This window comes from Nesoenas mayeri (genome assembly GCF_963082525.1).
Source record: "Nesoenas mayeri genome assembly, chromosome: 5".
Classification (NCBI taxonomy): domain Eukaryota; kingdom Metazoa; phylum Chordata; class Aves; order Columbiformes; family Columbidae; genus Nesoenas; species Nesoenas mayeri.
Genome location: NC_137548.1, coordinates 47,837,675 through 47,981,853, shown reverse-complemented (window position 1 = coordinate 47,981,853; position 144,179 = coordinate 47,837,675). Strand labels below are relative to the sequence as shown.

At 41.6% G+C, this 144,179-nt stretch overlaps 1 protein-coding gene across 1 annotated transcript; it reads left to right on the top strand.

Annotated features, from left to right (window-relative positions):
- Positions 1-22,804: 22,804 nt before the first annotated feature.
- On the top strand, positions 22,805-135,585 carry LDLRAD3 (low density lipoprotein receptor class A domain containing 3; the record flags this gene model as incomplete). The annotated part of the gene is made up of 6 exons (XM_080346176.1): positions 22,805-22,949; positions 61,978-62,124; positions 86,307-86,432; positions 89,243-89,377; positions 133,340-133,685; positions 135,324-135,585. The coding sequence occupies exons 1-6, from the start codon at positions 22,916-22,918 to the stop codon at positions 135,583-135,585; spliced, it is 1,050 nt and encodes a 349-aa protein (XP_080202302.1). The 5' UTR covers positions 22,805-22,915.
- Positions 135,586-144,179: the final 8,594 nt, after the last annotated feature.

Below are 144,179 nucleotides of genomic sequence, written 5' to 3'. Positions count from 1 at the left end.
GCTTTTACTTTGCAATTGAATCCTCTAGTGTAGCCCTCTGCCACTCTGCAGAGTAGGATTAAAAGGTAAAACAGGCATCATAACTTTCCACCAGCATTTCTGATGTTGAACTTTTTCCCTTGTAGCAGAGTAGCTGGAACTGGAAATTTGCTTGGCATGAGCAAGGGATGTGAGGATGTGGAATTGTCTAGAGAGAGTGGTGTAACCACATATGTTGGAGGTAATGCTGCTGTGAGTGGGAAAATTGCTCTGAAAATGCTCCAGCTGAAATTTAATATAGCTCAGAATAAAATGGAGAGAAGGAAAAACAGCTGTGTGTCACCTGAGTGATACAACTCACGGGTGGGATCCTGCACCTTTCGTGTAATCATGGAAAACACAGACATCACCTGGTAATACTTCGAAGTTGCCATCATGGTGGGCAGAGTGATGAGCTAAGACCCTTGCCATGCTGTCAGGCTATACCCTAGGACATGCTGCTAATGTCATGGCATAACAGCCTCCTGCTGTGGCTGTGGCAGTAGAGGAGAACTCAAAACCAAGTGCATCCCATTGCACTAATAGTAGAGCAATTGTGCACCACCACTGATGCAATTTGTTCAAAGGAAGAGCAGGGAGGATAGAACTGAAATTGTGAAGCCCACGTTTATGCCTGTGTCACAAAAAAGAGGAGAAGGATTTTTGCCCCCCATTCCTCCCCACACCTAGATAGGAGGTAGGCAGAGGAAGTGGATGAGGGTCTACACACACTCTTAGAGTGTGGAGTGGTCTTCTGGAGCATAGCATGACAGCCTGCACATCAGTAAGAGGGAGCTAGGCAGGGGATTTTCTTTGCAATGCAGAACAGTTTCATGTTGCTCAGGGTAGGGACAAATTGAGCCTTTTCAATCTCCAATTTGTGAATCTCAAACAGAGATTGCCATTGTCCTGGTTTTGTTAAAAACAAGTTTCTCTTTCAGTGGATTTTGCCTGTCAGCTAAAGCCTTCATATTAACTGCATTTTCCTGGAGAACCAGACACATGTTTTGGTAAACCTAGCAATGGAATGCAAACTTATTGATAAGCACGGATGGACATCTCGCAAGAGGGGCAACGAGAAACAAGTGACCAAGAAACTGACCAACTGTGTATAACATTCCATTCACGTGAATACTTCATATAAAAGTGGGAGATCACTAGGATCTCGTCCCTTTTTTCCCTTTTCCCTATGGCCAACATTAGGAGAGGACCTTGCTAGTCGTCCCTGCAAACTGAGGCCTAGTGACAGACTGAATCCAGCTCTGGTTGGCTGCAGAGTCTAATCCAGGACTTTGGGTGCTGGCTCTGCAGTTGCTGAGACTTTCAAGATTGGTTTTGTATATTTTGTATTATTTCTCTCTATTCTTATTAGTAGCATTAGTAAAACATCTTTAATTTTTCCAACTCTCTTCTCTCTGTCCTTCTTTCCCTCCCGATCGCCTGTCCTGAGTGGAAGGGGGGAGAGGGAGGGGCAAAAGGGGGAAGTGGGGGGGGAGAGGAGGTTAACAATACATCTGCCAGGGTTTTATTGTCACCCCGCAATCTTAACCCTCGACAGATAAGTGGCGCCCAACGTGGGGCAAGGGAAAGGGGTACATTTGGAGATTTTTGGCTTTTCTACTGCTCTGACGTACCGTTCAATTTTCTTGGCACGGTGCCAACTCATAGAGTTGTGATACTCGCGTGTCTGTTTGCTTTGGATATTATTTAGTTGTATTAAGGCAAAGTGAATTACACTGATTTAAAGATGTTATGGCATAAGTTGTATCAGTTATTTTCTACATTGTGCTCACTGATTCCATATCTGTGTTGGGCCTTCTTTTTAAATCGAAGTATTCATTATATAACAACAAGAAACTGGACAATGGTCATGATGATGTTGTGTGGTTTGTCACTGGTTTATTTCATTATACTGCAGCCGCTAATGAATTTCTACTCGCTTCTGCTTTACCTTGAAAAGCCTCCAGGAGAGATTAAAGAGCAGTACGGCTCTGTGTTTGCTCATTGGTCAAGCGAATCTTTAGAAAGGCTGACTAACAATACTTTCGTTTTTTCGCTAGAACAGTTCGCAAATGTTTTAGAGAGCTTTGAATATCCTTGGAGTTTTGATAGAACTGTGATGGTGTTATCTGGTTTGCTGAATGTGTATCAGTTTGTGCTTCTGTTACGAGAAATGGCGTTCAACAGGAGGTTTGCGTCTCTTTGTAGTCCTGAGATTTGCAGTGCGTCTTTGGAAGCTTTAGCAAAAAGCACTCCGAGCCGCTCGAGAAAGAGCAAAACAGCGAAAGCTGCCGCTGCAGCCACTGCCCCCCCAACCACGGCTTCACAGGCTGAAGCTACAGCTCCTCTGCAGAGTTCCTCTGCCAAGGCCGCTGCTGATAACATTGCTTCTCCAGCCTCAAAGGCAGCCCCCCCTTCTTCACACACTGGGCACTGTTGCTGCTGTAACCATAGCGATCACTGTGACAGTCATTCAGACTCTGGAAATGAATCAAATGATGGTAAACCCATATCAGCATCAGTTGCTGGTTGTAAGAAAGTCACTACCCGTGCAGCAGATGATGGCACAGGGCCAACATCAACCCAAGGAGCACCATCAGGACAGGGAGGAGATGAAGTGACCACCAGTCGGTCCTTTTCTCCAGATGAGCTGAGAGATCTGTGAAAAGACTTTAGTCGTCGTGAAGGCGAGAATATTTTAACCTGGTTGCTCCGATGCTGGGACAATGGGGCAGAAACAATTGAATTGGAAGGTGGTGAAGCCAGGCAGCTGGGATCTCTGTCAAGAGATTCCACCATTGATAGGGCAATTTCAAGAGAGTCTAATGCCACTACTCTCTGGACCGGACTCCTGGCAGCTATGAAAGTGAGATTTCCCTACAAGGAAGATTGTATATCCAAGTTAGGGAAATGGAATACTATGGAGAGAGGTATTCAGTTCCTGAGAGAATTAGCTGTGTGAGAGATCATCTATTTTGGACCAAACAGCCAAGAGGGAACAGACCCAGATAGAATCAATTGTACACGACCTCTGTGGCGCAGATTTGTACAAAGTGCATCACCTGCATATGCTAAGTCATTGGCAGGAATGGTCTGGTCATCTAGAGGTATGCAAGATATTACTGAAGTGATTGAGCAGCTCCAGAACTTTGAGGACAGCCTTGCTGGTTCTCTACTGGCTTGTGTCTCTGCCATAGAGAAACTGTGTGAAAAATCTGATGACCGGTTTGAAAAGCTATTGCAAGAAATCAAAGAACTCAGAGAAGACACATACCATTCACGACCTGCACAAACCTATGTTTCAGCTGTTAGGAAAAGGCATTTCCAATCTCGAGAGAGAGGACAGAGGTAGCCCACAAAAAGAGGTTCACTGTGGTTCTTCCTACATGAGCAGGGAGAAAACATGAATAAGTGGCATGGAAGACCTACCTCAGAACTTCAAGAACGAGTACGTGAGATCAAAGGAAAAACTCCTAGGAAGGTCGCTACTCCAGTTTACAAAAGGAGCAGAAGAGATTCTGATGCTCTTGAAGGAACCTCTAATTCACACCCAGAGACTGTGCAAAACAGAAATTAGAGGTGCCCTGCCTCCAACCAGGTGGAGGAAAGGGATAACAGAGTTTATTGGACTGTACAAATACGATGGCCTGGTACAACACACCCCCAGGAGTACAAAGCTTTATTGGACACTGGTGCTCAGTGCACAATAATTCCTTCTAATTATAAAGGAACGCAATCCATCAATATCGTTGTAGTGACTGGGGGATCCCAGGAACTGACTGTTGCAGAGGCTGAAATGAGCCTAACTGGAAAAAACTGGCAAAAGCATCTCATTGTGACTGGTCCAGATGCTCCATGCATCCTTGGATAGACTACCTCAAGAGAGGGTATTTTAAAGACCCAAAGGGGTATAGATGGGCATTTGGTGTAGCAGCTGTGGACACTGAGAAAACTGAACAGCTGTCTGATTTGCCTGGTCTTTCAGATGACCCTTCTGTTGTAGGACTGCTGATGGTTGACAATCAGCAGGTGCCAACTGCTACCACGACGGTGCATCACCAGCAATATTGCACCAATCGAGACTCTTTGATTCCTATCCAGAAGTTGATCTGTCAATTGGAAAGCCAGGCTGTGATCAGTAAGACTCGCTCACCTTTTAACAGCCCAATCTGGCCAGTGCGTAAGCCTAGTGATGAGTGGAGACTAACTGTGGACTATCGTGGCCTGAATGAAGTTACACCACCACTGAGTGCTGCTGTGCCTGACATGCTAGAGCTGCAATTTGAATTGGAGTCAAAGGCAGCTAAGTGGTATGCTACAATTGACATTGCTAATGCATTTTTCTCTATTCCTGTAGCAGCAGAGTGCAGGCTGCAGTTTGCTTTCACCTGGAGAGGCATCCAGTACACATGGAATCGCTTGCCCCAGGGGTGGAAACACAGTCCTACCATCTGCCATGGACTGATCCAGACCACACTGGAGCAAGGTAAAGCTCCAGAACACTTGCAATATATTGATGACATCATCATATGGGGCAACACAGCGAAAGAAGTCTTCGAGAAAGGTGAGAGAATAATTCAGATTCTTTTGGATGCTGGTTTTGCCATAAAACGAAGCAAGGTCAAGGGACCTGCACTAGAGATACAGTTTTTAGGAATAAAATGGCAAGATGGCCGTCGTCAGATCCCAATGGATGTGATCAACAAAATTGCTGCAATGTCTCCACCTACTAATAAAAAGGAGACACAGACTTTCTTGGGCGTTGTAGGTTTTTGGAGAATGCATATTCCTGACTACAGCCAGATTGTGAGCCCTCTCTATTGAGTGACTCGGAAAAAGAACCAATTTGAGTGGGGCCCTGAACAACGACAAGCCTTTGAACAAATCAAGCGTGAGATAACTCATGCGGTGGCCCTTGGACCAGTTCGGACTGGACTAGATGTTAAAAATGTGCTCTACACCGCAGCCGGAGATAATGGACTTCCTGGAGCCTCTGGCAGAAAGCACCAGGAGAAACCCGAGGTCGACCCTTAGTTTTTTGGGGTCGAGGATACAAAGGATCTGAGGCCAACTATACTCCAACTGAAAAAGAGATACTAGCAGCATACGAAGGAGTTTGAGCTGCTTCAGAAGTGATTGGTACTGAAGCACAGCTCTTCCTAGCACCTCGACTGCCAGTGTTGAGTTGGATGTTCAAAGGGACGGTTCCCTCTCCACATCATGCGACCGAAGTTACGTGGAGTAAATGGATTGCATTGATCACGCAACGAGCTCAAATTGGAAGTCCCAACCGTCCAGGAATCTTAGAAGTGATTACAGACTGGCCAGAAAGCAAAGACTTTGGGATGACTCCCGATGAGGAGGAAGTAACACATGCTGAAGAAGCACCACCGTATAATACTCTTTCAGAGACTGATAAGCAGTATGCATTGTTCACAGATGGATCCTGTCGTCTTGTAGGAAAACATCGAAGGTGGAAAGCTGCTGTGTGGAGTCCCACACGACAAGTTACAGAAGCCACTGAAGGACAAGGTGAATCTAGTCAATTTGCAGAAGTGAAAGCCATCCAGCTGGCTTTGGACATTGCTGAACGAGAGAAGTGGCCAATACTTTATCTCTATACTGACTCATGGATGGTAGCAAATGCTCTGTGGGGGTGGCTACAGCAATGGAAGAAAAGCAACTGACAGTGCAGAGGTAAACCCATTTGGGCTGCCACACTGTGGCAAGACATTGCTACTCGGCTAGAGAGCCTGCCTGTGAAAGTTCGTCATGTAGATGCTCATGTGCCTAAAAGTTGAGCCACTGAGGAACATCTAAACAACCAACAAGCAGATCAAGCTGCTAAGATTAAAGTAGCTGAGGTGGACTTGGACTGGCAACATAGCTCGGTGGGTCCATGATGATTCAGGGCATCAAGGTAGAGATGCAACATATAAATGGGCTCGTGATCGAGGGGTGGATTTAACTATGGACACTATTTCACAGGTTATTCATGAATGTGAAACTTGCACCGAAATCAAACAAGCGAAACGGTTAAAGCCTGTATGGTATGGGGGGCGATGGTTGAAGTATAAGTATGGAGAAGCTTGGCAGATTGATTATATTACACTTCCACAAACACGTCAAGGTAAGCGTTATGTACTTACAATGGTGGAAGCAACCACCGGATGGTTGGAAACATATGCCATACCTCATGCTACAGCCCGAAATACTATCTTGGGCCTTGAAAAGCAAGTCCTTTGGTGACACGGTATGCCAGAAAGAATTGAATCAGACAATGGTACTCATTTCAAAAACAGTATTATAGACAATTGGGCCAAAGAACATGGTATTGAGTGGGTATATCATATTCCATATCATGCACCAGCCTCTGGGAAAACTGAAAGGTACAATGGTTTGCTAAAAACTACACTAAAGGCACTTGGTGGTGGAACCTTTAAAAACTGGGATTCACATTTAGCAAAAGCCACTTGGTTGGTCAACACCAGGGGATCAACCAGTCGAGCCGGGCCTGCCCAATCAGAAATTCTACGGACTGTAGAAGGAGATAAAGTCCCTGTAGTACACATGAAAAATATGTTAGGAAAGGCAGTCTGGGTTACTCCTGCCTCAGGCAAAGGCAAGCCCATTCGTGGGATTGTTTTTGCCCAGGGACCTGGCAGCACCTGATCGTGATGCTTAAGGATGGAGAAGTTCGGTGTGTACCTCAAGGAGATTTGAGTTTAGGTGAAAATATGCAATACTGAACTGCATTATGTGAATTGCCACACTAACAGTGTTTAGTAAGTGTCTTTCAGATCAAGACAGTGATGATGAAACCAGAGCTAGCTTCTTCGAGTGGCGCCTGACAACTTCTTCGAAGTTGATGTCTTTAACCCACAAACAGTGGTCATGAGATGCACTTGTACCATTTTTCCTGCCCTGGGAGACTGTTGTGACAAAATGAACTTAATGAACTTTTCAAAGGATGGTTCACTGATTAAGATTAATTACTCCTGTGTATATATGTACATATGTATATATACATATATATAGTAGTAGTGATTAATTAGATTGTATTGATAGATTGTATTGATAAGGTTTCAGTATTCAGTGAATGGCATATTATAAGGGGTGGAATGTCCTGGTTTTGTTAAAAACAAGTTTCTCTTTCAGTGAATTTCGCCTGTCAGCTAAAGCCTTCATATTAACTGCATTTTCCTGGAGAACCAGACACATGTTTTGGTAAACCTAGCAATGGAATGCAAACTTATTGATAAGCACGGATGGACATCTCGCAAGAGGGGCAACGAGAAACAAGTGACCAAGAAACTGACCAACTGTGTATAACATTCCATTCACGTGAATACTTCATATAAAAGTGGGAGATCACTAGAATCTCATCCCTTTTTTCCCTTTTCCCTATGGCCAACATTAGGAGAGGACCTTGCTAGTCGTCCCTGCAAACTGAGGCCTAGTGACAGACTGAATCCAGCTCTGGTTGGCTGCAGAGTCTAATCCAGGACTTTGGGTGCTGGCTCTGCAGTTGCTGAGACTTTCAAGATTGGTTTTGTATATTTTGTATTATTTCTCTCTATTCTTATTAGTAGCATTAGTAAAACATCTTTAATTTTTCCAACTCTCTTCTCTCTGTCCTTCTTTCCCTCCCGATCGCCTGTCCTGAGTGGAAGGGGGGAGAGGGAGGGGCGAAAGGGGGAAGTGGGGAGGGAGAGGAGGTTAACAATACATCTGCCAGGGTTTTATTGTCACCCCGCAATCTTAACCCTCGACAGCCATTACAGCTGCAACTCAGGCCAAATTGGAGATGTACAGCACGGGTTCTTTGCATATTGTGTGAATCAAAAATGAAAATTAATAGGCCAGAGATTCAGGGGCTTCCCTTTCCATGGCAGCAGAACAGAAGAGCCAGCAGCTATTGTAGAGCAAGGAGTTTCTGCACATTTTCTAACATTCTGAGACCTGGCAGGAGGAAGAGGATTTAACATTAAAGCTAGCTTAATTTGCACTACCAGAATATTCCAGATAGGATCCATCATAATCTACTCTTTCTGGTTGCTCATTTAAAACCCTTTTTGCACAAGGACTATGGAGTAGCTTGAATCTGCAGAGATGAGTCCCAGTATTAGCTGTTCACGTTGGCTCAGGCAGCTGTGAAGAGCGAGCTCCTGGTAGCACAGAGGCAGGCCACGGCAACTGAGCAGATGCCTGAATCCAAGCCTGGCACATCCAGAGCCCAGGGAAAGGTGTATTAGTTTACCCAGGTGCTTCCTGTTGCTGCAGGCTCTGGATCCCATAGTATGCAGGGGATGGAAGAGGCTTGTCTCATTCTTTGAGCTCAATCATATTTCAGTTTGCTTTTTTTGAGAAGGCTGTCAATGTAATCACATGTCTGAGAACTGTTCCTTACTTTTGACCTGATCCTTATGTTTTCCACTGGCACAGTGACAAGGACCACACCAGTACATACAGTTCATAACCCTTCAGTGGCAGATGCACACCCCTCTTTCTCCCCCCACCCGCCTTCTTCCTTCGAGGTGGAAAGTGCAGACACATCCCCACCCTTTCCTACAATGGGGGTAACAGCTTCTTTTGTTTGACCCCAGAACCGATTGATCAGAGTCGTTAAGAGAGAGGAGGAGTTGGGGCGCAGAGGCGCCAAGGAGCTGCTGGGTGCCCACAAACAGACTGGGGGTGCTTAGAAGCTTCAGGGCACCCCACAGCCAGAGTGGGGGCAGAGAGAAGCTTCTGGAATGCCCACAGTCAGATCTTACAAGGCTTTAAAAACGGGACCTCTCCCGCCGAGGTTTGTCCCCGTTGTGTGGACCTCTCAGAGCGCGGGTCAAGTGCTGCGGCTGAGCGCCCTGCCAGGACTGGGACGCTGTTTGCCTCATCTCCACATGTAGGTGAGTGAAGTAATTCCTAGCCACTTGGGTGGGGACTTATCCCGTGCTTAAATATAAGCACGTGTATTTTCTTTAATAATTCCTTGCAGGATTGCGGGTGCTTATTCTGTGCTTAAATATAAGCACGTGTATTTTCTTTAATAATTCCTTGCCAGATTCAGGCAAGTGTATACTTTTCCTGGAGTCAGGGACGGCTCTGACATTGTTTTTGGTGAGCCACGTGTATGCACACTGTGGATCTCTGATGTTATTATTTGCTGCATCTCAATAATTACCTCAACTGATACTCGAACCTGTATTTGTAATAAATAATGGTCAAGGTTGTTGAACAAATCGAGTAGGGTTCAATCATATCATGCATATCGTTGTAAGAAGTAATTGCGTTTGTGCAAGTTTCATTATATTTTGTAAAAAATAGTAGTTAAGCCAATGGCTGGATGCCGGGCCCCAACCAAGCCAACGGCCGGATGCCGGACCCCAACCAAGCCAATGGCCGGATGGTGCAACAGATAACAGAGCTCCCAGATGGTGTAACAGATAACAGAACTCCAGAGGCAGAAACACCAAGTGACACCCAGCAACATCTTTCACTGTCGACTAGCCAACCAGGAGCTAACTCGTCAGGGTGTCCCAGCGCGTGAACAAGTGTATAACATATATAAGCACATACGAAAAGTTGAGTTTTGTGCCGTGGCGGAACTGAGCTTCCCCCGGTCACCCAGCGCTGTTTTGCCTAATTACTGCTGCTTTAAATTCGCTTGCTCAACAAAATTAATTAATTGGCTCAAAGACTTGTCTTCATTTATAACAATTTTTGGTGCCGTGACTCGGATTAAGGATTTCTCGGAGGAACTTCTAAACTTCAGGGAGGCGCCCCGTCCCAGTTTCAGACGGCCCTGGAGTGGACGAAGGATCGCCCCGAAACCTTAACCTCCGAACCCTAAATTCAGGTAATCAGGCAAAAGAATCAAGCCCCGTAAAACTTTGCGCACGAAGAACCGGATGAAGACCTCAGGGAGGGTAAGTATAGAAAGCGATTCCGTTCGGTTGGGGTGGGTTTCCTGGAGTGTGCTTGAACGAGACGCCCCCCCCCGGCCTTTTTGGGGAGGAAGCGAAGCGAGTGTGGACCCTGCCGTAAGGCAGGGTGGGACTCTCTAGTAGTGCGGTTCTCATTGCCCGCGAGGGCGTGAGCCACGAACGAGGGGTGTGTGTGTGTGTGTGAAAGAAGGCACTCCAGAAGATGGGACAGAGGAAGAGCAAGCCCTCTGATCTCATGGGGAAGGGACCCAAGGAGAGGTCACCGGATATTCCCCAAGATTCCCCATTGGGCCTTATGCTCAAAAATTGGGAAGGTGCATTTTGCACAAGAAACAAGAGTAAAGAGAAAATGGTATATTATTGTATGTATGTCTGGGGAAACCAGCAGCGCCCTAATTGGGATAATTAAAACCCGGAACACAGGGGCCATATGGGAGATCTCCGCACTATAATCGTACAACGGATTAAGAACTCGGTCCCTCAAGGGCAGAATATAAATAAAGCCTTTAATGAACAACAAAAGAAAGATGAGACTCCCACAGAATGGTTTGAAAGATTAAGAAAGAGCTTGCAGCTTTACTCCGGGATAGACCCTACGACACCGGTTGGGCAAGCTCTTTTAAAAACTCAGTTTGTGGCAAAGTCATGGCCGGATATTAGAAAGAAGTTAGAAAAATTGGAAGATTGGCAAGTAAAAAGAAACCCGTAGGATATTATTCCAAATTATTAGATCCAGTTAGTCGCGGCTGGCCTACCTGTTTACAGGCCATAGTTGCTACTGCTCTCTTAGTCGAAGAAGTCGGGAAAATAACTATGGGAGGAGAATTAAAGGTATACACACCTCATAATATACGAGGGGTATTACAGCAGAAAGCTGACAAATGGATTACGAATGCTAGGTTACTGAAATATGAAGGAATCCTATTGCACTCTCCTAAGTTAGAGCTTGAAACCACTAATTTACAGAATTCAGCCCAATTTTTCTATGGGGAACCGAGTGAATCTCCTTCCCATGATTGTATCAGGGTAATAGAATATCAAACCAAGATAAGGGAGTATTTAGAGGAAGAGGAGTTGTTATGTGGAGAAAAATTGTTTGTAGATGGATCATCGCGGGTAGTGTACGGGAAAAGGAAGTCAGGATACGCTATAATAGACAGGAACAGTTGGACAATTAAAGAATCGGGTCCCCTTAACATAAGTTGGTCGGCACAAGCCTGCGAACTATTCGCAGTATTGAGGGCATTACAGTTGTTAAAAGATAAGAGAGGAACAATATTTACGGATTCTAAATATGCATTTGGGGTAGTTCACACATTCGGAAAAATTTGAGAAGAGAGAGGCCTAATGAATTCTCAAGGTGAAGGATTAATACATGAGACCTTAATAAAGCAAACTTTGGAGGATAGAGACCAAAATGAGCTGGGTGAAGTGCCTCCCCTTAGCCCTCTTGAACATAAGGACACAACCGAGGGCTGATACAGGACTTTCCTCCTTTGAAATGTTATATGGAGTGCCCTATGATTTGGAGAAACCAATAGAACACCCTAAAGTGGAAGAAAAGATGTTACAAGAATACCTTATAGAGCTCATGAAAAGCAGGCAAGAACTGTTAAAGCGAGGCCTGGTGGTTCAAAGACCACCTTTAGATATAGCAATACATAGTATTAAACCAGGAGATCAAGTACTCATAAAAACATGGAAGGAATCATCGTTAACCCCTCGCTGGGAGGGACCTTTCCTTGTTTTACTCACCACAGATACCACAGTCTGCACCGCGGAAAGAGGTTGGACACACCTAGTCGAGTAAAGGGTCCTATTCTGCACACAGACTGGGAAGTCGCCGGGAAACCGGATGAGTTGAAGCTGACCTTCAAGAGGAAACAGACACATGACGCATAGCCCTGGATACCAGGCTTTTTATGGACAATTGTAAGGAATTATAGAAGTCGCACATCGCATGTCCTGTATGTAAGCAATGCAATCCGTGGGTATGTCGCGTGTGTAACGGGTGCGGGATACAGCAGTGGAAAAAGTTTCCTTATGTTGAATGATGGTGTAATGAGTGATGGGGAAAAACCTTAGATACCATTAGGATATTAATAATCACTGGACGAGAACATAGCACGGATCCTAGTTACGAATACTGTAGAAGAGATTGGTATAAAACTGTTGCACAATTAGAGGAAGAACTTAGGGATATAGGGTGTAATAAAACTATTCAGGTACCCTCTGTTTGGACTGTAAGTCCAGACATTTGGGAAATAACCAAGAGGAATTGTAAGAAGCGTTTTGGTAAGAAAAGATACAGGAAGTGTTCCAAACCCTGTGAGGATTCGGGACAGTGGCCAAAACCTTGTATTCGAAAATAGCCCTATTGGGTTGAGTATTAGAAAGTGGGTTGTGGCAGAACAAGAAGAGAATTCAGGAGGCAGTTCCCTGAAGACTACAACTGCTGCCGAGAAGATAACTTACCCGGCTACTCTGAAGCAACAGAGTAGGCCCAGGGCAAGGCAGAGGGGTATCCCTGTGGGGATTGGCAAGTGCCTCCGAAAACTTCTAAAATAAAGCAGCTCCATTAAGCAGAACAACCCTCAACAAAATGAACCTCCACTGGCTGATTTTCAGCCAACTAAGGGCTGGGTCACTCTCCCTAATCCTCCTTACCTTACCGGTAATAATAGCAATAAACCAAGGGAGTTCCCATCAACCTTTTAAATGGACCCTCTATCGATGGGAGGACCAAACGATAATACAACAACAAACCACATCAGGGTCACCCTCTTTTACTCCAACCTTATGCCAATTAGTTCAGGTTAAGCCATGCCTTAATGAAAGGGGGTTTTATATGTGCCCTAGCACAGGGCCCTCATTTTGTAATACCTCAGGACACTATTATTGCGCTTACTGGGGGTGTGAAACGATTGCCTCAAATTGGCAGATTCCTCAGGCCAATGTGGATAAGTTTTTAAAGGTTGAATGGGACCTCCAGGATGCATTTCCTCTAAGTGACTCAGGGGCGGGATGCAATTGGCTCGCCGTGGGAAACTAGAACCCAATGGCAACTGTAAATACATAGTCATGAACATAACAAATCCTGAACATAATGGATGGCTTGTTGGAAAAACCTGGGGAATGCGGTATTATCAGCCGGGTAATGACAGAGGAGGCATGTTTATCATAAAGAAGGAAGAAGTTAAACCGACCTTTCGAGCAATAGGTCCCAATCCAGTAGCAAAATCCCCTCCCCCTCTAGGCAGGGAAACAAAGACAGTAGAAAATGAGAATATAATAGTAAGAGAGGAAACTGTCACTGAAGCCTTGAAATCTCTGAATACTGAAGCCTCAGAATCTTTGAATCCTCTGTGGGAAATTATCCGGGCTACTTATCAAACCCTAAACTATACTCAACCCAACCTAACCACTGGTTGCTGGTTGTGTTATAACGTTAATCCTCCTTTTTATGAAGCTATAGGGGATAATCGTCTGTATACCACAAGCAAGGAGTCTGCGCCTATTCAGTGTCTTTGGGAAAAGCAGTAAAGAGGGATAACTATGCAACATGTAACTGGGATAGGGACTTGTATAGGTAAAGTACCAAATTCCAAGAGGTCACTTTGTGGTAAGATCATACCGAGCCTTAATGAAACCACAAGATATATTATTCCCCCGAATGGAACAAAATGGATATGTTCCAGGACGGGACTTACTCCATGTGTGTCTTTAAAGGTGTTTAACAGTTCCCGAGAGTATTGCATGTCAGTTACCATTATTCCAAGGATATTATACCATCAAGAAGATGTGATGTATCCTAAATCGACTTATAGGACTAGTTAAAAGCCGTGTAGAGCAGGTACACCTTATGCTGCTACAAAGATATGGTACTGATGAAGAAGCTGAAATGATCTTACTAGCCCAAGAAGCGGTAACTCGATTTGATCAACAAATAGATGCTCGAGAGGAAAGGGGGGAATTGTAATAAATAATGGTCAAGGTTGTTGAACAAATCGAGTAGGGTTCAATCATATCATGCATATCGTTGTAAGAAGTAATTGCGTTTGTGCAAGTTTCATTATATTTTGTAAAAAATAGTAGTTAAGCCAATGGCCGGATGCCGGGCCCCAACCAAGCCAACGGCCGGATGCCGGACCCCAACCAAGCCAATGGCCAGATGGTGCAACAGATAACAGAGCTCCCAGATGGTGTAACAGATAACAGAACTCCAGAGGCAGAAACACCAAGCGACACCCAGCAACATCTTTCACTGTTGACTAGCCAACCAGGAGCTAACTCGTCAGGGTGTCCCAGCACGTGAACAAGTGTATAACATATATAAGCACATACGAAAAGTTGAGTTTTGTGCTGTGGCGGAACTGAGCTTCCCCCGGTCACCCAGCGCTGTTTTGCCTAATTACTGCTGCTTTAAATTCACTTGCTCAATAAAATTAATTAATTGGCTCAAAGACTTGTCTTCATTTATAACATAATTATGTCACTATTGGAGAGCTAAAACCCTGTTTTCCACCGATTAATCTACTGCACCTTCTTTACCAAATAAAAGTTTGTTTTGGACCCTGTTGTCCATCTAAACTAACTTCGGGGTGCCTCTGTGACACCTTCACATGTTAAGATGTTATGAGATAAGCATACAAGTGACAGGAGGGAATATGAATACCTATTAAGACTTCTGCTTTGAAAACTGATCTCTGATTCTGTTTTCTAAAGAGAATAATGTTGCAACAGTCAAGAGAGCTTTAAGCTTCATGCAGAGCTAAAGATCAAATCATTGCAAAGCCATAACGGAGACAAATTCTAATGGATAGATGGATATACGCTGATATGCTAACATATCTGTTTAATTTGATAGATGTTAATGATGATGACAAATTTATAAATGTATTTGGATCTACATTTATCATTTTGCTGAACTATTTTAAAATGACATTATTATTACTATTTTGAATCCATCAAAAAGCTGTTGCTAAGCACAGTTCAAAACTTCCTTGCTTGCTATGTGACATTTTAGTCATATACAAAATATTGCAATATATCATTACAAATTTTTATCCTTAATTAACACAGACTTTTCATCACCATCAATCCTGTCACTGGGCATGACACATATAAATGACTAGAATTACTTTTTTTCAGAGCACTATTCCCAGATTGAAGCCAGCAAATTTAGCTTGCATCTAGAGACATGATTGCATTTTGTTCTTTTGCCTCAAATCAGTGTGAACTCCCTAAAAAATCGATTTCTATATTACAGGACTGATTGTGAAAAGAAATATGAATTGTACACTGAGCTGGTTAGAAACGAGAAATGAAAAATTTGAGCACTGGTATCTCCTAGGGAGGCCAGATTCTCTTGAAGATGTGGATCCTCTTTAATGTACTTCTAAATAATCCTTTGTCCCCCAGAGTAAGAACCAGCACGTCTGCCAATATGAGTTGAAGACAATCTGCTATCCCCAATAACCTAAAAAGTGTACTCTTTAGGCTAATAATTGGCAGAGATTAGTTTCAATATACTTTTGGATTTTTTTTTTTTTCACAGGAAACCCTTTATGTTATTGATTATCTTTCATGTGGGCATCTCAAAAGAATATGCAACCAAAAAGTGGTTAAATTCCACAGTCCTGGTGGCAGATTTGCATTACAAAGATAAAATGCCTGCCCCTTGGCAACAGAGTAATATGGAGAACTTTATGCCAAAGCCAGATATTCTCACACCTATTCTACTGTCATCAGAAGCCTAAACTTGGACACACAATTTGCTGAAAGAGCACCTGATTTATTCACAGATTTGCCACAAAGACATTCCTAAGCAGGAACGAATACAGCTATGATATGGAGGGAGAGAAAGTCTCTGTATCTCTTCCATCTAATTCAGCACCTGTGCTATACAGTACTCCCATTACATCTGTCCCTAGTTCAGCTTCCCTGAAGCCTTCCTGTGGAAGAGACAACCAACTTGAGCCATGTGGACACTGCCATCACGAGCGGTTTCACTAAATGATGTTTGATATCAGGAGACTGGAATGTCTATAGACTAGAGGACTTATAATTTCATTTCAAGACAGTGCACTAGGTGAAGCTGCATTTGAAAACTAAAATCCAGCAGCAAAATCCCACATCTTTTAGTGTACGGAAGGAAGGAAATAGATAAGCCTTCCCTGATGAGCTTGGCTCTGAAGAAAATTTCCCTTTCTAGCCCTTAGCCATAGTGTGCAAAGCTAGAAGAACTAGCTTTCTTGTAACAGATCCTGCCAAGCCCACAGGCTAAGCACAGTTCTTGGTTACTCTAGCATAATTTATTGTGAAGCTAATAGAAGCAAGAAAATATTATTTTTTTTCAGAGTATATTCCTTGTTTGTTCTGATCATCAGCTGGTACCCTGCATTACTGGTAGCTATTCAGAATCTACCCACATTCTGAGCAACCTGAAATTATTTATTTATCCTTGCAATACTTTTGTGCTGTAGATGGCCTGTAGTTTCATTGAGAGTTAACACATGGGAGGACAAGAGTGACTTGCTAAAGCCACACAAAGTCTGCAACAGAGCTGGGATGACATCTTGCTTCCAGGTACAAAACCAGAAATCCACCCTGGTGATATGAAGGCAGTTCACAGAATCACAGAATCACAGAATGTTAGGGATTGGAAAGGACCTCAAAAGATCATCTAGTCCAATCCGCCTGCCAGAGCAGGAACACTTACATGAGGTTACACAGGAATGTGTCCAGGTGGGTTTTGAATGTCTTGAGAGTAGCAGACTCCACAACCCCCCTGGGCAGACTGTTCCAGTGCTCTGTCACCCTCACTGAGAAGAAGTTTCTTCTCAAATTTAAGTGGAACCTCTTCTGTTCCAGTTTGAACCCATTACTCCTTGTCTTACCATTGGTTGTCACCAAGAAGAGCCTGGCTCCATTCTCATGACACTCACCCTCTATATATTTGTAAACATTAATGAGGTCACCCCTCATTCTCCTCTTCTCCAAGCTAAAGAGACCCACCTCCCTCAGCCTTTCCTCATAAGGGAGGTGCTCCACTCCCTTAATCATCTTTGTTGCTCTGCACTGGACTCTTTTCAGCAGTTCCCTGTCCTTCTTGAACTGAGGGGCCCAGAACTGGACACAATATTCCAGGTGTGGTCTCACCAGGGCAGAGTAGAGGGGAAGGAGAACCTCTCTTGACCTGCTAACCACTCCCTTTCTAACACACCCCAGGATGCCATTGGCCTTCCTGGCCACAAGGGCACAGTGCTGGCTCATGGTCATCCTGCTGTCCACCAGGACCCCTAGGTCCCTTTCTCCTACGCTGCTCTCTAATAGGTCATTCCCCAACTTATACTGGAACCTGGGGTTGTTCCTACCCAGATGCAAGACTCTACAGTTTCCCTTGTTATATTTCATTACATTTTTCCCTGCCCAACTCCCCAGCCTGTCCAGGTCTCGCTGGATGGCGGCACAGCCTTCTGGCGTGTCAGCCACTCCTCCCAGCTTAGTGTCATCAGCAAACTTGCTGATAGTACACTCTATTTCGTCGTCCAAATAGTTGATAAATATATTGAATAATACAGGCCCCACTACTGACCCCTGAGGCATTCCACTAGATACAGGCTTCCAACAAGACTCCACCCCATGGACCACAACTCTCTGGCTTCTTTCCTTCAGCCAGTTCACAGTCTCCCTCTCTACTCGGTTGTCTATACCACACTCCTGTTGGAAAGCAAAATGTGGGAAAGCAAGATATGCGGTTCCAGCCATCCGGATGATAAAGGAAGATCAATACTAACATGACCACCTGGATGGTCGAAGACATAATACTGACATAATAATATATAAAGGGCCTTGGACAGATTCCTTTGAAATACGTTTCTCATAATTGTAAAAGGTTATAGGCCAGACTCGTGAGAATGGTATTTTGGGCCGGATAACCGCCCCCAAGTGCATGGGATGTGTGAATGTCCTTGGGCCTGGTCTGTGAATGAGCGGAAAAACAAGTGAGACAAACATCACATCAGTTTGGGTGTTTTTAATAACAATTAGTGGAAAAACACCTTTTGTAAACATCTCAGTCCAGGTCCATACCTGTAAATCCTATAAATTGTCAATGGTGAATAAAAAAGGCAGCCTAGGCCTAAGTCAGCTCTCTGCTTGGCCAGGCTATGTGCTCCTTCCTAACAAGATCTCTGCCTCTGCGTGAATCTCTATCTGCGTCCTGGTATGCGTTGTTTCTAATCGCCGCACACTCCCTCAGTTTAGCTGTAAGGATGCTATGGGAGACTGTATCAAATACCTTACTCAAGTCAAGGTGGACGTGACTGTATCAAATACCTTACTCAAGTCAAGGTGGACCACATCCACTGCTCTGCCATCATCCATCCATCTTGTTATGTCCTCATAAAAGTCAATGAGGTTGGTCAAGTATGAATTTCCTTTGGTGAAGCCATGTTGACTGCCCCTAATGACCCTCTTATCCCTGATATGCCTTGAGAGGGCACCACGGACAAGTTGTTCCATCAGTTTCCCAGGGATGGAGGTGAGGCTGACCGGTCTATAGTTACCCAGGTCCTCCTTCTTGCCCTTTTTGAAGATTGGAGTGACATTTGCTTTACTCCAATCCTCAGGCACCTCTCCCATTTCCCAAGACTTGGCAAAAATGATGGAGAATGGCCCAGCAATGACCTCAGCCAGTTCCCTCAGCAGCCGTGGGTGCATCCCATCTGGACCCATGGATTTTTAGATCTCCAGATTGCCTAATTGCTCCCTAGCCCAGTCCTCATCAACCGAGGAAAACTCTTCCATTGTCCTGCCTTCCTCTGGGGTCTCAGGGGTATGTGGCTCCTCAGGACAGCTTCTGGAAGTGTAGACAGAGATAAAGAAGGCATTCAGTAACTCTGCCTTCTCTGTATCTTCTGTCACCAGGGCACCCACCTCATTCATCAGTAGGCCTACATTGCCTCTGGTGTTAGTTTTATCTGCCATGTATTTGAAAAAGATCTTCCGATTGTCCTTGACCCCTCTCGCCAGGTTTAATGCTAAGGAGGCCTTAGCTTTCCTAGTTGCCTCCCTACACCCTCTGACAACAGCCTTATATTCTCCCCAAGTGGCCAGACCCTCCTTCCATGGTCTATAAACCCTCCTCTTTCACTTTAGCATACCCAGCAGTTCCCTGTTTAACCACACAGGTCTCCTGACTCTCTTCCTTGACTTCTTATGTGTTGGAATGCTCTGATCTTGTGCCCAGTAGAAACAGTCCCTGAACACTAACAAACTGTCTTGGGCTCCTCTACCTTCAAGCAGCTTTGCCCATGGGATTTCCCCCAGCAATTGCCTGAAAAGGCCAAAGTTTGCTCTGCTGCAGTCCAGGGTTGCAATCCTGCTTGCTATCCTGTTCCTGCCACATGAGATCCTGAACTCCACCATCTCATGGTCGCTGCAACCAAGGCAGCCCTCAACCTTTACCGTTTCAACCAGACCCTCCTTGTCAGTGAGGATGAGGTCCAGCAGTGTACCTCTTCTAGTCAGCTCCTCCACCCTTTGCATCAGAAAGTCATTGTCAAGGCACTGGAGAAACCTCCTAGACTGCAGCTGGCTGGCTGAGTAGTTCTTCCAACAAACATCAGGGAAGTTAAAATCCCCCACAACAACCAGGGCCTGTAGTTGCGAGGCTGCTCTCATCTGTCTGTAGGTGGCCTCATCAACCTCCTCACCCTGATCTGGTGGCCTATAATAGATGCCCATGATAGCATCACCCTTGCCAGCCTGCCCCTTAATTTTCACCCATAGACTCTCAACTCACTCCTCATCCGTGCGTGGACAATACTCAATACATTGTAGTTGCTCTCTCACATAAAGAGCAACTCCACCATCACGCCTGGCTGGCCTGTCTTTCCTGAAAAGGACATAGCCATCCATGACCACATTCCAGTCATGTGTGCTGTCTCACCATGTCTCTGTAATCGCCACTAGGTCATAATCTCCTGCCCAAACACAGGTTTCTGACTCCTCCTGCTTATTCCCCATGCTGCACACATTGGTGTACAGGCATTTCAGAGAGTGAGCTAAGCACATCTATTTCACCCTAGGGGGATAGGAGGCCTCCCAGCCTTCATCAACTCCTGCCCCACTGATGCAAGCCCCCTTTGAGTGTCGTTTAAAGCTTTCCCATTGAGCCCTGCTAATTCCTGACCCGACATCCTTTTGCTCCTGTGAGATAAACCTTTCCCACATATCACTGTTTGGACTGATGTCTTGTAAAACCAGCTGTTATCAAAGAACCCAAAGCCCTGCCTGTAGCACCAGTCTTGTAGCCAATTGTTTACAGACCGAATTTTCCTATTCCATCCCATGTGATGATAAAACTGGAAGGAGGGTAAAGAGAATCAGCATGTGTGTTGTTTATCTGAGGTCTGTGGTCCCACTCAGTTACTGCTACTCAGAACTCTTGTTTGTGGGCTAACCTAGTTTGAAGTTTGCTAGTGTTCACACACACACTCAGAATTGACAGTGCATCTACATGTAACACAGCTAGAAACAGGATTTAATTAGATTATAGGATAGACTGTGGTGATCAAACACAGGGCTCGGCTACACTTAGCTAGCCACTTTCATCCCCTTTTCCCTTTATTTTCCATGTTTTTTTCCTCCCTGATCCACCTGAATCTTTCCCTTTCCCCTCCTTTGCTCCTCGCCCTAAACACTGTATATTAATTCTTGAATGTTCCCAAAATGCTGTTCCCATTTCATCCCTTAATGTGCCCTGTAGGCAATAACCACCCTTAGTTTTCAAGGCATCTGGGAGACAGTTTCTTGGTTGGTTTATCTTGGTGGGCTTCACACCAGGTTCCAAGGTCTAATGAGCCTTCTCTGATGTGCTTGGCAGCAGCCAACGTTGTGCGCTCTTTCGCCTGATGAGATTACTGAGGTTTCTTTGCCTTTGCTCTCCCTTCATCTTTTTGTTTTACAGGGATTATACTTTTAACTAGGTAACCCAATATCCACAAGTTAACCATGAATCACACTGGATCCTTTATCCTGTGCTAAGAAACTGAGGTGAATAAAATGCTTTCACAGCCTAGCCTGAGAGCTTCCTACTTAGCCTCTTAGTGAACTAGATCTTGTTTTTTGGTAACTGTCAAGGAGGCACCCATCCATCTTGCTTCATCTCAACTCCTGTTGCTGCATGTAATCAGGGTGAGTTGGTCCAAGCCCACTGAGTGGTGAAATGGGCTGTGCTGGGTTGTCACACTGGGACCCCCGGCAGAATCAGAATCCTGGTAGGCAGAGGAAATTCCCACAGTCACATCCCTCAGTGTTCAGAATAAGCTCTTTCACCTCAAGTCCTCTTCTGGAAACTGGTTCCCAAGGTGAGTTCTACATAGGAATTAGCTATCAGGAGCTAAAAAACTATTAAAGAACAGAAACTGAATCTGGATATTTGTACAAAAGTCTTATTTTAAATAAAAAATTAAATTCATTTTTTCCAAATTATGTGAAATCCTTACCAATAAATGTCCTCATGCTCCTCTGACTATACTAAAAATGAATTCTAAGAATTCTGCTTGAAACAGTATTTTGTGCAGATTAGCTAAACACAGCTTTAGAAATCATTTGGCAGGTTTTTACTCTTGTCAGCTGGCTTTAATTCTTAGCTAAAATACCTTCTGCACTAAGTTTTCTTCTTGAGCTAGTAACTACATGCTGCAAGCTTTTTAGGGAGCTAAACTTCACCGTATGAACATGCAGATCTACTTACGCACTTGACACACACACAGAGGAATACTTTACAATCAAAAGGTACCACTTAATGAATAGGCAGCGATATTCCCATAAAAGCAGAATGCTTCATATACTAACATGGGTTTTTTCACTCCTGGTCACTATATACTGAAAAATAATGTTCCTCAAAACGAGGCCCACTCCTCCTCCCATTGAAGACAAGTGGGATCAGGATTGGGCCCTTAGGCTGAAAATGCAATTTAAGTTTCCTAAATGCTCGGTTTCAGAGGTTTACAAGGATATTAAATGCCACAGTCTACCCCTAATTAACTGGTTATAATGAAAATGTCTTGTCCTCCAGTTAGGGAATGAAGATAAGAGGAGTGTCAGAGAGTGGAAAGGGAGGCTTTTTCATAGCACCATACCCCTTCGTTATTTCAGAAAAGGCAGAGTGAGCACTCATGTGCCTCACGAAGATATAGGCTGTCTGCAGGGGTGCAGCTCTGACCTAAACTCTTCCAGGCGTCACTGAAGTGCTCCTGCCTGCCACTACACGGCAAGTGGGGGGTTTGGTGTATGACACGCTAATGCCAACACAACCCTCCACGGTCCTCAAAACTGGCTGTAGGTGTCTGATGCACAACAGTTTTGAGAAAGATGAGGTATCTCAGTGTGCTGTCGCGATGCACTACGAGCAACTCGCTGGTCGTTGCCAGCAGCAACATCCCAGTGCCACCAGGCAGGCCGAAGCAGAGCCGTGCGGTCTGCCAGCACTGCAGATGACAGCCATGGAGCAAAAGGCCGGGTCACCGGCGCGGCCTGCAGGGCTGTCATGCTCGGCGACAATCCGAGCCGCGCTGCCCGCTCTCCTGACTAGGAGAGAGGGATGATCCTACGGGGCGGGCTCCAGGCAACGCCCCATGCACCGGGGGCCCTGGCTGCTTTCACCCGCTAGACTTCCTGTCCGACTCTCCGGCCCGGGGCGTGGCCCCTCGCCGGTCTCTCAGCGGCGCCCCGAGCCCAGGCCCCGCCCCGGCGGGGTGCGGTGACCCGCCGCCAGGCCGGGGCGGTGGCAAACTGCAGGGCGGGGCGGGGCGGGGCGGGGCGGTGGCGGGCACCGCCCTCTGTCCCTCCCCCCCCCTTCTCTCCGCCAGCGGCCGCAGGCTCCGTCGGGGGAGGGTCGGCGGAGTAGCCCCAAAGTTGGCGGAGCGGTCAGCGCTGGGGCTATGTGGCTGCTGTGGCTACTGCTGGGTTCGGCGGGTGAGTGCGGGCCGTGGCGGCGTCCTGGGGCGCTGCACGGGAGCGAGGGGGCGTGCTACGCTCGGCGGAGGAGGGTGCCGGGGCCTCCCACCGCCTCTTCTCGGCGTCTCGTTGCGGGCCGGACCGGGAACGCGGCCGGCCTCCCCTCCCATCTTCATAGCTCCTCTCCCCTCCCCGTGGCGGGCCGGGCGTAGGGAATCGGCTGCCCCGCGGCTCGCTGGGTGGGCTGGGCAGTGATACTCAGGGCGGGCGCATGCACACGTAGCCCTTCCCCTCCCTCTCTCCCCGCAGGGCGTGCTCAGGGTGGTCCCGCCGCCGCCATTGGGGGACGTGGGGGGTCGGCGTGAGCGCGGCGCCCGGACTGGTGCCGGGGCCGGGACGGGTGGGAAGTTTCTGGAGTGGCGACTGGGGTCGGGTGCCTCCGGGCCGATCCGGACGTCGAAGGCGCCGCCGGGCCAAAAGGGCCGCGGCCTCGGTGGCACAGGCTGGGCCAGGCCGACCCGGGCCTTCCTTCCGAGGCTTTCCCGAGGCGGAGGAGGCCGTCGGGGATGCAGCTGATCTCCGCCGCTTGGGGGGCAGGCCGGAATGGCGGGACCGCGGCGGGCGCTGGCCGGCGCAGCGCCAAGGTCCGTGCACCTACTGAAGCGCTTGGGTCCTGCCGGGGTTGGAGTGTTACTTTTTGTTAATACTCAATTTTGTATAAGTTATTTCCTCCCTACTTCACGGTCGACATATATCTGTCAGAATCGGCGAGCTGATGATGTTGTGTGCAGCTTTGCTGCAATTGTGAATTATTTCTGCAGCGTGATCTTAGCAGGTGCCTTTCCAGACAGCGTAAGTAGCTTGGCTGCATGCTGCTGTGTGTGTTCCTGAATTGCACCTTGGCGATGAAATGATGACACACAGTGGGTAAAACTCAGATTATGAAGTTAAATTTTTTTTTAAGAGTATTTGTTGTCATGAAGAACTAATACGTTTTACAGTTTCCATGATAAACGTTTGGTTTGAGTTTGTTGTAGATGGGTAGGAAGGAGGAGAAGTGTAGGACTTGCAGTGTTAACTGCAAACTTCATCTATAACATTTTTTTAAGTCTTGTGTAGGTTTGTGGGTGTTTTGCAAAACTATTTCAGCGTTTCCTTTTTCAGAATGCTTCAGACAAAGCTCAGGTTTGTTTATCTGTGTTGTTACCTTCTTCCTTATAAATTTCCATTTTACTACAGTAATGTTGCCAAAATTTCACCTAATTATTCATAGCAAGATATACATTTACGTGTGTTGGATATATTTGCTTGTAATATTACCCTTAGACTAACATGGAGGGTTCCATGCTACAAGATACTCATCTTTACATAGGAAGATTTCCCAGTCACCCACATCCCATGTTCCTGTTCTATCTTGGACTGGGGGTAGTGACCAACAAGACCTGTCTCTCATAGGGAAGTTAGTATTTCAGCTTTTCAATTGCAGACTTGCTCAATAGTTACTCTGCAGTTATTTAACCAGAGGCTGTGGCTTACTTTGGGGCAGATTCAAAGAGCTTTCTGAAAGTTTGTTTTTTTTTTTTTTTTTAAATGTGTTCTGTTTTTAAGAGTAAAGTATGGAGTCTTTAGGGATTTGTTTTTGAATGTTGCTTCCTCTGGATATTTTGGCATACCTGCCAGGCTTCCCACAGGGAGAATTAGTTTGTTTCTGCATGACCTTCACTCTGTTTTGAATTTTAGTTCTAATAACTCCTGAAAATATTTGTTTCCTGCTGAACCATTTTTGGATACAAATGGAAAACCTCGTAACCATGAAGATCACTTTCAGTTAACAGACAATAAACACTGGATAGTATCTCTGTCTGAACAGTTCTTTAGTCTGCAGAAGTAACTGTTGACTTGGATTGTATGAGCAAAGATTTGCAAAGCAAAGTTTGATCTTTCATTTGCATCTTCGTTCTTAGTATTGTAGTTGGATCAAATAGTGCTTTTGATCCTGAAAGGATGCCTACATGGGAGAGATTTTATCTTGTTATGATACATAGTGTGAACTTATACCAGGCTGGTTTAATTTCAGTTTGTAATTGCAACTGATAATTGGTCAGAAAGACTGTTGATCTGAAACTTTAAATTCTTTTCCCTGCACGGGAGCTCCCCAGTCCCCTTGCTTTCTTTTTCTAGTCCCTGCCTCATTTCAAGTTTCATCAAGCTCTCAGGCATGTGCACACCCAGTCTCTTTCATCTGTCTGTACTCTTGCCAGTAGAAGAAGATTGTGCCCAGCTCTCATCCCCTTCTCTTGTTCTGTGTGTGCCATGATTTGACCCAGTTCCCAGTGCCTTGCTTTGGTTCAGTGTCAGCCCGGGAGTTCCTGGATATAGATTGGGTCCTGCAAGGATACCAGTTACCAGCTTAGACTGCAACACCATCATCAGGATAAGTAGTGTAGAATAAATTTTCTTAGTTAGAAAACAGGCATTTATGTTTATCTTCTTCCATAAATATATATATGGAGCATATATATATACAAATATATGTATATTTTTTCTTCTTCTGAGCTATACACATTTACAGTGAGTTTAGGAAAGGATTGCTTCAGAGAATAGCTGAATAAACAAACAAAATGTCTCTAATAGAAAAATGAACTCTTTATAATCCTGACCACCACTGTGCTGTATCTTCAATACTTTTTTTTTTTTCAAAAAACCCTAAATCTACTGAATACATTTTGAACACAGTTTTATGTAACTTTTTCTTCAACCTGTGTTGTCCATTAAGGAGAGAAATTATGGCAGGAGTAAAAAATATTTAAGTAAATGAACTGCTTTTAAGAAGTATAATTACAAAGTGAGTGGAAAAAGATTACTTTTTTCTGACAAATACAAACTTTCCTTTTTTAGGTGTGACGTAGGTCTTTAAAATGTCAGTCTTCAGCTGGCTGGAGAGTCAGAATTGCAGTGCACAGCTGGAATTCCTGAGTAGCGTCCCCAAGATGTCACAGTTCAGTGTAAGGACCTTTCTGATGTGTAAGTCGAATACATAATGCAGATATTACATCTCTTAAAACATACTCAACTTGCTCTGTATTAGGGGGAGGCTTCTGCGTCTTGGTTCCTCAAGTCTTTTGGTCTAATATTGTTGGAATCAGGACCCTGTTCCACAGACAGCATGAACATGCAGGGCCACAAAAATGCTTTCATCCCAATTTGCAACTACATCTCAAAAGCTTAGAACAGAATATCTCCAAAATCAAGCCCTACCCCTGCTTGAAGAGTAATGTTACCACATTAAACTCTGCTGTGCAATGTCCGCTAGCTTAAGACTTCCCCATGCTACTAAGGAAATATCTGTTATTTCCTTACATGGGTCTTCAGTTGCATTGAGATTCAGCGGTATTGCATTTAGTAGAATATATTTGCTGAAAATCTCTGTGTACTGCATGGGAAGACTACTGCTGAATACCTTTCTGCTCAGCTGCAGTGTAAGTAGAAGCAAGAAAACCACTCTCTGCTTTGAGACTCATACCTGTCCTGTGTATCCAGTAGATCTATTTTGTATTTTGATACAGTCCTCTCACAAACTCCTAAACTGGGTCTGCAGTGTTTTTCAGAACTTGATCCAGTGTTTTTCTCTCTCTCAGTATGCAGGCCAGCTGCAGGCTTGTATGGCATGTCAGTGTGTTAGAGAGGGACAAGGATTCTTGTAATAGCTTTGGCAAGTAAAGAAACTTCCAACTTGGCAAAGTAACAGGAGAAATAGGTGATACACAACAAGCATTGGATATTTGTTGAAGACTTAAGTCTGCCAGTGGTCATGATGAAAGCAGCCAGCAAGTAATAACCTTAGTGCAAAGCTCCATATCCATGCTGGGGAGAATGGGATTTCTCACAGGAGCTAGTGCCCACAGACAGGTTCTCTCAGGTCAGTTACTGGTTATTTGATGTTTCATGGTTTGAGGCTGTTATCAGATTTTACTCTTGCAAGTACATTTTTGATGCAGAGTCTGAAGTAAAAAGATGTTTTTGTGGGTTTCATGTAAAGTTCAGGGATTTTGAATATTGTCAGGGAAAGGCATGTGTCCTTCGCTAGATTTCCATAGGTTCCTGTTGCTGCTTGGGTGAGGGAAGTTGTAGGGCCCAGGAGCTTCCACCTGTCGTGTCTCACTTGGAATAACTTAGCCACAGCAGTTGCCTACAGTTGCCAAGGACTGTGAGGGTGAAAGCATGATTGTAGTGTTGCAGTCTCATGTTGTGACAGCCTCAGGGTTTCTCTTGGTCCCTCCTGGAGTCCCACTGACAATCCACAGAAGCATGGCAATCAGTGGGGTACGCCTTTCTGTCTTTTGGTGATAGGGACCCCCAAAATGACAACTTTGCCTCCTGAATGAACCCCCAAATCTCAAATAAACTATTATCTTGCTTATAATGGGCTTAGGCAGGATGTTTCAGCAAAGCATATTTTAGTAATGATTTTGCAAAACCAGGTGTTCTACTTAGTGGTAGGCACACTAAACAGGGCAAAAAGCCCCTGCTTATATTCCTCTAATCCTGGCCGTAAATTCCCTCCCCTGTTTTCCCATTGGTTGGGTACTACAGGGTTCACAGCCTACTTGACGATTCCTGGATGTCCTGCCTCAGTTTACCTCTCTCACTAATCCAATTCTAATGAGCCTCTCCCCTTATTTCCATTTAAGGTATGATTTATCGGCTCTCTTACCTTCCCCCTCAGCTTAATTTTTAACCACAAGAATTGCTTTGCATTCTGCAATTAGTGCAAAGAGGTTTTGTTTTATATTCAAGGTCTGATAGCTGTATGTCCCTCAGTCTCTCCATGTTGGATCAGACCTCAGATCCACAGTTGTGAAAACAACATTCCTCCTTCAATAGCTCCTTTCAAGTGGAGATTGGTAACTATAAAATAGGTAGTAAAAATGCACCTTTTGTACAAATGTGAAATAAAATGTTATAAACTTACAGTCTGCAGTGCCTGATACACTGAGAAACTAGCAAGCTCCGTAGTTTAGATGAAAGAATTTCCTGGTGGTACTATAATATGTTTATAATGACAACAGTAAACTGCATCCTACCTCCTTTTGTATGCTGATTATCTACCAAGTGTGAAATAAAATGGCTCCCTTTGCTGTAAATCTAGCAGACTGTAACAGGGAGATTATGGTTTGTTAGGCAGCAGTGATGAAATGAGCTTAGGTTCAAGCATCTCTCTGTTTCAGGGCAGTAGTGTAGGAAGGCCTAATACAAAATCAATTTATCACCTGGGAACAGACTTAGAGTGTGTGATGTTAGTTGTTGTTTTGTTCTGAGTTGTGTGGGGGTAGAGGTGTTGTTTTGTCTTGTTTTGTTTTTTTAATTTAAGTTTCTTTTTCCAAACAGGTAAATCTTACCAGAATAGTTTCTGTGATATATCTTGTTCTGTGGTTGCTCTTTCTGTCTGCATAAGCAGTAATGGAACAGACCTGAAAAATCTGTAGTGTGAGATCCACTGTGGTGATAGAAATGCTCTTCATTTCAGTATCTTGTCTGTTGTGGAAGGTAATGATGAGTTTTATGAATTGGTTGGAAGCCTTGTAGGCTGTCAGTGTTCTGTTTTCTTACCTGCTGCAAAATGAAGCTATGGATGTCCTATCTTTGGTGGAAGGCACTCTGTGGTAAGTATTTAAACTGATGTTTTCAGGGTTTGAACTTGAAAATGGTTTCGTTAGCAGCAGGTAGGTTTTGAAGATGAGGAGGGAGAAAGATCTTGTGTCTCAATAGTTGTTGGTTGTGTGTGGTTTTGTCTTTCCAAGTATTAAAGGAAAACTTTTCTACTCTGGCACGATCTCATAACAGGATATGCTAAGATGTAGAATGGAATATTTCAAGTGAAACCAGTTTTAATGATGTATTTTAAGGTATTTCTAAAGAGAAACATGGAATGACAGACTGCCCTTTTCTTGAAATATAAGTAGCTTATGGCTGGAGGTAACTGTATAGTCAGCCATTAGTATAATCAGTTTATCATAACTCTATTTATAACTCTATTTTTGAGGTGGCGCTCGTATGTGTTTAAAAAAAAAAAGTAAAATTTAAACAAAAAGCTCAAGAAAAACAAAAAAACCTTGTCAAACAATCTTCCAGAAAGCAATTGACTGAATTAGTATTTCTGATAATTAAACTTAAAACTTTTATGATCAGTGGAGGTTTGCATTTATTGTGGACTGATGTGTATCCAGATAGGTGCTTATTTGACCTGTAGAAACTTGCTAAACTGCAGTAACTTGATGATGTGTTTGAGTGTTTGTTTTTTCATGCAGCCTCTTGTGCTTGTAAAACTGTCTGATTAAAAAGGTAGCTTAAGCCAGCCTTATATTGCATGCAGTGTTGGCTATCAGGACAGAAAAATCCTTCTAAGGGAGAAGATGGTGTAATGCTAATCGGTCTGTTTGTGTTTTAATTTGCATGTGGGAAATGTTCAGGCAGTGAGGAGATTTCTAAATGGAGCTGTTAGTCTCTGCTTGTACTTGTTCTCAGCTACTTGCACAGATGTCCACATCTTGATTGTAAAGGAGCGTGTGGAATCAGATACCTCATTTAGCTGTGGCTTATACAAATATGTCCTCTTTGAAAGTTTGATAGAAATAACGGGTAGTTCCTGTTAGTGTGAGAAATGTGTTGAAAGACTGGGGAATCACATAGTGGATAATTCAAAGGGCCCAGATGAACAAAATAAAAATGGAAGCAATTTGTGGAAGGGTGGCTGGTGAGAACTTTCTTCTCTGTGATCCTTAAGCCTTCCTGCCATGGCCTGAACAGCTGTGAATTTGGGTACAATTACAACATAACAGCAAATCTGCATTTTGTGTATGAGGAAAGAGTTGTGTAAGTTGCCATGTCACAGTGAACAGGGAGCTGAGGTAATGAGTGGAAGGTAGTATGGCTGTGAAACTCAGCTGAAATTATCTCTGTACTGTAAGAATGAGCTTTTAACCTGCTGTATGACATCTTTTGTGATTAGGGGCTGATGAACTCATGGCAGATCTGGGGAGGTCCTGATAGCCAGGAGGTTTCAGTTTTAAATTAGATTTTTTAATCTCTTGAGCAGCCTGTGAGGCTTAATTTATTGAAGGTTAGTAAGTGTGTAAGTTGAATATGGTTGAAGGGTGCTGTTGTGTTATGAAAAAGTTTGTTTCTATAGGACCAGAAGGACAGTTTTGCCAGTTTTAGTGGTGTATTTTGTATTGGTCTTTCTGTTGTTGTTGTTGTTGTTATTATTATTATTATTATTGTATTTTCTTTAGTAGGGATCTTGAGTTGTTTTTTTCTTTTAAATTAAAATCCCAAAGTCCCACACCTTGCTATGATTCTCTGGTGTTGGGATGTTACTTTTCATTTGCTTAGACGGTTTATTATTCCAGATGGCTCCGGTGGAATGTGTTGGGGAAGATTTCTGGTTTGAGGCTCTTTTATTTAAGATTTTGGATGAAAACCAGTTACATCAGATGAGGTAGCCTATGTCAGTCTATATTGAAACAGCTGAGTTTGTTGAATGGAAAGTTCATTTTTAAGTAACATTTTCCTGTGGGCTTTTATCTCTGGTTTTGATAAAATGCAGTAATATTACTGCAGCAAATAGATTGTGGTTCCATTAAACATTAAGATGTGAATTCTGGCTACTAAGTATAACTTTGTGCTCAAGTTCCTTCAATCCTTGTAGTCCTTCCTCTTGTTTGATATGTTTTGCATGAATTTATCACTTGAATTGTTAACAAGTCAGATGACAGAGCTCCAGAGAGAATGCAGTTGCCAGCTGTATCTGTATCAACTGAAGACTTGTACACTGCTGGCCAGAGCTGTTCAGAGTCTTAGTGCTCCAGGATCTACTCTAGGTTGTATTAATGATCAGCAGTATGACTTTGGGCAAGATCTGTTTCTTTCCTCACTGTACTTGCTTCCCTTTTACCTGCTTTGTCGGGGTTTTTTTTGACATGAACTCTTTCTTCCCATCTTTCTTTTATGCTATTAGTGCTACCCTAATTTTAGTCAAGAGCTATACGCTACAAATAACAGGTGTGTTTTTCTACAGTTCAAAATAGCTTTTTGCCTCGAGAGAAATACTCTGTCTTGGTGGTGGGAGTTGGATGCAAGATAAGTAGGTTTTTCTTGATGATTTTTTTTCTCAAGTGTTCCTATTTTTCCTTTATCTTCTTTTTGTTGTTGTTAGAGTAACGCCATTAAGATTCTTGAAACAGAGCAGTTTAGAAACCTGTGAAGCATGATATAGACATACAAACTGATGTAATTATGAAAATCCATGTATTTGGCAAGTTGCATTTCTTTCCCCCTTTCATAAGACAGGGCAAGAATTGCCAACTTGTAGTACTGTTGCTTGTCCAGAGTGTTCTTCACAGGAAATCTGTTGTGCAGGACTGTACTGAACCTGCTAGCTAGTGGTTGCCTTGCAGGGAACATGGTCATTGCCCACACGTAACTTAAGTAACACCTTCTGTAGCTTAGATGAACTCATGCATTGTTGGTGGTTAGATGTCTGAAGATGAGAGACTCAGAAGGTGGTGGCCTAGGGTTCCATCTGGGGTGCCAAACTGTTAAGGAAGTTTCTTTTCCCTGGGTTTCCAGCAGCAGAGACTCAGGCAGGGATTCCAGAAATTATTCTAAAATAAATTATTTATTTGCAAGATACATTGTAGAACAGCTTGAGCTGGGTGCCTCCTGAAGAGGAAGCCCCAGCAGAAAATAACTTAGAAAATTATACCCTCACAATCCAAATACTTTTCTCTAGTGAGTGTGCCTTTCCTGTAGTTTGTGATCTGCTTCATCTTTCTTCTTGATTTGGATCTTACATTTAATGGAATATGAAATCACTTACATAGGAAATTTTGCATAGGATGATTCTATGCTGCTGTACTTGCTCTTCTTCTCCCTGTCATTCCCCCATCCATTGTTCAGCTGTGCTGTGTGTTGAGGCCCAGGGTGGGGCTGTATGGAATTTCTGCTGTAGCTGAGTTTGGAAGGTGGTTTTTGGTTAGAGCAGACTGCATGGGACATGTTCTCCCTAGGTTCTTGGTACAGTTTTACAGGTCAGTTGTGCATCTTGAGTAAATTACTCAGTTGTTCATGGATCATTTATGAAGTACAGTTAATATTCACTTGACACACAATGCAAGGTATGCATGTATAAATGGCTAAATAATTTGTGAATATGGGCACTGTAAAGAGAGGTTGATATAAAATATGCAAGAGCAGTTGCTCGTGTTGTTTAATATGAGGAGTAATTCTACTTTGCTTCACCTGCCAAAGCACATCAGTTCTTCATGAACAGATAAATTGAGTCAGCTCTTAGGACCTCCAAAAGATACACGTTGCAGTCAATGAACTTCAAAGACAAAAATAACTCATAACTTGCTAACCAGTCTCCTCTCGGTGGCACAAGTTGCCCTTGTGGCTAGGGCCAAAACTATGCAATCTTAAGAACTATGTGAAACTGCACACTACTAGAACATATGTAGTCTAGCTGTAACCAGAAGTGCATGTATTTTGTCTTGAGAATGAGTGTCTCCCAGAACTGCTTGGGGCTCTGATACTGATCTTAGATGGGTGATCTTGGGGATGGTGGACTAAATCTTCCATCATCAGAACAAGAAACATGTCTTATCATGAACCTGACATACTGTAAAACAGTCTAGAGCTTTGCTTTTTTGGGTAGCTGGAAAGACACAATACAGATGCTGAGATCAGTATCTGCTCAGGCTGGCAGAATGCAAACTGTGGTTGTGAAATCTTTGAGTCTGGAAGAACTGCACTAACTGCTCAAGCAGTTTTAAAAGACTAAGTCATTAAACTAATAAGGCATAATGCAAAATTGGCCAACAAGCAACAACAGTGTGTTTGTGGTGATTGATGTCTATTCAAACTCAAAAAAGGCTCTTTGTTTTTTTCTATTTTAAGAAAGGCTTTTGAAAGGTGGAAAGAAGGTGGGGAGGGACCAAAAAATCCATGTGGCTGATGTTAGTCTCATGTCTTAATAAAGTGCTGGCTGAACTTCGAATGCCTGATACCAATCGGAATACAAACCTGTGTGGAGTTACACCAAAAAAACAACACATATACATACACACACACAAAAACCCACCCCATTCCCCCCGCGCCCCCCCCCCCCCCCCAAAAAAAAAAAAAACCAACAAACAAAACAAAACAAAAAAACCCAACCCAAAACACCACCACCACCAAAAAAACCCACCACATTGTGCACTTTTAAATGAACAGATCATTCACTTTGCTGTGTAACCAAGGTTCTTCCCCATTATTAAATCAAGTCCTATTAGAATTTTGATTTACATTCTCTTAAGAAATTTTTGTTTACTAGCCCTATCTTTGTAGGCGAGATCTACATCCAATTGTCAGGCATTTTCTGTCTTGTGAATATAATGTCTTTGAATATCAGTGAATGTGAAGGTAAGAGGAAAGTGAAGCTCTGTAATATTAATAGTACGGCCTATGAGCTCTAAAACAAACCACAAGTGTTTGTCCTTTTATCATCAGATGGAGGGCTTCCTCACGGATCTGCAAGCAAGTTTCAGGAGCCAATTCTTTTTCACTCCTCTGAAAACAGAGCTACTGTGTGTAATGAACAAATTTGTAGTGTACTTCTGACCAAAGATCAAATTGATTTGACTAGAACATTAACAGACTACCTGGAAGATGAAAAGGCCATTGATAGTAGAGTTCCTAAGACTATTTATAAACAATTCAAATTTACAGTACCCATTGTACTCTAAAAATCTGCCATGAGGAGTGTTCACTTCTAAATTGCAAGTTTGATGTAGTGTTGTCAGCTTTTTCTTTTTTCTATAAGGACTGGTGACAGCATCATGCTTTTCTGAAATGCTTATTTAATTGCAACCTTTCTCTCCCAAAAAAGAGTCCAGAATAGTTTCAGTGACCTTATTTCATAGTTGAATTATGTGTTCATCATGGGTAAGAACGTAATAGACATATTTCTTCCTCCTTCCATTTTTCATAAAATGTAGAAACAAAATGTTTTACAGCATAATTTCCTATTTGCACTGCAACTTAGAGTGATTTTCTTTTTGAAATGCCTGTCCTTTTCAACAACTGAGATATTAGTAGCCATTTCTTGGAGAACTCCTGATTCAGAGTTCCTGGATGTAGGCTCTTTGAGGTAAAATATAAAAGTGTTTGTCTCTCTGTTACATCAACAGAATTAACCCAGAAGCAGCAGGTACTTGATGAGATTCATTTGCACAGCTATACCTTTTCATCAGTCTCACTTTTTTTTTTAATATAGTATATGAAGTTTTTGCTGTTCTTATGCAAAGCTATGCATACTTGTTACAGCAGAAATGCTCAGTCTGTTTTCCTGCAGCAGCTTTGATATCCTTCAAGCTGTCAAAGGTAAAGACTCTCTTTTAATGACTTCTATGTGAGTTAGATAGACTTGATGTCTCATCAGTTTGACTATCCTTAAAATTTCTAATGGATCCCATTAGAAAATCTGCCGATGGACTACATAGGTTTTCTGATGAATTCTTGTAATGGAGCTCTGCCTTGCTATTTGGTTAAAAGTCTTCAGGGTAGCCTCAGGCTGCTTACTTTCCTGTTTCTTGTGTTATCTGCAGATAAATGTTCAGCTTATTGGAGCTTAATGGCCAATTAGTTGAGTCAAATGAAATCTGAAAATACAAAAAGCAGTTCTGATCACTGGCAGGATATTCTTGCACTGACTGAAGTTGAATCCAGAGTTGCTGGCTGGCTGACTGCCACTACTCCTTATAAATAGTTTTGTGGGGAAACTGCGTTTAACCTGCAAAGCACAGTTTAGTTAATTTTTTTCCTGCAGTGTTCATGCTCCATTTGTTTTCTCATCAACAGCTGCAAAATTAGGCAGCCCACTTCTGTGAACAGACTTTCCCATTTAAGAAGTGATCAACTTAGTTTCCTTTTGGCCTGTATTGAAGACACCTACATAAGACCTGTCAGATCCTGTTAAAATTAAACCCACATGACTTGGACTTCTAAAATACCTGATGGTCATCTCTGTTTGGGTTGGAAAGCATGTCTGATATGGGATATCACAAAGGGGCAGTGACTTTGGGAAACAGGGCACTCTTTCCACCTTTGCCAGTCTTGCCCTTGAAGGTAGGATGAGTTGGGTGTTTGGGAACACAAGCCTCCCAAACTACAAGAAAACTAACTTGGCATAGATTTAGTAAATATTCCAGTGGTGTGGTGTTTACTTCAGTTTGGAAAGACTGTGTTGGCCTATTGTTTTGCAAAAAATGTGTTATTTAAATGCTGTAGTAAATGATTTGGTTAGAGAACAGTTTAAATGAGCTCAACTGTCAAAATTAAACCCTAGGTGTAAGCAGATGTACCAGGAGATAGTCATTGCATATTTCCGTGGCAAAGTCATTTTGGATACCTTGAAATGTGAAGCTTGTTTAAAAATGGATTATGAATCTATACAAGTTGTTCCATTCTCCTTCCACAAGTCACACCCAGCATTAAACAAAAGTAAGGGGTAGGTATGTATACATGCAAGAAGAAAGCAAAAAATTAAGACCATACCAGCAGTTCTTACTGAGCCCCCATGAGTGTAAGTAAATAAGAGGACAGTTAATCTGGTAGTTGAGCTGGGAAGTAGGAGTTTCAGCTGTTATGGAGTAGGAGTTTCACCCGTATTTTAATCAGAATCCCTAGACAGGGTATTAGCCACATACCTTCTCATTTGGTTATGACTTTGCCTGTTTACTACTGAAGAATAAATTATTCAAGATATACCTGTTGGCTTTAGTATTAATGTGTGGCATTTTTTATGATGCATCTTAAAAAGCAGTGTATATATTTGGAAAGCTACTCATCAGTATATATATCTTCAGATACCCACCTCCTCAGCATCTGAACAGCATGGAAACATAAGTTATGGATGCTTGTAGCATTCCCATGGAATAGGAGAGCATTAGTAATCGTTGACAGATATGGAAAACTGAACCCAAGGAAAGCAGAGTAACGTGATCATACAGACATCTGTGGCATGGCTGAACCCTGTCTCCAGTCTTCTCAAATTCTACCTGCAAAGCTGCTCTTTCCTAAGAGGTATTCTGTCTGTAAGGCTGAACTATGTTGCAAGTACTGGCATTAATCTTCCACCTCCTGAAGCTTATATCGCTAGCATTCCTGTCAGGGAGCAGGCTGAGTCAGCACACTAGCATTAAACCATTGTGTTCTACCTTTAGGTAGAACACCTGGTGTTACAATATCGTTATTAAAAAAATATGCTTTGCTGAGAGATCTTGCCTGAGCCTATTATATTTGCAAAATAATTGTTTCCTACAGATACCTTGAGCAATAATGTACGTTCACAGTATTTTCCTGAATCTATAATGTCTCACAGAAAAAAAAAAAAGTAGACAGCAAATTGAGAAGGGCAAAATAGTAATTTCAAGTTCTGACTACAATGGCTTAAACCTTTACTTTCCACAAACAAAATGCTTGGTTCTGTGCTCCTTTTCACTAGTGATATTCTTACAGCTTTGGAGGAGAAAATCCAATGTAAAACTGGTGCAGCAGGAGGAGGAATTGAGTCTTGGGCTGGTCTGTGAGGATGAGTAATTGGATTTTGGTTTCCAGTGGCACACTGAGTTTTGTGCTCTGGTTGGGACATACATGGGGACAAGGAAGCTTTCATGTCTATACATTTAAGGTTTTACTATGATTTGCATCTTCATGTTCAAAATTTTTTGTGCTAAATAAGTGTTTGATCACAAAGCATCTCTGTTAGCCTGTGCTTCTTGCTGATAAGGTGCTTCTGAAGCACAGAAGATACGTTGACATACTGGAAAAGTTGCAGTGTCACCTGTCTCTGGCAGTCTCTGTAAGCAACATGACTGTCTGCTGTGTCTGAGCGTGATGAGAAGTCAGTATTGTCTGGCCCTTCCTGAAAGATATTGTTTACAGGGTTAACTGAAATACACTGAGAAATTCTTAATGAGCACTCAAATAATGACAGTAATGAAACTGCAAAGTTACCTTTCTGATAACAGTCTCTATGAGACAGTCTGTCTGCCTTTGGGTTGAACCTTCCTGACTGCTGAAGAATGTTTATAACATTGGCAGTAGATTTTTAGAGGAAGAAAGTAAGTAATTTTCCCTGGAGAGCCCATCTCTTTGGCACTGGATTTCTGATTGTATCTTCTTTACAGCCTCCAGCTAGCTGAGAGGACTCATGTTCCCACTGCTAGTTGTTCCTTGTGTATTGTCCCTTCCTCTTTGGAGTCAGCATATGGCATGTTATAGATGAGGTGTTGATCGTATGAGTAATCTTAGTGACTGTGTAAGTGGAAAGAACTTTCATCATCAGCTTAAGGAGGTCTGTGTTTGGGATATTGTGTAATAGATATGTGCAAGTGTCCTTTGAGTTCATACTTGGAATCAGCTAGTGTTAGTTGGTGCTGGGAACGCTTGAGTTAATTTTGTGCAGTCATCAGTCATGATGCAGTCAATATTTAGTGTATTCCTTTTAAATTTATTTATTTGGGAATGTGGAGAAAATGCAACCACAGTGGATAATTTAAGTGCTGATACGTGAGCTGTGTCATCTGCTTTGTGTGTGAAACACATGAATATGGTGTAGGACACTTACAGCCTGTGTTGTGTTTACTGAGAACGAAGTTCTTTGCCACTGGAGTCCTGGGCAAGTTTTAGCATTGCATTATATTTTCTGTATCTTAGTTTTCCATTTATACTTTCACTTAATTCACAGAACATGGCTAAATGTACATGGTAAAAAGTAATGTTATTTTTGTGATCACTTCCTGAATCAGAAATATCTATATACATAACTTGCAGCGAAGTAATGAGTGCATAAGCCTTTCCTTTCAGTGTTATAGACTATGTTGTGTTTGAATACATGAAAATAAATTGCATAGGAGGTTAGGAAAATGGTGAAGACCTTTAGCAGGGGTGTCACGCTCATTTTCACTGGGGGCCACATCAGTCTCGCCATTGCCTTCAAAGGGCCAAATGTAACTTTAGAACTGTATAAATGTTACTATTCCTACATGTATACAGTCCTAAAATTACATTCGGCCCTCTGAAGGCAATGGCGAGACTGATGTAGCCCCCAGTGAAAATGGGTGTGACACTCCTGACCTATAAGGAAACACTCAGTCTTTTTTGGGTGATTAAAAAATTTAAATGAATTGTGTTTCTTAATTGAGCTTAACACATTTATCAGTTTTAAAATGGACTTATCCTTGAACAAAAGAGGAGCCCTGTTGCTTAACTAGAAAGTAAAGATAACTGAAGTGCTTTCAAAAAAATGGACAAATATACTGTTCATTTCTCCTGCAACCACTCCAGTTACATGGCCATTAACAGTTAAATTATTAATGAAGTATTGCTGAAGAAAGCCACTCCTCACTGTTGGCTATCCTCTTTATTCCGTGCTAGCTGCCAGGGTCGTAGGAGTCTCCTTTCACATGAAGCACTGTGAGATGCAGACAAGCTTTCTTCCAGACTTGAAATGGAGAACATGGCTATGTTGTCAATGTCAGATTAACTAGTTCTTGAATGCAATTTAATTTTATGTTGCAATGAGCGATGAGCATCCTCTTACATACGGGCAAGCAAAGACCTATCTGGAAATTAGTTAGTCAGGGAGGCACTTGGATGGGTCTCTCTGAAAATAGAAGAGCGTGATGTATTCTGTAATACATGAGGCCACAGATTATCCAGTGACATCACCCGTCTCTTATGATGGTGCTTATCTTGTGTCTTAAGCAGTATGGCTTATTATCTTCTGCTAATATCTCCTGCTAACAGGATAGTACAGCTGTCCTATTAAATTGTTGTGGCAGTGTCACTAAGTATTAGTGTTTTTATAAAGAGAAGAACACCCTTTTTTGGAAGCATCTTGAAGGATGGTGCCATTTTTTGTTCATAATAAAAACAAGATTTAAAAAGGTCCCTGCATTTATGGTCTAAATGATCTAAGCACAGCATTCATCTTTTTGGCCAAATATTTTTACCTTTGTAAGAGTGTGGGTTGTTTTGTTTTGGTTTTGTTGGGTTTTTTTTTGTTGTTGTTGTTTTTTTGTGGAAAAGTACTGATCTCCATATACTTAAGTAACTTGCCAGTATTGAGAAGTATAATGAGAAGGAAGTAAGGGAAGGGAAAAATTAGGGAAGATAATTCTGTTAAATGAAAGCCCCCTCCTGCTGCTTTTATAGGAGAAAAGTCTTCACAGAATCACAGAATGTTAGGGATTGGAAGGGACCTTGAAAGATCATCTAGTCCAGCCCCCTGCCGGAGCAGGAACACTTAGATGAGGTTACACAGGAAGGCGTCCAGGCAGGTCTTGAATGCCTCCAGAGTATGAGACTCCACAACCCCCCTGGGCAGCCTGTTCCGGTGTTCCGTCACCCTTACTGAGAAGAAGTTTATTCTCAAGTTTAAGTGGAACCTTTTGTGTTCCAGTTTGTACCCATTACCCCTTGCCCTATCATTGGTTGTCACCAAGAAGAGCCTGGCTCCATTCTCATGACACTCACCCTTTACGTATTTGTAAACATTAATAAGGTCACCCCTCAGTCTCCTCTTCTCCAAGCTAAAGAGACCCACCTCCCTCAGCCTTTCCTCATATAGGAGTTGCTCCACTCCCTTAATCATCTTTGTTGCCCTGTGCTGGACTCTCTCCAGCAGTTCCCTGACCTTCCTGAACTGAGGGGCCCAGAACTGGACACAATATTCCAGGTGTGGTCTCACCAGGGCAGAGTAGAGGGGAAGGAGAACTTCTCTGGACCTACTAACCACCCCCCCTTCTAATACAGTCCAGGATGCCATTGGCCTTCCTGGCCACAAGGGCACAGTGCTGGCTCATGGTCATCCTGCTGTCTACCAGGACCCCCAGGTCCCTTTCCCCTACCCTGTTCTCTAATAGGTCATTCCCCAACTTGTACTGGAACCTGGGGTTGTTCCTACCCAGATGCAAGACTTTACAGTTTCCCTTGTTATATTTCATTACATTTTTCCCTGCCCAGCTCTCCAGCCTGTCCAGGTCTCGCTGGATGGCGGCACAGCCTTCTGGCGTATCAGCTACTCCTCCCAGCTTGGTGTCATCAGCAAACTTGCTAATAGTACACTCTATTCCCTCATCCAAATAATTAATGAATATATTGAATAATACAGGCCCAAGTACTGACCCTTGAGGCACTCCACTAGATACAGGCCTCCAACTGGACTCTGTCCCATTGACCATGACTCTCTGGCTTCTTCCCTTAAGCCAGATCGCAGTCCACCTGACTACCCGATCATCCAGATCGCACTCCCTCAGTTTAGCTGTGAGGATGCTGTGGGAGATTGTGTCAGATGCCTTACTCAAGTCAAGGTGGACCACGTCCGCTGCTCTGCCATCATCCATCCATCTTGTTATGTCCTCATAAAAGTCAATGAGGTTTGTCAAACAAGACTTACCTTTGGTGAAGCCATGTTGACTGCCCCTAATGACCCTCTTATTCCTGATATGCCTTGAGATGGCACCAAGGATAAGTCGCTCCATCAGTTTTCCAGGGATGGAGGTGAGGCTGACCGGTCTATAGTTACCCGGGTCCTCCTTCTTGCCCTTTTTGAAGACTGGAGTGACATTTGCTTTCCTCCAGTCCTCAGGCACCTCTCCCGTTTCCCAGGACTTGGCAAAGATGATGGAAAGTGGTCCAGCAGTGACCTCAGCCAGCTCCCTCAGCACCGGCAGGTGCATCCCATCCGGAGGATGTCCAGATTGCCTAACTGCTCCCTAACCCAGTCCTCATCAACCAAGGCAAACTCCTCCATTGTCCTGCCTTCCTCTGGGGCCTCAGCAGTACGGTGCTCCTCAGGACAGCTTCTGGAAGTGTAGACAGAGACAAAGAAGGCATTTGGTAACTCTGCCTTCTCTGTATCTTTTGTCACTAGGGCACCCACCTTGTTCATCAGTAGGCCTACATTGCCTCTGGTGTTACTTTTATCTGCCATGTATTTGAAAAAGCTCTCCTGTTGTCCTTGACCCCTCTCGCCAGGTGTAATTCTAAGGAGGCCTTAGCTTTCCTAGTTGCCTCCCTACACCCTCTGACAACAGCCTTATTTTCTCCCCAAGTGGCCAGCCCCTCCTTCCATGATCTATAAGCTACTCTCTTCCACTTGAGCTTACCCAGCAGCTCCCTGTTTAACCACACAGGTCTCCTGGCTCCCTTCCTTGACTTCCTATGTGTCAGGATGCTCTGATCTTGTGCCTGGTAGAAGCAGTCCCTGAACCCTAACCAACTGTCTTGGGCCCCTTTACCTTCAAGCAGCCTTGTCCATGGGATTTCGCCTAGCAGTTTTCTGAAAAGGCCAAAGTTTGCCTTGCTGAAGTCCAGGGTTGCAATTCTGCTTGCTATCCTGCTCCTGCCACGTAAGATCCTGAACTCCACCATCTCATGGTTGCTGTAACCAAGGCAGCCCTCAACCTTTACCACTTCAACCAGACCCTCCTTGTTAGTGAGGATGAGGTCCAGCAGTGCACCTTTTCTAGTCGGCTCCTCCACCCTTTGCATCTGAAAGTTATCATCAATGCACTGGAGTAACCTCCTAGACTGTGGCTGGCTGGCTGAGTAGTTCTTCCAACAAACATCAGAGAAGTTAAAATCCCCCACCACAAACAGGGCCTGTGATTGTGAGGCTGCTCTCAGCTGCCTGTAGAAGGTCTCATCAACTTCCTCACCCTGATGTGGTGGCCTGTAATAGATGCCCACAACAGTATCACCCTTGCCAGCCTGCCCCTTAATTTTCACCCATAGACTCCCAATTTGCTGCTCATCCGTGCGTGGACAATACTCAATACATTGTAGTTGCTCTCTCACATAAAGAGCGACTCCACCACCATGCCTGGCTGGCCTGTCTTTCCTGAAAAGGACATAGCCATCCATGACCACATTCCAGTCATGTGTGCTGTCCCACCATGTCTCCATAATTGCCACCAGATCATAATCTCCTGCCCGAACACAGGTTTCTAACTCCTCCTGCTTGTTCCCCATGCTGCACGCATTGGTATACAGGCATTTCTGAGAGTGAGCTGAGCACTTGATTTCACCTCAGGGGTATGGGAGGCCTCCCAGCCCTCATGAACTGTATAGTGATGCCCTACTGATGCAAGCCCAGCTACCACCCCACCCCCGTTCGAGTCTTTGCTCTTTTAAATTTTTTTCCATTTGCTTTGCATCTTGTCTGAAATATGTGATCTCTTTCTCAAGGGTTAACTAATTTTCTGAAGTTATAGAAGGGTCTATTACCCTGAAGAGCTTTGTACCTCACCTGTGAGGTCTGCTTCTCTGATCCTAATGAAGTGGATTCACAAAAGAGAGAAGACCTCAACATATGGATGATTGCAAGGGTTTCTGACTGGGAAGGTGGCAGGTCTGACTCTGTAACTCTTCGACAGTAGATCTGAACAGAATGAGTTGTCTTTTAATAAAAACAGAAATTATTGCAGTAGCTGGGAATTAAAATAAAAGAAATGATTCTATGAAGAATCTTGGCTGCCTTTTTAAGGATCTTTTTTTTGCTCCCAAATGCTTTCAGTTCAGGTTTCCCTAGGAGAGAAATGAGTTTTGAATGTTCAGCAAGACTCCCATTCTTTTAAATATGGGCCTGTATGTTTAAAGGGAGGGTATGTGTGGCAATGACTCCAGCACCAGAAGACTGAAAATCTCAGTCTGAAGTAATTCTGCCTAGATACTGTTGTGGTTTAACCTGAGCTAGCAATACAATCATGATAGCTGCTCACTCTCTCCCTGCACCCTGCCCCCCCCCCCCCCGCAATAGGGGAGAGAATTGAAGGGGAAGGGAGGAACTTGGATTGAGATAAACACAGTTTAATAAAATAACACAGTACCAATACGCTACTAGTAAATATATATATAAAATAAAAGATACTCAATGCAATTCCTCACAAACTCTGTCCACACCGAGCAGCCAGTCTGAGGAAACAGCACCTGGTCCTGAATAGCTGATCCTGAAGAAAGAAAAAAAAGGAAAAAGGTAGAAGGGCTCAGAGGCTTCTGCAGAATGACAGTGTGCTGAACTAAACATCCCAAGCTGAACTCACTCAGTTCCAACAAAAAGAGCAAAGAACATGAGAGAGAGAAAAGAGCACTCAAGACCAGAGGATCCTACCTATCCTTAAATATAAAACTTGACACTAATGAGAGGGAATACTCTTACTGATCAATCTGGATGTCAGTCAGGGTCTGCCCCATCCACACACCCCCTCCTTAATGCCTCACACCTGTGGGCAGAGCACTCAGAAGGTCCTTGGTTCTCAGACCAGAGCAATTAAAAACATTAGCTCTATGCTGGGGTGTTATCTTCTTGTTCTCAAACTAAGTTCAAATATTGACCATGCTAGCTATGAAAGAGAAAGGTTTCTAACTGCATGAAGAAAATTAACTCATTTCCAGTCAAACCAGCACAGGTACTTAGTTAGAAAATCTAAACCCAAATGAGCAGCAGCCAGTATGGGCTGCAAGTAGGTTGGCAAATTGTTCTGCCAAGTAAGAATCAGAGTTAGTGTAACAGCAGTGATGCATGGGCATGATGGCTCGTGGAAATGCAAAGACTGAAAACTGTGTTGGTTGGTCACTGCTGTTGCATGCTTTTGTTACACGGTTTAGGAGAAACCTTAGATAGTGCCCATATCTCTTACACTAGTGGTCTATTTTGAGGGTGATGGCTGTCAGTCTAGCACTATATGTTACCTACCAGAGTGTTCTTAAAAATACCTATTATGTACTGTTTTCATTGTCTTCTGAACTTGTAGTGCGTGGGAAGGACAGAGAGAAAGGTGCAAATGTGTATGTGAGTGGTAGTGGAAAGCCACAGTCAGAGCTAGCTAGGTGCTGGTTTCTTGAGACTGTAAAAGAAATTTGAACATGTCTGTTACAGATAATATATGTTCAGGTTGTCCCTGTATTCCAGAGACATCACTTCCTGCTTGCCTTAGCCAGATTTGATAGCTGCTTGGCATAAGTCTTATTGACTGGCACTAGCAATTCTCTGCTCATTAAACTGAAAGAAATTACTGTTGAAACTCAGGATGCACAGTTTTGAGCTCTGCTGCCTTTGTCATTATCCAGTCAAGACAGTCTGATTTTTCTTATTTCATTCTCAAGATTGGGGGGTGGGGGGAAGATAAGCTTTCAAAGTCTGATCTCTTTTAATTCTGATTAATCAAATATAGTCTCTACCAATAAAAAAACGCATCTGTGAGACCCACTATTGCTAAATTTACACCCTGCAATTTTCAGATGTTAGTTGCCACTAAATTGGCAGAGTGACTGGAGCCAAATATACCTGCTTTGCAATTATATCTGCTGGGTTGGTATTTATGGGAGTGGCCAGCTAGGCCAATGAGACTCAAAATTAACCCTTAATGTCAGCAGCCTGAAACTGCTATTTCATTACTATGTTTGTCATGGCTCACAGGAACCTCTGTTATGGCCAGTTTTAGGTGTTACTGCAAGTGATAGTGCTTGCTTCCCCAGAACCTTGAAAAAAAGAATGGGAAATCTATGAACTTACTGCATCCTAAGTTTCAGTCTGGGTTTGGTGTGAAAACAAAGGTATCCTGCCTTGGAACCCAGTAGATACACAATTTGAGAATAAAACTTCACTATCAAATGCGTAGAAGCCATGTCTTTTGCCTGGGGATCTTGAGTTCTCTGGGTTACTGAAATATTATGAACTTTTTGTTGTAGAAAATTTTCACAAAATTCCTGAGATGTTATCTGTTCCTTCTGGTCTCCATCTGTGTAACTCTGGGATTCCTCAGCTCATCTGTTTGCTCCACAGCCCTCCCAATATTTGCCAGTTTGACGCTGTCTATCTGGACATGTCTTTGTCCTGGCTTCTACAGAAAGTACACTTTGTAGCATACATAAATATGATGGATGACAGGAGGAAAAAGGACAAAAGGTAGTACACCACAGACTAAATGGACTATGGACCTCACAATGGACCACATAAATCCTGGACTGTGTCATGTGTGGCCCTTCCCAAAGATGTTGACAACAGTTACATCCACTGCTTGTGGGGAAATGTTAATTTTTCTCATGCATGCACCAAAAGCCTTTCTGCTCTTTCACTAAATCTTTCTCTGTCTGTATTCTTCACACTTCACTGTGCTTTACTCTTCACTGTGCTGATAAACACAGCAACTGTTGAAAGAGACAAAATCCAAGATTGCCTGTTATGTAAACAAACCCAATTTTACTGCTAGGTTGAAAGTAGTTTGTCATATATGGTGTGTGTGGATAATATCTTCCTGGCAGTATTTGCTGGAAGGAATTGGTCGCCAGTGCCTCGCAAAAATTTTGCACTGCCACACTGCACACCCTGCATTAACATCCTCTCTGTGTGGGGGCATTGTGTATGTTCTTTTACAATGGGAAAACATCATTGCTAGGGCTTCTGGCACAATGAGTAAGTGAATACGTAAGGTGAAATGAAATTGTGAAAAGAATGAGCCTCTCACTTCAGTATAATCCCTGCCTGTATCTTCCCACAGCATTGACAAAATGCAAATGCCATTTATTTTTCTGTTATTGATATGCTTACAGAAAGCAGCAGAAATCTAATCTGTGCAGCAAATACTGAGTCACTTTATTTTCTCTATAATTTTTATTAGAGCACATCAAAGACCTCAGTTTGAATGGGAGAAAACGATGTTTTAGGTAGTTGGTTATAAAAACTGTTGTTTTTCACTTGAGGTGATTATTTTCTAGGTCTCTGATGGTGATTATGGGAAATTCCCAACTTGAAATAAATAACCAGTTGTTGTATATATCTGTCATTCCTGAGCTCCATCTTCTGCTCCCGCTTAACTGTCTCTTTGTGGCTTGCCTAGTGGAGGACATGTGACCGGAGTGATGGGAAAAGGGCAAGCACACACCATCTCTTATATAAGAGAAACCTCTTGAGCCTAAAGTAATGGCAGAATCTCTTCAAATAGACCTGGGGCATGACATTTGAAGAGGCTAGTGTTCTGTGATGTCTCACTGTTGAATTAGACCAGTATATTATCAGTGATCTCCAAAATATTGTGGGAGTGGTTTGAGGTCTGGATGATCTAAATAGTGTCACTGTGGCTGCACCATGGCTTTTTGCATTTTCAATATAGGGTGGATGAAATTTGGCTGATTATAATCCAACCTGGTGATCCTCTGAAATCAAGGTTGTAATTTGGCTTGTTGTGTTGGAATTGTTTTTTCTAAAGGTGTATATGTCCATTTCTGCATTGTAATTACAGCTGGAGGGGAATTAGTTGTCTTTGTTCTTGAAGATTCAGGGATATTCTAAGTTTACTTTGCACCATGTTTTGTTACTCAACTCACTTGGTCTATATGTATGTCTTCTTTTCAGTTTAATTCTTATCTCTTTGTTGGATTTGCATTTGTATTTGAAGAGGTTATCTATTTCCAGGTAATGCTTCTGTTTAGGAACAGTACACCGTGTTCACTGGATGTGTGCTGTCACTAGCACTACACTACTCTTAAACTGTTGCCTTTCCTTAACTCTAATTGTCTTCTGATAATTCTTCTCATAATTTTAACTGTTGTTTCAATGTATTATTTGGAAAAACGTGCTTCTTCCTTTTTTAGGAGCCTTGGGAGAGAGGTTTCTTGTCTCCTTGTTTTCTGTTCTTAGGGTGAGACTTCAAAGCAGGAGCTGAGTTGCTTCCCAAGGTAGGGAAGTCCGCAGATATGTCTCTATCTAGATCAAAATAGTGGTTATCTGTCATCAATCTCCTCACACTTGGAAATTAGCATAGTGTCATTCAGTGAGAGGTTATGAGTGTTTTTCTTTATTGTTAAGGACATTGTTGATGCTTTGTTCTGTTACTCCGGCCTTTCTCGGACTTTGCCCTTCTGCGGAGCCTGACATCCCAGCTGTGTCTTGTAGGCTCTTTCCAAGGTGTGGAGCTTTCATGTAGTCACATAGCCTGAGTTGTCCCCTTCTTAACAATACCACAGCTTACTTTCCCCTCCTCATGTGCTATACTGACACACAATCAGATTCTAAATGCATAAATTACTTTATTGATATCATCGGAAGGATATCGTTATTATAACTTGATCTCGTTTTGGTTTCTCCATTGTGCTTATACAGTGAGTTCCCTTTCAGAGCCCTGCACGTTCTGAATGTAGCACATTTGTCAAATGGTCATTCACCGCTAAGATGTCAGGGTGGGATACCAGCCTTCACTACTTACATGCTTCCTGGAACACAGCGTGGCATGTTTGGTTCTGACATGCATCTTTCCTTATTGGTGAAAACTCTGATATGCAGCTGCCAAGACAATTACTGCTCTTGAAAACTTTCCTTTGCTGCTTAAAGAAGGAATTGTGGCATAGTTACGTACAAGCAACTTTATTAGATTAAGTGATGTCTGTTGGAGTTGAAAATGGTAGGAGTGTTTTGATTTAGGTTATCTGGTTTAGCTTGAGAAAAGGCTACAGTCCTGTCCTGCTCTTAACCTAGGGCTGTTGTTCTGCCCTAGGGGTTTGTTTTGTTTTGGTTTTTAACGTGTAGCTCTTGATTAAACTGCATTCATTTGCAGAGTTTGATTCTGTGTGTGAGTTGTGGGGTGGGACAGAAGACTGCAGAAATACTAAGTATTCTTGTGTTAAGTGGCTACTCCTTGTGTAACAGAAGGGGTAAGATTATACCTCTGTAGCATCCTGCTGAGAGATGAGATTGGCGTTCTCCTTCATAGCTACCACTTTTCCCTTCCTCTCATCCCCCTCCATGTTTTTGTATTACTACATATTTGGGCATTGTTGGTTTTGTATGCTGGAATGCAGAGAGAGATAATGTGTCCAGTATCAGCTACAAACTCAAAAAGACTTCAGTGCTTCTTATGCCTGTAAGTTACGGCATACTTTAGCCGCTGCCACAGTGGAATGCTCCCAGAGCAACTGACATTGTAGATTCTTTTTTTTCTTTAATAATTAGCACTGACACAGCCATACAGTTAACTGCTGCCACTCCTTGTCATTACTTTTCAGTGAAGCACCCTTGAAGTCATCGTTGTATGGCACAGTAGAACACCTTGAAGTAGTACTTGCATGTGGGTAAATAAGCTAATAATGAATTCAGTTGTTTTCTTCACACAGAACAACTGTGGGATTTTTCTTACATTGGCTGTAGGATTTAAAAGAATCTGCCCAGCTAGTAAGGCTGAACATCCCAGAGTTTGCACAGCTGTCATCTCGGAAGGCGCTTAAGTAGAGGTGTTTCAATACACGTTTTTAAGCAAGAATATGTGGTTAACAGCAGCCTTTTGGACCTTTTAGATCTGCATAGGGCAAAAAAAGTCCTTGCAGAAACAAGCCTCGAAGAGCAATTAAAAACCTTTGATATTTGGAAGTAAATGTTCAGATTCTGTGACTGGGAAATTTAAACCTAATTGTGCTAGGTAGGTTTTTATTGACATGGAGTATTATGTGAGGAAAGTTAAAAGTAGCCATTTCCAATTGTTAGAAAAAAACAAACAAAGAAAAGCCAAAGTGCTCATTGTTAAAATGGAATTTTTGTTCATCACTTTTGTTGTAGGTTATTCCTTTAAATTGTATTAATTTTGGACGTTGAATTCACTTCTGTTCTGGACCTGCAGCATGCTAGGTATTGGTTTGATATAAGTTTCTTTACCAGCTTGTCCTGAAATGCATGTGCCTGAACTGATGGGATTTCTAACGGTTCTGCAGCCATGCCATAAAGTCCCAAATATAACTTCATTTCAGACTTTGTATTTATTCCTTTTCTTGCCCTTCCTATCATTTAATTGAATGCTACATTCTTCTTAAATCTTAGTGTTCCCTTTGTACAAGGCCTACTGTCCAGTTCTGCCATTTGTCCTTACTGTTTTAGACAGGCTCATGATTTATACTGGGTGATGTTGTCAGAAGTATCCTGTTGCCAAGGAAAATGTTAGACAAAGAGGGCTGTGTTTACTGAGAGCAACAAGTAGCTAAAACCTGGGCATAACAGCAGAAAGTAACTGTATACAGATCTGTATTTAGCAGATTGGTTTCATGTTATATGAATATTTAAAGGCCGGATATATGGGTAACTGATTAGGTGCTGCATGGTGAGAGCACTTTAAAATGTCATGTTCTTTAGTGTTTTGCAGACAGAATGTAATTCTCTCCTTGAATATACTAAAACTTATTAGTTTTACTCCTTCCACCTTCAAGGTGTTTATCTCTCTGCATGACACTGTATTTCGGTCTTTCCTCCCTATCAGTAGCATAGTTGGATTAGTGCTCAGACTTCTGCCCATTGAAGAAAGAAGATTCAGCTCGGAAATCTTACCGCTATGCGGATGTTGGCCGTAAGTACATTTCTCTTACTCTAACTTTTAAGAAGAGTAAGATGTGAGATGAGACTGGTGGAGAAAGAGTTTCATGATTAAGAGTTGTTGTAAGCAAGGAAATGTAAACATCTCCCTGGCTTTGACTGGTATAATTTAATTTTCCAGTCAGCTCTCCCTGCCCACCCTGATGAAAGATGAATTGGGATTCTGTGGTGGGTCAGACCAGCAGCCAGAGCTGATGTTGCAACCTGCAATGGTCCTGTTTCTTTAGAAAGTATTTCAGATATCTTTGTTCTGAATAAGCTGTTGATTAAAAGCTGCGAAAATCTAGTGGTTTTTATCACCAGAAATGATGACAGGTAGTAATTGAGCATGAGGTCTACAATTCCAAGATTTTCTACAGTCATACATGGGGAGGAGTTTAAGGTTTTGATATTAATGGTAGTTTGGGAAGTGAGAAACAAGACTGGGGTTACTTAACTCAATTTACTCTCTCTGTCCATGCACTGTTGAGAATAATTTAGGCTGTGTTTTCAGGGTGACTAATACCATCTGACCAGATAGTCCAGGCTTGATGCAGACAGTCTGTTCAGTTTTGTGAGGTGCAGAAGTGTTTTCTGTGTGAGGACAGATAGTTGATCATAAAGTTTACCAAGGCAAAGTTAGGCTGCCTTTTTTTTTTTTTTTTTTTTTAATTCAAGCTTTGAAGGCATAACAGGCAGACTAATCTGAGGTTCCTCACTGTGCAGGTACTTGTACTTTGATTCATCGAATACTAGTTATAATAGAACTTTACTGTCTCTTCCCTAACTGTATCATAAGGGTGCTTGAGAGAAATCTTTCCTCAAAAGTAGAGAGGCTGTGAGCAAAACAAAAACATTGTCTTTTACTAAGAAGTGTGTTGAAAGTTACTGACTACAGAGGGTATAAAATCAGTAGGATTCACTTTGCTTTTAGCAGGTTTGAATACAGAAGTTTTATCTTCAGTTTTTTTTTCTTGCTGTTTTTGCTGCTGCTGCCCCCAATGAAGATGCTCAATTGCATTTTTTTATGTGTATTTATATTGCTTATCGTTTTGTCACCAGTGCTGTCATGCTCTTCTATCAAATTAAAGCTTGAAATTAAATTTTAAAAGTATGTGTTTCTAGTGAAGAAACATCTGGAAAAGTATTCTACATCAGACACAAACCTGGTTGCAGTCAAAGTAAAGTTTCATGCAACAGTATCTCTCTTGCGAAAAAGCCCTGTCTATATGTATGTATATATGTATATGGTCTAAGGTTCAAAGCCAAACAGTTGACATGAGTCAAGACAGGAGAGCCAGAGCTGCTTCAGAAGTGGGGAGGTCTGTCACAGCCTATGAAGATGACTATTGTTCTTTGATGCTGAACTTCCTAATAATCTGTCTGAATGCAGGACTGTGTCTTCAGGAGCAGTGCCCTCTATTAAGAAGTTGAAAGAAAAGTGGTTCTATTAAGGTGCTAGTGTTTGGAGTAGAGCTGATATATTGCTAGGAGTGATTTCAAGGGAGAAACACCATTGCCCTGAGATTCAAAACACTGTGCTAAAGGAGTTCTCTTCTGAAAACTGAAAGCCTTAGAAAGCCTTAATAGTCTATAAATAACTCTACTCACCGACATAGCAAAATTGGAAACATGAGTTTCTCCTTGTGCAGCAGAAATTAACAGAATCCACCAATGTCTGCTGGTTTTACCTTTTCCCTTTGTTAACTATGCACATTACTTCAACAAACAGAAGATCCTGTAGACTTGGCTAGTAACTGTGCAGCAGCCCCTTCTGTTTCTTTCCTTTTCCTGCTTACCATGATGTATGAATGTATACCTGGCTTCAAGCTGTGTGGAAGTGAAAGTGATTAAGAACCTGCCTGTGGAGCTGATGTGGAGACAGTAACTGAGCAGCTTTCTTCTGTCAGAGAGCAGGTTCCTTTTGAACTCTGTGTTTCCAGGCGGTCGGGGCTACCTGCTTTTGTTCAATTGCACTGCTGTGGAATATTTTTTGTGGCAGTGTCCTCTGCTCTTTTGGAAGATCAGAAAGGTGTAGTCATAAACTGTGGGTAAGATTAAATGATTAGGAGAGAGTCACTGCTTAATAACCTTAAGATGACAGTTGGTGGAGTATGTTCTTTGTATTTCAGCTTTTTCTTCTGGACTGTGCTAACTTTAATTGCCTGGAGATAATAGCTAAGCTCTTCTGAGAGTATAAGGAACATATAATTAGGGAAAATGTTTCCATTCCAGAGGATGTTAATTATTAAAGGGTTCTATGTCATTGAGTACTCTAATTCATTGTACAATAATGGTTTTCATAATTTACTTAATCTCACTGCAGGGAGAGGAGCTGGAGTGGAGTCTATGATGAACCAAACAATCCTAAATTTGGTGTATTAATCTTGCGCTATGGCAGGGGTGTCAAACTCATAGGAGTAGTTACATTCCTAAATTACAGTTACAGTCCTAAAATTGCATTTGGCCCTTTGAAGGCAACTGTGAGGCTGATGTGGCCCCTGGTGAAAATGAGCTTGACACCCCTGCTCTAGGGGTTAGGTGGATGAGTCTGAGTTGATCTTCTGCTATAAGTTGTCTTGGGGGACTGAGGGCAAGCAGGATGGGAAACTGTTCACTAAAGATGTTACTCGTGGCCATTATAGCTGAAAGAAGTTGAGGGTCATGTACTGACCCCTTTTGCCATGAGTATCCAAGAGTTTCCACTAACCAAAATTAGGGAGAAAATGGCTACCACATGGCTACCTATCTTGTGAAAGATCATAAACGTTATTCACCAGGGGATAAAAGGGGCTCAACCCTGTCATTCCTTGGTTCTTGTGTGGAGCAGCATATGTACTTCTTGGAGGTAAATGCTTAAATTCAGAAGTGAATGAATTGGACTCAGTCTCACTGCTGTCACAGTTCAGGCATGATCTCTGTATTGTTGAGGCAGAATGTCAGCTTGGTCTGGTCATCAGGAGACTTGGAATAGTGTGATGGGACACACAAGCTTGTTATCTCTTCCTTTATTCCTGCCCCCCATTTAATTTCTCTTAAGTACAGCTGTTTGACGCAAACAATGCTGTTTGACTCCTATTGGCAAGTAATTACATGTATATGGCTAAAGCAGAGACTGAGATAATGAAATCTAAGTTCTCTTCCAAGATCTGTTGTAGGCCTTCTGGGCTGTTGTGTGTAAATTCTTTAGGTTTTTTGTGAAGACAAAAATAATGTTGTCCTCAGAGTGGTTTTATAGCAATACATCCCTCAAAGGTGTTAAGGATAAGATGTATTTGCCTCTTCTGCTTCTGAGAGGAAACAATCTGGTTGGATAGCTTTAGTTTGGATAAGAACAGTGTATAATCTCCATTTGACCTTCTTGCTGTGGAATGCTTTTCCTTTGATGTGCACCTTGTTCAGTAATCTGAAGTATTTCTTTCTCCTTTCCTCCTCATCCTTTTTCTGTTTAAACTTGTATTAGTTTGGAGCTGTGTTTCACTCTGTGCCTGTTTCTCTTGTACCACGCTAAGTGGGCTGAGAGACTGCACACCTAGGAGATACATGTATTTTTGGTGTGCACTCAGGCAGCTGCATTGGAGAAGAGCAAATGTGGGGACTCTAGTGAAATGTCCAGTCCCCCAAATAAAGAATCCAGCCATGAAGGCTATAGGATTAAAGTAAGCCTGTTTACCTCAGCTCACTTTTTCCACATTGTGTTGCAAGGAAAAAGCAAGTGGTTGTTTATTAGGGAATGATTTAGAAGATTATATTTCATTCAGGTGCTTGCATGGCCAAGTGGTGAAATACAGGCATCTACTATGGTGAATTTGCCAATTGCTTATATTAACACTGTAGGATATTTAGAAAAAAAAAATATACTATTGAAGGCATATTGTATTATTTATGGTGGAGATCATGATGTGGTAATCACTCTCCAGTTCAGTAAAGGCAGCTTTTGCTGTGAGGAATTAGTAAAGGATGGACATCTGATAGCAGTCCGCGTTCCTTGCCACTTTAGTTTTTATCTCTAGATTGAAAGAAGCTATCCTTTTTAGTGCTCTGAAAAGGGTCTTCGTGTTGACTTTGACTTGCCTCAGTAATATTTAGTATTTAATTGGAAGTAACCATAGGAGCTTCTGCTCTTTTGACTAGGTCTTATCAATTTTCAAACTTTAAAATGTTAGATATTGAATATATCACATCTCATGGATCACAGTTGGAAAACTGTAGGAGGTGAAATCAAACCCAAACAGTGAGGAGTTCCTTGAATAATCACTAACTTACTTGCTGCTTCCGTGAAGAAACAATTTTTTTGAGCACTTGTATTGCAGTGGTGTTGTCAATCTGCCTTTATAAATAACCCAGATAATTTCTAATGTTGCATAAGCAACTTAATAATCAGGCAGTTTAAATGAGGATAGGGGAGGATAAGCATTAAAACTTTTCAATGGAATTTAAATTGATAGGTGATCATTGGCAGTTGTTCTTTATTTGTGACAGATGACTTCATGGCAGAGTAAGGGAGAGCTTGTTTTATTCTTGGGTTCCTAAAGCCAGCCTGAATGTGCTCTGGGATGCTTGTCCTCTGTTCTGGTAAGGCAACTTTGCAGTAGTGCATGGGAGAGCAAATCAAGCTGAAGGCTTGTGTTCATGGGGCTTATGAACAGGCAGTTGCAAACAACTTTTTGGATGGTATTGAAGTTGTTTATTTAAGAGATGGAATGTAAACTTAGTTGTCATTGATGTAATTTCCTTTCCTGTTTGGTGTTGTTAATGGGCAATCTTTTTATGCCCTACATACTTGAATTCAGTATGGGACCTTTGTCGCAGTTGAGACAGACAAATGATATAGACCAAGTTTTTCTGTACAAACGACAGTCTCCATTTATTGCCACAAATGCCTTTTTATATAGTCTTTACCAGCTCAGGTGTATTTTTGCCATTGGTTACAAGTTGTAGTAGTAACATCTCATTGGCTAATTTTGCTGTCATCAGTGTTACTCTTTTACTCCCTTCTCTCTCATGGGTACACCTTAATATCTCCAGATGCTCCTTTACTCCCATTTTTCTCCCATTTTTCTTCAAGGCTAATTTCTGTTCCCATGCCCTCTGTCAGGGAATCCACAGACGCACTGTAGTCCCCCACAGATCTTCCTCTTAAAAGCTTGTGCCCTGTTTTAATTTTAACAATGGCTAAAGTGTAGTAAAGAGCTTGAGCAAGTTTGCCACAGACTCTGGGTGGCTGCAGGAGTCCTATCTTTGATTTTGTTTCATAAGCACAGATCGGCACTGCCTTCCATTTCAGTGCAGTGTGGAGCCAAGCCTACCTGAATTCCACTGGTATTATCTTAGTGACAACATACTTGTATTGCCAGTGAAGTTTATGCTTTCACATGTTAAACTGAAGCTTGTAGGCAAAGCATAATGTTTGGAGTTTCTTCATGATCAGCTTTTGAATTCCTCTTCTGGGTGCATCATCTGCATTAGTAGATATCTATAAATTATATGTGGAGTGAGTCAGATGCTTCATATCAACATAAAGAAGTATGATAAGATACATCTGTCCTTAGTGCCTAAATTTATAGAAGCAATTGGTCCTGAATGTAAGCATTTGTGAATAGTTTTGCAGTCTCTACAGAATCTAATCTTGCAATATCCTACCAGTCACTTAGCCCTGCTTACTTGCTATCTTTTTAAGATGATGGAAAAGGATCAAAAAGTGTTTGTTCAAGTCTGCCATTATCTGTCACTTTTCTTTAGTTGTATGTTCCTGATGAGCAAATATTGGCCGGTTCTGAAGGTCTCTTTTTGATGCCATCTTGCTGCAAATTCCAGCTACTGACTTATTCTAGTCTCTTTCCTTTTGTTTTCAGAACATGTTGCAGATTTCAGTAGAGTGGGAATGGATTTCTGATGTGCTGAAATCAAACCTGGTGTGGATTTACAGCTGGCGAGGGTATAAGTAGAAAGAAAGTATTAGCTCATTCAAATATGGAGCATACTGTGTGCATCATGTGGTCGGAAAGTATAACGAATACCCCTTCAGCCTCACAGCTATATACCAGCCTGGATCAAAATAATTCTCTTCACATTTGAAAACCTTTAAGCAGTGACCAATTGAAAGTATGTAGTGAAGATCCCAGGATTCCCACAAAATACATGGCAGAAGGCTTGGCAGTGAAGAGTTCATGCTTCATCCTTGGTGACAGGTGCTCTTCACAAAGGGTCTGAAGTTACTGGCATTAGTGAGGGTATTGAACACGTGTCTTGTATGTCTTCCTCCTTGGCAGGGTGAGTGCATACTCTTAACTGATTACACTTTCTGATACAGAGGCAGCAGTGTTATCAGTAGTGATCAGTTTTGCAATGTTCACAATTCTGGAGTGATTTCAGGTAAAGGGTTTTTTGTGAAAGATATCTTTGACTTTCTTTCCTAATACACTGTGAAGTACTCAGTATGGCTTGTCCTTTAACAATTTTTTTCTCCTGATTCTTTTTAAACAAGTATTAAATATTTGGATGCTAACATTTTTGGAAGTGGGTGCTAAAACAGATTGACTTTCCTTCCTCAGTCCCCTTCAAAGTGAAACATGAGTCCCTTTTTTCTCTTCAGACCAGATGGCATGTTTCTTCAAGTGAGCAATGTGTTGCGATGAAAATGGATTGCGCCTTTCTCCTTCTTCCTTTCCTCCTTTAGTAACTGAACACATCTGTGTGGTTCATATTTGAGTAAAATTCAAGATTGGTCGAAGAGTCTGCAGGGTAAATATGTCAACTATTGGAAAACCAGCTCTACCAGATTGAAAGAATTTCTGCCACTGCCAGCAGATGGTATAGCAAGTTGACTGCACAAAACCTGACATCCATATGGACCTTATTAGAAAAATGGACAAGATTATATAGTTGAGTCCTTTTCATGTCTGTCTTGTGTGTGTCTGTAATGCTGCTCCTCCTCATATGCATGCACAGAGCCCCACCTCCTCCAAGTCATGCAGTGGGCTGTATTCTCAGTGGGCAGAAACATCGCATTCCTTAAGGCTGGGAGGTGATGACTGTACTGAGGATTTCTCTGAGAGTTTTTACATCTGATAGAAGAGACTTGCAAAGTGAAAGAAGCAAAAGAAGCAACCAAATTTAAAACAATTTCACATGTACTACTGTTTTGATAGTTCTTTATCCACCAATGGATTTTTTTGGAGATGGAGTAATGCATGTAAAACAGTTTCTAGATGTGTGGACTCTCAAATTGTTGTCTGTACCCTGTGACTCTCTTCCAGCAGCTGATGGTCATGTTTTAAGAGAAATAGATGTTGCTTTGAAACTGGATTGAACCAGAGTTCTGTGTTCCCATTCCCCAGCAAAACTTGTGCAGGGCTGTCAGCAAGTAACTTGATTTGCCAGTATCTTTTGTTTCCTGTCTGAAAAGGTTGGTACTACTTGCTTCAGAAGAACATTGAGGGTAAAGTTATTGTATGACAAAGGAAATACTATAACCGAACAACTTACTGGGTGACAAATAAAATTTGGTACCCCTGGAATGTTGCATAAATTTAGTAGGGTAGAAGTACAGCATTTATGTAAAGGAATTGCTAAAAGTGACAGGGACTTGTTAGCTTTTTTGAGGGGATTGTTTCTTGCTTTGTGGTTTTTGCTTTTGAAACTCTTTAAGTTTCTTAAATGATTGGCTTGGTCTAAATTTTTTTGTTAAAGAAGTGTGGAGATCATGGCTAAGCTTTTCAGGCAAGATAACAACAGTAGATCTGACAGGAGCTGAACTTTGGTTATTCTGCACAGGATGTGTTACAGTGCTTGAAATGCATTCCGTTATGATTTTCTCAAGAACACTGTTATGCCTAGGGTGGAGAGTTCTTTAGTTAGGGCAGGTACCTGTGAGATCTGGTGTCAGTACTCAGCTAGCAACTTGCCCAAATCTAGAAGAGGTCTCACTTAAGTGTTGACAGCAGGATTTTTCATTTTTAATAGATGCAGCTTCCATGTAGAAGTGGAGCAGGTTGGCTGAGAGTTGTGGGTATGAGGTTAGACAAGAATGTATTGCAGAGCAACAGAGAGGAGTACCGTGAGAACGGCATTTTTTGAAGTTGCTGCCTGAATGTGCTGCCTAGGTACTTAGGGTTCTGAGAGAGCGAAAGCCTCAGTGATTCCTAGTTATCTTGGCAAGCTTGAAATAACTCAGGTTTACATCAGAGATTTATTCTTAGCCAGGATATTTCCATTTTATAATATTTGAGAATGTGTAAATTCTCTCTAAGTTATGACAACTACTAGGAAAGTCTTCTAGTGGTACCATACTGACCTGAAAGCTATTTTTTGGGAGAAGTGTGGAGAAGGGAGTTAGATTCTGCTGTTGAAGCTCTTTGATGCTTTTTATTATACCAAACTTGAGAACATGACATATTGACTGTGCCTTCACATTGCAAAGAATACCTGGGTGTCTCATTTCTTTCATATCTTGATCTGGTGACAGCATGCCGTAGTTTAGTAATACTGGGGCAGGTTTTCTCCAGTTGGAGGCAGAGGTGTTCAAATAACACCTCTGCACTGGGAGTTGTGTGCTAATAGGAGGGTGTGTAATGCTGACAGTTTCACTCTCTGTAGCTGTCTGAGAGTAGCAATTTTGATTTGTTGATGCTTACCAGGTACAGGCGAATGATGTAAAGACTGATTTGAATATGTTCAATCACTTGTTTAAGAAAAAACAAAACAAACAAAAAAGGGGAAAAAACCCAACCAAACAAAACCAAAACCTGTCCTGCTTTAACCTCAGCTGGTAACTCTTTACCACACAACTGCTCACTCCCCCTCAGTGGGATGTGGGAGAGACTCAGAACGGTGAAAGTGAGAAAACTCATGGGTTGAAATAAAGACAGGTTAATATAGGTAGAGCAAAAGCCATGCACACAAGCAAAGCAGAAGAAGGAATTCGTTCACTACTCCCCATGGGCAGGCAGGCAGGTATTCAGCCATTTCCAGGACAGTAGGGCTCCATGACACATAACAGTTACTTGGGAAGACAAACATCATCACTCCAAAAGTCCTCTTACTTGTTCATCTTCCAGCTTTATATAGTGACTATGACATCATATAGTCTGGAATATCATAGAATCATTTTTGGTCCAACCATAACCTAACTCGAGCACTAAAACATGTCCCTAAGAACATCATAAAGTGTCCCCTCAGCCTTCTTTTCTCCAGGCTGTTTAGGCCCAAGTTCCCTCAACTGCTCCTCATCAGACTTGTGCTCCAGGCCCCTCAGCAACTTCATCACCCTGCTCTGCACTCTCTCTAGTACCTCACTGTCTTTCTTATGATAAGGGGCCCAAAACTGAACACAAGATTCAAGGTGGGGCCTCACCAGTGCCAAGTACAGTGGCACAATCACTTCTTCAGTCCTGCTGGCCACACTATTCCTGATACAAGCCAGGATTCTGTTGGCCTTTTTGGCTACCTGGGCACACTGCTGGCTCATATTCAGCCAGCTCTCAGTCAACACCACCAGGTCCTTTTCCACCAGGCAGCTTTCCAGCCACTCTTCCCCAAGCCAATAGCATTGCATGGCATTGTTGTGACCTAAGTGCAGGACTTGGCACTTGGCCTTGTTAAACCTTATACAATTGGCCTCAGCTCAACAATTCAGCTATCTAGATCCATCTGTATGGCTTTCCTCCAGTAGATCAACCCTCCCACCCAACTTGATGTCATCTGCAAAGTTACTAAGTGTGCACTCAATCCCCTCATCTAGATCATTGATAAAGACTTTAAACAGAACTGGCCCTAATACTGAGCCCTGGGGAATACCACTTGTAACCTGCTGCCACAACTCTTTGGGCCCAGCCATCCAGCCACTTCTTCATCCATCTCAGAGCACACCCGTCCAGGCCATGACCTGCCGATACAGTGTCAAAGGCTTTACTGAAGTATAAGTACACAACATCCACAGCTTTTCCCTCATCTACTAGATGGCTCACCTTGTTGTAGAAGGAGATCAGGCTGGTCACACAGGACCTGCCTTTCATAAACCCATGTTGACTGGGCCTGATCGCTCGTTTTTCTTGTGTGTGCCGTGTGGTGTCACTCAGGATGATCTCTTTCATTTCTTTGGTCAGTTGAAATCAGCTGTTCCAGCTGTGTCTCTTCCCAGCTTCTTGTGCACCCCCAGCCTACTCACTGCTGGGGTGGTGTGGGAGCAGAAATGGCCTTGACTCTGTGGTAGCACTGCTCAACACTCACAAAAACATCCCTGTATTTTTAGTGCTGTTTTCAGCACAAATCCAAGGCATAGCCTTATACCAGCTACTATAAAGAAAATTAACTCCATCCCAGCGAGAGCCAGCACAAAACCCCTTGCTGGTTGAACACAGAACTGCAGAACTTAATTAACAGTGATTCTGTAAGGCTGTACTGACCTAGGGCTGGTTATTGGCAGCACCATGTCTGTTCGGTGTTTTGTGGCCGGACTAGCAAAGAGCAAACTGTTCCTATCACTGATTTAGATTTAGGGACTCGGGCATGAAGTAGAGTTGGGTATGGCGTTTCCCTGGCAGCTGCTGGGAGCAGTGAAGCCCATGCCTTAGTGGGCTTGAGCTGAGCTTCTTCTGGTTGTAGCCTTTTCTCATTGCAGTATGTAGACCAAACCCAGTCTTTTTGGATCAGAAAAGCAGCGATACAGGGAGTGGAATTGAGGTTTGAATGGAACTGCTAAAAGCAAAAAGACACAAAATTGCCAGCTGCATAGCCTAGGTTTAGATTTTGCTGGCTGTCACTTTCTTTCTTCAGGGTGCTACAGGAGGAGAGTTATAGGTGGTTCTGGGTATGTGGCCAGTGGCTGAGATTGCCCCATCTGGCTCAGAAGACCTTGTATTCCCCACTTTTCTGAACTACCTTGTCTTTTAACAGCTCAGAGCAAATTTCCATTAAGGCATCTGCTCTGTGCTGGCAGATTCTTAGAACGCCCCCAGGAGAGTCACCCATTTGCAAGAAATAACACTTGAGAGAAAATATGTTGTTTGGGGCATTAAAAAAAATACCACCCTGAAGCATTCCTATCATGTCATTTTAAACAGTGATGTTAGCAGTTTTGCCTGTGTCAGAGATGCAGCACTTTGCTATATTGTAGAGGAGGAAGAGAGCCATCTGCATTTGGCTGTTTTGGGAGTTTCCAGAAAGCCTCATGCTTAGAGGCTCCTTTCTTTGGCAGCTAAGTTCTCCAAAGATGCCTGTATGGAGCAGGTTCTTCCCTGGGACTGCAGGAATGAGCTAGGAAAAGGTCTTCTCTGAAACTCCTGGTCCTAGCAGGTGTGCTGTGCTGTGTGCCCCATGCAGCATTAAAGAGTGGGGCACTTGCCATGCTGTGTTTATAGTAGTTCTTCTCATCCCTGGAGCTCAGGCCTTCCTGGGTAGGGGAAGGATTTGGACTCACAGGAACATGAAGCAGGCTGGTATAGGGTGGACAATGGAGAGAACTAACTGCAGCTCTGCCACTCCCCCAGGGAGTGCAATTATACTCAAAACAGGTAAATTATAGTAAATGATAAAGCTGTGCATGAGCTTAATTTGTTCTTCCTGATTTTGAACCATGATGATATGTGGGCATGCAGAGGGGGCATATTTTTGTGACAACTCGACCCTTATGTGCAAAGGTTTTATTTCTGTTTTTTACCTGGAAAAGTGCACGGTGCCTGTGACTAGTCTGGAACATGACAGAGGAAGATGAGGGGAAAGGATATTCTTTCATTCTCTGCCTTGTCTTGCAGCTTTGCTCTAGCTCTACCACCTGACATGACTGTTTTAGTACTTATTACAACTATTGAATATTGTTGTCTTCCTTCACTGAAGTTTGTGTTTCTGTGATACCTGCATTCCAAAAACAATACACAAGGTGGGAAACATGGTAGATTAAAATGACTGAGTGGAGCTATGTTTAACCTTGAAGAAAAATCTTTAGGTTTCCTTCTTGCACTGTTATCATGATCTCCAGTACCCAGCTACTAAACCCCCTCCACTTGGCAGACTCACAGTGTGTCAACTGTCATAGTGGATAGATTGTATGCCACGGAATATAATAACACCAAGAAGCTCAATTCTAACTTTGATCAGCAGCAATACTCTTAAAACTTAATTGAAAACGTAGTATGAATTAATGTGTTACTTAGTTCCTAGCCATTGGCAAACAACAACAAAACTATTCTGCAAGCTAACTACTGATCTGACAGAGGCATGAGAGTATTGAGTTGGGTTCTTGTAGCCTCATCTGTTTTACTTGTGTTTAAATCAACCATGTGAAGGAGAGTTTTTTTGTTTGGTGGGTTGGTTTGTTTTTTTTTTTAGCAAACTTTGCTTTGACCTAAGGGTACATAGAAGGCTGCACATATGTTTCTATAAAGAAAATAGCAAGAAAGAAATATGTAAAGTGGGGAGTGTTTTAGGAAAAAAAAAAGTGCTACCAAGTATCATACTAAAAATACTGATAAAGATAATGACAAAATATGCAGGGCCAAGATACTATTTGTCTCATCTTCATTCAACCACTGATAAACAGCTTGCTCGGTGCCTGCTTTTGCTGCCTTTTTAAAAATCTCCTGTAAACTCCCTCTTTTTTGTTTGTTACAGTGAGCCAGCTGTTGCCTGGGAATAACTTCACAAATGAATGCAACATTCCTGGAAATTTCATGTGCAGTAACGGGCGCTGTATCCCAGGAGCCTGGCAGTGTGATGGGCTGCCGGATTGCTTTGATGACAGTGATGAGAAGGAATGCCGTAAGTGACCTTAACATGCTTAATATCATAAGGCTTGGTTAGGTAGCATTACTGGTGTGTTCTGTAGTGTATATTAGGTAAGTAACAAAGCTACTACCAGTTTCTTAATTTAGCTATTGTTGGAAAAAACGTACAGCCTTCCTTTACTATATCCTTAAGGGATATAGTAAGAACCTGTAAGGTTTGTCAGACTGTTTGATTATAATACAGCATTTGGTAGCAGGCTGCTAAACTCTTATTGATGGATGGATGGATGGATAAATTGAAACAGACTTGACTTGTGATTCTTCCAGTGGAAGAGTGATGCTCTGTGAACTTTTAGGGATCCCGCGTTTACTGCTTCAACATGCTGGCCTAGTGCTGTAAGTTGATTTCCACTACCATCAAAATTAGTTCATTTCATTTAGAAATTGCTGACTGTATCCTGTTACTTCTGTTCTCTCCTGTCAAAATGTAATTCTTAACCCTTTTCAACTTAATATTAGCTTTCTGGAAAATAAATCAAATGAATTGACTAATAATGTTTACATGTTTCAATCCTCCCTACAGAACTCCCAGTTCTAGAGAGCTAAAAATCTCTCTGTGATTTTGTTGTTTTGTTAGCATTAATTAAGCTTTAGTTAATGTTATTCAGCCATCAGTTAGCATGAAACTTCCTGGCCTACGTGTTTTACCCAGACGGCTAGATTATCCTGCAGCATAATGCTATGATTTGAAATCTAGTTAGGAGAGAAAAAACCCTCAAATTTCATGTGATTTTAGAGCAACTGAGAAATTTCTGAGAAGTGACTCCTTTTCGTCTGACAAATGTTTCTCCTTAACATTTATACTTTGTGGATGTTTTCATTAAACTTAAACTGAATTACAAGAAGCTTACATTTCCCAGGACACTTAAAGACATGATTAGATTTGCTTACGGAGCAGAAGGAAGAATAGCTTCTTCCAAATTAGCTGACTAGAAATACCACGTTCCATTAAATACTCTTGCTTATTTAACTTGATGCCTCTTCTTTAGCCCCATTTATCTACCCCTTTTAAAATAAGGAGGCTTTAGTAACTGTGCTGTGGAAATCTCCACACGTAGTTCTGATTTAAACCAGTGAGTTTTTCTCCCTTTCTAAGGCATTAAAAGTATCTGTATAAAATATCTGATGCTTTGCAGTCTTTATAAAGCATCAGGCTTATGTTCCAACATTGAAGACGAGTTAATTTTTCTTGCTTAGATTTTAACATCTTAGTAAAGGATGGATCTGTTGTAAGAATTGATCATTGTCATGCCATTCTGTTTAAACCCTAGCAGAATTTGTTAGTGGGAGCTTTGGCAAGAATAGAAAATGTCCGAAGTTTAACCTGTATCTTTTTTGTGAAATATTTCTGATAACAGCAGCTGTGTGACGCTCAGGTTCCTCATTACCCAGCTCCTGAATATGCTGCTAGCAATTCTTTTGGTGTGCTGTTTCTACTTCTTAAAACAAGCTGAATGATGGCACTTCTCTGTATATGTAGGATACAAACGAGGAGGTTTTCTGTCTCTGAGAATGTTGTCATCGTCTGCCTTGCATTAATTTTGTTTCACCTGATACACTTGGAAAATCTTAATGAAGATTTTAATTAACCTTAATGAAGATTTTCTTAATGAAAGTTGGGCTGGATATTTACCCATGAATCAGTAACAGGAAAATATACTTTGTGGCTCTGTGTTCAAAAATTTCCTTACCAAAATCAGTCAGATCTAGTGAATTGCAGGCAGTAATGGACATGGTAACTGACAATAAAATATAAATAAATAGCTGCAAAATTACAGTTCTTAAGAGTTGTTCTTGTCACAACAGAATTAAATAAACCTCACTGATCTAGGGTATGCTGCAACTATGAATTTCATTTTTTTCAGAATTGTCTTTTGTTTAGTTTTTATTTAAATACTCACAGCCCACTTGGTTGGTTAACAGTTTTCTGGATGAGCATCCTTTTGATCCTGCCCAAATTAACAGAGGTAGTTAGACACTTCTTTCCTCTTCTATACATCTATCTGCTATCTGATCACCTTCATAAATGTAAAGTTAGCATGGAAAAGAGACAACAGGGTAAGCAGAGGTTTCATATCCTTTGCTGGCCTGCTGTTAACCAGTCAGAGAAACCAAAACAGAATAGAGATATTCCTCGTTTGAATCTCCAAACCAAAAAAAAAATATTAATGCAGGCAATATTCTCTAATATGAGGTGTCAAACTCATTTTTACTGGGGGCCACATCAGCCTTGTGGTTGCCTTCAAAGCGGCAAACGTAATTTTAGGACTGTATAAATGCTACTACTCCCCGGTGAAAATGAGTTTGACACCCCTGCTATAATGCATCTGGAGAGCTTCAGCCTTCCTGTTCTGCAGCTCCATCCTCTTCATTCTAGTAGGCAGCTTTTAACTCTTTGTGTGTTGCCATGAGAAGCATGCCTAATGAACCAGCCACTGTGCCTGTGAGATGCTGAATATGCCTGTGTAGCTACAGTCTGTGCACCATGGTAGAGACGTGGGGTGTGAGAGGAGTCACTGGAGGCCGGGAAGGGTTTGCATTATTAAGTGTTGACTTGTGTCTAAATTGAGGAAGTTGGCTTACTGTCTCAAAGATGGATGGTCCTTCTAACCCAGAAAACAATCCCTTTTGACTCCTGCTAATCAACTAACCTTGCTAATAGCCTCAGAGGGACAATTCAGTCACTTAGATGAGTATATACATACAGTGCATGTCACTAAAAATGTTTGATTAGCTCTTTTGATGAATTTTGAAAATGATCCTATTCTTACGGTGTACTGCTATAGTGTTACCAACCGTACTTTGGATGAGAAAGTAATCAAAATTTGGATGGGCTTGTACAGCCCGAATCTGGTGTCAGAGGAGTTTCTAGCTCAGAGTTAAGACACTGAAAGGCAGCCCTAGTGTCTTGTCTGAGAGGGGCAAAGGAAGAAAAATCAGTTGTCCCTTCTTCCCCTTCCAGTTTGTGTCAATCTGTAAAGATAGGCTTCTAGATTACTCTAAGTTGGAAAGGACTCTGGAGTTCATTTGGTCCAGCTATCTGCTCAGAGCGGGACTAACTTGGATCAGGGTTCCTCAGAGCCTTGTCTGGTCAAATTTCACACATTTCCAAAGATGGAGAATGCACAGCCCCACTGGGCACCTCTTCCAGGGTTTGAATATGCAACCTGGGAAAATTTTTTTCTAGTACATGATCAGTTTCCAGTGATGAGACAGAAGCTGAACCACGCAGATACTCTGGCCTTAATGAGTGAGAGAAGGGAATGTAGGAGCCCGGAGATTTTTCTTCTTGGCTGCAGAAACAGCAGCTGAAAAGAAACAACAGTTGACATTCAAAATGTGTATGTGTGTGTCACATCTGGTTGTGTAATTATGCCAGTGTGTCTTGTGTTATTTGTGTCAGACAACTCCAGGGAGGCCAGCCATGCTTCAAAGTGTCATGCCAGCATTGCAAGGGTTGGAGTGTGTATGTATAGATATAGGTATAAAACTTTTTGATTTTTTAATTGGTTTAAACTAGACTTTTGTTACCTTTCTGCTATCAGAATAGGTCTCTACTTACTAAAAGTTACCTTGCAGCAAAATTGAAGTCCTTTGTTTTCTGTTGTGATGTTGCTTTGCATTAGCTGAGCTGTTGATAGTGAAGACAAAGCTGTAGGAGTTGGATTAGCAGCAGGAGATGGCTGAGTTCCTAGTGTGTTACTGCTCTGAACCGTGCCTTAAGCTTCTTTGTCTGTGATTACTCATCGACTAACTAGTTCACGCTGAAAGGCTTTAACCTTGCTTTAAAGTGTTTATGTGTGAATAGGAGTTTGGTTACAGGATTCATTTGGTACTTTGGACTGGTATTTTTGTGAAGTATGCTGTGTTTTAGTGTGCTGACTGAAGAAATTTCATGCACACATATGTGGTTATGTGCAAAGTCTTTATTTTTCTTTTGGATTATCTTGCAGTTGAATGTGGATGTCCAACAATCTTTTATTAATTCCATTGTTGTAGCATCTCACCCTGTCTGTCTTCCTTCCAGCAGGAAAACTTAAAGCTTATGGTCTGGTTTTCATTTTCTGCAGCCAGTGAGTGAAAAGTGCTTGTCTGGCTGTAAGGAGGAAATAAGATGCAAAGCAGAATTACCTGCACCTTGTCCATTTGTGCCTTATCTCTTCCCTCTCTTTCTTTTATCCCTCTTCTGTCTCCTGTTTTGCAGGATCATCTCTGTTAACTGTGTCACTTTGTTTGGGGCCTGTTTCTTCATTTCTCACATTTGCCAGAATCCATACCATCTGTCATCTTCCTTGCTTCCTCTGTGCTTTGACCTGTGATCAGTTTAACACTTCCCATGCCAGCTATCTGTATGGTGTTTAGTGCACAGAACATTCTTGTACTCTTGCCTTCTGTCATGGTGATGTGACGACAGAAAAATTTTACCTGGATTTATCTGGAGAGGAGGGTTGAAAAAAGGCATAATAGGGAAGCAATAAGCTGAGACAGTGCCTTCTCATTATCATAAATAAGAATTGCTCCTCCTTGAAGCAGAGTATCTCTTTGGCTTTTCCTCCAAGCCACTAATTGAGCTTGAGAAAGAATTAATTTACCATAGCCGTGCAAATGTTTTCTGAGTTTTTCTGGTTCTCTATAGTTTGAGTAATCTGCTGTCATCAGTGCATCTCCCAAAATGGAGAAGCCTTTTGTAGTTCATTCCCCCAGCTGTGCTGTTTCTTGTCTGTTGGACTGCTCATCAGCCTCTGTAGTCCAATAACTGTCATGCAGGTTTCTTTTAAATGTTAGTGGACTTTTAATGACTACTACTGCTTTTTAGCTGTGTAGGTGATTTATAGTGAAAGGCTCCTCTTCACACATGCAGAATCTTTACTAACAGGACTTTCCTGTGGAGCTTATAGGTGCTGGTTGCATACCAGGCATATATATATCTGGGGTTACTGCTTGCACTGGTCAAGGTGGGAGCTGCATGCAGTCAGCTACTCTGTTCTCTGTCTGTTAACAGATATGGAAGATCCAAAATGGAGAACCTGAATGGAAAGAGCCTAGAAATGTGTGCTTGCACATTTCAAAACATTTGAGGTAAATGGATTATCTTTAGTGCTGACCTTTATACCTGGCTGCTGAGATACTCCTTTGGGGCCAAGACCTGCATCCAGATGTTGAAAGGATTCTCTCCTTGAGAGTTAAGAGTGTGCTAATGTAGCTAAACTCATAATTTACTCTGTCATCTTTGTTTCCTCTTTTCTTTACTGCTTGTAGATATTTATATTAGATTATTACAGAAAGAACAATGTGAACACTGAAAACAGCTTTTGTCAGCTAATGAGCAAGAGCTTATGGAGAGATGGCATGTTGCTGCCTTTGTCAGCTAACAAGCAGCAGATGGTGCAGATTCAGAGCATGGCACATCACCTGTACTAAGTGCCTGGCATGACAGCAGCCAGAATTAAACATACCAAATACCCAGAAGTCTAGATTTTCCTTTATTGCTCTTCTGAGAGCCATTTCTTAAGTGCCAAGTTTGTGTGTTCAGCTGTGAGCAAACAGTGGCACACAGTGAATATAGTGACTAGCTGTGTTAATCCAAGGGCTAAAGAGTGTAGGCCATGGTCTGGAAAAAAAAAATATGCAAGGATATCCTTGGGGCAGTGTGTTCTTGTGTTAGGAACTTCTGTCTCTCAAATGTTTCTGTTACCAGTTGCCACTGTTGCCCATTCAACACAAATTTGAGTCAATGCTAAGGGCTATGTGATTGGAATATATGTCTGAGCAACAGAGCATCATCCATGCTTGTAAGAATGTGTTGTCAACACACTTCTGCACTGGCTAGCAAGAGCTGACCTCTGTACCAACTGTGGTAGAAAAAAGCTCATTTCATCACCACCAATCCATCATCATCAGATCTTGCCCTGATTGTCCTTCATACAGAGTCTTTATGAACAAGTCTTCTCTAGGGGGTAGAATGTCTTCATTAAATGAATTGCTTCATTAAAATGGTCAATGTCTATTGTGAATGATCTGTGTTTTTATGGCTGTAACCATACTTCTACTGTTGGTTTTGGAAGCATTTTTAACTGTTTTTGGCAGGTTAGTAGAATAATATTTGAGCTAATGCTGTAATTAACTTGTTCATTGTTGATATATTGGCATATTAATCCTTAATTTCATCTTCTCTTATGTGTCTCCTAACCATGTTTTTGATTTTACCCTGTAGAGTTTGAACTGTATGTTTCTATATAATAAAAATGCCCTATTTTGTCACATTCCACACTGTGTGTCTATCTTTTCCATGTTGGGTAGCTTTTCAGTTCCATTTAAACTATCCAAAGTCACACAGAATTTTATATAAATGCTTTGTAGTCTCAAAAGACTATGAATCTTCTGCTGTCATCAGGAGGTGGAGTGACGGGGTAGGAGATGTGACACAACTAAGATTCAGTTCCTGAGATTAGCTGATCAGAGGCAGCTTGGCGGGTCCCAATTAAGCGAAATCTTCAAGGTACAGAGAAGCCTTTTTTGTTTTTTTTTTTTTTTCTCTCAATGGGGCACTTTCATTCTTGAGAGACCCGGAAGCTCCCTGCAGCCCTTGCAAGAGCAGCTGACGTGGAGTGGGCGTTACCGCAGCCAGGGTGATCACTCCCCCACCTCCGGGAGGACAGTGACATGTCACTGCCCACCAGGTGCTGGAAGAGGCAATCGGCTTGTGACACGGGTGAGTAGCACCCACTCTGTGCTGCAGCAGCAGGTGTGGTAACTTGTGCACTAAGGTGTAGAGGTTGTCACCTTTTGCTAGTTAGACTCTCACCTATTGCCAGTGTTTCATACTGTTGCTGACCATGGTCTTGACCAGAAAGAGAGCTTGTCTGAAGAAGACTGTAGCAACTCAGACAGACTGTCTGCCCCGAACCATGGCTATTCAGGTTTCTGGCTGCAGGGAGTGCCACAGCCTGCTGCTGCCGGATGACAATGGCCAGCATCCCACCTGTGTGAGGTGTGAGCAGGTGCAAGATATGATCAGCATGGTTGCGAAGCTTAAGGAGGAGACTGAGACACTGAGGACCATAAGGGAGTGTAAAAAGGAAATCTACTGGTGATATAACTCCCTGGCGTGCCACTCAGAGAGGCTCCAGGGGGATAGTCCCCAAGAGGTGATGAACCCCTTACCCTATTGGGCAGAGGGAGAAGACCTGAGACAACCCCTGCCCTGTCGCTGTCGGTCAGAGGTAGGGGACAGAAAAGATGATAAGAGTTGGAAACTAGTTCCAGTTCGGGGCCGTGGGCAACCTCTCTCCCTACCTGCTTTGCTTCCTCAGGTGCCCCTCCGTAATGGGTTTGAGGCCCTGGATCTTGAAGAGGAGGTAGGTGAGGATGTGGTGCAAGGCTCAACTACGAGGTCACATAGAAAGAGGCAGTTGACCCCACACCTCGAGGCTGCCTCAGATAAGAAAGAAAGAAGGATAATTGTAGTAGGCAATTCACTTCTGAGAGGGACAGAGAGCCCAATCTGCAGAGTTGACCCTCATCGTAGGGAAGTGTGCAGTCTACCTGGAGCCCAGATCAGGGACATCACCAGGATGGTCCCCAACCTGGTGCACCCGGTGGAATACTACCCACTGCTAATCTTCCAGACAGATGAGGAGGAAGCTGCATCCTGCAGTCTGAGGGGAATGAAAAAAGATTTCAAGGCCTTAGGACAGATGGTAAAAGAGTCTGGGGCTCAAGTGATTTCTCTTCCCTCCTTCCAGTTTTGGGTGATGATGTGGGATGGAATCGAAATATCCAGTCCCTAAACAATTGGCTACAGGACTGGTGCTAGAGGCAGGGCTTTTGGTACTTTGATAACAGCTGTTTTTACAAGACACCAGTCCAAACAGTGATACATGGGGAAGGTTTATCTCACAGGGGCAAAAGGATGCTGGGACAGGAATTAGCAGGGCTCATTTGGAGAACTTTAAACTAGACTCAAAGGGGGATGGGGTTGTAGCTGGGCTTGCATCAGTGGGGCATCACTCTAGAGTTGATGAAGGCTGGGAGGCCTTCCATACCCGTGAGGTGAAATCAGAGTGTTCGGCTCGCTCTCTGAAATGCATGTACACCAATGCGTGCAGCATGGGGAATAAGCAGGAGGAGTTAGAAACCTGTGTTTGGTCAGGAGATTATGATCTGGTGGCAATTACAGAGACATAGTGGGACAGCACACGTGACTGAAATGTGGTCATGGATGACTATGTCCTTTTCAGGAAAGACAGCCCAGCCAGGCGTGGTGGTGGAGTCGCTCTTTATGTGAGAGAACAACTACAATGCATTGAGTATTGTCCACGCACGGATGAGGAGTGAGTTGGGAGTCTGTGGGTGAAAGTTAAGGGGCAGGCTGGCAAGGGTGATACTATTGTGGGCGTCTATTACAGGCCACTAGATCAGGGTAAGGAAGTTCATGAGGCCTTCTACAGACAGCTGGGAGCAGCCTCACAATCACAGCCCCTGGTTGTGGTGGGGGATTTTAACTTCCCTGGTGTTTGCTGGAAGGACTACTCAGCCAGCCAGCCACAGTCTAGGAGGTTCCTCCAGTGCATTGACGATAACTTTCAGATGCAAAGGGTGGAGGAGCCGACTAGAAGAGGTGCACTGCTGGACCTCATCCTCACTAACAAGGAGGGTCTGGTTGAGGGCTGCCTTGGTTGCAGCAACCATGAGATGGAGGAGGTCAGGACCTCATGTGGTAGGAGCAGGATAGCAAGCAGAATTGCAACCCTGGACTTCAGCAAGGCAAACTTTGGCCTTTTCAAGCAATTGCTATGGGAAATCCCATGGGCAAAGCTGCTTGAAGGTAAAGGGGCCAAAGATGATTGGTGTTCAGGTGCTGTTTCTACTGGGCACAAGATCAGAGCATCCTGACACGTAGGAAGTCAAGGAAGGGAGCCAGGAGACCTGCGTGGTTAAACAGGGAGCTGCTGGGTAAGCTCAAGTGGAAGAGGAGAGTTTATAGACCATGGAAGGAGGGTCTGGCCACTTGGGGAGAATATAAGGCTGTTGTCAGAGGGTGTAGGGAGGCAACTAGGAAAGCTAAGGCCTCCTTAGCATTAAACCTGGTGAGAGGGGTCAAGGACAACAGGAAGAGCTTTTTCAAATACATGGCAGATAAAACTAACACTAGAGGCAATGCAGGCCCACTGATGAACAAGGTGGGTGACCTGGTGACAGAAGATACAGAGAAGGCAGAGTTACTGAATGCCTTCTTTGTCTCTGTCTACACTTCCAGAAGCTGTCCTGAGGAGCACCATACCGCTGAGGCCCCAGAGGAAGGCAGGACAATGCAGGAGTTTGCCTTGGTTGATGAGGACTGGGTTAGGGAGCAGTTAGGCAATCCGGACATCCATAAATCCATGGGTCTGGATGGGATGCACCTGCCGGTGCTGAGGGAGCTGGCTGATGTCATTGCTGGACCACTCTCCATCATCTTTGACAAGTCTTGGGAAATGGGAGAGGTGCCTGAGGACTGGAGGAAAGCAAATGTCACTCCAGTCTTCAAAAAGGGCAAGAAGGAGGACCCGGGTAACTATAGACAGGTCAGCCTCACCTCCATCCCTGGGAAACTGATGGAACGACTTATTCTTGGTGCCGTCTCAAGGCATATCAAGGATAAGAGGGTCATTAGGGGCAGTCAACATGGCTTCACCAAAGGGAAGTTGTGTTTGACCAACCTCATTGACTTTTATGAGGACATAACAAGATGGATTGGATGATGGCAGAGCAGTGGACGTGGTCCACCTTGACTTGAGTAAGGCATTTGACACAGTCTCCCACAGCATCCTCACAGCTAAACTGAGGGACTGCAGTCTGGATGATTGGGTAGTGATGTGGACTGTGAACTGGCTGAAGGGAAGAAGCCAGACAATGATGGTTAATGAATCAGAGTCCAGTTGGAGGCCTGTATCTAGTGGAGTGCCTCAAGGGTCAGTACTGGGGCCTGTATTATTCAATATATTCATCACTGATTTGGATGAGGGAACAGAGTGTACTGTCAGCAAGTTTGCTGATGATACCAAGCTGGGAGGAGTGGCTGATACGCCAGAAGGCTGTGCCGCCATCCAGCGAGACCTGGACAGGCTGGGGAGTTGGGCAGGGAAAAATGTAATGAAAAGTAACAAGGGCAAGTGTAGAGTCCTGCATCCGGGTAGGAAAAACCCCAGGTTCCAGTATAAGTTGGGGATAGACCTACTAGAGAGCAGTGTAGGGGAAAAGGCCTGGGAGTCCTGGAACAGGCTGCCCAGGGGGGTTGTGGAGTCTCGTACTCTGGAGGCATTCAAGACCTGCCTGGATGCCTTCCTGTGTAACCTCATCTAAGTGTTCCTGGTCCGGCAGGGGGATTGGACTATATGATCTTTTGAGGTCCCTTCTAATCCCTAACATTCTGTGATTCTGTAAGTGTTTGTATCTGCACACACAGACCCTGGACTGGTGGGGATTTAGACTTGGTTAGAAATATATTGTAGTCTGAAAATACAGCTCACTATAATGATTTTCAAGTTTCTTCAAGGTAAGAGGTAAGAGAGAATGTCTGGAGAAAGGAAGACTTTCCCTTGGTTGAGGAGGACCAGGTTAGAGATCGTTTACATAAGCTGGACATCCACAAATCCACGGGCCCTGATGGAGTGCACCCACAAGTGCTGAGAGAGTTGGCAGATGTTACTGCTAAGCTGCTCTCCATCATCTCTGAAAGATCACGAAGAACAGGAGAGGTGACTGAGGACAGGAAGAAAGCCAACGTCAGTCCAATGTTCAAAAACAGCAAGAATGATGACCCAGGATACTACAGGCCAGTCAGCCTCACCTCCATCCTTGAAAAGGTGATGGAAAAACTTATTCTGAATGTCATCTCCAAGCATGTAGAGGAATAGTTATCAGGAGTATTCAGCATGGATTCACCAAGGGGAAATCAGCTTAACCAACCTGATAGCCTTCTATGACAACTTCAGCAAGGCTTTTCACACTGTGGCACACAGCAACCTCATAGGCAAGCTAAGAAACTATAGGTTAGATGAGTGGGCAGTGAAATGGAGTGACAACTGTTTGGATAGCAGAGCTCAGAGGGTTGTGATCAACAGTGCAGTCTAGCTGGAGGCCTGTAGCTTGTGGGGTACCCCAGGGGTTAGTACTAGGTCCAGTCTTGTTTAACCTATTCAGCAATGACCTAGATGCAGAAACTGAGTTTGCTGATGATAGCAAACTGGGAGGAGTGGTTCATACAGCAGACAGTGGCCAAAGTCGACAGCCACTCTGGTGAGTACCATGAAACATGTCACAGCCACTCCACACTTCCCAAAGTATCAGATACACATTTGATGAACTAAAGAGTACAAGCTCAGCTCTAATATTTTTAAATGGTGTTAGAATCCTAAGGCAAAATCTGCAAAACACAGAATCACAGAATATTAGGGATTGGAAGGCACCTCAAAAGACTAGCTAGTCCAATCCCCCTTCTGGAGCAGGAACACCTAGACGAAGCTACAGAGAATGTGTCCAGGTGGGTTTTGAATGTCTCCAGAGAAGGAGACTCCACAACCTCTCTGGACAGCCTGTTCCAGTGCTCTGTCACCCTCACTGAGAAGAAGTTTTTTCTCAAATTTAAGTGGAACCTCTTGTATTCCAGCTTGTACCCATTACCCCTTGTCCTATCATTGTTTGCCACCGAGAAGAGCCTGGCTCCATCCTTGTGGCACTCACCCTTTATATATTTATAAGCATTAATAAGGTCACCCCTCAGTCTCCTCCAAACTAAAGAGACCCAGCTCCCTCAGCCTTTCTTCATAAGGAAGGTGCTCCACTCCCTTAATCATCTTCGTTGCCCTACGCTGGACCCTCTCCAGCAGTTCCCTGTCCTTCTTGAACTGAGGGGCCCAGAACTGGACACAATATTCCAGATGTGGTCTCACCAGGGCAGAGTAGAGGGGAAAGAGGACCTCTCTCGATCTACTAACCATCCCCCTTCTAATACATCCCAGGATGCCATTGGCCTTCCTGGCCACAAGGGCACAGTGCTGGCTCATGGTCATCCTGTTGTCCACCAGGACCCCCAGGTCCCTTTCCCCTACACTGCTCTCTAATATGTAATTTCCCAACCTATACTGGAACCTGGGGTTGTTCCTGCCCAGATGCAGGACTCTACACTTTCCCTTGTTAAATTTCATTAGGTTATTCCCCGCCCAGGTCTCCAGCCTGTCCAGGTCCCGTTGGATGGCAGCAGAGCCTTCTGGCGTGTCAGCCACTCCTCCCAGCTTAGTGTCACCAGCAAACATTCTGATAGTACACTCTATTCCCTCGTCTAAATCATTAATGAATATATTGAATAATACTGGCCCCAGTACTGACCCCTGAGGCACTCCACTAGATACTGGCCTCGAACTAGACTCCGCACCATTGACTACCACTCTCTGGCTTCTTTCCTTAAGCCAGTTTGCAACCCACCTCACTACTCTATTGTCTAGACCACACCTCCTCAACTTAGCTGTGAGGTTGCTGTGGGAGACTGTGTCAAAGGCTTTACTGAAGTCAAGGTAGATCACATCCACCGCTCTGCCATCATCCGTCCACCTTGTTACATTCTCATAAAAGGCTTACCCTTGGTAAAGCCATGCTGACTGCCCCTAATAACCCTCTTATCCTTGATATGCCTTGAGATGGCACCAAGGATAAGCTGTTCCGTTACTTTCCCAGGGACAGAGGTGAGTCTGACCGGTCTATAATTACCTGGGTCCTCCTTCTTGCCCTTTTTGAAGACTGGAGTGACACTTGCTTTCCTCCAGTCCTCGGGCACCTCTCCCATTTCCCAAGACTTGGCAAAGATGATGGAGAGGTGTCTAGCAATGATTTCAGCCAGCTCCCTCAGCACCCGTGGATGCATCCCATCTGGACCCATGGATTTATGGATGTCCAGACTATTTAATTGCTCCCTAATCCAGTCCTCATCGACTAAAGCAGACTCCTCCATTGACCTGCCTTCATCCGGGGTCTCAGGTGTACAGGGCTCCCCAGGACAGCCTCCGGCAGAGTAGACAGAGACAAAGAAGGCATTCAGTAATTCTGCCTTCTCTGTATCTTCTGCCACCAGGGCACCCACCTCATTCATCAGTGGGCCTACGTTGCCTCTGGTATTAGTTTTATCTGCTATGTATTTGAAAAAGTTCTTTTTGCTGTCCTTGACCCTTCTCACGAGCTGTAATTCTAAGGAGGCTTTGGCTATCCTAGCTGCCTTCTTACATCCTCTAACAGCAGCCTTATATTCTTCCCAAGTGGCCAACCCCTGCTTCCATGACCTGTAAGCTCTCCTCTTCTGCTTGAGCATACCCAACAGATCCCTATTCAACCACGCAGGCCTCCTGGCTCCCTTCCTTGACTTCCTATGTGTCAGGATGCTCTGATCTTGTGCCTGGTAGAAGCAGTCCCTGAACCCTGTGGGGTTGCTCTGATCCTGAGCGTGGAAGAAGCAATCTCTGAATGCAATCCAGCTCTCTTGGGCTCCTTTTCCTTCAAGCAGTCTTGCCCATGGGATTTCACCCAGCAATTGTTTGAAAAGGCCGAAGTTAGCCCTGCTCAAGTCCAGGATTGCAATTCTACTTGCTATTCTGTTCCTGCCGCACAAGATGCTGAACTCCACCGTCTCGTGGTCACTGCAACCCAGGCAGCCCTCAACCTTTACCGCTTAGACCAGACCCTCCTTGTTGGTGAGGATGAGATCCAGCAGTGCACCTCTCCTAGTCGGCTCATCCGCCATCTGCATGAGGAAGTTCTCATCAATGCACTGGAGGAACCTCCTGGACTGTGGCTGGTTGGCTGAATGGTCCTTCCAGCAAACATCAGGGAAGTTAAAATCCCCCACAACAACCAGGGCCTGTGACTGTGAGGCCACTCTCAGCTGCCCATAGAAGGCCTCATCAACTTCCTCAGCCTGATCTGGTGGCCTGTAATAGACGCCCACAACACTGTCACCCCTGCCAGCGTGCCCCTTAATTCTGACCCATACACTCTCAACTCGCTTGTCATCCGCTCCTGGGCAGAATTTAGTACATTGTAGTTGCTCTCTCACATAGAGAGAAACTCCACCACCACGCCTGGCTGGCCTGTCTTTCCTGAAAAGGACATAGCCATCCATGACCACATTCCAGTCATGTGAAGCGCCCCACCATGTTTCTGTAATTGCCACCAGATCATAATCTCCCGACCAAACACAGGATTCTAACTCCTCCTGCTCATTCCCCATGCTGCACGCATTGGTGTACAGGCATTTCAGGGAGCGAGCAGAGCACACCAATTTCTCCCTAGGGGCATAGGAGGCCACCCGGTCCTCATCAGTTTTAGAATGCTGCCCCACTGGGGCAAGCCCAGCTACAACCCCATCCCCCTTTGAGCCTAGTTTAAAGCTCTCCAAATGAGCCCAGCTGATTCCTGCCCCAGCATCCTTTTGCCCCTGCGAGATAAACCTTTCCTGCGTGACACTGTCCGGACTGGAGTCTTATAAAACCAATCATTATCAAAAAATCCAAAGCCATGCCTGTAGCACCAGTCCTGGAGCCAACCATTTAGAGACTGAATTTTCCTATTCCATCCCACATCATCACTTGAAGATGGAAGGAGTGAAGAGAAGATCACTTGAGCCCCTGAGTCTTTCACCATCCTTCTCAAGACCTTGAAATCATTCTTCATTCCCCTTATACTACATCTCCATCTAGTGCCTTTTAAATATCTGTGGAGAAAGCGCTTGTCTATAAGGAAACCAATAAGTAGGTAATCTTTTTTTAATTGACTGTTTAATGACAGGGGAGGTTTATATATGGAAGGAAAAAATCTAACAGTGGGGACAGAACTAAGGAAGAGAGAAGCTGTCTACCAGACCTACCCTGGATCATGGCAATGAAAAGCTGCAGTAAAAGTAGATTTCATGTATTCATATTAGTGGAGTAAGGATCATCATGTGCTAGGATTCCAGGCTTCCAGGTGTTGCGCAAACAACAATCTTACAAAACTATACAAAAACAACCTTTAGTCGTCCTGGTCTTAATTATAATCCAGAAATAATCTGTGTAAAATGCTAATGAATTTAACATGGTTTTTTTTTTTTTCTAAATAACTAGAATATATAGCAGAGAACTAGAAATTCCTCTATAAAAGTAGTTGTATGTATTGTAGTTATATCCATGGAAGACCTCTGGAGTTCTATTCACAATTTATGAGCACAGAGTGCTTTTTAAGTGTCCTTCAGTTTTTCTTGCTGCTTCCTGTTATCTCCTGGTTGACCTGGAATATTTGTTGCAGGTAGATGACAAACATCAAAATTCTGAAGCAAAGCTGAATATGAAACAATGCATGAAATTAGTGTCTGCATTAATTGGGAAGATGCTGTAAGCCAGCTGCTGATCTTTTTGTTACTTGCTTAGATGGCTCTCCAACTTGGAATATCAAGCTGGAATAAACTCACTTTCACTCATGATTAAGTAACCAAATACTTACTAGTTACAATAAGATTTATAATGCAGTGACCATGGTGAATATTTCATTTGAAACTCAATTACAGAAATTTGCACATGAGTAAGGGCAATTGCAATAGCTACTTAAGTTTGATAGCTTTTTATGCAGAGAGATCAAGAGGGTTTGTGGTGCTAATTATTTAAACCTCTCGAGGGTCTCCTCTAGGTGAGGGTCAGTAAATAGCCAGATTGGAGAGCTTGGGAACAGACAGGTTTAGCAGTTAGATGGAGTCAGTAGCATAACTAAAATAAAAAGATAAAGGTAGCTAGTAGCCCAGGATGGGGTGAGGATTTGCAGCCCATCATGCCCAGTGATGTCCTCTGAGGAGGGTGGCCCCTGCTACTTAAGTCTGTGAAGGGTGAGGTTTTGTCCTGTCTGAATGCATCCTGAGTAACTTAACAACTTTTAAATTATGCTTAATTTATATGGTGTAACAGCTGATTTAGAATTTGTCCTTTTGTATGATGTTATTGTTCAGGTTGTTTAATGAGTAGTAACTTCTAAAATACCTCTTTTAGTGATAAATTGTTTTACTGTTTTACAAGCTTATTGTGTGTACTCTCTTCTGACATCTCATCTGCTTTGAGATATTTTTGAAGGACTGAAACATAGACTTCTGGATCATGAAATATTACTTTAACGCCTTACTGTCTGACAAGAAGTAAAGGCCACAGACCCATAGTAGTCCAACTCTGAAGTGCTTTCTCTTTTTCCCCTTTTTAAAGGAAGAAGTTTACTCTTCAGGGCAGCAGACTCCATCAGATCTTTTACTTTGGTATTGTCCTTTCTTTCTTACTGTAAACTATAGCGTAAATATTGCCCACATAGGTGAGTAATAGTTCACTATGTTAGAGGCAACCTCTTGTACTGGTTTGACTGAAAATGAGTTCATTTTCTTTATGCAGTTAGAAACCTTTCTTTTTCATTGTTAGCATGCTCATTATTTGGACTTAATTTGAGAACAAGAAGATAACATCCCAGCACAGAGTTAATGTTTTTGATCTCTCTGTTCTGAGAGCCAAAGATGCTCTGAGTGCTCTGCCCACAGGTGGGAGGCATCGAGGAGGTGGGGCATGGATGGAGCAGAGCTTGACTGACATCCAGACTGATCAGTAAGAGTATTCTATCCCATTAGCGTCATGCTAATTATTTAAGAAGAATCAGGACCTTCTGGGTTGCTCTTCCTCTCTTCACTCTTTTTGTCAGAGCTGGAGGAGTTTCAGTCAGGACATTTATTTTGGCATTTCCTGTTTTGCAGAGGCCTCTGGGCTTTGCTTTTCTGCCTTTTTTCTTTTTTTTCTTTTTTTTTTTTTTTTCCCTTTGGGATCAGCTGTGGGGACCAGGTGCTGCTTTCCTGGGAGTGGCCACTCGATGTGGATGGAGTTCATGAGGAATTGCCTTGAGTATCTTTTATTTCTGTTTTTTAATATATATTTACTAGGAGTGTGTTAGTATTTTGTTATTTTATTAAACTGTGTTTATCTCAATCCAAGTTTCTCCCTTCTCTTTTGATTCTCTTGCATATTGGAGGGGGATGGGGATGGGGAGGAGGTGAGTGAGTGGCTGTCATGGTTGTATTGCTAGCTTGGGTTAAACCACAACACCTCTGATGGGGCTAATTTGACTACTTAAAAAATTGCTGCCTTTAAAATAGAGTACTTTTTAGGCTCACTTTCTGTGAGTTTACATTAGAAGTAAATGACTCTTTCACCTGAGTGGTTAAACAGGCAGCAAAGATAAGAGTGACCCAAGTGCTTTTTGTAGGCGCAATGAATGCTCTGCAGTTGACAGTGTTTTGGATCAAAACTCCTTAAATTAAAAAGTTGTTTTGTCTTGAATTAGAGAATTTCTGGCATAATAATCTGTTCAGTGGATTTTATATTGGAAATAGTACTCAAGTACTAGCTTTTTTCTAGATAGGAAAAAGCAAGCAGAGTAACTGAAATTATCCATGTCATTCTGAAAGACAGCCCTGTTGAATATCTGTGAGCCAACAAATGATGTTTTCCTTCTGTGCTGAGGCAGCTGAATGACTGCAGGTAGTGATGGCTTTCCCATTGGGAACTGAACTGAAAATAAGGTAGAATTCAAACAGGAACTAACTAACCCCGAACAACTGTTAGCATTAATTGCATTAGGGCCTGTCTTGCTGCTATCCTGTTTGTGTTATGTAGTTTTGTAAAATCGATCCTACTCTTCTGTGTAAATCAAAGTTTAAACCTGTTTTTCAAAGAACAGGGATAAGTTCAAAAGGTGGCTACCTTTAACTCCTTCATGTAGAGTCTTTACTGAAATGCTGTGCCTCACCACGCGTGCATCAAGAGAGACTGAATTTACAGTGCTATTTGTGGCTGTGGCATCTCTTAACGTAAATTAACAACAGCAGAGAGGTTTAAGATGGTTCATTATCAAAGTCAGGAAAATACCAGTGGCTCTGCAATAATGCAGCATCTGCACACAACAGTTTCTGTCTGGAGAGTTGCTCATGTCTCAAGCAAGTAATCAAGTGTTGATTAGCTGAATAAATCATCATCTGTTGTTGGATTGAGATGTGTGGGTGTGAAGCAGCATTAAAGATATTTTGCCTGATTGCTACCTGGAGGGGTTCTAAAGGCAACAATTTCAGTTCAAAGGTGCTGAAGTACTGTGCAGTTTATTGCAGTGCAGTTTACTTCTAGCTGCGGGTTGTCACTGTCTGCTGTTGGATCTGCTACATCCTGTTTCACTCCAGACTGCAAAAATATGAGAAAATGAGAAAGATTTGAAAATATAAATATTTGTAGAGTTAAAAGAAGGAAATGTGCTTGCCGTAGTGTCCACATTATGTGAGGTCCCTGTTGTGTGCTGTCCTTGCATCTGTTGCATGCAATAAGCTGTGTAACTAGGTGTGAAATACTGGAGGTGTAGACTAGCTGGGTCGACAGTCGTGATTCACTCAGAACGTTTCTTCTCTAGAGTTTAATTAGCAATACTGCATACTGGCTTCTCTAAGAGAAACTCAACCTGTTATGAATGTATAATGTCTTCTCTTTAAGCATTGTATCATTATTGTGGGGCACAGCTCTAAAGTTCTACTGTGGTATCTGTACAGTAGGTTAGTATCTGCTTACAGTTACATATGAAATTGTCTTTTTCCTAGAAGTAGGGCCATGCTATCTTGTCCTGGCTGTATTCCTTATATCTGTAGTCCACAACTACACTTTGCTTACTGATAATTATAGAAAACATTTTATGTCTTTTCTGCCCTATCTATAGAAAGAAAAATCGCCTGCCTGTCACAGAAGATCTGCTGTAACCTTCTAGTCCAGTTTAAGTCCTTGTAGCCAAGTCAAGAGTATCAGAATTGCTTTTAGAATCATAGAATCATTTTGGTTGGAAGAGGCACTCAGGATCATCGAGTCCAACCATAACCTAAATCTAGCACTAAACCATGTCGCTAATAACATCATCTATATGCCTTTTAAACACCTCCATGGATGGTGACTCCACCACTTCCCTGAGCAGCCTGTTCCCATGCTTCACAAGCCTTTTATACAAGGGGGTATCCGTATACAGTATAAGGTTTGACGTAGTACATGTCAAATTATTTTTTCCCCTCTGCTGTTTTTCATCTCTGCTGAGAAATAATAACATGGATTACACATTTTGAAAAATAGTGCTTTTTCACACATGCTGCCCTAAAGACAGCAAAATGTTTTCTTGTTAATGCTGTAGAGCTGCGCCTGCAAACTGTCACATCTTCCATAGAATGTACAACTCATCCTGATGGGAAGCTGCTATTTTTTTAGAGCCTTAAAAGAAGGGGGTGGTAGGATTGGTTTCTGCATAGCATAAGGAGTGACTTCACACACTCACAGGTACTACTGCCAAAATAATTTTCTTGAACTTAAGCAAACCAGCCTGGGGGCAACGTTTGGCAAGCTTATACTGTGGCCAGCAGTTTTCTACCACCATCTTCACCACTCACTTCCCGTTTGAATTGTAAGAGATGAGAAGAATATTTCAGTGAAGAGCAATTTCTTCCCATGGCTAATGGAGTCGGGGGAGGCTCGTCCAGTGCATGGTGGCTCACCAATACCTCTTTCTAAAAATCATGGCAATTCCCTTTTGTGTCATTTAAATACAGGTTCATGTTAATGTTTCAGTCCTGGATTGCTTCTGCCATGAATAGGTAAAAATAGAATAGAACTGGAATGAACCTTTTCTGCCATAGGTTGACAAATTGGTTGAATGTTGGTTTATTTGGGGTGTTTTTTGTACTTGCTGTATTTCTGCAATTGGATCCACACTGTATCTGGTATTTGTGTAGCCTTTCTTTAGATGCAGTTTTGTAAGTTGCGATGTGATTTCTTGCTGTATTTCATGTGTCCCTCAGTCCTTTCCTCTTCCCCTCCAACATGTGGTCTCTCAGTTTCTTAGGTTCGGGAGACCTGGGCTCAGGAGGACTTGCCAGTTCCTTTAAAAACAGCCAACTTATCCCTTTTCTTCAGCTGGTTATAACACAAAGGCACATAATACGTTAGGTCAGATGATCCACACGTCTGTGTCCTTTTTCACTTCCCTTTTGTCATTTCTTGATATCCTGGTAATTTTGGTTACCCTGAGCCCATTTCAGCCAAGTGTAACAGAATTATATAGATTGGAAAGATAATGCTGTCCTTTGAAAGCTGGTCAAGGCTGAAGTCACTTAAGGAACCAAATAGATAGCTGCTATTAAATAAATGTAAATGTAAATGTCCTCCTTCTTGCCCTTTTTGAAAACTGGAGTGACATTTGCTTTCCTCCAATCCTCGGGCACCTCTCCCCTTTCCCAAGACTTGGCAAAGATGATGGAGAGGGGTCTAGCAATGACTTCAGCCAGCTCCCTCAGCACCCGTGGATGCATCCTATCTGGACCCATGGATTTATGGATGTCCAGATTGTTTAATTGCTCCCTAACCCAGTCCTCATTGACTGAAGCAAACTCCTCCATTGACCTGGCTTCATCTGGGGTCTCAGGGGTACAGGGCTCCCCAGGACAGCCTCCAGCAGAGTAGACAGAGACAAAGAAGGCATTCAGTAATTCTGCCTTCTCTGTATCTTCTGCCACCAGGGCACCCACCCCATTCATCAGTGGGCCTACATTGCCTCTGGTATTAGTTTTATCCGCTGTGTATTTGAAAAAGTTCTTTTTGCTGTCCTTGACCCCTCTCGCCAGCTGTAATTCTAAGGAGGCCTTGGCTATCCTAGCTGCCTTCCTACATCCTGTAACAGCAGCCTTATATTCTTCCCAAGTGGCCAGCCCCTTGTTTGCTGGCTGCTGTTTCAAGAGGAGGAGGAGATAGAAAAGGTCTGGCAAGAAAATGTTGAACTAAACATTATATAATTATCTAAGTAGTACTTTCATTAAATCATTGTCCTGAATATTTTCCCCCTCTTTTTGATGAGGTGTCAGGATGCTCTAAACAGAAGAAAGAGTGCATATTTTTTCCAGAAGCTTGGCTTTGTTCCTGGTCATTCTAGCACCTTTTTCCTCCAGATGTGGTCAAACATTAAATATTGCTTATAGCTTTACTGCAGTAGCTATAGGTAAAGCACCAGATGTGCTTTGGGCATTCTTGCCTTAGAGGCCAGGACAACTGAGGTTGCTGTGATGTGTGTCTGTTGTACCTGAAAAAGAGCTCCTGCTGCGTTTGCCACTGTACCTCTGATCAGGAAAGGGCAGGCACATGACTTCTGCTCTTCAGAGGGCCAGAGGCTCAGGTGTTAGTGATTCTCAGTATATCTGAAAGAGTAAGGTTGTAAGAGATGGCCCATATTAGAAATTCTAGAAGTAAATAACTTTGAAGCCTTCATTTGGCAGGATTTTCAGAGATGTCAGAGGGCATATCTGAATGTGATTTGCCACAAAATTTTAGAGTCTTAAATCAAACCACAAATGTCTAAAGTAAAGCTGCTTGAAGAAATGGGATGCAGTAAATGTTAATAGGGGCAAAACTACAATTGCTTCTCACTTTTCTTATTTCTTCTGCCTCTCCTCCTCTTGGAACTGTTCTGGCTCAGAATACATCTCTAAAAAAGGAAGCTGTCCAGATGCTGTCAGTTTGGTCTGAGGAATGTAAACGGACTGTGTGGTTTCAAAAAGGTGCTAGCTTTCAGAAAAAGAAAAACAACATGTGAAGGCACTGGGCATCATTTCGTATATGTGTGTTATTACCACACACTTCCAGCAGCAGCTTGGCTAGCTAGTTAGTGTGGTGAATATTGGTCAAATGCTAATACAGACTGCTGACTTCAGTGGTGGTCTGGGAATCTGTTGCTGAAGTGTTTGTTTTGCTGCTTTTGTTTAAAGACTGCCTCAGACCTCTGGTTACTGAATTATTTAGCTGAGATGTCTGCCTCAAAACTCTGACACATAAGTTGCTCTTTGAAGTTGTGTGAAGAATCGCGGGGGCTTGGATATCTTGGCTGAGGGTTTTCCATTGTCAGTGGTGTTAAACACAGCATCTACTTCAGGGTAATTTATTCCCTATTTTACTACAAAGTAATGGTTCAAGTTTTTTCCCCAGGTGGACCTTAGATAGTCTTCAGAAAAAGTGGCAGTTGAATATGTGAAATTCAGTGATACATCCTATTTTACACTTCATAATTCTAGCTGAAAACTACTGGTGTAATAAAGAAAAAATGTAAGAGAGGAACTGCAAGAATTTCATGTCAGAGGATGCTAAATCAAGTGAGAGTTACTGCAGCTGTGGTGTTTGAGACAGTTTATATGTACTCTCCTGAATTATGGAAGAAGGCTTTGCTACAGCTGCACTTAGGTTTTAACCCTGGAAGTGAGGATTCCTTCCAAATTACTGCTGAAAGTTTGTCCCTATTGGATATACCTTTTTTTTTTGTCCGGACTCTGCTTGTCCCTGACCTTGTCCTGGCCTTGTAAAACTGCACAGGTTGGCATATTGATGTGCCATATGGATGCGTAAAAAGACTGCCTGTTGCTGTGATCTCAAGATCTGTCACATCTCAAAACCTAGGGGTGGCACATGTGTTGTAGATTTGGTGTAGGAGTAGGAAACATTTACTCAAAAGGCCTACAGGTTATGGAGCTGGCTTTTTTTCTGGTGTTCTCCCATCAGTGGTCTGTGCATGGTATTACTGTGTATTCACATTGTACCATACGCACCTTCCTGCAGTTACCAGCATACTCTTCCTGCAGTGACTGGCTTTGCTTTAGAGTGGACTTCTTCTGAAGAGTTCAGTGTCCTGTGATGTGATCCATTGTGTCATGTGCTAATTTGAAAAAGCAAAAGGGAGAAAAAAATCTAACCACATGTCTCATTAATGTTTTTTTTTTTACTTTGAGAGTTGCTTTGTTCTAGGCTGGTGATACCACAAGACTTAACTTGTGCTTGCCTTGAGCATCCTGGTGGAAGCATTTGCATCATTATAGCTGAGGGCAGTGTTCTTTTCTTGCCATGAAGGGCTGCTGTGCAGTGAAGTAAAAAATGTGAAGTACTTGAGATCATAATGAGATTCTGTAATCATTTGTTAAACACATTTTAATGCTATTGTTAGTATTTAGTGTTATATGAATAGATGTACTGGTACTATGAAATAGCTGTAGTTTCTGTCGTGAATAACTGTATGATGGACAGCAAGAGATGTGATTCATGTAACTCATGTTCCTTTCGCACCCAATTTTATATAAATTGTGCTGAATAAAGGCAGTGTTAATTATAGCATTTTCTTTTTTGAGCTTGATTTCTGAAGCCTGAAAAATACTTTAATAAAGGTCTCTTGTGTTTCTTATTCTCATAAAGATACTGATTCACTTGATATCTCTGCATTTCTCCTTTCCTTCTCCAGATGATCCTTACTCTTTGAATACCGGTATTTGCCCAAGTTTGCCTCCAGATCTCAAATTCTCTGAACTTGCTGCCATGTTCATTCGTTATCTCTGTTTACCTTGGGCTCTTCACTGTTTGGCTCCTCTGAGCAAGCAGGAGAAGCTTGGTGGTATACAAAATTTACACTGCTGCTGTTGTTTAGTGTTTATGGACTTCATGTGACATATAGCTCCAGGTTGCGGGGGGGATATGACTAGTCCAGCTAGACTTTTGTCTCTGAGGGTTGTTGTCTGCCTCCTGAGGACCTGCTTAGGTGTCTGTCTCCTGGACTTACGCCTGAGGCAGTGACATTTACAACAGACTTCCATGCAAAGAAGAAATAGTTGCTTTTGTTTTCTGTGAAGTATGACCCTCTATTTTAGTATTTTTCCTTCAGTGCTTCTAAGTTGGTCAAATTCATGTGAGTCTTTAAGAGAAAGTTAGGAGTACCTACAAATTTACAAACTTGTACTCCAAAGTGTTGAGAAATTTAAATTTGTTTTGAGAGGTCATTTGACTTGTTTTAAGTTTCAGTGTTTCAGTCATTCTGGAAATCATACAAATTGCAAATATTTCAGCCCAAGCAAGTGAAATCTTACAAAAAATGTAAAGCAGTTGAAAGCAGGCCATAGGGAGTTTGGAAGGCCCCTAACATCAGTGCCACCATCGCTGCCCAGAGTACCCTAACCTGTCCTGCTACAAAAGTATCTCTAACCTTTGTAAATTGTTTCCCTCATCTTTCCCCTCTTCTGTCTGTATCTTTTCCTAGCGAAAGCCAAGTCCAGATGCGGTGCCACATTCTTCCCCTGCGCTAGTGGGATCCACTGCATCATTGGCCGCTTCCAGTGCAACGGCTTTGAGGACTGTCCTGACGGCAGTGATGAAGAAAACTGCAGTAAGTGCAAGCCTGCTTTCGAGTGCTGCCACTTCTTTTTCTTTCAGATGATTAATACTGCTTAGAAAGGAAGCATTCACTGACCTTTAGTTTCTGAGTCAAATATTCTCCCTGTCATTTATGACCAGGATAATCGTTGTGCTTTTCACTTTGTAAATGACAATCTTTTTTTTTTAAGGTCCAACTCAGTCTTGTTTTGTATATAATGCCTATATGATACTTCAAGCCGCTTTGGAACTTTGAAATGAGATTTAAGCTGTATGTTTGCTTTGGTTACAGGTTCTCTGTACTCAAACGTAACAAATTGGGCAAATATTAAGTATGACTTAAAATTGTTTTAATTTTTATTTGCCTGTTTCTTGTCACTGAAGAATGACCTATTTGTTCATCAGCACATTTAGGTTTGTCTGTTTATACATGTTCACCAAAAAAAAAAAAAGCATACAAAGGGTTATTTAATGAAACAGGTTCTTGGAAGGAGAAGGCGGTTCTCAAAGTCAGGCATGCATGCCAATGCACTAGCTTGAGCTGCTGTTTGGTAAGGAAGTCTCAGCAGAGAGATCATCTGAAGTACTACTGAACTTGGGCTAAACTCCCTGTGTGTGGCTGCATAGATCCGTTTGTATCTCTAAGTCTAACAGGTATATATCATAGCAGTAAGGAAAGGTGATAGTCGATCCAGCAGGTCTGTTGCTATTATCAGGAGCTGCTAAAAGTGTGGGTCTGTAGATGGAAGCTTGTGGCAAATACTTGCTCATTCTTTTGTTGAAGCATGCTGTATTTTTCCTTTTAATGAAATGTAAAGGTCAGGAGGAGGACAACAGACACTAGCTTTCAAAGATAACAAAAGGGGTGATCTTTACAGTGATCTATCACTGTCTGCTTGTTGGAGGATCTGCCTTTCTCATTCTTGTGTTTTCCCCCACAGTATGAACATCTCTTAAGGTGTCGTCTGTTGTTGGCATAGAGAATCTGGTTTGGGCTCTAGGAGGACTGTGGCAGGGAGATAGCAGCTCTGTGTAGCAAGTGAAGCTAGAGAAACAAGACTGAAGGTTAAGAAAATAACTTTGGCTTATGCTTAAACAAGTAGATTAGAAAGAAGTTTTGACGAAAGCACATTGAATATCCTTGAGGTGATGGACTGACAAGTCTCAACTGAAAATTCACCAGCTCATGGAATTGATTATGAATGACAGTTTCCCATGAGCTTGTAGTGTGTAGCTGTGATGGGACCTTACAGCTGATAACATGCTGCTGGATCTCCCTGTTTCTCTATGCCATTTAAGGGTGCACTTGGTATTTTCTAGCATATACAAATGTCTAGCTTATGTAGAGGAACAATATGGTACGCCCTAAAGTGACCTGGAAAATCAATGTGTTATGCAAGTATGCAGTAGTTTCAAACCAAAGGATACTTAGCATGTTCATGATCAATGTGTTTTTGGGGAGCTGGAGGAATTCAGTGTTTGTCCTATATACTGCAGGTTATATGCATGGCAGGCTTTAAAGTTCTTGTTTGTGTGTGTGTGGTTGTGTTTTGTAGGTTTTTATTGTTGTTTGTGGTTTTTTTGGGGGGAGGGGTTCTAAGACACTTTAAAGCAGCTTTTACTTTAAGGAATAAAAAATAGGAAGCCAGTTATTATTTAGGAACTGTAATCCCCTTTGTTATTGTGGCAGAGAATCACTTTGAAGCAGATAAGGCATCTAGATGGCTTTTTTAAGTGGGAAAGTTGCTTTCCATTTCAGTCACTTCGTTACCAAAAACTGGCAGGAGTTGAGAGAATGCCAAAAATTATTAGGGACACAGAGACTGATTTATGAGGAGATATTAAAACCTGCCAAGTCATGCATATCTTAGCTAAGTGATGACTGTGTTGGAAGATGAGGCTATATACTGTATATGAAAGGTGCAAACACTGTTCAGGGAGGGATTATGTAGTTACGTATGCTGGGCTGTAGCTAAGAGTAGAAGGACGAAATTAGAAAAGAGAAAACTGAGATGAATATCAGGGAAACCTCCTTGATAGTGAGATGAATTGAAGCAGTGATGTAATTTGCTAGAAGTGGTGAAAACTATGCTGCAGGAAGCTTTAAGTTAAACTAGACATAGCATCTTATAGCATAATTACAGCTGGGTTTGGAAAGGGTGAGAAGACTACTCTATCTAAATGAATCTACTTAAATACTATTCTCTTTTGCAACACTGGGCCTTATGTCAAAGGGCCTTCTGGGCGCTACTATACTGTGCATATTACCTGTAAAAAGGAGTTGAAATTCAAACACAGAGAAGTTGATAAATGTCAACATTGCTTTTGTATCAATTCAAAATAGTGAGGAGAATGGGGAATATAGAAAAAGACAGAAGCAGAGGTAAATAAACCACTGCCTGGCAGCGCTCAGCCAGGGTTGTTTGCTTATGAAACTTGAGCTAAACTGTGTTTGTCACAATGGAAAGCAACAGCCAGTATTTATGGTAGGCAGTGCTACCCTCCATCTTCAGTGTGAGCAAACGCTGAGCACTGAACACTCACTGTGATAGGGGCTGTTGTGAAAGTGAACAGAAGGCTTATCACAACAATGGGTGGACTAAATGTATGCTAATTGTAACGAATCTTGCATTAATTAGAAATTTCAGCACTCTTTGTTTAGAGAGTCAAGGTTGGTTTAGTTGCCAAGTTACTCCCACATATTCAGCAAATTGAACAACTGTTGAGTTGTGACCTTTATCGTTGATTGCTTTTAATGGCTATTTCACTGTCTGTCTGCATAAAAGAATTTCTAATGAAAGATCTCACTTCCTCTATTCGCAGCGGCAAATCCCTTGCTTTGCTCTACTGCTCGATTCCACTGTAAAAATGGTCTTTGCATTGATAAAAGCTTTGTGTGTGACAGTCAAAATAACTGTCAAGACAACAGTGATGAAGAAAGCTGCGAAAGCCCTCAAGGTAGGCACAGGGTTTTTATTCTATTCTGCAATATTATACCAACTCAAATTAACGTGGAACTGGCTCAGTAAAAAAAATATGATTGTGTTGGCTTGCTGTGTATCAGTTAGAACTGATAATTCTGCAGATAATGAGTATGAAACATGTAGAGTACATGCGCATACATTTCATTGTCAGTGCTCAGAAGACTGGTATCTTTTTCAGATAAATAAAAATGTACTTTGCAGAAGTGCTTAGAATCTTTGATCCAGTGCTCGCTGAAGTTGCTGGGAATCCATTTAGTGACCTTTATGATTTATGGATTGGACTCAGGGGGATCAATAATAAAGCTTCAGTTTGGAGTAATTCAGTGGTCTGCCTGTTTACCATATGAGTAAATCTGTGTAGGCTTGAAACTTGAGATTCTCATTGTTCAGTTACTTTCCAAAAGGCATGTTTCACTGCATGACAAGTCTACTGTGAAATAATTTATTCCTACCCTTCCTTGGTTTTGTATTTAGGATGAGGACAGAGAAGAAAATTTTTTGTTTGAAAATTGTTGTGTATTGAGTCTTGTGAGAATCTCAAAATACAATCGCTGACTTTTTTTCTTTTTAACTTATGCTGTAAGTCTACATCTAGTGCTCCTCGGTTTTGTATTCTGTAACTTAATACCATAGTATTTTATAAAACATGAATTATGTAGAAATGACTTTAGGTTAATAAATTATCTGTATAGGGCATCAGCTGTTAAACATTTTCATGTCTGAGTTACTACTGAGAATTTAACGTGGTGCTAAATATTCTTGACAGCTCACAGAGGAAGAGGGAAAACATGCAACAGCAGTGCCAACAAGATAGGGTTTATAGCAATGGTACATGATGATCTCTTCTGTGCCATTCCTAACCCATGAGCTCTTTCCTTTGGCTCCATATATAAGGACTGAAGGGGTCTGTTGCATTAAGATAATTAATTCAGCAGAAGTTAAGCCCCATGCAAGGCAGCTAGGTTGAACTCCTAAGTGATGCAAATAACCTGAAGTTGGCTCTATAAGTCCTAATCATGCTAAATGGCCAGTCTGGTGCGCAGATGCACAAATAGTGTAATATATACTACAGGCCTGGGCGCAATAGTGTTGAATTCGCATGCACAAGTAAGATTCACAAATAGTGCAGGCCAGTCATGATCATTGAATCTTAGCGCTGCAGAGATTCACAAATAGCATAATATACGCACTGCACAGATGCATGAATATCATAATATATACTATAGGTCTGGGCGCATTCAATGAGAAATTCTCACCACTAGATCCACACGTAATGAGGTTTATTAAAGCAACAGGTGCAAGTTCTTTTAGATGCTGTTAATAAACACACTGTCTGCAAAAACATGCTTTAGTTGCAAAAATACGCTTCAGTTGAAATAAGATGTTAGTTGCAAGAAATAAGTATTGGTACCATATATATAAAAATTCTAAGATTACTATATAGTGCTATTAATGTGTAGAAGCTTGAAGTCTAAACCTGGTATAACTTGGTGCACAAATCTTGCCCAAGAGCGTCCTCCTGAGGGCAGGCAAGATAGGCTCAATCCATCAGCTGATCCCAGAAGTTCTATTATGCTGTTCCCTTGACTTCTCAGTGATGGTGTCTTCCCCCCCCACTTCCTCTGTTGTTAGGTTATTTTATACTATTCCACATTTAGGTGGAACTTGAGGGACTCTAGTCATACATACCTTTGATATTGATTGGTTTAGAAATCCTCACTTTGATTTTTAAGGTAAAAACCTTACTACACGTGCTTGAAGTTAGGCCAGAGGTGGGTACCCTTTGAGACAGAGGTATGTTTTGGTATTATAATGAGATCATAATGAGCAAAGTTAATTCATCAGACAAATTTCTGGCTCAGTAACAAGCATTTTGGATGGAAATGCATATTTATCCTTTTTACTTGACAGTAGTTATACCTTATATTCAAAACTGACAGCAGCTATACCATCTGGTTATTGTACCTGTGCTTTGTTAGCAGGGCCTGGCCATGATACCTTCATATCAGTCCACCCCTCATATCTTTTAATTGATACTACTCTGAGCTTCCTTGGGCACTAGCAATTAAGAATGCAGGCTAGGTGTGTGGGGCGAAATCACACAGAGCAGATATCTTCCGCCCTGCACAGCTGCCTTATGTGCTGAAGATGTGGATATAGATTTATTCTCAATAAGTATATCCTTGGTATTTAGTTTCAATAATCATCCTGGTAACTAACATGCTTGCTGTGCTACATCACAGCCTGGGAACATAGCTCTGCTCAGATCAGAGCCTGGGAGAGGGATTCTGGCCTCCCCTACCTCCTGTCTTGGGGAGAGGGGTGTGGGGAAGGTGAGGAAAGGGTGAGGGACTAGCGTGTGTGTATTGCTGCTGCATCAGTTCCGCTGCCTGTATGCTAAGTGCTGAATTGTTTTTCACTGCAAGCCTAAGGCAGCCTAATAAGATCAATGTGAGTGGTAAGGTTTCTCATTGGGTTTCTTTTTTTTTAATTATTTTTTTATTTGCTTCTGAAGTTTAAAGTAGCAGTGTTATTTTCCAAGATTAGGATGACTGCTTCCTCTACAGATTAATTGGCTCGATTCACTCCAGGTTGTTTGTTGTCATGATACTCTGCTTTTGGAAATGACTGTCAGTCTCAGGAGAAGAAAAGAGCAGTATTTCATGAAGCCATTACTTTTATCTTTGGTCCTTGCACAAAAGTTAGATGAGTAGGAGGGTTAAGCAAAGATATTCTCTCTTATTCTATGCATGAAAGAGCCCCAAACAAGGAAGAAGGAACTCGCTTTCATATTAGGACCAGAGCAGCAATGGTTTGTGGGATTTTTTATTTAAGAAAGGAGTCCAAGTATAGGGGTGGAAATGAGGAGTTCTCAAAATGAAATGCTGGTTGTGGGGAGTGTGATTGCCTTTGCCCATTGGCAGCTCAGAGCCTCCCCTACATTGCCATTTCACCATCTCTAAGTGGAGCTCATGCACCTGTCTTTCAAAATGACAACTAAACCGCATAATATCCTCAACTTCCCATCTGAATGCAAATGACAATCCCCTCTGGAGTTCACAGCTATGGGTATGTCTGTCCTGGCTTCCAAACACGCTGACTACTTAGAATTAGAGGCTACCCTGGACAATCTTTCATTTCTCACAGTTCTTTCTTCAGCCCCTCTAATAACTGTAACTAGAATGAGTTTCTTTTTAACACAGAATCCTGGTCATAGAATCATAGAACAGTTGGGGTTGGCAGGGACCTTCAGAGGCCATCTAGTCCAACCCCCCTGCAATGAGCAGGGACATCTTCAATGACATCAGGTTGCTTAGAGCTCCCTGGCCCGACCTTCAATGTTTCCAGGGATGGGGCATCTACTACCTCTCTGGGCAACCTGTTCCAGTGTTTTACCACCCTCATTGTAAAAAATTCCTTCCTGATGTCTAGCCTGAATCTCCCTTCTTTTAGTTTAAAAACATCACCCCTTGTCCTATCGCAACAGCTCCTGCTAAAAAGTCGGTCCCCCTCTTTCTTATAGGCCCCTACTAAGTACTGAAAGGTCACAATAAGGTCAGTAAGGTGTCTTTGAAGCTTTCTCTTCTCCAGGCTGAACAACCCCAACTCTCTCTGCCTGTCCTCATAGGAGAGGTATTCCATCCTTCTGATCATCTTGGTGGCCTCCTCTGAACCCTCTGCAACAGGTCCATGTCTTTCCTGTGCTGAGGGCTCCAGAGCTGGACACAGTACTCCAGGTGGGTTCTCACCAGAGCAGAGTAGATGGGCAGAATCACCTCCCTCAGCCTGCTGGCCACACTTCTTTTGATGCAGCCCAAGACACGATTGGCCTTCTGGGCTGCAAGCACACATTGCCAGCTTGTGTCCAATCTTCCATCCACCAGTACCCCACAAGGTTGCTCTGTATGGTTACAGGAGGTTGCCCTGACCCAGGTGCAGGGCCTTGCACTTGGCCTTGTTGAACCTGATGATGTTCACATGGGCCCACTTCTCTTTTGTCCAGGTCCCTCTGGATGGCGTGACCCTGAGGCATGTCAACAGCACAGCAGAATTTGGTGGCATCCACACAGTTGCTGAGAATGTACTCAATCTCACTGTCGATATAATTGATGAAGATACTAAATAATACTGGTCCCAGTACAGACCCCTGAGGGACACCACTTGTCACCGGTGTCCATCCAGACATTGTGCCATTGACTACCTCTCTGGGTACATACAGACAGAGCAATGCAAATCTTATGGTTGGACTTGATGTTAAGGGTTTCTTCCAACCAAAATTATTCTATGATTCTGTAAAATTAAGATAGAGGGTTTTCTTCCCACTAGCTATGTTATCATGTGGAATGTGATAGCTTTAATTCAGTGTAACTGAGTGTAGTCTTGACATGAGAGGTATATGAGATTGCCCTCATATGCTATTTTTCTATCTAAAAATGTGTTGATTTATAAATCACTAAGCTTCTAAACCACTGTAAGATAGTGTCATCAACATTTAACAGATGGGGAAGAGGGGACATAGATCAGCTAAACAAATTGCTCTCAGATTGACATCCAGGCTGGTAGCAGTAGAGCTTCATCCATGCTTGCCTGCTTCAGGGTTATGTCATGAGACTTAATAAATATTTGCAAGCTGTTTTGAGATACTATGATAACATGTAGAATAGAAGTGTGAATTATTAATTGGTACTTTGCTCTCCTTCTGCTCTTGGGTATACTGACAAGTGTTTTAAATTGACACCTCTTCCTATTCCTCTCTGAACTTCAAAGGCCTCCTTTATCCTGCTGTCGTTATTGGAAAGCTCCAGTAGCATAGGGGTTTGGTTTATGTCAGATACTCCTCCATGCATTAAGATAAAGAGGGGTCACTCTGCAGGCTAGGAAAACAGGAATGTGACCCCCTACTGAAAAATGTATTGACCCAGTTTTGACATGAAACACTTCAAAATGTGCTGACCTTGGTGAATAATAGGTTTGCTAGCATGCTGCAATTTCAGCTGAGCCTGAAAGCATGGGTTTAGAAAGATTAATTTTAGTCATAAGTAGAGGTGGATTCATTTGAGAGGAGGGAGACAGAGGCCCCAGGATTTAGTTGTGAAAATGGGAGGAAGGTCAGATTTTTGAGAACAAATTCCCATCTTCCTTTTTCCTTAGCACTTGTAACTGAGTGTTGCACATCTTACAAAGGCTTGCATGTCGTGGGGAAAGTATCAGTTTAAAAACTTAAACTGTGACAATTTGGAAGCAAGTCAAATAATTCCTCTCTAATTCCTGACAGTAATTATTTGTAGCTCTGGTAGCTGCCATGATAAACTTAAGAGCTGTTCCTTTAATCCCACCCCAGCTATACTTTGGTCATCTCTAGTCTCCAGCATTGAAGTAGTAGGGCCAGATGTTTCCCTTAGTGTGGAATGTGATGTAATCATCGAAGTATGTGCCTGAGTTTTGGGATTGGCTGGAGGATATATCTGCTTGGATTATCCACACAAGGCGCATAGGTGAATTGCTCTTCCTAGGGCATTACTCCAGTTTTAATGACACTTGCAGCAACTGGAAATTTCTGCTTCTGTTCTACACTTAATGGATTTTAATCCAGGAAAGTTCCTTTCTCACATACATGTTTTTCTGTTACTACTTTTAAGATCTCTCCCTGGGCCTCAAATTAGCTACAGTGCTAAACCTTCACAGCAGCTGCTTTGGGTGTGCCCCTCAAGCCTGCCTGTTGCTGGGTGGGATTTTCCTGCTCCGCAACAGGCATTCACTCAATTGGAAGCAAATTTCTCTTTCCTAATATTTTTCAACAACCATGTAAATTTGTTCAGCTCTAGGACTGTATTTAATTTATTCTCTTAATTTTTATTCTTCACAGTACTTATTCCTTTAGTTTCTCCTCTATTTTGTACTTCTAGTATAGACAGCTTTAACACTAACAAAAGCATACCGGACATTTTAATTCAAACTCCTTTTACTTTCATGGCCTTTTTTTTTCATTCCGAGTTTACTAAATACCTTTATTAGCTTTAACTCCATTGCCTAGGAAAGGAGGTTTTATTGCTGCAAGTCTATATTCACTCTGATTAGTGCTGTAGAGAGGTGCTCTTGGCTTCAGTAGTGTTCCTACAAGTCTAGGTCTGCAATTATTAGTAAGCAGTACCGTTATGGTCAAGTTATAAACCAAATGTTTTGCAAGTGTCCTAAAGTATATTTCATTCCTTGTGTTTCTACAGTGTGTTTGCTAATGCCTACTGTTGCACATGTGAATACCTCCTTTTTTAATTTTGCATATTTTCTCATTGAATTTGCATTAGAATTTGTATATACCTCAGTATCCTGAAATAAAACAGATTTAGAAGCATGCACAGTTGTCAGTTGCCTGTATAAAAATTGGCAGCATATTAAAAATCGAAAAATCTGACCCTGTGTCAAGCAAGTGGAAAACAGTTCAAAAGGTTGACTTATTAAAATTATTTTTTAAGTGATAATATAAATTCTGTAATAATAATTTCTCTGGATTTAGGTGAAGGTGAGATGGTGAGATGAGGTTGGATGGGACTGGCTATAATGGTGAACACTGGTTCATTGTTGGTGTTTGCACAATTGAGTTGCCATATAAAGTGGGTTGTAGAACTGGGTCAGGCATACACTAAATTTCAATGAAATACCACATAACGTCATTTATGAAACACAAATAGCTCCCAGAGCATTCCATTCTGTATGGAGTTTGTAACCAGCCCTCTGCATATGGCAAGCTGAAATTCTGAAATTCCCAAATGTTGTGGTACCACTTAGACATCCCAAAGTGCATCAGCTTAGCCCAGATTCAGTCTACAGCAGAAATTTAATACTCAGATGCAGACAAAATAGAAGCATAAACTTAAGGAAGGATACAAATAAAATGTTACTGAATGCTTTATTAAATGAAGGCTTTGCCTGAGCCTATTTAGCTCTCTAATATCCCTGTTTTATAACACTTGCTAGATGGAAATGTTTTTGTCAGCTGTGAGTTTCTTCTTTCCTCTGTTCCTTCATGCCCTAATTAAGTCCAGGCTTCCTCTTCTTTCCCTTTTTCTCTCCTCATAAATTATTCATTTGAGAGGTTTCTTATCAAGAAAAAAATCGCTCCATGTGCATGGAGGCTAAAAGGTAAGGTGAGCTGCAGTAGGCAGATGTTCATATTAGCTGGTATGATATTTCAGATGACTGCTAAGTTCACCTGTGCACGCACTTCAACAGTTATCTGGACGGACTTCGTAGTCCCTGCTGCCTCCTAGGCAGCAGTAAAATTGATTATTGGTCACTTGCTTCCAACAGGAGATAATAACAGAGGCGTTATTGTAGGTGGTCCCAGACTAATTCAGAAGCATGGTAACTTTTTAATGGGACTGAGAAAGGAACTCTTACCTCACCAAGCATTGAGGCTTTGCAATTATACTACTGTAAAATAGATGTGAGGATCTCAAGGAGAGGTCCAAGCAGCTGGTGCAAGTGGATTTGAGTCACTACATCTTGCAGCTCCCTCAGCTTGTGAAGATGCTAGGGTTTTATTGCAGAACAGACACAGGTACTTACTTGTGGATCAGCATGTTGCTCCTGCAAGCACTTTGGCCTAGCATTTTGGCAGAATAATAATAGGCATGTTGCCAAAATGTTAGGCTACCACTATTTGGAGAGCAGCTGTTCTATTAAGAGGAACTATAACATAGCAATAGACAAGCAATTACTTCAGATCTTCAAATGGACAGTGAACTTACATAAAAGGGTGTTTGTGTTCAGCTGCTTCACCTGATCTCCTGTTCAGCCCAGCTTTGATGGCTTAGTGCTCAAAGCAGTTATCAGCAGATGATGATCTGACTAGTGTAAAAAACAGTTTTATGACTGAGGTCAAGTCTTAATCAAGGTGTTGTATCACTGCAGGCTCACTGTATTTTGTCAACAGCTCTAGGGAAGAAAAGGAGGACCTAGCAACAATCACCTTGCCCTGAAAGCAAAGCAATTACTTGAAGATATTATAGTAAGGACAGGGAACGGACTTTCTGTCTCCAACTTGTATTATGCCCGTTCTGTAGGCAGACATATTTCAGGATGCTGATGGTAGCCTTCCCTCAAGGTACAGTTTACTCCCACAATAGAAGTGCCATTCTTACAGGAGTGCCTTACTGGACTCTTGCTGTAATTCCATTATTTTTTTCATTTTTGGTTGCTGGGATTGAAATTGCACTTCTCTAGCTTGTTACAAAAACAGTACCTGTACATAGTAACCATGTATCAGCTACTTTCAGCCAGTGGCTGATGAGGGGAGCTGGGAACTGAAGACTGTAAATGGCATGTTCTTTTTCTCACCTGTGCAGAAATGAGATATGAGGTCTTAACTATTGTGTCCAGATATTTTTACCTTCACTTTGTAGCATTTATGCCTAATTAACAGTTGCAGAAAAAGCTGATGACAGGCATATCCAGTTTCTTTGCCTGTGCTTCAAAACTTCAAGAACAGGTTATAAAATGTCATGCTTGAGGAAGACAAGTTTAAAATAAAGGACATTATTTTTCTCCATGATTCTTGAGAGCTCTCTTGAGCTCTCATTAATAAAAATCAATTACTTTCAAAACCATTTTCCACAAGTTTTTAGCAGCTGTAGGTGTCTGAAATATACCGTATCTCTTGGCATGTCATGCCATGTCCTGGCTGCCGAATTCCATTAACTTTTCATAGATGTCAGTGTCATTTAATTGTGCAGAAGGCTCTGTTGCTGGACTGTAGGTGCCAGCCCCCAGTCTTTTTGCTGTCAATGGAGGGAATTCAAATAAAAGGCACAGATGTTAATCATTGACCTGCTTTAAAACCAAATCAGTTCCAGGTAAGGTCACCAAGTGCTTTTTCTACAGTTACTGTAGAAAAAGGCTATAGAGTTTGTATTTAAAATGAAACTTTATTTTTTGTTAGTATAGCTTCAGTACTGACACAACCTGTTTTTTGTTGGAAAATGGTAGTTGTCATAGCAAATGTGTCAGTGGGGAGCCACAGCAAAGCTTTCCTGGGTTAAGTACTAAGAACGATTGAGAAAGCTTGCTGCTGCATTCAGCAGCTTGCACAGGGATGTGGACAGAGAGCGCAAGAGTTTTCCTTTCTTGCGCTTTCGGAGCTCAGTTGTTCTTTTTGTGCAGCAGTGGAATTCAACAGAAGACCAGTTTTGCTGCTCAGACCTGTGTGAGTGGGAGAAGCAAATCCCAGCATCTTTTGCGTCAGACTTCGGGGAAGGTTTTTATTTTGTTTTGTTTTGTTTTTCCCTGCAGCTGCTATCAGTAAAGTTGAAAGTTGTGGCTCCTAAAACATCAGACTGCAACTCTATCTTTTCTGAAACTAGTTTTGCACGCACTTAAAATCTGTATCTTTTCACAACTTCAGTTATATCTGGGAATAATTTGTGATGTGAGCTCTGTCAAAGCTTGTATGTATGTTCTTACTCAAATGTAAAGCCACAAACAAAGCCAAGATGACTATTTCTCTATTCGTATGTTGTAGCAGTTTAATAAACAATCAATTATGTAATCGACCTAAAGCAGCATGTTTTCAGTAGAGACAGTCCCCTGGCACAGGGTTACCAAGGTCTGTTGAAAAGTTTTACTGACATCTGCGCAACAAGAATAAATGCAACAGCTCCAGGTCAGCCAGATGTCTTTGTAGCTAGAAGCTGTGCTGGTACAATGCACTTGACTCACAGGAAGGAGAGCAGCTAGAAATGCAGGGTTGCCCTCAGAAATGTAGGCGACCCCACGTATGTGTGACCTTGATAGGTCTGGACAGTTTGTGTTCATTTTTTTGAGAAATCCTTGCTTAGGGTAATTCTGGTTTTTCTCTAAGTGGTTTTACTGTGCTGGCATAGCTATGATTTTATTCTGCCTTACAGAAAATATGATTTTATATCATCTTACAGGAGAAATAAGGGTATGGAAAGCTGAAACTGAATTTGGGGGGTATACCTCGCAACTGAGGTGGTATTAACATTACAGTGTGTCTACCAGAACTCACTAATTTCTTCATGCCCTGTCTTTCCAAACACTGGTCCCAGCCAGATCACGGGGAGGGTTAACTTTCTGCAACTGAAACAAATGTCATTTGTTTCACTATTGCAGGTCACAATTTGCCATACCATTGTGCAGTATTCACTGTGGAACACAAATTGTTTCAGCATGATTTTTAAAAACCAAGAAAGCTGTCAGCCAGGGTTCCAGAGGAAGGTATTTTATATAGTGCTTGATCTAAAACTAGCAGGTGAAACTTGGTAAGCAAGAGTATTACCACAAAAAATAAAGTTTCTTGCTAGGCTTTAGATTAAGCTGAGCCAAGCACTTCAGTACCTCTAAATCTGTGAAGGACGAGGGTGTTGAATTCTAGCTTTCCTTTCTTTGCTGCTCTTGCATTAGAACTTGCATCACAATCTGATCAAGCTTCCTTGGAAAACTGGGTACAGCAGCCGATTTTCTTCTGCCTGCTGAAAACTGTGATGTGGTGAGAGGCATCACACCAGTTAGTCTGTGTGATGTTCCCTGAACTTGCCCAGCTAGCTAATGCTCCCATCTCACATTACCAGATTGTTCTGTGCTAATTTGGTATAAAGGATTGTGTTAAAAATCCATATTTATGAGGGATGTTAAAAATATAAAGCAATTATGTGGTTTTCAATTACCTAAATATCAACATGCAATGGGAATGAGAAGGTAAATTATGAATTTTCTATTTGTAATATAGAATATATGCAAGCAGTATAACCTGGAGAACAAGCAGGGGGAGGAGCGCAGAGGGTACAGTGCAATGAAGTGCTTTTAGTATCTCTATTCAAATTCAGTTCAGATGCCAAAGTAGGTATTAGCTGTTAAGGGAGGTGAGTGGGAAGCATTAGGAGCAGAAGTTCTGTTCATACTTCTGCCATATTAGTTTAGTAGTGTTTCCACTAACACAGTGGAAGGCTGGGACAATGGGAGTGCCCATTCATGTGTCCTGAACACAGACATGGCAGCAGCTAGAGCTGCCTGATGCTTCCTGCTATTGGCATGGTAAATGACCTTGGGCATTTTGTGTTAATCTCTGTCATACATCTGATCTCTATTTTGCAGATTAAGAATACCCAACTTCTAAAATTTGAATGCTTTATGAAAGATTATAAAGTAATTTGGAAGAAAATAAATATCCTGAATCATTTCTGAATATTATCTGTCACTTGAAGGGCACCAACCAGTCATTGTGAGGTCTGGGCATTGGTGCTGAAATTAGATTCTCTGAGGCTTCGAAGAAGAGCTTTCAAGACTTTGTTTATTTTATTAGCATTATTGCACCACAGTAAATGCAGTGATTACCAACTAGTTCTTAAGTGGAAGTAGTTTTGAGGATCTGGTGCACTAAAACCTGTGGGAATTAAAAACTAGCTTGTTCCATTTGTTCAACTGTTTATTCTTAGGTCATCATTTCCCTTTGCCTCCTACATGCTGAATAGCTAACAAACAACCTCATTTTACTTATGGGTGTCCAGGAAAATGCTTTTACATTTTTTGAGACAGGTTTTTCCTTGGTGAATGGTACTCATGATTTACCCTCTATAGGAGAAGACTTAGGACTGTCCTGCAGAACAAGTTCTAGAGCTGAGAGGTTTTTTTGAGAAAGGTTTTCTGAAATAAAACTTGAACTATTGCGTCAATTAACTTTGAAGTCCCTGGTGGCTGAAGCCTTGCTGACTGGTTTGCAAGGAGGTGGTTTGGACTTAGCTTGAGGGAACGGAATAATTATGTGCAGTTAAAGGAAGCTCTGCAAGGTATTCAGCACTGATGCTTGTAAGAACCTGTAGGTATAGGAATATTGTATGGGAGAGTGTCCTTACAGTAACTAACTTGCTGTCAAATTTAATTTTTTCACACTCTAGAAAAAGAAAACAACAATCATGTGACTTCAGGAAAGCAATGCTGTGGGGGAAGTTATATCTTTGTTTAATAACTGAACAACTGAGATCAACCAGGAAAAGGCAAATGAGAAAGTTATATGTTCTGCTCAAAAGCTAACAAATTCCAGGCTGAATTTTTTCTGCTGTTTTTGCTTGCTATTAACGCCAAATTATCTGACCAGATTAGAACAGGTATGTTGGTGATCGGTTAGACAGAGAGGTTCTTCAGAGATGGTCTCAGACAGCAGGGTGGCTACAGCAGGTATGAGAGGACCAAAGCAGTGAGTAGAGCCTGGCTTGCAAATGGAGTGGAGGTCATTGGTAGAGACTTAAGTCACGTTCCCACTTCTTTTTTTTTCAATTTTGTTTTGTGAAAGGCCACAGTCTTGTAATTTCTATTGTGTGGGAGCCAGCTCTTATAATTACGACTGAGACAGTGGTAAGCTTCTGCTCTTACAGTCAGTTTTGTGGTGAATCAGCTGCCAAGGTTTACATTCCTGAGCCCAAATTCTTGCTCTTCCCATTGAACTTGCAAAAAAAGTGTGATTGAATCACCGAGTGTTTGCAGAAGCCACTGCTGGTCTCTCCCTTGTTTTCCAGACTGCCTTTTCCATCACCTCTTGATATATAAATCCCAGAGAGTCAATGATTCATTGGCAGCCACATGAGATCAGATTCTAGTCATGACTGATAATTGCAAGAAAATACCCAGAGAGTACCTTCCTGGCCAAGGTAGATGTAATTCAAGACTCCATATGTGAAGGAGCACTGGCTGGAGGTGCCTGAGGAAACATGAAGAAGTAGTATTGTGAGCTTGCATATAGGAGAGAGATCGCAGCATGATACCTTTGCAAGCTATATGGCCCATCTGATATGAAAGCCAAGCAACATGGAAAACCACTGTGAAATGAGTTAACTTTCAAATAATGAATTTCACAGGAAGGTACAGGACTGATTTCAGTCTCTGTCTTTCATATTTGTACCTATGGTCAGTCTTTCCAGAAAGCCTAATGAAAATATGGAGTAGAGAAAACATACTGAACCTATTCCTGTGCTCCTTCATTGATTGTTTCACCTTCACCATATTCTCTACTTTCTCTTGTTGGAAAAACTCTTCAAGCAGTTTACTTTTGTTTGTTTGTTTGTAAAGAAATTAAGTAAAATTTGTGCTTCCCTCAGTTGTTTTTGGTTTTGTTTTTTTGTTATGTTTTGGTTTGGTTTTTTTATTGCCTTCTTTCCTGTAAACCATCAGGGGCTCTTTCTCACAAGTTACTGTTGTTTGTTTGCTTTTTGGTTTCTTTGTCTCTTTAGTTTTTGTATCATGCTCTTTCTTCATGTGTTTGTTTTTGGCTTTTCTGGAGGTATCAAACAAGAGGAACTATACATCAATCCATATTCAGGCTTCAATCCACTATCTCCAGTTAAAATACTACAAAATTTTGTTATCCTATTCCAGTAAATCTTTCCTACTTAATCATTGTTCTTAGGTCACCCTGGAGGGGCAGTAAGTTGTCTAGACTTAAAACATGCAAACAAATGAAAAAAACTAAAAAAGCCCCCCAAAAACGAATAAACAAACAAACAAAAAAAGACAAAACTAAAAAACCCACCACATACACACATACATGCGAGAAATCATGCATCTCTCTGAGAAGACTGGGTATACATTCCTTTCTGTTCCATCCAGCTCTCTGAGATGGACCAGATCTCTCACTTGGCAGTATTCAGCATATGTGGGTTTTTTATTATAATTTCAGCAGAAATTTAATATTACAAGTTTAATGGTGTCTGCAAGTCACATGTGAGAAAAGGAGTCAATTTCTGCTCCAGTTGTGCTAAAGCTGTTCGAGCAAGAATTTCTACCTATTTTACCGCATGATTTGTACTGCTTATATTTTATGGCCTTGATTTATAGCCTATGTTACAGGTTTCTCTGATACTGTTCCCTGCCTGTGATTTGGTAGGTGGGAGCAGTCTCCTGATACTGCTGACATGAGGTGTATGTGTTGGACGCAGTGCATTCCCATTGGCCACCAGAACCAAGGCCTTGCAGTGGAATGGGGAGTCTTGAAAGAAGTTACTGCATTTAACATCTGCTGGAGGAGAAAGTTTCTGCAGGAAATGAGATAGTAGTCTGCTTCTGGAGTGTGAGCTGGGGGTGAGCATTTGGCCAGCCTCCTGCCACATGCAGCACATGGCAGCAAACGCAGCATTGCAGCAGTTGGTGTGCAGAGCCAGAACTGCCATAGTTAAAGTTGTGCACTCATATATTAAAGGGAAGGAGGGAGAGGAGACCTTTGCAGCTAGGTTGAGAGCAGACTGCCACCAACAGTTGTGTTGAAGCATTCCTCACTGCTATGAGATCTGTGAACGGTACTTTGGAGAAAATTCTCCCCTGGGTTTTTGATGCTTTTCAACCACAAGTCGTTATCATTTTTAACAGGGTGGACTTCTCTGCAGCACTCTTCCCCAGGCCTTCCAGTTGTGGGAGCTGACTGAGGAGAGAGGAGAAGTGGGATGGGGGGAAAAAATCAGACTTGCAAATCCTTCTTTTCCAGGGGTTACAGGACTGCCTCTCCAAAACTGTTATATTACTCTTACGGCAGTTGCCTCTGGAATTGCAATTGCAACATATTCGGTCTCTTCTCCTAATAGTTAGAAGGGAATTCTTTAGCTTTTTCCTTTTTCTCTCTTTTCCATACCCTTTTCCCTTTTACTATGCAGTGAGAGAGCCAGGGAAATGGATAAGGGCCTGCACACATCTGCCCTTTTCACAATGAGAAAGGAACGTTTCTCTCTTGCGTATGCTATGGCTGTGTCCTAACAAGAAAACAAAAAACTATGATGATGGATTTTTTTTCCCAAAGTGTCTGTTTAGATCCACAAGTAAGGTATATTTCTAGTAGGTTCTGTGCTTTTAGGCATATTTGCAATGTTCACCCTTTATATGTAAGTCAATATTTTGGGGGGGGTTTTAGAGGTAAATAATTAAGCATCAAAGAAAACTTAATACAAGCAAACCTTCTCTCCCTGCTTTCAAGAACACTGACTTGAGCAGATATCACACAGACTTTATTGCCACTTCCTTCCTTCTTAGAGGCTCAAAAGAGGATCTCCATTGCTTGACAGTTCAGTCTGCCTTGTGCAGCACCACTCTGCTGTGCTTTGTTCAGTCTTAGTTTCAAGGACTCAGGTCATGAGGATTTCAGTACCATTCCTGGGTGATTATTGTACCTGCAGTTCTCACAACAGGTTTTCCTTTTCTAACTTCACCTCTGCTCTGAAGCCAAATAAAACTCTTAGAGTATGACATTCCTGACCTGGTTTCTGGGCCTCTACAAGCCTGTAGCGCAGGTCACTTATTGCAAGTACAGAATTACTCTGACTGTTACCTTTCCTTTTTGTTTTGTATGCAGAAAAAACTCTCTAAACCCTTCTTCTGCCCTACGTAGTTTACAGACTGAAAGTGCATCTTGTGGGCCTGAAGGAAAAAGTTTGGGCATTTCTCCCTTCCTGTTTTGCTTGTCCCTTGGGCAGGATCTGGTTCCCGGTAGCCAACATGGAAGATGCCCTAAGGAGCACGGAGGGGAGCAGGGGCCAGGCTCTTGTCCCCAACCTGGCCCAGAGAGTGACAAGGCCCTTCTGTGGGGGTAACTGTTCCTAATGTCTGGTTGCTGTCAGTGAAAGGCAGCTCTGCTGCAGCCTCAGCAACAGCATCTGTTTACTTAGGCACTTTCAAACTGAATGCACGTGATTTCAGAAAGCAGAAACACATTTTACTTGCCCAGTATTGCATGAAATGATCAGAAAACAGATCTGGTTATAAGGAGACTTTCCTTGGGAGAGTAGAAGAGGAAAATAATAATTGTGTATTTTTTACTCCTTTAAAACAGCACCTCTCACAGCTTACCACATACTTAAGTGTGTCTGCTTAGTGACTTGTTTGTTTCCATTTCAAACCTGGATGTAATTAACATAATTTTATAAACACAAGTGTACAGAAGAAGTATAATAGAACTTGAGGGACCTTGTTCTTCAGAGCATTATGTATACTGCTTTCTCCAGCAGTTCCTTTTGCAGAGCAGTTTATGGGCAGCTTCAAAGTATTTATCCTGTTTAAGAACAATATTAAGTATATTAATTAGCTTTAAAATGTTCTGGGCTTTGTTGTGCTTTAATATATTTAAAGATATTTTCTATGGTGAGACTTCAAAGTGACATTTCTACAATTCCTTTCACTGTGCAAGTGGACTGTCATATTCTCCCGAACTGCATAAGCTACCTGCTGACATCATCAGATGAGATGAGGTTTTTGCAGATAGGCGCACAAACCATGTTTGAAAGTGTCACAGAATCATAGAATAGTTTGGGTTGGAAGGGACCTTCAAAGGTTATCTCATCCAGCTCGTGGCAATGAGCAGGGACATCTTCAGCTAGATCAGGTTGCTCAGAGCCCTGTCCAGCCTGGCCTTAAATGTCTCCAGGGGATGGGGTAGCTACCACTTCTCTGGGCAACCCATTCCAGTATTTTACCACCCTCATTGTAAAAATTTTGTTCCTCATGCCTAGCCTGAATGTTGAGAAGAGTTGGTGACACATCACCAAGCCTTTTATCAGAAGAGGGAGGGAGAAGCTCAGAATCACAGAATCTTGGGGATTGGAAGGGACCTCAAAAGATCATCTAGTCCAATCCTCCTGCCAGAGCAGGAACATCTAGGTGAGGTTACGCAGGAATGTGTCCAGGCGGGTTTTGAATGTCTCCAGAGAAGGAGACTCCACAACCCCCTGGGCAGCCTGTTCCAGTGTTCTGTCACCCTCATTGAGAAGAAGTTTCTTCTAAAAATTAAGTGGAACCTCATGTTCCAGTTTGAACCCATTGCCCCTTGTCCTACTATTGGTTATCACCAAGAAGCACTTGGCTCTGTCCTCATGACACTCACCTTTTATATATTTGTAAACATTAATGAGGTCACCCCTCGATCTCCTCTTCTCCAAGCTAAAGAGACCCAGCTCCCTCAGCCTTTCCTCATAAGGGAGATGTTCACTCCCTTCATCATCTTTGTTGCCCTGTGCTGGACTCTCTCCAGCAGTTCTCTGTCCTTCTTGAAATGAAGGGCCCAGAACTGGGCACAATATTCCATATGGAAGGTGTATATCCTTTACTGGTGTGCATATGCTTTCCTTGTATGTGGGCCAAAGAAAAAGCATAAACTGCCCAGAGGCTGGGGTGCGCACAGGCAATACAAGCCTCATCCAGAGCTCAGCTGGAGGTGCTGTGCCCATGTCTCTCAGCCTCCAGTTCTCTGCATCATTTTGTTGCATCTCCATGCAGCTGGTATTTTTCTCTTCATTAAAATCCATTGCCGGAAGAATCTCCTGGAACGTCAGGCAGAAACTTCTACATCTGTAAGTGTGTAGACATCAGAAGCTGTCAGAGGGAATTCAACAAGGTAGAGAGAAATATCTTTTTGGCCAAAAGAGTGAAGTCCACACGAGTTCCGCTATTCCTTTCTCTCCCTAATGCAGTATCTTTTAAAACTTCCAGTCATATCTGCTGCTTGTTGAAAGGTATTTTCATTCTGTTGTTCATTGTTCCATCTTACACTCGTTCTGTGGTAGTGCTGCACCAGTCCTCTGTCTCACCACTGTCGGTGAAAAGCCTTTCCTTTGTCCTTCAAGCAGAGTGCCTTGAAGTGCAGACAGGTTTTTGGTGGCCTTCATTTGCTGGATTGGGAGTGCTCTGCTTAAATGAGGGAATGAGTTAACTACTGCACAGCACAAAAGAGAGAGGTTATTGCTCTTCTTGGTAGTTCTGAAGGCAATCTGTTCTCTCTTTAACTGGTGTCCTCACACCAGCTCATTTGGTAGTTTCTGGTGAGTCTGAAACAGATGTTGCCTGTGAGCATGATATTTCGGGGTCACTCTTCCCCGCGGCAGTTTTCCACCTCTGGTGGTAAATGGCCTGTTGATAAGACTGCTGTTTGTCTGATGTGGTTTTGATTCTGTTGTTGGAAAAGCAGTAGTGGGAAAAGTGGAAAAGTAGATGTAGGTGGGAGATGTGGCCCTTTTACCACTCCGCAGTCTGAGGCAGGGGGCTGTTCTATGATAGGAATGTGTGAGCGAGGTATGTCTGCAAGATGCGAGTGAATGCAATTTCAGAAGAGAGTGTCAACCTATCTTTTCCCTCTATATTTCATGCTGCATCTTAGCCATCAGTTCTGTCGGCCCCAGAGAAAGCTCATGCCTTTTCTCGTTTCGCACACTTAGCTAAGGTTACAGAAGTTCATTTGTCGTAAGGTGAAACTCCTGTCTGTTGTCATTTAAAAGCCTTTACTATGACAAATTACAGTGCCACCTCTGCTCTGCCCAAGTGTGCTTTAAATGAAGCACAGGTTTGGTTCATTGAAGGAGAGCCGTCACCACTGCAAGAGTCCGTAGTGTTAACGTAGCACTCATTCTTACAGGACAGAGTGAACTTCCCGTTCTACAGATTCAACCAGCAGTTCATGCAACCTATCACTGCATCTTTTGACATGTTGCATATAAATACACATTTTTAAAGCACTTTTCCTAGGCTTCCAGAGCTCAGGTCATTCAATCTGTGTTCTGTTAGGTGCATCCTACCTTCAGTGTTTCTCTTGCAAACCAGTGAAACCCAAATTACAGCTTGCTCAGAAGAGACATGTTCAGAGAAGTCTGGAGGGTGAAGTCCTAAGAGCTTGTGCAGAGAAACTGCTTTGCTCTCTGTAAACACTTAGGATGCGGTGATAGTAGTTCTTCTGGTTTTAGGTGCCTTTCCAGAAGAATTGCACTGAGGGTGGTAGGGCACCCTAATCCTATGTTTGAACCATGAGACCCAATGAGCTAATAGATTGAGAATAAATTGCTGCAGCAGTTGCATTCACAAGTATCATGAACAGCTTCCTTGAAGTGGTGTTTGATTATTTGAGACCAAGATTTCAAAACATTAAAATAGTTTAAACATAATAACTCAGCTAAAACAATTAAGTTCTGTGGATATGTTTCATTTTTCATAAGTCTCTATTTTTTCCCTTTTCGGAAAATGGACGAGAAGGCTGTAATAAAGAATAATTAAATCTGTAACCCAAGCAAGACACAAAAAATTCAAAATCTAATGCTAATCCATTTTTTTTTATTTTGCAGGTCATTGTTGAGCACTCACATGCACAAAAGAATGCACATCGTTAGCATTGACAAAGACCTGACCATAACTCTGAAATTCGTAGCTTCCAGGAGTTTATCTCACAGTATCATTCTGTAAATGATTTTTTGTGCTATGTTGAGCAGTTGCCATGAGAATAAGTGTCTGTCTAGAGCACTGCAAAGCTAGGCAGATCTGTTGTATTTAAAGAGAGTCATGTTGCTTTGATTCATAATTAATCTTCAAGACACTAAAGCATCTTGACAGTATAAAACAAACAAATCTGACTGCTTGACAGATTAGACAAAGTGTCTTGCATTGCATTGCATGCATTGCACTGAGGCTCAGTAGATAACTGCTGTGTAATTCCTGGCTTTCCTAAAGAAAAGGTGTGTGTTGTGTGAGGTTGCGCTCCTGGTGAAAATGTGTAGAAATGAATATGCTTTCACAACAAGCACTTCTGGCTATTTGGTTAAAAAAAAAAAAAAAAAAAAAAGAAGTAGTATTGGATCCTTGATCTTATGTAGCACAACACAGGATGTGTTTGTTGCAAGGGGTGATGATATTTAACAAAACCTTATTCCTGTTGCATCTGGAGGTCTGATGTATTTGTTGTTGATTACATGTCTGATCCAACATGAGGGGAAGGAGAAGATCCCATGAAGCACCCCACTTCTGGCTGGAGAGCAGCTCTGTGAGTTCCCATGTCAGGAAGTTCACCTACCAAAAAGTAGAAGAGAAGCCTTATTGAAGTCTACTTTGTGGGTGATAGTCATATATAGGCAGAAGCTCATGAGGACAAGTGATAGGCTTGGGAGGATTTGTTTGCACTGGGAATACAGTGTACTTCTGTAAATCTGCAATGTATGGTACATGGTGCCAAAATTACTTATTGTGAATGCTGTCAAATGCTTTTGGAAATAATGTATGCAAACTTGTCCCATTCTTCTGTGAAAAAAATTCCTTCTAGCTTTTCATGGTGGGGAAGGGAATGGAATAAGCAGGTGGTTCACAGTCATACTTCAGGGCACATTAGTGTACATGTCTTTAACCTTAAAAGGTTGTTAGTGTTAGTCCATGAATTCTGACTTTGAAGCTTGCAATGGGTGACGTTATTTTACCAATCTTTTTCTTTTTAAAACAAAACAATGCACTCTTTGGTGGGCTTGCTGCTCTGGGCGAGAGGTGAGGTTCACCTGTTAAACAGAATTTTATGCTTAGCAAAGAACTTTCCTCTGTAAGTCTGTGTTATGCCAAGAACATGGAGTATAGTTTATCACAGAATATTTAATAAGTTATATATATAGCTAGAGGTGTCAATTTTTTTAAAATAAAGAAATCTGTTCTCTTTCTTGTGGCTTTAATGGTAGAGTGATATGCAGTAACTCGATGATTGCTCACTACAATCTGCAGTGTCCTTTTGGCACAGTCTGGTTTGAAAACTGCTCTGGTAGGCCCAGTCCTACAGTGGATCCTTCCAATAACGCTTCACCTTCCTTCGTCCTCGCACCAGCAAGGTAAACAAGTTGCATTTTGTTTTGCTGGCCTTTGCAGCCAGATATCAATGAAGATGATGCTTCATTCTGAAGAAATGAACTATCACAGGCATCTCTCCAACTGCCATCTCACTGTCAGGAGAGGCTTGCTAGCTACAGCATGAGTGTTCAGTAGTGACGCCTTGCATCTTCTGCATCAAGCACGGCTGGCCTTGTGTTCCAGGGATCAGCAGATCCAGAATATCTCTGCTGGTGGCAGTTTTGTTTTTCATGATCTGGTTCATGCGTATGCAACTCAACACTGTGGCTTTCAACATGCAAAACATTTTCTTCTTCCTGGTCCAAGACAGAAATTGCACTGAAAGCTAAAACTAGTATTTGGAATACTTCTCATATTTTGCCCCAGAGCTGTGGGTATGTCGGTTTCATATTTTCATTACTTGAAAATTGACCACTTCAGACACTTTCCTGTTAAAAAAAAAAAAAAAAAAAAAAAAAAGAGCTAGATCTTTCTCAAGATGAATCTTTAAAATTAGGAACTTCTCACTTGAATGTCAGAGTTGTGTATAATTTGCTATGATGACAACCACATGGCCTCTGTCACAAAAGACTAAAATGTCTTGAGCTATTGTTGAGTAAGTTTGTGCCTGTTCCAACAGGTTCTTTGCTCCTGTAGCACAGATAAAGAAGTCAGCTCTGGGCTATGTTGTGTCTGAGCTTTTCTGGTGTCTTACAGTCACTCTGTGGAGCATTTTCAGCCTTTCATGTATTATGGTTATGCTAGTTGTATTTGTAGTTTCTGTTTGCTATTAATAGTATGTAAATGCTGAGCTTGGTTTGTGTTTAAATTATGAGAGCAAAGGGACGATCATTTGATTCCCTATCAGAATAACTTGCTATTGCCTCCATCTCTCCAGAGAATAATGTTTTCCCTTTTGGTTCCCATTACTATAATCAGATGCATTCAGAGCATTTTGTTTCTGTTTATTAACATGTAATCATGTGATTGGTTCTTGCATGCCAAGTAGATACTTTTTCCAAATGAATTCCATATTTTACGAGAGTTTTCAGACCAGCTATGTAAACCAAGTGCGTATGAGAAGCACTGCGACATGCAGTCTTTCAAACTTACGCCCTCTGCACTTCTGCCTTCTGTACCTCCAGAGCTTTCTGCTACTTTAATTGTTAATTCCCCTACTACAATGCCTAGTTAAATATTCAAAGCACCGGCTATTTAACTTGCCAAGAGATGTTGAATGTGGATTTTTTTATTGATCGGGATTTAGTGGGAGGATGACTTGCCTTTCTGAATGGATCTCTTGTGTCAAGGAAAGCTGCTGACCAAGAATATTTTTAGATGTTGTTAGTGATCCAAAGAATGTATTGTCAGATATTTTCAATCTTTTTTCTCTTTTTTTTTTGGCATCCCATCAGATTAGCATTCAGCTTGTTGTGTCTGCGTCCTTTGGCACTATGAATTCTTTGTATTCTTTGGAATAACTGGCTCTGATTACTTCTGTACCCTTTGTTTCTTTTGTTTCCTGATGGCAGGGGATAATATTGCCTCTGAACTTCTAAAATTATCCAGTAGCTGTAAAAATAAACAAACCAAAAACAGCGATACAAACAACCCCCGTTTTTCAGCCCCAAAGAATTAAAATGTATGCATATGGATAAGGCACGGATGATGAGTACTGTCTTCTTTCAAACTACCTTGTACAGAGTACAGGATCAGTCTGAGACCATGGTTCCAGAATCTTTAATTCTGAGGATGTGTGCTATTGTATCAGCCAGCAGTATTTTTGTCATTAGCCACAACACTGGGTTTGAGTCAGCTGAAGGAGGACAGAGTTTTCAGGCATGATCACTTACTTGTTTTTAACAAATTTCTTATCACAAACTAGCACTTTGGATAATGTGGCCCAGGTATTTTTGATTTCAGATACAGTCTGTGGCTTCAGGACTTGTGCTGGGGATGCAGTGGCTCGACAGAATGCACCTAATCTAGGAAGGGTATTGAGGCCTCATAGGTGAGCAAATTTTCACTGCATGTTTCATTTGCTTCTATCCTGACCCAAAATAGAACTTCTCACCTAAAAGCAGGTCTCTTAATCTTCAGAGATGTAAAGAAGGATGTTTTAATGTCTTTGCTTTATCCTGAATTCTCCAGTCCAATATGGCTTCAGAATTTATTGCGGTTTGTGGTATAGGCTGATTGCAAAGTAAGTGAGAACATCCCAGCTGCTTCTGCTAGTGTATTTTATTGCTGCATTGACAGGCACAGGAGCAGGATATCAATGAGGAGTCTTGTGATCTTAATCTGCTGTTGTATTGATATGTAATGATTCTAGAGATTGTCCCTTCCCTAGAATGAGCATTTGCTCATTTCCCTAGAATGAGTATTTGTGGAGCTTAGCTTTATGAATGCATCCTCCTTGCTGCTGCACCTTAATATGGTATCCAGAACTTGCAGCAGGTTACTTATTTCCCGAAAGATTATATCTCTCTGCATTTTAGCAGGGTCCTTTGTATCATCTGCACGAGGTGCAAAGCACAAAATTGCTATCTAAAGAGTGCAAGACTTATAGGAAATTGGAAAAATACGTTTAATTTTTTTAAGTGAATGGGGTAATAGTTTGCATTGAGATATGAATGGGTTTGTGCCAGTGCTCTTAAACACAACCTTCAGATGGATTTTAGTGGACGAAGCATCTGACCGTTAGTGTCTTGTCTTTTAGTATCCAGTAGGGTAGTAACATATTGTCACAAGTTCACTTTAAAACACTGTTCAGGAAGAAATTAGGAATCCATTTCTCCTTTTGACATAACTTTGGAAATGTTAAGAGTTAATTCAGGCAGTTTCCTAGGGCACCTACAACAAGGTGTTTTGGAATATGGTGGTCTTCATTGGATCCTGTTGTATGTTTTGTGGTTTGATACAAATTGTGCTTCTCTTAGTAGATGATTTCACTGGAAACATGGAGCTTATGTATATGAGTTTCTCAAAAGAAATAAAAACTTTGTTAGCCAAAATGGTAGCAGAACTGCTATCTGACCTCTGCATGGGTGAAATCTACATCTTTCTGTATGTGGAGAATAACTGTGTCACTCAGCAATTTGACGTGTAAAAATGTAGTTCCCCTTCTGATCAATACTGCCTGATTCTAGCCTTTTTATTTTGTTTTTGTTTTGTTTTTTTTTTTAGCATAACTCTTTTATGTCTTTTTAATCCTCTTGAGCAGCAAGAAGACAGTTTAATCAACAGACCCATTTCAGCTCTTCCTGGTGAAATTCCTGGAAGCTAATACTTTAGAGCTGTATGAAAAAAATAATGTGGAAACAGGACAATATTTGCAAAATAAGATACTGACTTGGACTTCTGAATCTCTCTATCAAATGTTTTTTTATTCTTATCTAAGAAAATATAAGAACATACACTCACTTATCCCTTTTCATATTTATACATTTTCATTCAGAATCAGTCCAGCAGTTGGTAAATATCAGAATATAATTAAGTCTCTCTTTTGCTTCTGCTATGCAAGTAAATAATAATGAAGGGAAGTTTATCAGTTGTTTGTTATTCTTTGTAATTTTTTTCATTTTTTGCTTAGATGAGTAAGAAATGTGTTGATTTGTGTCTCTTGAGAGGTTGAAGGGCTTAAGTAGCCTTTTCCTAGTGTTGCCATATGCTTCAAAACAGTCTGTTATCCTCTGCTTCCAATGAAGTCTTTCTGATTTGGGGGTGGGGAGGGGGCTTGTTGTGTGTCTGTGTGTTTTGATTTGGTTTGGTTGTTCTTGTTTTAATCTATTAGAAAGGCAGATTTTGGTTCTTTGAAAGACTATTAATCAAATCCACTACTCATGGGGAAGACAGAAATATGTTAGCTCACACAATGCAGTTAGCAAAGAGTGTTTTCACAGTGGTGTTCTTCAAGAGCTAAATTTGTGCTCATTCAGGTCAGCTCTTCTTGGAAATCAATGATATAGAAAGGAATTTTAGCTGTAAATCAGTGATGAAGACCAAAACATTAAGTATAGATGAGGTTTAACACAGAGAAGGCACTGAGGTTTTTCGTTGGTAAAATGGCTTTTGTTTTTTAAAGGGTCAGGAGAGGTTTTTCCCTGTTATTAATTAACAGCAGTGTAATAAATTTTGACTCGAAATTAACTTGAATAACAGAAATTTATTCCCGATGGACTTCAACGCAATAAGCAAAACCAGCGCTGGGCGGCCGGGGAGTCTCCGCTCCTCCAGTGGCGCGCGCGGGAAAAACTTCTTCCGAACTTTTTATAGGGCCGACAGTGCCGGGTTCGTTGCTCAGAGTGCTACGTCACTCGTTCTTTCTGCGCATGTGTCCTCTGTTGTCAGGCGGTTAATCTGCTATCTTCTCACCTACCCCTGCCCCCCACCTTTAGAGGATCGAACATTTAAGGCAATTGCGTAACAAAGGGCGGGGGCTTCCCGTGTTGCACAATAACCCCTGAGCGTTTCCTTTTAAGAAGCTTTAATGAACAAGCATCTCTAACTCTTAGAATTGTTTATTACAGCAGGAAGAATCATCTGGTGTTCTACAAAGGGTTTTTACCTGGAAAGTAATTTTTTTGTTAACATCTTCATAATGATCATGTTCACACTGTTTGGGTACATGTCAGCCTCTGTTGCCTTGAAGCTGGAGTTTTGGGGATGACGCAAGTGATGTGGAGGTACTAGGGATAAGAGACTCACTGCTTCTTGATTTTGTGACAATCCAAAGGCTGTACATGTATGAGGATGCTCCTGCACCCCCGCAACTCGACAAAGAACAGCTTGTGAATTGTTTCAAATCTATATGTGAGAAGACACTTTTTCCTTTTGGCGTCTCCAAAAGTTGTTTGAATCTGAAAGGATGCTTCTAAACAATTAAAATTAAGAGTTGTTTTCTGTTCTGAAAACAATTGTGAATTTGATATATTTATTTACATACTGAAAAGAATTAATATTAAAAACACTTCCTATAAAATATGTGGGATATACAGTTCATTGGTGTGAATTCTGTATTCAGTGCTGCTGATTGAGGTGCTTCTGTTCAACTTATTCGGATAACTAAGTGAAGCAGTCCTCAAGTTACCCAAATTCAAAATATATAAATAATTCTTTCATGGATAAATGTAGTGGAAATAGGTAGCTACCACTTTAAATCATTAGCTCAAAGAGGAGGCCGGTCAAACTTAAAGTCCAGCAAATGAGGTCAGGATGTTGTGTGAGATGAAAACATCATTACCTTAAAGAGTATGATTTTCTAAATAGAAAAGACCAAGCAGAGGCTGGAACAATTATTAAAATTTATAGCAGTCAATGAACAATAAAGCAGTTATCTATTATTGCATTTCCTTGTGGTGGATACACTTTCAAATGAATATGATTTACCACAGAGCTTCGGTACATAACTCTGTAATACTAAGCTAAGCAAAAATACCAGCATTGCAGTAATCAAGTCTGAAGAGTGAAGATCTGATACTGGTAGTGAGACTGTTTTTTTACTTACCTGACTGGGTGCTGATGGATGCCATCCTGAGCTCCTCTGGGTTGTGTGGTCTTGGAATTGCCCTTTCGCTTGAAACAGTAGTATATTATTAAAAGATTTGTACTAAGAGAAGTTTTGGGACTTGCATAAATTAGATTTGTTTCAATTCTGTGGAGGTTCAGGAGGGGGGAAGGAAGAGAAACAGTGAAGAAAAAAAATAAAATTTCATAATTGCCAGATCTTGAGTAATTTTTTTTTGTAAGTAGGTCTGCAGTGTATGTCATTAGGCACCAATTTCCATTTCCTTTTAACCCAGTTAGAAGAAGCACACATGCTAGCAGACTGTGTTTTGAGGGGAAATATGCTAAGAGGAAGGATCTTGATGTTACTGCTCTTGCAGTCATTCGTCTCATGGGCCAGGTGAATTTTATGCATAGTGCAGAGGAGAACTGGTTGAATCTTTTCCTTATTTTTCCAAAATTAAGTATTGATCATCTTAAGATAGAAACAAGTATTGGGCATTGCAAAATGGAGCCCAGAGGTGAAAAAAAAATATAGTTGTGCAGGCTTGTGTGTGTGAAGACATTCTCAGTAATGCATTGATACTGGCATGGTAAGTTAAACTCAGCCATACAAATATATACCTCAACTTAAATATTCAGTTGACAGCCCTTGGATCACTTGATCTCAGCAGGAGGGGAAGAGACTACTCCCTTCCATTGATTCCTAGTTTGATTTCTGCCAAAGTATATCTTTTTCTCATTCTCATGTCCTAGCTGGAAAGAATTAGCTAACCTGTACTCTACAAGATTGGTATCACATTCACATGGAGGCTGTCTTATTTCAACAGCATGGTATGTTAATAAACTGACTTTGCCATCGACTGAAAAATGAAATGTCTGTTGTATCAAGCTTCAGTGAGTGCTTGAAGTTCAAGGCTAATGTTGGAGGATGAAACTTTTACCGAATACTGATCAGTGTGACAGTATTTATTCTAAGAACTTGTCATCCAGTCTTGAGATTTTTTTGTTGCTGTTTCAAAGAGAAGAAAAAAAAAAGAGAGAATGCTTTTTAAATTGCTTCGTAGATATTACTGAGGAGAATTCTCCGAGAAATCAATAGGATTTTCAAAATGTTAAAGACCTGATCTCAATACAGCATATTACATTTAAATGGGTAGTAAATCATCTGGTATTGTAATTAATCTGGTGTAAATGAGACTAAAATCAGTATCAGATTAGTGGCTAATTGAAGGCCTCTGATTGTTGTGGATGTATATGTCTTCAGGGGCTGGGAAGAAGTTCAGATGGCCAGTTCTGCTGTGCAAACTCTTTTATTTGTTCTTTCCCACATTTGTTACCATGCTTTTCCTCCATGTCTGAATTGGGAAGCTCTCATAATCTAGAGCACTGTATAAAACAACTGAAGAGCTCTCTTTGAGGGAGAGGTATTTTGAAATTGTCTGCTAATCTCTGCTAGGAAAGATAAAGCTGAAACCAGAGCAGATAGTGAAAATTATATCTATTAATAAACAGATGTTACAAAACTCAAATATCCCTGCCTAATATTGGTGCAGTTGTCTTGTACTGTTCTTTGTCAAGTCCCAGTTCTGTCTCATTTTCTCACAGGCTTACTTTATTGTTTTGTGTTCTTGCATTCAGGTTGCAGGACAGCTGGTTGACAGAGAAGGAGGAATTGCATTTGTTTTTCTTTGAACAAACTGTATTAATTAAATGGTTCCCACTGGGTTTTCAGTTTGCTCTAAGTAGCATATATCACTAGGTTTTAAAAAACAACAGGATCATAATATTATTTTAGCTTAAGCGCTTTATGATTTAAGATGCACACTATAAGCCTGAGGCAGAACAGCAAACCTGGACACACAACTCTGAGTGTCCCACAGAAGACCATTTTTTTGTTGATGGATAAGAGTGCATTAACTAAAAGGGGGAGGAAGTTACTTTTTTAATCAGCAAAGCAGGTTAGCTGTTTGACCAGAGCAATCAAACATGAAAGTTAATGCAGCTTTGACGGGTGTGTTCTTTTTTTATATACATGTGCATATATTACTGGAGAACAGGGTGCCGAGCATGTTTTCTTCCTGCCAAAATGCTTTCAGTAGTGAACAGAAGGCTTCATCCACGGACAAGTTGTGGCTTTAAAAGTGTATGTCTCTATATTTTGCTTCCTGCTTTTCAACCTAGGTCAGAATGTTCTTCTAGCCAGATGAAAGCATTTGCTTGCATATTTTTAGGACATTTATGATCAGGAGTTTGTGTTGGAGTTACACTTAGAGCATGAGAAACTTTTGATCCACTAAGAAGAAACAAATTGATTTTTCTGTGAAGTGGGAAGGGTTGAAAGGAGAATTCCAAGATTCCTAGATCAATGCAGTTGACATATTCTGTCTCTGCTTCTATTTTGGCAGGGCAAAGCAGTTTGGCTTTTGGTTTCACACCTGTCTCTGGGATGCTCTCAGTGGGAGTTCATTTACTAGAGATCCCCAAGGTGGAAGACTCAGTGCACAAACAGGATTAAATTCTGTCAGAAATGTACCACTTGCATCCACTTAGCTCAGAAAGACCCAGGATGAGCTGCTTTTCCCTTTCATCCACTATCATAGTTAGTAAAATCTTTGTCCAGGGGTATGGAACAGTTGCTGCCCTCCTCTTAAGGTGATTGAGAACAAAACACCTTAAGAAGAAGCCTTTAACTGTACAGCTTCAGGCTATTTAGGTGGAAACCCTCTTTTCTTTCTATTTAGTTTTTTTTTTTTTTTTCCTTTGCAGGAGAGAGAGTCCTTGGGCTGTTAAGGGGGAGAAAGAGGAAGGATGCTGCAAAAATGGCATGGGAGGAGGCAGCTCTGTATTACCTTTTCGTCCTTAAGTGTGCCTTATGTATTTATATGTTGCATTGTATCAGAAAAGCATAAGCAGTATTGGACAAGAGATCAGAATTGCCATTTCGTGTTGCCCAGGTGAACTATTGAATTGCTAGGCTAGGACCTACAGCCTAGGTAGGTTCAGTAGCTTTCGGGAGATAAATTAACATGGATTTGAACTCCCTTGACCAGGTAAAATCACGGAACCCTGATTTCCTTTGCTATCAGGTGCTAGTGAAGGAGGATAATAGAAGAATACTGCTTTTGTGATAAATGTCATAATGCTGCAGTTCTGTTATGGAACTAGCATGCAATGAAGAACACACATAATATTTGTTCTGTACAATGAGTATCCACTTTGGAGTCTCTGTAAGATGCAGCATTGAAAAGAAGGTGTGCAACACAGAAATAGTCATTATTTTTCCTTCATCTCTACAGATTCTATTAGTTCAATACTGGTTTAATTATTTTCCTGGATATGGTCTCCTGCTGCTTATCCTTAAAGCATTGTGGTTTTACTTCCAAAGGTAGAAAAACTTTACTGAAATTTGGCAAGGCACTGTCGAAAGGATGCAATTTCTCTGAGTCTACAGAGACCGACAAAGGATGTAGAAAGTGTCATATGTTACACATTCTATGAGGTTTTTTGTCTAGACAGAGTATTAGAGTAGGGTTATGAAGATACTCAGGAACATCTGCAGTTTTTAAATGCAAATGCAAGAGGAGTGTATTGTTAAGTACCTTCTCAGCTGCCAGTTGCTTTTCACTGAATACTTACATTTTTTAATAAATCCAAATACCTGCAGTTGCTTCCTACTGAACAGTTTTGGCTTGTGTCCAGCTACTCGGGTATCATTCAGCAACTAATTGGTTTGGATTTTGCCCAGATCCAGAATCACTGTCTCCATCTGACACACAGCCTTTTGAGATTCTTGCTCCAAAATCTTAGTGTAGAAAAAGAACTAATATGTACACAGCTTTTCCTTCACAGAGGACTGGAAATCAGGGAGGTGGGATTCAGATTGCTGACAGCTAGCCTAGAAGTCCCTTTAGGACACACCTCAGGAGAGAACGTCTTACTGTCATCATGTTGGGTGTGTTCTTGGTCTCTTCTAAACCTTTGATATGAACAAGAAGTTCTTGTAGACATTCTGTTCAAGTTGACAATCCTTGTTCTCGGTGTTTGATGGGAAACACTTTGTACTGATGCAGTGTGGCCTAAGAGACTCTTCAGTCTCTTAGTCACCTCTGCTCTCATTTCTGGCTCGAAGTTGTTTATGAGGTTTCCTCTTTTCTTACGCCTTTCCTGTACCGCCCATCATCAACTACGAGAGCTCTTACCGTTTCACTTGAAGTGACCTGACCCCTGGCTCCCGTACCAAGGTGGCTGAGTGAAATGGTTGGTGAGAATAATGAGTCAGAGGAGAAAAATATGAATCAAACCTCAAGATGTTTAGGGACTTCTGACATCTGGACCACTCTTACTGAGCTGACAAAGCTAAAGCCAAATAGGCCATTTTCCTATATAAGTGCATTTATTTCCATCATATATTCAGCTGCCATAGACCTCAGGTATGTTTGGATTAAACTTGTTAAACCAGTACTTCTTTGTGAGCAGTGTGTATGATGAGAATGGTAATTAAACTGAGGTACTGGAGAATGTTCAGAGGAGGCAATGAAGCTGGTGAATGGTCTGGAGCACAAGTCTGATGAGGAGCGGCTGAGGGAACTGGGGCTGTTCAGCCTGGAGAAAAGGAGGCTCAGGGCAGACTTTATTGCTGTCTACAACTGCCTGAAAGACGGCTGTAGCATGGAGGGTTTTGGTCTCTTCTCTTGAGTAGTGAGTGATAGGATAAGAGGAAATGGCCTCAAGTTGCGCCAGGGGAGATTTAGATTGGATATTAGGAAAAAAAATCACGGAAAGGATGGTGAAGCAGTGGAACAGGCTGCCCAGGGAAGTGGTGGAGTCACCATCCCTGTAGATGTTTAAAAAGTGTTTAGACAAGGTTCTTAGGGACATTGTTTAGGTTATGGTTGGACTTCATGATCCTGAGGGGTATCTTCCAACCAAAATGATTCTCAGTTTCTATTATTCTAAACTATGCCATAAGGGACAAATTCCTGTGTCCAGCATCTTGCCAGCCTGAGGATTTTCCATTAGACTGAGGTCATTCTACTAATCTTTACTGGTTTCTAGGGGAACAAGCTCATTTTAAACCACAGTAGTAATTAAATCTGCATGTCTACTGGACTGATTTTATATTTAATTAAAGCAGAAGTATTATGGTGGAGTAGTTGAGATAAATGACAGCCAACATTTGCAAGACTGACATAATCTGTTCTTTTTTCTTTTTTTTCTTTTATTTTTCTTTTTTCTTTTTTATGTTTTATGATTTTTTCTTAGTGTAGTAGGTGTGATAATTGTTGGAAATATGCACTAGCCTGGAATGTTCCTAGCAGGTATTTTCCAAGTTTTGAATAAAAGCATAGAAAATTTCCATCAGATGGAAGATGCAGAGTACATAAAAACTTGCAGAATTTCACATCAAACCATATGTTGTGTTTTTGTGACTATATCTGTGTAATACTATTGTTAGCCATTAGCAGAATGAAGAAGAAAGAAAAATTTATTTGGTTAAGAAAATTGTAGACTTGTTTACAAAGAGCTTTGCAATTTTGTATGATTAGAAGTATTTAACTATAGTCAGTCTCTGAAAGTATGCAGCTGAATTTGTGTTTTGCTTCCTTTTTAAATTGGACTTGGTAAACAAGTAGGGATTTTTTCCCCATTGGATTGCAAATTAACTGTAAAACATGAATCATTGCTTTCTGACAGTGTACCAGTCTAGTTTGTTCAGAACCTCCTAGTAATAATACACACGTAGCTCATGGGTTCAACAACTCTTTGACTACTGAGACAGAACAAATACTGTATTCATTTGCTTTACTGGTAAGGGACCACTAATCATAGGTCTTTATCACACTTACAGAATGTGTTTTCTTGGCATTCTTGGACTCTTGACCTTCAATGTCTTTTTTTTGAATTATCTTTTTAGTCACTACCCATCCACTCTGGGAACTCGCAAGGAATTCCTCTCGGCTATTAAGTTTACACATTCTTTGTAATAGCTCCTTGGGTGATTATGGTGTACACCTGCTCCTGACCTGATAAAAGTTCCTTTCTGTCTCTTACTGTAGATAGGGTCCAAGACAGCTTTAACCCTGTGTCGTGACGTACAGCTTTGTATTGCTCAAGCCTTTTGCACTATAGTCACATGCTCTAAAAAGCAGTTTCCAACACAGGTAATGGGGTCAAGTGTCTGGGATCTGATTTTTGTTGCAACAAGATTTTGAAACATAGTGGCCATATTCCAGATATACTTGCTCTTACCTGTCTTTTGGAAGCTCTCATTTATTGATGTTGTATCATATCTGAGGTGTTCCTCTTCAGCCTTTTGCTTTTGAGAACACCAACCTTCAATCTAGATAACTGAAATAATAGTTAGCTATAATGATTCCTTTCCTGGGAAGCCTGCACTGTGGATCTTTGTGACAAATTTATTGTGGGCACATCTTTTGCTTTGTTGGAGCAACAGGAATTTTTGCAGAATTGATCAACTTGGTTTATTCCCTTTATGTAGTGATGTCTTGCTCATGGGGTGATTGCCAAGTAAAAGCTACACTTTTGAGAAGAACTTGCTTTCTGAAGAAGTCAACCTATAAACTGTCCACCTTGCGTTGCTGCAGCCTACTCTTTCTGATTCTTATAGTGAAGCCTTGAAGATTATAAAAGAAAATTTACCCATTGAGTTAGGTAAGTGGCTCACAGAGACTGTGGAAGAGTAAAGAACAAATGTTCTGTTTGTAAACTTGTTTTGTCCTTTTGAAAATGTACTAGCTGATTAGCAATTTGCAAGATTTCTTGACAAATGAAAAAACTTCAATTTGATTAAACCCAGCAAGATTGAAGCTTTGGCATTAAGCTAGAAAAACTATTTGAAATAAGTTGACTTTCTTGTTGTTTTTGTTTAAACAGTAATTCATTATTTTAATGGGCCAAAAACCTAGTGTTGTCATTATTATAAGATACTAAGGACATGGGTTTAAATGAAAATAACCTTAATAGTAGATTGATTTACATGGGGCTATGTGGTATGGGCCTCTGAAATGTCCTCTGGTTTGCTGAGACATGTTATTGGTCCTGTTTGAGTACCAGTTGCACTCTGGAAATAGCTGGGGCCACTGTCCAGGGCATCTGCATCTCGCATCTGCTGTCATGGCATGGAATTCAGATGCTTTTTCGTAGACAGCACGATTTTACATTTTACAGTGTCCTTCATAAAAGGCATATCCTAAATCAGTAAAACACCACATGTACAATTGATGTGGACTACCCTAGCAAATTGGGAGACATTGTTAAATGCTTACTTACAGCTTTTAAAGACTTTGACCTGTGGATTTAAAAGTTTGCCATGCACAGAATGTACTCTTAGGCAATTATTTTCCTAGACCAAGTCAGAATTTTTTCAGGCAATACTTTTTCTAGATCAAGTAAAAATTTAGCTTTCCTATTTGATTCTTCCTTTTCCCCCACCTCTCAAGGGAAGAAATGTTTGTTACTTTTTTCAAAATTCATTGTAAAGCTGGACATCTAAAATCATTAGTCATTCTTGAAATATTAGGCTCAATGTTAGAACCACAGTCAAAGAAAATTCCAGGTTTGAGCTTGATGTAAGCTAACTGTGGCACTGATGGAGTACCCTGTGTCTCAGCCGATGACGTGCTAGTGGCATGAGATGCCAAGTGGCAGTGGGCACACTGAGTATTCTTTGAAGAGTGTACAACTCATAAGCATATAATAAATATGTATTGGGTCAACACTCTTATTTAAAATGATAAAATTTATAGTACTCCTCTATGCAACATTGCTAGTACTTTATACTACATTACTAAAAGCAATTAAAATAACATTTTGGTGTATAGCACCATGTGAGGTAGAAGCACTATGCTTACAAGAACACCTTGGTTTGAAAAATTTTAATTTTCAATCAAGCTTGAAAGGACAAAGTGCAAAATTAGCTAACTCACCATTAATTTCAGTAATAATTATATTAAAAAAAAAAATCCAGGCATATAGAAGATGAGAAGCGTGGCATAATTAGTTGTGGAGTTTTTCTCTGCTGTAATTACAGTGATGAATATGTATGAGGCTGTTTGAGGAAGGAAAGCACAGCAAGCAATTGTATTTAATTAAACTTTTAGCTGGCTTAGTTATGGAGGCTGTTCTTTGTTTTAATCCCTTAAAACTGCTGTGAAACTCCCAAGAGTAGTTAACACCCCAGAGTGTGGAAATTACTTTTTAGGATCTGTTTTTCTTATGTAAGGTCTCCCGGGTCATCCGTCAGTTCATGAATTGTAGGTAACCATTAAATTTCAATTTTCCACCTCTTGGGAGTTCTGTGAAAAACCCAATGGAAGCAAATTGCAGCTTTTTTGTTTGTTTGTTTGTTTGGTGTGTATGTGTGTATTTAAAATATTCAAAGAGAAAAATGTGGAGTTGCACAGGTGAGCATGAAGTGGAGCAGCCATCATGATCTTTAGTAGTATGAGGGAAGAGTGACTGATTTATGCAGTGATGTTTAGATTAGAGCCAGGCCCTTAGCTTCTAGAGGTCTTTTTTATGTGTTCTTTATCTGTAGGAAGATAAATTAGCTGAAAAAATAGTTTGTAAAGGGAGTGAGGAGGTGAGAGGAGTGTGTAGATGTGATTTGGTTTGGGTTTTTATTCAGTATTTTCTAGATATTTGGTATGTTTCACTTAGTCTAGAACCCGGTGTGATTTTGTTAATTTTAAATTTTATTTCCTAATTTGTGTTTAATCCAGTTTTTCAGCTGATATATACGCACATTAAGTCATACCACAGAGTGCTGAGGAAGGCAGTACTGAGTTGCTCAAGAACAATAAGGTGCATCTTAAGAGTAAATCAATAAATCTGCCTCCTTTATGATAGTAAAGAAAAAGTAAATAATCCATTAAAGTGTGTATATGGAGAGCAGGGTATGGCTGAAGGAAGCTGGAAACTCCCATTTCTGATCCTGGCTGACAATTTTTATCTCCTCAACTTTAGGTGAATCATTTTATTCATTTAAGCCTTGCTTTTCATATATGGAATATGTTTACCTGTCTTGTTGGATTAATGTAACTTTTCTGTGATTTGTCTGAAAATACTCGAAGAAATAGTATAGTTAGTTATTTGCATTTGTACTATAAAGGAGTAGTAGTAAATGGGTTTGTTTCTTCTTCTTTGAAATTAACATGAACTCTATCACTGCTTACTGCATGGCGATGGTAGACCATGGCAGATGCTCTCTGTTAATCCCCTCCCCCCTCAATAGGAGGAAAAGGGAGAGAAACTTGCAAGTTGGGCAAAGTTAAAAATGCTTTACTAGTGCTACTATTTAATAAAGAAAATAATACAAAATATACAAAACCAAACTTAAATTTCCTGAGGCAGTGCAGCGTTGCCCACCGCAGAGCTGGCGTTGCTCCCACAGCTGCAGGGCAGGCACCCAGAAGTCGTGGGCTGGACTCTGCAGCAAACTGGAACTGGATTCAGGAATGCAGGGTCTGGAACCAGGCCTCAGATTGCAGGTATGACAGGCAGAGTCCTCCTCCAGATGCCAGCCATGGTGGAAGAGATCACCCTTGTGATCTCCCCCTTTTATAGGGTGTATGACATGGATGGGATGGAATACTTAGTTGGTCAATTTTAGTCACCTGTTGTGTTCGTCCCTCCTTGCAAATACGCCCCTCTCACTTACGGAACATTCAAAATTTACCAGTAACCTTGGCTACCATAGCCATAAGTCTAAACCTGGGTCTGTTCTGCAGACCATTGCTACCATTATCAGCTCCTGAGCAAAGAGTGTCTGAAAAAACATGCAGCCAAATTCAGAAAACTGCAGTTACTTAGAGGAACTTAGACGAAAGGAAAATTCACTAAAAGAGAAACTGGTCTTGTTTTTAACAAAACCAGGACAACTCTTAACCTTTTTTGTTTTAAGAATGATTTTTGAAATGACCGCAGGTGCTCTTATCTGTCTGTGTATGGAAACGTGTCTCAGCTATTACAAAAGGTGCTCCCTAGCAGCTTTTCCCACATGATATGGTTATTCCCCAGCACATACTCTACATAGTCTCTCAGCTTTTGTTTAAATATAGTCACAAAATGTCATTTAATGTATTTTCTCTTCTTTCTGTGAAGTGTATAATTATATTTGTCCTGCATCTATTCCCTTTTACCCTTGTTGCCTTTCTCGTCTGCCCAACAATCTAAAAATGAGTCACTGAGCTTATTTTTTATAACTCGTGGCTATTATAAATACTTAAATCGTGTGTCCTTTTACTCATATTTTCTCAAGACTAAATCTTAATTTTTCTCTCTCAATATTTAAGCCTGGTTTTCCCATTCATCATCTTTGTTTCTCATGATGTACTCTCACCAAACTAATTTTGTTTTTCTTCAAATACGCTGGCCAAAAGAGGATGCCAGCATTCAAAGGTGGTTCCATTGGGCTTTTGTAGAATCATGCAACAATACATTTAATATAATTTGCTTGTGGTAAGCCAGTTTTCTATTAACCTTCTTTACCACTGCTATTCTTTAGATGAGTATTCTGTCAATAAAGGTTCATTTTTATGTGACACATTAGCTAATTCAGTGCCTTTTAAACTATGTTTAGCTATAGTAATCATTATTATTATTTGCCTCCAGTCTTGCCACACAGAATGTTAACTATAAGTATGCTACCAAAAGTCTCTTTGTTTGTCCTTGCATACAGTACTTATCTTGACACAGTGATTAAGAATTATGATTCTTGCCTCTTAATACAAACTTCAAAATACTTTTTTCTTTCTTGCATTGTACACATGCTTTTCTTATGAAGAATTGCACAATTCAGTATGACCAGTTCAGTCGGTCAGCCAGGGTCAAAGGTAAAATAAATGTTTCCACAGTCTCTGTGGAAACAAAAAGCAAGACTTCCATCTTCAGTGAGAATAACATCTGGCACTCACCCATTCAATGGGCTGTGTTTAGCAGTGCTGAATAAACAACCTTTCATGAACTGCAGCAATTTTCATAATTCTGTAATTAAAGATTTTTTTTTGCTTAGTCTATTTATATGAAAACTTGCTGAAGTGAGACCAACATTTTTATAATGCATATTTTGAAAAGAGGAATGAATGTTCTGGATACAGTCCCAGGTACTATAATATCTTGATTTACTGTCTGCAATGTTATGCCGAGTCCATCCAAAGAAGAAAGCTATCCAAGTTTTCTGTAATGCATTAAAGGAGGAGATGAGATCCTCCTGCTTTTATGAATGCATGGGCAGCTTCTAAGGCTTGTAGATTTTTTTAAGGTCACCTGGGAAAAGCTTTTGAAGGTGCTAGGGTCCATCAGGGCTGGTCAGTTCTTAAGTACCACGTCCTAAAAGTCCAGGAGCAGGCAATTCCAAAATGTCAAAAGTCAAGCAGTCCAGAAGTGCTGCTTAGATCGATGTTGGAGTGATCCTGAATTGCACTGGAGTAACACTTCAATTCTCTCCTTGGCTTCCATCCAGCTACCAAGCCTGGACCTTTTGTTTCCATGCTTGATGGCAGATTTTGGCTTTGCAGGTTTTTACATTGCTGCCACATTTATTCTAGAACTTCAGTTTTCATGGCAACAGCTAAGTATTTCTTAGTTCTCTATTTATTTGCTCAGTTTGCTGCTTTCCTCTTTTCTTCTTCTTTTTTTTTTTTTTTTTTAATGTTTAAACTGTGGTGCGTGAAGTGCATGGAATAATTATCCTACATTGCAGAAGATAAAAAGGAGGGCATATGAGAGGTGAGGCTCTTGATCTTCGGTCTGATGACTCGGCTGCCTTTTCAGCAGCTGCAAAGACTTGAAAGCACTGGTTTTATAACATGTGATCAGGATGAGGGGTTTATGTCTGAGAAGGAGGGCATGGATAACACACATTTTGATGCACTGAATGAGATGTGGTGAGACTGCTGCTAATTCTGCTGACTAATACGATCTTGAAGTTTATCTGTATCTTGCTGACTAGTTGCGTAGACTTATAACTATATATAGTTCCAAGTTTTCTGCTTAGCTTCAAATTCTTTGGAACAATGGCTGTCATCTTTTCAGAGCTTGTACAGTACATTATACAGAGAAATCCTATTTCATTGCTAGAGCTCCAAGGTGCTACACTAAAAACCAATAAGAATTTAAAAAACCTGTATGAATGGATGGATAAGTTCTCTATATTGAGGTGTCCTATTCTGTTTATGCAGGCAAGGTTATGAATGTCTTTTCAGTCATCTGAAAAAACAGACAGAGCACCTAGTGGAATTTAGACTTAATGACTAATATTTAAAACATGCTTTTCAGGAAAATGTTGGTCTTCTCAGTACAGAAGAGCTTGGGAGAATGGTCAGAGAGCCCAAGAACATCATTATCTGGTTTTCAAGATGGGGACAGCAGGGCAGGGAGCCAGGCAGATGTAGAGAAAATGACCCGATGAGCAACTTCAAAAGCTGGAAATAGAGCCGCCCTCTGCTCCCACGTCATAGCTCAAGGGCTGTGCTGGCTGCTGTGGTTCTGGTCCATGGATATTAAGGACACTTGTGAATAGCACAAGTTAAAACATTTCAAGCCAGTACATATGTGAAGATCAGTGGTTGTCTGGATGTGAAGCCATCAGTGTTGTAGATGTGCCTGGAAAGAGCCTGGGGTTTCATCTTGCTGCTTTTCCAGAAATGTTATCTGTTTACCAAGTACCTGGTAAGCAAAAATGTAATGATACTGTATTAGTTTGGTCAATTCCCATAGATAAGGTCTGTTTAGTACGTGCAACACATCTGTTAACAAATATATCTTCTGTGTGTGGAACGGAGAAACCCTAAGCAGGGCAGAAACACACTTTGAATGCAGTTGAAAACATCTTTGTCTTTGGTGTCTAAGGAAAATATAAAGCTGCTTGGGGAGGGGAACAAATGGTAACTGAGCATGAAACTCCATGAAGTCAAGGTGCTGTGTTCTCTCTGTTAGATCTTGTTTGTATCTTGGAGAAGGGCAGAAGGGCAAAAAAGAACTGCGTTAGAAAGGAAATCACTAGAATAAAGAATATTCTGGAAGTCCAGTGCACAAAATCTACATAAGACATATTTTAGTGGAACATAAACTCATCAAGGATGAGAAATTTAAGAGGTTTTGGACACTTAGCAGCATGCCCTAGGATCTCCTGGCGCAAAAAGTAAATAATGTGCAGAGGCTCTGCCTTTCCCTATTTGATTTTTGTGGCTTTAGCCTTCCAAGCTGCAGCTCTGCTCTTGAATTAGTTGGAATTTCAATGTGTTGTTACAGTAACGTCTTTGTTGGAGATGGACCGTGACTTGTGCTCATTAAGGCTACAGATGTCTGCTCAGATTATGTATTTGAAAAGCTTTTTCTCCGATGAACTGTGAAAAGCCAGGCTTGAGGATTGCAAAAAACAAAATAACAGCCCCTCATCCCTGTGTCTGGCAAACTTAATGCAGTTACTCTCCAATCTTTTTAAAATCTTTGAGACAGCACATTTGTTCACAGTCAATAAGACAGCCCTCTGAGCACAGTGCATTATGTTTCCTTTATCAGTGTTTATCAATGTTTTCCTACATTATTAACAAAGCTTTTTACACTCCAAGAATCTCTAGTCTGCAAATTCAGCATTTCCCGAATAATAGGGTTTAATAGGCATAAGTGCCATTGATAAACTGTTTATACATGGCATGATTAGAAAACAGATCTTCTCGGGGGAGGAAGGCATGAATTTAAGCTAAAGTAGCTTGCCCACTCACCTTTTTTTGTGAATTTGCATTTCATAGTACAGCAGACAGAACGTTTTAGCCAGCCTGGATGATACCTGCTTCTTCTCAGAGAAGATGAATTATCAAGAAATTCAATTCAGTGACTTCTGTGATGTGTAAATGTTTGCTGAAAGTTACTAGAGCAGAACTAAAGAGTAATGGCTTTTTACTTCTAAAGTAGTTGTGCATGTCCAGCTAAGACTTTTCAGGTGTTGTTATCTTTCACCTTCTCCTTATTACGATGTGCACAAAGTGGATCAAGGTTCATTGGGCAATCTCAGCTAGGTACCTGACATTCCCTTCCACACCTCTGTATACTCACCTGGCTCTACAAAAAAACTGAATGTTATCAAGGAATTACCAAGAAGTTACTAATTTCAAGATGATCAGATATATAGCAAGATGAAGAAAAAACTTGATGTGAAAGTCACTTGTATGTAAAACTGTCTCATAGTTCTGCTACTTTTGTTTTAGCTGTGCTATAGAGCAGTTTTCTTGCTTAGACCATTATTTTGAAGACCACTAAGGGCAATTTCTTTCTTTTCCTTGAATGGGAAATGAACTCTCCAAAAGCTACAAGCCAAGCAGTGCTGATTGGCTCAGATAATGTTCCTTTCATCTTTTGCGGGCTTGCACTTACTGACCTGGCTAGAAAGGGGGGGTTAGATGCAAGTTGCTCTTTCTTGGTTTAAACTACACCACAGCAGAAGCAAAACACCTTCATTTGTGAGCATCCCCTTAAGATTGTGTCTTCTTGGCCCAGAAACCCCACCTGTAAGGCAAGAATAAGGTTGTTATGGTGGTGGAAGAGGACTTTGTTTTGATGATACCTGAATATTCCTAGGCAAAACTCCATCTCAGATACAGTGCACTCTATGTCTGTTCCTGTAAAGGTATAAAGACATGCATGTTTAGGGAGATGGATTGTTTGCATGGGGAGAGTAAGTACTCAGCACTGCACAGGCCACAAGAGCAATCATTTGACAGATAAATCAACTTCTTTCCTCTTCACAGGGTATCTGTAGTCCTCAGTGCAGCTCCATGTTAGACACAGGCTAGAACTAGCTGAACTGACAGAGATGCTAATTCAGATTCCAAAAGCAATATTGTTGTGTTGGCCAGTTCAAAGGCTGCACCAGATAGCACTATTCAAAAAGCACCATCACAGCTACACTTCTGGTTCAGAGATCTCTATGCAGACCCACAGTCCCTGATGTAGGCATGCCCTTAGATTGCTCTTGTTCTCAAAGATACAGTGAACTAATTGGGAATATAAGCAACAGATACAAAAACCTGAAAATGAATAGAGAGTTACTGGAAAACAAATGATGTTACATTAACCACAGTAATCCTAAAGCTCCAAAACAGCATGTTAACTGCAAATTTACACAAGGTCTCTGCAAGGTATGTGGGCTGTTGTTGTATGAAAAGAATCATAAAACCAGGTAAAATAGATGTTTTGTTCCAGACTGACGTAAAGCTGGTCACCATATCCCAGCTGGCTTTTGACAAAGTATTTTTTCTTCAGCCATATAGTTTGTTTGGATTTATGGAGGCTTTTCATGCAGGACCTAGAATATTGTGTCATAAACAGATGGATAACCTTAAAAGTTTAGAAAAGAAATTGACATATAACTCACTTATCTCATTTTTCTTCCCTTTCAGTAAGATGGGACTGTACTGCTGCAGAATGATCCCAGGTTAACTAATTAGGTCGAGTCAAGTCTGCAAAAGCATCTTGTTCTCTGTCTTACACCAGTGCGCTGCAAGCAGTGAGCCAAGTCTTGTGGTCTTTTATTAGGATGTCATAATACATATTCCTTCCTTGCGCTAAGGAGTTGCAGGTAGTGGTATTCATCCATGGGTCATTCCTTGCAAATAAACTTGTTGATATTTGCATAAAAATTATCTGCTTGTAACTGTGCTTCCTACACTGGACCTTGTCTGTGATATGAGGCATTAATGAATTTCTCAGCTGCTGAATTTAAGGAGTGTATTAAAGAAGCTACAGTAATATGTGATGAGCTGTAATTAAAATCATTAATGCATTTGAATTCTTTTCCTCCCTTTCACTTTGATTTACATTCTTCGTGCAGACTTTATTCACTTTGTTGAGTGAACCAGACCTGATGTTGACTGGTAACAGTGATTTCTGCTTTCTCTTCTGCGTAGTTGTATGGGGGAAATAAATTTAGTAAGTATCCTCACTGAGGTGTGACAGTAGGTATCAAGAAAACTGTGGTATATCTTACCTAACTAATGCATAAGTTATTTATAGTGATGCTGGAAAATGTGGTTTGGTGTTTAACAATGGAAGTGAACTGCCAAAACCAAATATTGGGAGAAGTACCCAAAGCATCTTGATGAAGAACAATGGGTGCTTGAGGAAAGTTCTTTATTGTGACAGACACAGTCAGTGACCAGAAAGCAGTTTTAGTTGTTAGGTGAAAGAAAAATCATATGTTAAGATTTACTGACCCAGCCTTCTGCAGTAGGAAATGAAGAATTTGGATGAATCATGCTCTTGTAATTCTGTGGATTTTGGAGGTCAAGGGATTGGGATTGTTTTATTTGTTGGTTACTCAGCCTCTCATTTTTCATGAGGTAGATGACTGTATTGTACTAGAATAGTATTTTTCTTATTGAGGCTATACGGAGGTACAGCCTGCACAGAAATAGAAATTCTACACAAAAAAAAGAAAACTGTATTCAAAGGCTGTATGACCTAGTGAACAGGGTGCTGAAATGGAGTTGCGGGAACATAGTTCCGTGGTGCTGACACTGGCCTCGAGTGTGGTAGAGTCACGTCAGTGTGTTTATGCCATTTTGCTTCTCTGAGCCTCTTTCTTCCTTTTCATTTTTTTTTTCTCTTTATTGTGTTTCCTCAAAAGATTTACATGGAGTTCAAGATCCATTCAGTTGTTGTCCATTACCTTTTTGCTTCTCTGGGCCCAGCACCCAGGCAGGGTTCTTCTCTATTATAGCTCTGAACAAATCCAACTGTAACTTCTCTTACAAGTTTGGGTAACTTTGCCAATTCCTCAGTGCCTTCTGCAAGTAAAACACATACTATATGCTATCTGAAGTACCTCTTCTGAGCTGGTGTTCTCATCATCCCTATAATAATGTTGTTTAGGGTCATGCTCCTGCTCCTGCTCCCTGGTACTCGGTTACCAGTTCCAGCCATCCCTTTTACCATTTCCATCTCAAACTGAAGCTCACTGTGTGATCTTCCATGCCCTTGGCCCAGCTCATGTTTTTCTTTTCCTCATTCTATCCTAACCTGGTTTTTTGTTTGGTTAGGGGTTGTTTGCTTTGGTTTGGTTTAGGTTTTTTTGTTGTTTGTTCGGTTGGTTTGTTTTTACCATTTACTTCTGTCACTGCACTCTTGCTTTTAGACTTTCACATCTCTTATTTGTAACACATCTACCAGACTTACATTGTAGGTTTTGCTGTTCCAACATCCTTTCTTCTTTGAATTTTTTTCAGCAGGAGGTCTTCTGATCACTAATATCCAAATAACCACCCTTTACTGAGCAGCTGTCTGTATTTTCTCCCATACTTATTTTGAACTGTTAGATCTGTGGAGCAGGAGGTAGTTGCTGCCTTTCTTTATAAACTCCATGTGAAGTTGGACTGCACTGCAAGTTATCATTAAAAGTGAAGATCAGGACTTGTATATCTCTGATTTTAGTGTGCTTTGCTGGGTACAGCTGAGGTACTGTGCTTATGCTTCAGAACTGGGTGCCTCACTTCAGGAAACAAAAAATTATGGCTGATAAGTAGGGATAGGGGAGATGACAGTGCACATGCTTCCTACTACGGTGTGTGTATTTGTCTCTTCCTAGCTTGTCTGCTGGCACTTTTAGTAGGTCAGGATGGACCGAATCGAGTAGTAGTCAGCCATCTGATTTGCAAGCATATGCTTTTAATAAGCTAATTTTTCATAATCCAAAGAAAAGGGGAAAACTTGCTTTTTTCACACAGTGCATTAGCTGAAAACACAGTGTATGTCAAGTAAGAGCACTTTTATATTTGAAACAAATTGGAGGTTTCCTTTTGTCTTGCAGAAGTAGGCAGCGGCCAAGATTACGTGACCTCAGAAAATCAGCTGCTCTACTACCCTAGTATTACCTATGCTATCATTGGTAGCTCTGTCATTTTCGTACTTGTGGTGGCCTTTCTTGCCTTAGTCCTGCATCACCAACGTAAACGCAACAACCTCATGACCCTGCCAGTGCATCGACTGCAGCACCCTGTCCTGCTCTCCCGGCTGGTGGTCCTCGATCACCCACACCACTGCAGCGTCACCTACAATGTCAACAATGGGATCCAGTACATGTCCAACCAGGCCTACCACAGGCCAGTGGACCTGGACTCTCCGCCATCCTATACAGAGGCTGTGCTTGACCAAAGGTATGTACACGACCTGATTCTGTGGTCACCAAAGTTTCATGCTACTGGTTGCAGCTCTATTAATCTGTGCCTCTTCTCCCCATTTATCCTTATTGCTGCTTTTGACAGAAGTACAACATTGCAATTCTGTCACATACATAGGTCCAAATTTGGGTAAATTTGAGTTTCTCTGGCATATGAAAAATTCATGTTCCTCAGGTCCCCCTACTGTTACTGATATTAAAGGGATTTAAGGCAAACTTAAGTCATGTTCTCTTAGCACATGTTGTTGGTAGTAGAGATTTTGAGGATGGCAGGAAAATGCAGAGAAATGCATCACTTGGCTAGTAGTGATATCCTGTGCTAGTCTGGAATCAAAACATGAAAAATGAATTTAGAGTTTTGAAAAAAAATATCTAGGTTGTAGCTCATAGTATTTTTTTTTAAATTATCTTGATCATATGTGGTAAGTGTATAAAGGTAAGAGGTCTTCAGTTCTTGCGTAAAGAATTTTATAGTCCCTCTGCTCTGCACTAGTCTCCCTTTGCCAATAGAAGAAAAGAACATGACTCTGAAATGTAAAGCATTGTTCTCATTTTAAATAGCTGAAAGTACTTTGAATTCTTGTGTATGGGTGTGATTTGGGTTATGATATTTTTGTAGTTAAGACATGGGTTTTATTTTAGATAATTAGCCTACGTTTTAATCTGTCTGTAAAGTCTTTCCACACAAAACTCCTAGACTGACATCTAGTCAGTCTATGTCCTAAACAGGACATAGTATGAACTTTAATGATCCAGATTTTTCACTGTCACCCTTTCAATATTTTTTAGGATGAACTCTGGAATCTAAGAATGATAGTATAATCATGTACATTCCTATTGTCTGATGCATTTGGCAGCAGCTCCATGTCTTAATGTAGACATAATAATATCTTTTCATTAATAAGGACAACAAAATGAGCAGCTGTGAGGATTGTAATCACTTCTCACACACATTGATACAAAACATAAGCAGTTTCAGAGCTGATTGCTCTCAGGACCTATTTATGAAACTGCTAAGCTCTTCAGTTCCTTTACTTTTTTACTGTCAGAACCAGAAACAGTGTTCTTGAATCCTGTAGTTGTCTATGCCTACTTAGCAGTTGCTCTGCATGTGATATCTTGACAGCAAAAGTGATTTGTCATGTGGACAATTTAGTTTGTTATTTATTTGTAAATCATAAGCCATTAATCTTTGTCACACAGTGGAGGTTTCCTCAGAGTTTTCTTGTGTTCACATCATTATCTATAGGTGTAAATCCACTACTTACCTTATTTCTTTTAAAGCGCTTTCTCAGGTTGCATAAATGCTATACAGTATGCTAACTTCTTTGAGTGTAAGCTGAGATTTGTTGGAAGTGCATACCCATGAAAATCAGAGTGTAGAGTGTTAAGCAGGATGTGACTAGCTATGTTGCATCTTGACCAGAAACCTTGCTGCCCAGTGGTCATGTGGATGTTTTGAATAATGCAGACAGGTCTGTTTGGGATGTCCTGAGAGATATCATGGAAAGGCTAAGAAATACTGTTTGTTTTTTTTTTTCATGACTGGAAAACTATCTGATTTCTTCCATACAACTGTTTTCAGTAACCTCTCACTATGTTGTGTGTCTTACAGCAGACCTCCTTGGTTTGACCTTCCTCCACCGCCGTATTGTTCTGAATCTGAATACCCTGATCAGCCAGATCTTCCTCCTTACCGATCTCGGACAGGAAGCTTGGTGAGCACAGATGCCCCCATGGCAGGAAGCCCTCTGGGCACAGCTAGCAGTTGGACAAGAGGCATCCATGACAGTCTGGATGGCAACAGAACTCTTCTCGAGAGGACAGCAGATCAGAGTAATTCTCTGGTCAACCACATTGCTGAAAGAGAAGTGTAACTGCTTCAGGAATTGGGATAGCAGAAAGGCATTTACTTTTTCAAGTCTGTATAGGTTAATCTGCTAATCGGTTTCAGGGGAACATGCATCTGAATGATGACTTGATTTGAATCCAATTAGTATTTCAAGTCAGTATTTTGGGCTCACCAAAGACAGAGCTGTGAGAGCTAAACCTATAGTCACGTCAGCTCTCCACAATATTTCTGCGAGCAAGTTCCAGTTCAGACTAATAAGAGAAATATCAGTGCTATGTCAAAGAACTGATGTGATGTATTTCTTGGACTGTTCACTGTATATGAATGTATATATGTGCATGTATAATATATAAAAGTGTTGCGCACAAAAACTATGCCAGAAAAGACTGCTGTTTTCAGACTGCCTCCCATCCTGCTGACATATGAACTGTTTGTTCTTACTGCCCAATGCCAGCTGGTGGTTGTTGAAGCACATGAGAGGCAGTCTTTCTGCTTGGAGGTCTGACTCTTCTCTTCATTCTGGAACATTCTCACTGTCAATATAGTTTTCATAGTTTAAGCTTGTGAGGATGCAGCAACTCTCTAACTGAGCAAATGAGGGCTTTTTCCCAGATGGTAATATCTAGGCCAAATTTGCATGGGTTTTCTCAGGAACACCACAAAAGTTGACTTATCTGTCAGACTTCAAGGCTGAGTACAGAGGCACTGAAGCATCTCAACAAATCAGCGCAAGACTTCTTTTCAAGTGTGGCAAAACAACATTAATCCACGTGTTCCTTCTCAAAAACAACAACAACAAAAAAAGAAAGACAACAATAACAAACAACTAAATAAATTTTAAAAACAAACAAAAAAAAAAAAACAAAAAAACAAACACAAAAAAACCTCAGCTATTTCTTGAACACCAATACCAGCCTGAGGCAAACACTCATCATGGAAAGCTTTAGTGTGAATGACTAGTTTGCTATACTTGTTACTGAAAGCAGGTCATATAGTGAAATGCGCTGGACTTTTTGATCCTGACTACAGCATGTATGCGTACATGGATGGATACACATGTTTAATACTATGTCTATGTATGTAAGTAGTGTATTTCATAGTATATTTCATAGATGTAGTTCTCCTGCACCAGTAGAACTGTGAAATGTCAAAGTTTCACTTAGAATTTTTTTTTTTTAATGGAGTTTGCCATTATTTGTGTTCATTTGGTTGAAATTCTAGCTTCTACAGTAAACCAGAATTATTTGTGTCTGTTTTGTTCTAACTCTTAGAATGGTCTCCTGTGAAGAGTGTTTCAGTGCAGTGTTGAATCACCCATGTGAAAGCATCTCAGAGATAAAGGTATTCAGAGGGGCAAGAGGGAAGGCAAGCAGTAAATTTAAATGCCACTGCAGTCCAGTGCTTGTGCTCAGTATACAGAAAACAATGCAGTGTCTTTCTTTTGTCCATAGGGAAATTTACCTTGAAAAATTATTTATATTTGTCTGTCAGACACATTTCAAATTCCTCATTCCATATAATGAACATGAAATGAAGGAAGCTAACTGCCCACACCCTCTACTTTCTTCCCATCTTTCTAGGGTAACTTCTTCTAACAAAAGGTTATGCTCAGAACCCAAGAATTTTTGAGCTTGAGTGTCAGTAGGGTAGTAAGTTGAGTTTAGTCTCAGTTCCCACACATACACCTAAATTTTTTTGTGGCCTTTTTTTTTTTTTTTTTCATTTCCGGCTCTGGAGTCTACTGCCGTGGTATATAAGAGATGACACAGTGGGGAGCACTGGAGAATTCTAATGCTGATGGGCTTGGCTGACTTTGGAAGCAGATCAACGACAGTCTTTTATTCCAGGCTTAAGCAGCTTGTCTTGAAGTGTGTTGGTGAAGATGCTCCTAGGTCCTTGTAAAGCAATGTACAAGATAGGGCCAGATTTCATCCTTGCTGGGAGCTAAAGCAGTGTAATTATGCTGTCCTTCACAAGCAAGATTTGGCTAATTAATGACTCCATCCAGCTTAATAAGCAGAAGGTTTCCATTGGCACTTCGCAGACAGTTATTCTTTATTTTACAAGTAGATTAAATTTGAGTATATAGCTGAGCTAATAGTGAAGGTGGGTGCAGGGCTGTCTCCTGTGAGCACCGGGCCCCACTGTCCCTTTTGCCTTTCATTTAGGCTCTGTTTGGCCTCTTTAAGAGAGCTATGTAATGCTGTATCAGAATTAGCCTTAACATTTTTCTGTTACAGTTTTTTAAACATTATATTTGACTTTAAAACATACTGTTGAAGAGTTTGCAGTAGTTTCATTAGAATTAGGCATCTTTTTAGTTTTGAAGTTGCCAAAGGCTGTATTAGTGAAATTAAATCATTGTGTCCAGTGTAACTTACATGGCACATATCCTCACACAATCTTTCCATGGGGGACTGCATTTTACCACGCGTGTTCTAAGACACCAAGGTGTGTGCAAAGCAAATACTGTTTGCCTATGGCACCTGAAAAACATTGCCTTGCATTCCTAAGACGTGGGAAAAGAGTGGATATAGCCTGCTTCTTCTGCCTTCTGTATCAGTCACTGTCATATATGTATATATATTAAAAAAAATACTCTTTCAGGTTGTATATATTCATGTAACTTTTGCATAAAGATAATCCATTTGGACTTCACAAAAAAAAAAGGGGGGGGGGGGGGAGAGCATTCTAAATGGTGTGAAGTTTTCCCTTCTGGCTAAGGGTGTACTTATCTTTGTATAGGAATCTTTTAGTTTTTGAGAATACAAGTTACAAAAGGAGATTGTGCATTTCTGGTTGAATGTTGATTTGGTGGGAGGCTGTTTAACTGCATTTCTGGATGTTGTTACATATCATTGTCTAGAGATCCAAAAAGATAAATAAGTCTTGTCTTCCTCTTTTTTGTTATTTATGGGGACCACAGAAATTTGAGGAGTATCTTGTTCCAAAAAGGCATGCTAAAACTTTAAGGGGGGGTTTCATCTTGGTTTTCTGGTTTCTTTGGAAATTGCTGTTGTATCACACCAAAGTGGTTTATAACGTGTCATTTTTAGTAGTGTTAATACAGCATAATACTGCATTATTGAGTGGACAGATATTAATATATTTGATTCCAACAAAACAATTTGAAGAAATTACTATTTGAGGTAAACAAATTTTGGGAGTTTTGAGTATCTGTAACCTCTGCTGAAGTCAGAATGCTATATATTTAAAATTAGGCCATTAGTGAATCCACTTGACAATAACCTGAAGTTCCTTGTAAGGCAAATTACATTTTACTTCTTTGGTATTGTGCTAATGGAAAGCTGGCAGTAATGTCTTTAATAGAGAGCCTGTGAATAATTGTTTTTACTTTTCATCTACAATGACATACATGACAACACTGAGTGCTTTGCAATTTTTTAAATAACTCCATCCATTCTTTCTCTCCTTTAAAGTCAAATCAGTTTTATTTACACTGCTTCACTTTGATAGAGCTAATAGGGCCCTTGTGATACATATAGAAGCTGGGTGGAGAAAAGAGACAGTGACTCTCATTTTCATTAATGCTGCAGGTTGTTAATCTTGTGTGCTTTTTGAACATTTTAGGAAGGACAAATGGTTTTAGTAGATAAGAAAAACTATTAACAATGAAAAGGATAGAAGGAGACTTCTGAATTTAATTTTTAATGAATATTTAAAATTGTATAAATGAAGGAAGACTTTAATGCTGTATTTTTAACGTGGTGATCAGATGGCAAGTACTGTTCCTCACTGTCGGTCCTCGGAAGCTATTTTGCATATAATGCCTGGAACTAAAATAAGACAAGTGCTCTTCTTGCAGTTTGTATGAGATCTGAAATATTTTTTTAGTAACACAAGGCTATATTGCACCCATGTAGTAAAATATGTGACTCCAGAAAAAATTTCGATACCGTGCTGGATTCTGCCTGAATGTAGCCCAGTACAGGACTGTGGCCTTCATTTGTCTGTTATTTTTCTGATTTGAGGGGTTTTGTCAACTTGAAATTGAGATATTACATAAGGGCTTTAGTGGAGCTTCTCTATTGAAACCCAACCTTGTCTTAAACTTTTGTAAACTGGAAATCGTCAAAAATGTGTTCTGTATTCTTGAATAAAGTGGATGTTTTAATACTGTTCCCAAGCAATGACGTCCCCCACTTCATGAAGTCTCTGTTGTTTTGGTTTTATAGCTTCCTACCTGAGGCTTCATCCAGCTGCTTTTGCAGTCAGTGTTAAGCTTTGTTAAATCTGTGTGGGTTTAAAACATATTTTTAAAAGGAAATTATTTTGGAAATCCACATGTACATATGTGTATAAAAATATACTGATACATACGTCTCTCATTTTGCCCTTCTGTTTGTATTATCAAAGATGAGGCATCTGAAACAGTCGTATTTTGTTGTCTGCTATGTAGCGAAGCTCTAGAGGCTTCAGCAGAGATTGTTACTCTGCTGGTTGCTGCATGCAGATTTACTAGCAGAGCTAAGGGGCCTTCAGCATTAGCTTCTACCTTCCCCTCTCCACCTGCCACTGATGTTATGAGCACAATATCCCTGTTTATCTCCAGGTCTGTGACCCATGTGCCAGACACATGAGCAAGATCTAGGATGCTCTTGGGAAGGCTACATGTCTGGCTGAAGTCCCATGTCAGGGCACTTTCCCCAGGCACCACCACTATCATGGGAACCATCCAGCCCTGCTTGACATCTGGATCATAGCCACTCTTCTTGTGAAGGTGGCTCACTAGAGACAGTCTTGTCACTCAAAGGACTAGCATTAAGAAGTACCCCTTATGTTACAAATTTATTCCCACAGAATAAGAAGAACAGGTTCAACTGTTACATCTCAATAGTTCAGTCTATTAGTATATAGAGGTTGACGTATTTCACTTCCATGACTCATCTCCATTTGCTACCTTCACAAATGCATGTCAGTTTTGTAATTATTTAAGTCATATACCCTCACTGAAATTCTCAGATGGTAATCTTTGATGGTGGCAAACTGCCTCGAAATAAATAACTGTGGATCCAAAATTCACACCAGTGGCACAAATGAGACAGAGCTGTTGATGCTGCTGCAATGGGCTCTCTGCGGGGGAGGGAATGCTGGCTTCTTGAAGCTGGCTTATTCAGTCCCAGCAAGAGCTATGCTTAAGAAATGTTGATTCGGAAGACAGCCACTTACAAAAATAAATAGCATACTCTCCAGCTGAGCTACCTGATTAATAATTTTTATTCTCTCTGCTTCAATTTCTTTAAAGATCTTAATTTTTACACCTGAAAATTAAATACACAGTTTTATTTCTGCAGTGATTTCTGAGTGCGGCATCTTTTCTTGCTGATTTACAAGCAGTTTCCTAATCTTTCAGCCTCACTTATCTATTGGTGAGAGAACTAAGCAGCTTTTCACTTGTTCAGGAGCTGTAGTCCAAAATTATGTGCTTTTATTAGCTGAAGTAAAGGCATTTTCATGTGAATTTCACAGCTCTTCTTTGCTTTTCAAAGCGAAGTTGAGGGTATGCAGATTGCATAAAGCACTTCCTAAAAGTACTCGATTGATCTCTCTAGGGATTTTTTTCTGTTTATCTGCCAAACTGTGAATAGGTGAATTGAAACATGAGTTTCTGCTTCTCAAACCTCAACAGTATTCCTTACAGCCTTATTGAGGCAGTTTGCATGGAAGGGTGCACAGGAAGGGTGGAGAAGGTCTGCCAGCTCAACCAGGGAGTAATGGTATCCACCCAGCAGAAAGCCATGGCTTCCATAAGGTCAGCCCCCACCACAAGTGATGCAGCTGTCTGGACCAAGATGCAGTGGGAAGACGTTTCCACCCAGGTGTCAGCCTGCAGGGTGTGCCCTGCTCTTACACCAATACCAGATGGCAGCAGTGAGCACAGCTGTGGTAGGTGTGACCAGGTAGAGGAACTCCTCTGCTTAGTGACAGAACTCTGAGAGGAGGTGAGTAGGTTGGAGTATCAGGGAGTGTGGGAGGGAGATAGACTGGAGTCACACCCTATCCTCGCTCAGAAAGGCCCAGAACATAGGCAGGACACACAGTTCAGTGGACTCCCTACCTTCTTTCTGCATGGTGAAATGTAGTGACTTGAGGGATAGGGGGCGATGGCAGAATGTTCCTGCCTGGTGCAGAAAGAAGAGTGTCTCTGCTGTGACTACCCCACCTTCCCAGGTTCCCTTGTACAACAGGTATGAGGCTCTGCAGGTAGAACCAAACAACAATATTGAGGAAGGTGGTTCAACTAAGTTGGAGGTGCTGCAGGGGACAAGTCAATCTGCATGCTCCATCAAAACAGCTGCTATGAAGAAAGAAGGCAGGTCAAGGTCATAGGAGACTCCCTTCTAAAGGGAGCAGAAGACTCAATATGCAGACCAAACCCACTTCTTAGGGAAGTCTGCTGCCTCTTTGGGGCCAGGGTTAAAGATATGAAGAGAAAACTTCCTGCCCTGGCAAAGTCCTCAGATTATTATCCTCTACTAATTTTTCAGGTAGGCAGCAATGAGACTGCAATGGGAAATCCAAAGCAAATCAAGAGAGTCTTGATTTGAGGGCCTTGGGATGACTGGTTAAGAGAACAGGAGCACAAGTAGTGTTCTCCTCTGTCCCCCAAGTTGCAGCATACAATGCAAGGAAAATCCACCACATCAATACCTGGCTGTGGGATTGGTGTCACCAGCAGAATTTTGGGGTTTTTGATCATGGGTTAGTTTACATGACACCTGGCCTGCTGACAACAAATGGGATGCACCTGTCTCAAAGGGGGAAAAGGATCCTTAGACAGGAGTTTGCAGGATTTGTTGAGAGAGCTTTAAACTAGCTTTGAAGGAGGAAGTGGAGAAACCCAGGCACAGTAGAGAACAAACACAAAGGCAGCAACCCAACATTTGAGGGATGGCATGCTAGTGAGGCCCTTTGGTCTGCTGTCTCAGCAGAAGTAGGGGTTGGAGAGCTGTGCGTTAGCAAAGACACAGGGATTATAGATGTGTTAGGAACCACAGAAGTACCTGAAAGTGGTCACAAAGGCATTAGGGCTTCTCACTGCTTAAAGGTGACAGGATCAATAGCCCAGCTGAAGTGCATCTATACCAATACATGCAGCATGGGCAACAAACAGGAGACAGAAGTTATTGCAGAAAAACTACCATGTAGTTGCCTTCACAGATACTTGCTGGGATGATGCCCACAACCGGAGTACTGCATTGGATGGTTATAAACTCTTCAGAAAGGATAGGCAAGGAAGGAGAAGAGGTGGGGTAGCCCTGTTTGTTAGGGAGTGTTTTGATTGTCTGGAGCTTAATGATGGTAATGATAGAATCTTAGAATCACTTTGATTGGACGAGACCCTTAAGACTGTCGAATCCAACTGTAACCTAAATCTAGCACTAAACCATGTCCCTGCGAACCTCATCTACACATCTTTTAAACACCTCTATGGGTTGTGACTCAATCACTTCCCTGGGCAGCCTGTTCCACTGCTTCACAACCATTCCATAAAGAAATTTTTCCTAATATCCAATCTGAAACTTCCCTGGTACAACTTGAGGCCAGTTCCTCTTGTCCTATCACTTGCTACTTGGGAAAAGAGACCAACACCCTCCATGCTACAATCTCCTTTCAAGTAGTTGTAGAGAGCGATAAGGCCTCTCCTCAACCTCCTGAGGCTGAACAGCCCCAGTTCCCTCAGACACTCCTCATCAGACTTGTGCTCCAGGCCCCTCACTGGCTTCATCACCCTCCTCTGCACTCTCCCTAGTACCTCACTGTCTTCCTTGTAGTGAGAGGCCCAAAACTGAACACAGTATTCAAGGTGGGGCCTCACCAGTGCTGAGTACACAGGGACTATCACTTCCCTAGTCCTGCTGGCCACACTATTCCTGGTACAAGCTAGGATGCTGTTGGCCTTTTTGGCCACTCATGCAGACTGCTGGCTCATGTTCAGCCAACTGTTGACCAACATCCTTCAGATCCTTTTCCACCAAGCATTTTCCTGGAGAAACTGGCAGGTTGTGGCTTGAATAGGCATACTCTTCACTGGGTAAAAAACTGGCTGGAGAGCCAGACCTGGGTGTGAAGAAATCACGAAATCAAGTAAAGGGAGTAGGAGGCCAACATGGATGAGTAAGGAGCAGCCGTCAACACTCAGGTGGAAGGAGAATGTTTATGTAATGTGGAAAAAGGGACAGGCCATCTGGGAAGAATATCAGGTGTCTGTTAGAGTATGCAGGGATGTCACAAGGAAAGCCCAGCTCCACTTCGAATTAAATCTGGCCAGGGATGTCAAGGACAACAAGAGGAGCATTAGAAAGCTAAGGAAAATGTAGATCCACTGCTGAATGAGCTGAGTGTCCTGGTAATAGGTGACACAGAGAAGGCAGAGTTACTGAATGGCTTCTTTGCTAAGACCAGCCTGCAGGAATCCCAGACCCTAAAGGCAGGAAAGTGCGGAGGAGGAGGATCACATTAGAGATCGTGTAGTCAAACTGGACATCCACAAGTCCATTGGCCCCAGTGGAATGCACCCATGAGTGCTGAGGGAGTTGACCGATGTTATTTCTAAGCCACTCTCCATCATCTTTGAAAGGTCTTGGAGAACAGCCA